General features: G+C 30.8%; 8 protein-coding genes and 2 pseudogenes across 21 annotated transcripts; 5 read left to right on the top strand and 5 right to left on the bottom strand.

Moving 5' to 3' along the window:
- The first annotated feature begins 10,431 nt into the window (after positions 1 to 10,431).
- LOC129302827 (3-ketoacyl-CoA synthase 2-like) lies at positions 10,432 to 11,200 on the top strand. The gene is given in 3 exon segments (XM_054941698.1): positions 10,432 to 10,930; positions 10,933 to 11,019; positions 11,022 to 11,200. Coding segments are annotated over 3 exon segments (765 nt in total).
- A 2,595-nt stretch (positions 11,201 to 13,795) lies between these two features.
- Positions 13,796 to 16,491, top strand: LOC129302826 (3-ketoacyl-CoA synthase 2-like; annotated as a pseudogene).
- An 804-nt stretch (positions 16,492 to 17,295) lies between these two features.
- On the top strand, positions 17,296 to 20,551 carry LOC129303216 (uncharacterized). Its single transcript, XM_054942371.1, has 5 exons — positions 17,296 to 17,455; positions 17,598 to 17,668; positions 17,796 to 17,876; positions 18,002 to 18,045; positions 20,061 to 20,551. The coding sequence occupies exons 1-5, from the start codon at positions 17,416 to 17,418 to the stop codon at positions 20,158 to 20,160; spliced, it is 336 nt and encodes a 111-aa protein (XP_054798346.1). The 5' UTR covers positions 17,296 to 17,415; the 3' UTR covers positions 20,161 to 20,551.
- An 8,874-nt stretch (positions 20,552 to 29,425) lies between these two features.
- Positions 29,426 to 32,082, bottom strand: LOC129303844 (glucan endo-1,3-beta-glucosidase-like). Its single transcript, XM_054943385.1, has 3 exons — positions 31,895 to 32,082; positions 30,427 to 31,773; positions 29,426 to 29,704 (listed from the first exon to the last, which is right to left on the bottom strand). The coding sequence occupies exons 1-3, from the start codon at positions 31,950 to 31,952 to the stop codon at positions 29,676 to 29,678; spliced, it is 1,434 nt and encodes a 477-aa protein (XP_054799360.1). The 5' UTR covers positions 31,953 to 32,082; the 3' UTR covers positions 29,426 to 29,675.
- Positions 32,083 to 37,741: 5,659 nt separating this feature from the next.
- On the top strand, positions 37,742 to 40,274 carry LOC129299685 (small ubiquitin-related modifier 1-like). Of its 2 annotated transcripts, none has more exons than XM_054938161.1 (3): positions 37,742 to 37,964; positions 38,848 to 38,997; positions 40,010 to 40,274. In XM_054938161.1, exons 1-3 carry the CDS (start codon positions 37,890 to 37,892, stop codon positions 40,094 to 40,096), a joined length of 312 nt encoding a protein of 103 aa, XP_054794136.1. In that variant the 5' UTR covers positions 37,742 to 37,889; the 3' UTR covers positions 40,097 to 40,274. The 2 variants fall into 2 exon arrangements, with proteins under 2 accessions (XP_054794136.1, XP_054794128.1); XM_054938153.1 differs by having other exon boundaries at positions 37,742 to 37,976.
- A 2,225-nt stretch (positions 40,275 to 42,499) lies between these two features.
- On the bottom strand, positions 42,500 to 48,962 carry LOC129302944 (uncharacterized). 8 transcript variants are annotated; one of them, XM_054941879.1, is made up of 10 exons: positions 48,368 to 48,962; positions 48,110 to 48,225; positions 47,302 to 47,443; positions 46,933 to 47,214; positions 46,687 to 46,834; positions 44,909 to 45,877; positions 44,557 to 44,795; positions 44,392 to 44,465; positions 43,446 to 43,525; positions 42,500 to 42,924 (listed from the first exon to the last, which is right to left on the bottom strand). In XM_054941879.1, the coding sequence occupies exons 2-10, from the start codon at positions 48,163 to 48,165 to the stop codon at positions 42,893 to 42,895; spliced, it is 2,022 nt and encodes a 673-aa protein (XP_054797854.1). In that variant the 5' UTR covers positions 48,166 to 48,225; positions 48,368 to 48,962; the 3' UTR covers positions 42,500 to 42,892. The 8 variants fall into 8 exon arrangements, with proteins under 8 accessions (XP_054797854.1, XP_054797857.1, XP_054797853.1 ...); XM_054941882.1 differs by having other exon boundaries at positions 48,110 to 48,182; XM_054941878.1 differs by having other exon boundaries at positions 48,372 to 48,962.
- Positions 48,963 to 69,885: 20,923 nt separating this feature from the next.
- LOC129298825 (nucleobase-ascorbate transporter 1) lies at positions 69,886 to 77,956 on the bottom strand. Its single transcript, XM_054937274.1, has 14 exons — positions 77,779 to 77,956; positions 75,951 to 76,048; positions 75,408 to 75,584; positions 74,717 to 74,817; positions 74,551 to 74,626; positions 73,995 to 74,054; positions 73,724 to 73,911; positions 73,548 to 73,644; positions 72,778 to 72,864; positions 72,150 to 72,208; positions 71,948 to 72,039; positions 71,700 to 71,777; positions 71,460 to 71,617; positions 69,886 to 70,348 (listed from the first exon to the last, which is right to left on the bottom strand). Exons 1-14 carry the CDS (start codon positions 77,852 to 77,854, stop codon positions 70,136 to 70,138), a joined length of 1,560 nt encoding a protein of 519 aa, XP_054793249.1. The 5' UTR covers positions 77,855 to 77,956; the 3' UTR covers positions 69,886 to 70,135.
- Positions 77,957 to 83,013: 5,057 nt separating this feature from the next.
- On the bottom strand, positions 83,014 to 92,064 carry LOC129303750 (uncharacterized). The gene is made up of 10 exons (XM_054943263.1): positions 91,725 to 92,064; positions 90,794 to 90,947; positions 90,009 to 90,183; positions 89,243 to 89,358; positions 88,220 to 88,279; positions 87,068 to 87,218; positions 86,098 to 86,164; positions 84,994 to 85,065; positions 83,799 to 83,864; positions 83,014 to 83,266 (listed from the first exon to the last, which is right to left on the bottom strand). The coding sequence occupies exons 1-10, from the start codon at positions 91,899 to 91,901 to the stop codon at positions 83,126 to 83,128; spliced, it is 1,179 nt and encodes a 392-aa protein (XP_054799238.1). The 5' UTR covers positions 91,902 to 92,064; the 3' UTR covers positions 83,014 to 83,125.
- Positions 92,065 to 101,483: 9,419 nt separating this feature from the next.
- Positions 101,484 to 107,779, bottom strand: LOC129303660 (probable plastidic glucose transporter 1). Of its 6 annotated transcripts, none has more exons than XM_054943115.1 (12): positions 107,485 to 107,773; positions 107,285 to 107,399; positions 105,925 to 106,125; positions 105,460 to 105,559; positions 104,988 to 105,100; positions 104,097 to 104,190; positions 103,853 to 104,020; positions 103,510 to 103,618; positions 103,336 to 103,409; positions 102,955 to 103,043; positions 102,029 to 102,143; positions 101,484 to 101,832 (listed from the first exon to the last, which is right to left on the bottom strand). In XM_054943115.1, exons 1-12 carry the CDS (start codon positions 107,678 to 107,680, stop codon positions 101,650 to 101,652), a joined length of 1,557 nt encoding a protein of 518 aa, XP_054799090.1. In that variant the 5' UTR covers positions 107,681 to 107,773; the 3' UTR covers positions 101,484 to 101,649. The 6 variants fall into 6 exon arrangements, 4 of the variants coding, with proteins under 4 accessions (XP_054799090.1, XP_054799089.1, XP_054799092.1 ...); XM_054943114.1 differs by having other exon boundaries at positions 103,510 to 103,656; positions 103,864 to 104,020; positions 107,485 to 107,771; XR_008591524.1 differs by having other exon boundaries at positions 101,693 to 101,832; positions 102,029 to 102,184; positions 103,510 to 103,656; positions 103,864 to 104,020; positions 107,485 to 107,778.
- A 1,736-nt stretch (positions 107,780 to 109,515) lies between these two features.
- On the top strand, positions 109,516 to 109,609 carry LOC129304284 (U6 spliceosomal RNA; annotated as a pseudogene).
- The last annotated feature ends 21,104 nt before the right edge of the window (positions 109,610 to 130,713 follow it).

Here is a 130,713-nt window from a genome sequence, read left to right as displayed (position 1 = left end):
GACAACAATGTGGAGGATTGGAGAGGAACCACCAATTTTTTCTAGGAAAACATGGTAGGAAAGGGATCTTCATTTTATTTAACTAATTAATTTTTACTTTTTCTAATCAATATAAAATAATTAACCAGTCTTTCGTACAGAGGAAGTATTAAATTATCAGGAGGCTCTGCTTCAAAGCCAATATCGACAGTTTTTTCATGAGATCAGTTCATTGAATTTTTTTGTAATCCTTTGTATTTATCTAGCACCCTTCTCTTAGGCCTTGAAAGTCCAACTTTCTACACATACAACAAACCAAGATTTGGACACCAAGCGGCCCAGGCCCATCCCTTGAGCAGTACAGGTTTTCTATCTCGTTTAAAATACACGAACAGGCATTGATTTTAGTAGGAGGAGGAATAACCGTTTAAGTACAAAATCTCAAATTCAATTTTGCATGAATACAGAAAATGCTTTTAGGAAAGCTGCTTCTAATTAGACTCATTAATGCTTGAATATGAACCTAGTTACATAAAAGGAGACATTTTCTCTCTCGTATAACATATTTTTTTAAAAAAATACATATATAATTTTTCTATATGTTGATAAATTTCAAGAATTGTTTTACACATTGCATCAGTTAAATTTAAAAAAAAAAATGCTATAAATGTGCAAGTATCATCTGCTGACATGCATGCTTACATGATTTTTTTCATTCACACCTTATAATTTGTAGGTCTCTGTCATATCTCAAAATAAGAACTTGGTTATCTAGCTGCATTCAGAGCTATATTAATCGCTGAAAATCTAAGCAATATGAATTGCTATGCCAATGAACCTATAAATTTAATTTATTATTTGAAATAATAATATATTAATGTTTAAAGTATTATTTCAAACGTAAAAATATCTTACTCAACTATAACAATATTGATATTTTAACAATCATTATATATTCCTCTAGTCGCATTTATAAATTATTTTTATGTTTCACTTGAACTAAACAAAAATCTTAAAATTCATTAATTATGTCTAAACATTTAATAAATTTTTAATCTTACTCCTATTAAATATACATATTTTAATAACATACTTTCTCCCACTAATATTTGATGAGGTAAAAAAAAATTATGATAAAAATTAAATAATGTGACTTATGAGTAAAAAATATTTCCTTCCATTTCATAAATAAGATCCAACGGAGCATCTTATGTAGTTAATTGTATCGACATTTCAACTAAATTATTTTGTGTTTCTCTTGTCACAATTGTCATGTAAATTGATTTTGCATTTAAGAGAAAAATGATTGATTATTGGAAGAATGACATATAAATCCCATTAAATAAACAAATGATAAAAATGTTTTACGAAATGAGGTAATTACTTTAAAGTTTCTAAGCACTTATCCAACATAATTTTTTGCAAAATTATGTTTTTGACCTTTTGCAAAATAATAAAATGAAAGTTAGCTACCATTTGCTACTCAATTTTAATCATTTCTCCATCTGAAATAATCATTTTCACATTGGAATAGTCACTAACCTACAACCCTTACACTTGATACAAAAAGTTGTAAGGTCGTCATTTACTATTCAATTTTACCATGTGGCCCATTTAAAGCTATCATTTTCTCATCTAAAATAGTCATAGACTTACAAATTTCAATTAGAGCTACGAGCTCAACCTTTATTGATTTAGGTCCATAAGCCACGTTTAATTTTCCTAAAATTGCTCACTTTTTTGAGTCCAGTTTTTGTGTAAAGGGTTTAGAACCGAACCTAAAATCACAAGGCTTAATTGCTTCTTGAGGGTGTGGTTATAAAATGGATCACAATTAGAACTTTTCACACAAGGTTATCACCTTGCAACTTGACTTCTAGAATAATAACAATAATAATAATAATATTGGTAGTAATATTTTACCAAAAATTAAAGAGTGCTTGAATTATTTATTATCAGTAATTGATCGGGAACTCAGGGAGTTGAATCTGTTCATCAGACAGGGTTGGCAGGAAAAATAACATTTTCGTTCATTTACAAAGAGCCAATTTAATATACTTCCATAGTTTCAAAGCACTGGATCATGGACTTCACCAGGATTTAAAAAAAAAAGAGTAAAATAAGCTTGGAAGGCTGCCTAATTCCTTTTTTTAGAATTGGGCTTAAAAATTCAGTTACGTTAACAACTTCAATTTTTCAAACTCAAATTTTTATAAAAATAAGTTTAAATGGACAGCCCTGCCAAGCCCAAATCGTTGCGCCACATCACTTATGTTCTCTCAATAAAAATATACCATATCACATTATTTTTATTCTACGTGATAACTTTTTAGTTAATAATATTTTAGTGTTCATATTTTTTTAAGAAAAAAACAGTTTCCCCCCTCACGGCTACCCCCTTAATGTTTTTTCCCCTTAAAAAATATAAACAATAAAATATTGTAAATTAAAGGATTGTCACATAGGATTAAACATGACTTGGTGTTTTTTTTTATTGGAAGTGTTGCATTGGATGCAAACTAAGAATTTCTCACATTTAGATATGTATATCGTAAATATTCTGTGAAAGATTGCATTAATTTATAAATCATGAAAAAGTGTAAATCAACGGTACAAAAATATATAATCTCATAATTTAGTTTAACAAAAATTTCAGGTTACAAAATAAAAAGCAATTTCTCCTAACTTTTCTCTATATATTCAAACATATGGAGAATTCTCACGTGCCAATATTTATGCTTAGCCTTATTCATCATGATTAACCCACTGTTGATGTCGTTTTTAGAAGCAGCTTCAGCTTTTGGTTTCATTCATGAGTTCAAATATCTTCATCCATCTCCAAAAGCTTCTTACTTCTCTGCATTACTTGGCCTCTTAACCCTTTCCATTTATCATCACTTGAGTAAAAAAACCGAGAAAATTATACTCAGTAGACTTTGCATGCTACAAACCAAAAGATTCTCGAGTTATCACTAAGGAAATGTTCATGGCAAGAGCGAAGATCATTGGGAGTAATTTGTTAGAGAAGAACTCCAGGCTAATGAAGAAGATTTTAGATAAGTCTGGTTTGGGACCTAAAATGTATTATACTCAGGGTTTATTGGAGATTCCACCAAAAACGTGTCGGGTCGAAGCAAGGAAGGAGACAGAAGCTGTGTTTTTCAGAGCCATTGATGAACGACCTGTTTGGATATATTTTGAAAATCAACTATGGCCCCAGATCATAGTTTTGGAAATTTTTATCCAAACACCCTAAAATAGAGTTTGAAGTGTTTCTAATATATGGAAAGTATATCTTATTGACTTGCCTTGAGCTTACAATGACAGCCATATATATACACGGCACAAGATTACGCAATCGTATCTATAAGGATATGATCTAACTAATACAACAGAATGATTGCATATATTGAAGATGCGTTACTCGATCTCAAATCATGCAGTGGGCTTGGTCTTTGCTGGTGATTTGGGCCATATGCTAACACTCTAATTATCCAAAACCCCATTTGACTTCCCAAACTTCATCTGGGAGAAACTGAATTTTGTTCCATTTAGAAATTCAAACCTCAATTTTATTAAAATCAATTTCTAGGAACTCATCCAAATATCATGACAATCTAATAATCAATTTTTTCCAATGGAAATTCAAACGGCCCAAACTTTTGGAGAAAACATGGTTCCAACCCAAGGATATAGAAATTCTTATTGTCAACTATCCTACACCATCTCTGTGTGACGTGATTATTGAATCAATATAAACTCAAGAGATTTGTGGAAGGTGGATCCTTGACGCTACGGCATATATAGGCTGGGTTTTCTCTCTCTTGATATCTGTGCCTAAGAAGTTATTCTCATGAATTTCGATGTAAAGGACCACCGGAAACAACCACCGGATTGGCCGGCAGACTCTCTGCAACAAGGAAGCGATAAGAAGAAAAAACAGAACCCTCCTTCCAGTGATTCCTGATGGATGATCATATGGATAGTAAACGGGAAGATGCTCAAACTAAAACTCAAAGAATGTCTTGAGGGTAAGAATGGAAATCCTTCAGAACAGTCTAAACGAAAGGTATCCTATCGTGACTCCCTTCTTGGCTTTAATGGAGTAGCAAATGGCGTTATGATTATGGAGGAAGATGACCTCTTTAAGGATACAAATTATATCCCATGCGATCTCCCTGAACCTACTGAAGAGACAAAAGAATTAATGAAAAAATACCCTGTAATACTAAATGATGAGTTTCAAGATTGGTGCAGACCTTGGAAGTATGCTGTGATTGTTACTGTCTTAGGGAAAAGAATGAACCTTGCCGCTATGAAGAGATGGTTAGCTAGAACCTTGAATATTCTTGATTTTTAAATAATTGATTTTCCTAACAACTATTTCACTATCCAATTCACAAACGGGGAAAAGTTGAAAGCACAATATCTAGAAGTTCTCTTTGAGGGCCCCTAGATGATACAACACCATTGTGTCATTGTTCAACGTTGGGATCCTTTCTTTGACGCTCAGAATAATGCTCTTGGAAGGACAGCAATCTGGGTAAGAATTCCAAATGTCAACATGCACTGCTGCAACAAAAACTTTGTCTGGAGACTGGGAGATAGAATAGGGAGAACTTTGAAGGTTGATCTTAATACCTTACATGAGGTAGGAACAAGGGAGAATAAAAGAGATAAAATTGAAAGGGAAAAATTCGGCAGGGTTTGTTTTGAAATTGATCTTCAGAAAAAATTGGTTCCCAAACTCATTTTTGGGAATACAATCTACGAAGTACAATATAAAGGGATTGGGCTCATTTGTTTTGGGTGCGGAAGGTATGGACATCATTGAGAAGATTGCCCATGGAAACATGAATGGACTTCGGGAAATAAATTAAATTCAGATGGGTCAACGACACAAAAGTGCCTGACATTGGAGAAGAAAGTCATCTCGCTAGAAGAGGGGGAGATTTTCGGGATATGGATGATGACACCAAATTTGTACAGGCCTTCTTTCTGGAGACCCAGTGACAGTAGACATGACTTGTCACACACTACTAGAGGAAGATACGGAGGAGATCAAAGAGAGATGGAGGGGATCACACCGTCCCAATTTTCTGCCCTTACAGACATGGACGAAGACGGCCAATGTATAGAAAATACCGTCTCTATCACTGATATGGCAACTACCTCTTAGTTGGTTAATGACTTCAAGACTCCTGCTGTGGCTGATTTGTCTATGAAGTCAAAGGGTTTGTGTAATGGACAAGTACAGGGTCCGAAACAAGGCAAGGAAAACTAGAAGCCGAAGGACAAAAGGACAAATGAGTCAGCACAAAACAAAAACAGTTTGGTCACTCCAAAAAAGCCTTGGCCTAGACTGATTACTCCTTCCAAAATGCCAAGGACGGGTCAAAGAGTCCATTCGACAGTGATCGGAAGCACTTCCAATGTGGGCCAAATTGGTGACAAGTCCAAACTAGATTTCAAAAATTCAATGGAGAAGAATTCGCTTAGTACTTTTCCATCTAAAAGCTCGCAAGTTTCTACATATGAGATACCATCACGAACACTGGTAGTGACATCAGAAGCAAAAGATATGCTATGCGAGCCACCTGAACCAACGGATCCAGTGCCATATAGAGGATCCCAACAGACATGTTCAAGAGTTTCGAATATAGAGGAAAATAGCAGACAGCAACAAGGAGGTACGGGGGTGAGACCCAAGGCTAATACACGCGTTTAATCTTGCGCCTTGTATCTTTCCTCTTTTGGGTTTATGTTATGATTATTTCTTCTTGGAATTGTCGAGGCGCCGATGGAAAGGTGTTTCCAATTTTAATTAGAGATATTGTTAAAAAATATAAGATCGATGTTTTTTGGCTACTGGAGACGAGAATTAGTGGTATTAAGGCCGAGATGGTTGCTCGTAAATTGGGTTATTCTAATTGGATCAGAATTGAAGCAATGGGATTTGCTGGGGGAATTTAGGTCTTGTGGAATGAAAATAATTTCTGTGTTAATTATATTTGGTCTAGCCTTCAGTTACTCCATTGTCGGATTACGGATATTAACACACAGGAGTCTATGGTAGCCTCTTTCATTTATGGTGAGCCTCAAGAAAGTCGTAGAAGGAGTCTCTGGGACCAACTTAAGATCATTGCCCCCCGAAACAAATGAGCCATGGATGGTTTTGGGTGATTTCAATACTTTTAAATCACTAGAAGATAAATGTGGGGGTGGTGGCCACTAGTATGCATAGCTTCAACCAATGTCTTTCTAATACTGGCCTCATTGATGTCACTATGGTCGGGAATCATTATACCTAGGAAAGAGAGGGAGTTAAAGAGAAGCTGGACTGGGTTTTTGTAATTCTGGCTGGGCTGTTAGATTCCAGCACTACAAAGCTCTAAATCTTCTCAAATTCAAGTTTGATCACAGAATGCTCCTGGTCACAAATCAGTGCAATTATATTAGGCAGAGATGTTAGAAGAATTTTATTTATAATGCTGCCTGGGCTCTAAAAGGAAAGTTTAAAAATCTTGTGGAAAACAACTAGAAGGATAGAACTTGGATTGAAGGAACTAAATCATTTGCTACTGAAGCTACAAATTGGAATAATTGCACTCTAGGAAGCATTCCTAGAAAAAAAAAAAAAAAGGGAGCTACCGAAATGATTGGAAGGCATAGATAAAGCTCGAGGAAGGAATGACAAAAATGGGCTAAGGAAGCTAGAAAATAAATTGTGGAAAGAGTACAACAAATTTTAGCCTAGGAAGAGCTAATATAGTTTCAAAAATCTAGGTGCAAGTGGTTAAAATTTGGGGATAAGAATACAAAATTCTTTCATACTTCAACTGTTATTAGAAGAAGGAAGAAGATAATTGAATCCCTCAAATCAGAACATGGTGAATGGATATCTGATAAGGAACAACTTAAGCACATGGCTGCTACCTTCTTCAAGCATTTGTACATGAAATTCGAGCCTACTACAGATGCTGATTCTATTCTTTGTTCCTTTCCTCAGGTTTCTGACCAGAACCTTTTGGACATTTAGAGAACACCTGTTAACGAGGAAATCAAGGATGTTATCTTTTCTATGGGTGCTTTTAAAGCCTCAGGACCAGATGGATTAATAGCACACTTTTACCAGAGTCACCAGAACATCATTGGGAATAAGTTTTGTATGTTCATTAAAGATCTCTTTGCAAATCCTACCAAGATTGTGGATATTAATCAAACTAGTATTGCTTGATTCCCAAGATTGAAAAGCCTTCTTGCCTAAAATAACTCCGACCTATATCTCTTTGCAATGTGAGTTCAAAGAGTATCACAAAAATCATTGCAAATAGATTGAAGAGGCATCTCGATTATCTCATTAAGCCTAATTAAAGCAGTTTCATTGTCGAACGTCAAAGTAGTGATAATATTATCATTGCTCGGGAAGCTATTCATAGCATGAGATCCAAGTGTAGACATAAGGGATATATGGCCATCAAAGTTGATCTTGAGAAAGCATATGATAGACTCGATTGGAATTTCATAGCACACACACTCAGAGAAATTGGTTTTCAAGAGCAGTTTACTAATGTCATTATGACTTGTATTGGCACTGCCTCTATGAAGGTTATCTAGAATGATGAACGCACAAATGAGTTTGTTCCTTCAAGAGGAATCAAACAAGGTGATCCTCTTAGCCCCTACTTTTTTGGTCTATGCATGGAAAGGCTTAGAATGATGATAAAGCAACTCTGCAAGACCAAAAAATGGAAACCACTGAAATTGTCTATGAGAGATCCTTATATCTCTCATCTCTTCTTTACTGATGATCTAATCTTGTTTGCAGAGGCTTCCTTAAAGCAAGTAGAGCTCATAAGAAAGGTAATGGAATTGTTCTGTAAAGCTTCTAGTCACCATATGAATCTTAATAAGACTAAGCTTTTCTGCTCGATTAATGTTTGTCATCAAAGAGTTAGCCAATTAAGCCAATATTTGGGAGTTTGTTTTACTCCCAACCTTGGGAAGTATCTTGGTGCCCCATTGCTACATCAAAGGATTACTAAAGGACTCTTTAATCCTCTTATTCGAAAAGTGCAGCAAAGGTTGTCCTCTTGGAAGAGTTCTTTTCTTAGCATAACGGGAAGAATGTTGCTGATCAAGTCTATTATTTCTTACCTTCCCTCATACCTAACGCAAACCTTGCTCCTTCCTAAAGGTATTTTATCTAAAATTGGAAAATCTAGCAGAAGATTTCTTTGGACAAATAGAGAAGATCATAAGAAATTGCATTTGATATCTTGGAACAAAGTTAAACTTCATAAGACCTCAGGTGGTCTTGGCATAAAAGATCTTCAAATACAAAATATTACTTTTATAATGAAACTTTGCTGGGGTCTACTTACCAAACCTGAGAGTCTTTAGGTTACATGTCTTAAGGCTAAATATAAATGTGGAATGGGGGAGATTTCGGTGGTTGTCAAGAAGAGATCTGCTTCTCATGTTTGGAATAGCATTGTTAAGGTTTGGGATAACTTCACTCAAGGAGTTAGAAAAAGGATTAATAGTGGTGCTGGTACTAGCTTTTAGTGGGATTTGTGGGCTCCCTTAGAACATCCTCTGATAAATTATGTTTCCAATCTTGAAATTCCTATCAATCCCCAAAACAAAGTTTGCGATTTCTTTTCCTCCTTTGGTACTTGGAATAGGAATAATCTATCAGATATTTCTGATTTGAAATTGTCAACAAAATCTCTAGTATGCGTCTCCAAAACTTGCAATAAAATGATTTTTTCTGGTGGCAAACTAGATATGATGGTAGATTCTCTATTCATGCCGCCTATAACTGCCTTGTTGGAAATGAGACCACTACTACTAATCCTATGTGGAAAAGTTTATGGAGGTGGCCTGTATCGAAAAAAAGCGAAATACTTCTTTTGGCAGATTCTACATACTACTGATGCAAATTTCCCTTTTGAGTGTGAAAGTGAGGAAAACATTATTCATATCTTGAGAGACTACTCGAGAGCCAAAAATACTTGAAAGGAAATTATTAATCCTGTTTATTATAACCTTTTCTTTTCTTGTAGTTTGCAGAAATGGATTGAGTGGAACACTACACAACAGTTAGGAGGTGGTTTTTTTCAAAGCTGGCCCTGGATTAAATTTTTGGCGGCCTATGTTGGTTACTCTAGGTACACAGATGCTCAGATATCTTTGACGGGAGCTTCCACAATCTAAATGACAATATCCAAGCTTGTAGAAGATATCTGATGGAAGAACGGCATCTAGTACATTCTACTTGCCACTTTTCCTTAGTGATTGAGAACCAAGGACATTAGTGGATTGCACTATCATAGGGAATGGTTCGAGTAGATGTTGACACCTCTGTTAACCACTGGAACAATGCTGCTTGTCGAGGATTAGAGCGTAATTTGGAAGGTAAATGGTTAGGTGGTTTTACTTACAACTTGGGAAGATTTCCAGTGGTTGTTGCTAAATTGAAAGTCATTAAGTATGGGGTGGGGTTATGTCTGAATTTAAACATTGATCAGGCAACAATTCATTTAGATTCTCTAACTGTTATCAACCTCATATTTAGAGGAGTGAGTAATGATCATCCTTTTTCATGATATTTTTGAAGTTCAAGAGTTGCTGTTCTGTCACAAAGATTATAAGCTATCTTATACTCCACGTGAGACGTTATCTTGTGCTGATCACTTGGCCAAAATGGCACATAATTCTTGTAGGGAATTGATTTTCATGTATGAGGAACTTGTAGAATGTGCAAATTTATTTTCTTATGATCATGGTAGGAGTTTGTCCCATCGAAACTAATTTGAGACATTTAGCCTCTTAACCTTGGCTAGCCTTATTAATGAGGAAAAAAAAATAAAAGCTCAGAGATGACAAAGTGTGATACAATCTTAGTGGCATGGGGTGTAATGCCGGGGTTCTTGCTATTGATTTTGCCAAACGCCTCTTCCAAGTATTCTCCTTTTTATAAAGTCGAGGAAAAATTAACTATTTGATATACCTATAATTTTTACTTTATATAAAATTTAATTCTTAAATTTTGACTCACTAAAGCTCAATTTTTATAATTTTAACTCAGTTAAAATTTAGTTCTTAAACTTTGATTCTTACAACTATATTCCTATAGTTTTTTCTATTTAATATTTTAGTCTCTATATTTTAAAAAATAAAATTATGAATAAAGTTATCATTAAAATTTATGGACTAATATTTTAAATGATTAAAACTACATGAATTAAGTTAAAACTCAATGATTAAATTTATAACTAAGTCAAATTATAAGAATTAGATTATGTCAAATTAAAGTTTCAGAACTCAATTACAAATCGAGTCAACAATATGAGAATCAAATGATGAATTTTTTTGTTAAATTTAATATTGTTGTTGTCTCGGTTTTAATAAGTGACATAATAACGTTCATATGCCGCCTTCATTATTATGACAATAGAGTCACATAGCACCGAAAATCTAACCTCAAGCCTGTTCATGGGCAACCACACCTCAATGCTTCTTGCTAGCTGTCTCTTTTGCTTGGGTAGTTCTGCTTCTCTTCTCTCCAACCATCCTTCAGATCGTCGCCGTTCGAAGTACCAAATCATCCACACTCTTCGTACCCACACAGTTTCCGATGACAAAAGCCACAACGATGTCCTTCGACAAGAAGATGATGATGATGAGCAGCAACAAACTGGAACTGCAATCTCAAAAGACCTCATGAACATTGCAGGTCAAGTCCTCAAGTCTCACATCATATCTCTCGCCCCTCTGGTCCTTCCTGTCTCGGAAAAAGTCAAGTTTCTTGAAGCTTTTGTTGGAAGAAAGGTTTTGGGGTTCAAGATTGAAGCTCATGTTCCGAACTTCAAGGTAGCTTTTGAGCAATTTTGCATTCACGCTGGAGGGAGGGCTGTGATAGATACAATGCAGAAGAATCTTGAGCTCAAGATTTGGACGTGGAACCTTCAAGGATGACATTATATAGATTTGGGAATACATCTTCGAGCTCTCTGTGGTATGAATTATTGGCTATGTTCCCAAAGGAAGGATCAAGAAAGGTGACAGAATCTGGCAATTGGCATCTGGGTCAAGATTCAAGAGTAACAGTGTAGTGTGGGTTGCATTGGACAATGCTGATGCGGATTCATTGAACAACCACCTTTTTATGAATGAGATTCATGAATATCTTGTTTACATTGCCTCTCAAAACTAGCTCTTATATTGAGCTGCTAAAATATTATAAGAAGGGAAAATAACATTTAAGGAACTTCTAAGGATGTCAACTACAATTAAAGATTTTAAAATTATGAAATTTTGAAAAAAGATCATGCTCCATTGTTGGGATTCGAATTTTTTTTATTGAATTTTTTCAATACCCATCTTCTACATTTTCAATATTCATCTTTCACATTTTCATTACTCAGTTTTTAATTTTATTTTTTTAGCAATTACCTTAGATATTTTCAATATTCATGTTCCAAGGTTTCAGTTTTGAAAGAAATTAAAGATAAGTATTTTTCAAAACTGAAAACATGGAAGATAAATATAAAAAACATCTAAGATAACCACTGAAAGATTAAGAAAAAAACCTGAATACAAAAAATGTGAAAGATGAGTATTTAAAATATTGAAGATAAATACTGAAAAATTAACTAAAAAAATTTCCGTTAAGGATTATAATTCCTTTTTGAAATTTCAAAATTTCAGCATTCTTTGCTATAAATAATGTTCTTAAAGAGTATGAAAACATCATTCTTCCGGTAAAGAATAATATATACATATACTAAGGGTCACTTAGTATAGTTTAACCCCGTTGTTTGCTCAATCATATTATGGAAGTGTGTGCATGTGATGTGATTGACTTTGGTTGGACTCTTAACTTTAGACTTCCATGTAATTTTAAGTTGATCCGTCTGAATAAAGTGATGTATGAATACAAAATAATCGAAATTAGAGTTAAGCATGGAAAGTGGCCCAATATTATTGCTGAGCCCAGTCCATGTTCTAAAGCCCGTTTCTTTCTGAGTCTATTGTGTGTGTTTGGATTGAAAGTTGTGAAACTTAAGTCAGAAAAAACTGAAATTTGCAAAATGAAATTAGGATGAAAATCAGAAACCACAACGCATTCTGTGCTTCACTGTTGTGAAAATAACTTCGGTAAATTACATATAATAATGCATTTCATTTTTAAATTTGTGTAATATACATGAAAAAATATGTCTAATTATTACTCCTTCCATCTCAAATTATAAAATAAAGTTGAAAGAATTTTGTGTCTCAAAATATAAAATAATTTTAAAAAATAATATTTTATTAATTATATTTTTTTAATACTGCCTTCAAGTGAAAGTAGAAATGAAATGATATTCTAATGTAATAATTAATTGTGTTGTAGCATTTTTAAACGTTATGGTTTTATTTTAAAATAGTTAGTAAAGTGTTATTATTATGTTTTATTAATATATATATATATAATCTTTTTTTTAAATTATCTTATAATTTATGACAGATGAAGTATCTTGCTTTTGAGAAAAATATCGCAACAGTGTTACAATTAAACAATATTAGTTGATTGTTGAACGCATTTAAATCACATTGAATTTCCAACAGCAACGGGCCACCGACACCGAAGTATTAGGTTTACTAATAACATTACCGATGGCGACAAATTAATTAATTACACCTTTCGTTTAATGTATTCTCAAGAATTTTTAATGTAATTACACCATCAATTACTCTTTTGATTATATTTATAAAAAAATAATTTTAATCATATTGATAGGGTATTTTATTATTTTTTATATCTATCTTTACCTTTCTATCCTTATTAATTATTAGAAAAATTATTAAAAAAGATAGAGGTAAAAAATTATTAAATTTTAAAATAAAATTAATGAGGTTTAAAAATTTTTCTAGTTCTGTTAAAACATGCTATAAATGACTTATAAATAAGAGTAATAGTTAATTATTTCTAAAATTATATACTTTTTTTATATTTACTCTTATTTAATAGAATGTATCAAATAAAAAAACATATTGATTACATCTCCTAATTAATGATATTTTTATAAAAATATTATTAATTATACTTTAAAGATTCAAAATTTTTGAACATGATATTTTTGGGGGAAAAATGCCTTATAATACTAGACAGAGCTTGAAGGGATATTTTGCTATGGAATAATACTTTTTAAGAAGATATTTGAAATTAAAATTTCAGCAACAATCTCATTCACACTTTATTTTTATCATTCTTTTTGCAATTTCCATTTTTTGTGTTATCTTTAATTTCTTGCGTTTTGTTTAGTTGTCTCATCTCATGCATATTCCCTTTGGACATAGTAAGTTGCAACAACCATCAAATGTTACCTAAGACTCTTTCTCCATTTGGTATTTTTTCTGGTATCAGAAATGGATCTCTTTTGGTAAAAAGAAAAGAAAAAATAGAAATGGATTAAAGTAAAAATTTCATACAATATTAAATATATTTATTTTTTAATTATTATTAAATAAAATTATACAATTTTTAATATTTTAATTCAAGAACACAAAAAAAATTCGCTTCAAAATTATATTACTTTTGATTTGTTTTTTCCATTTAGTTTTGTGTCACTTACAAAGTTCATGTGCACTCGACATCTTGGATGCGTCACGCTTTATCGAAAGGGTTTTTGAAGACCCTTACTAGTCAAATCAAAACTCAAAAGCAATTTAAAAAAAAAATAGACAGAAAGTTTTTAATTCAGTATATCACATCATGTGACAAAAGTCTCAAACAGGAGATGTCATTTCAAATAATTTTGCGTACATGAGAGAAGAAGCAACAGTATCTGAAACGGGTAGTGAAAGGTCTAAGATATAGTGGATAGTTAATATTCCCTTCGTATAAAAATATAAAATATTATTTAAAAAATTAAACATTTTAAAATATAAAATATTTTTAATTTTTTAATATATAATCATTTTTATTTTTTAAATATTTTTATTGGTGAATGACTTTATATTTATTATAGAATATTTAATACGGATAAATATACAATGATAGAATTAATTTAAAAATAATTAATTATTTTATTAGAGATGAGTTTTAATTAAAAAGGCCTTATATCTTTAAACAGAGGAAGTATAACTTTTAGTCAATCAAGATTATCTTAGTTATTTATTAGCTTGATAATTTAAATTTAATTTTTATTAATTTAGTTACTTAAATTTATATTATTTATTTATTCATTTATTTGGTTCTTATTATTTAAAAATAAAATACTATTGTTAAAATTCGGTAACATGGATAATAGAATATTAATGGTAGACATATAAATTAAAGAAAAAAAGTGTACTTATTTAGTTTAAAAAATTGATTATGAAATTTTTAAAGATTAAGAGTCATTTTTATCTATGAACAATACACAAAAAGTCATAAATGTCATAAACTTAATTATAGGTCAATTCTATCCATCAATTTTAAAGTTTATTCTGTCATTACTTTGTCGTTTTCTCATCATTAATAAATTCTACATTATGTTTTTTAATTTTTTTATAAAATATTTGAAGTTGAGGGGCAAAAAAGAGCATTTGAATAGAAGTTGAGAAATAAAAATGACCCTTAACCTAATAAAAAATATTTAAAAATAATGGGACTCACTGATGATTAATGAACATTAATAATTAATGAACATTTAGTATTTTTAATGTTAGGATAAAGATAAAAGGAATATTTAAAGTTAAAGGGTAGAATTGAGTTTATGGTATTTTAAATTATTCTTTAATTTATTATTTTTTCTCACTAAATTCTATTTTTTAATTTAATACATTTTGTAATCAAATTAAATTCTGTCATATATATGCTGTTGTATTGCATTAGTATGATCTCAATATTTTAAATGCAATGCTCAAAAAAGAATGGAAGTGTTGCCGATATTCCACTTAATTGCTTGTGGGCCGTGTGATGTATCTTCGATTAATTAGTTTAGGTGAGTTGGTATGAATAATGTAGTATTAGACTATGAGTATATTTCATTAGTATCATTTGTATAATGCTCTATCCATCTCAAATTATAAAATATTTTTATAAAAAATTTAATATCACAAAATATAACAAACTTGGTTAAAAATAAAATTTCATTAATAATATTTTTATAATAATACTTACAACATTAAATGAAAGGAATTTTTAAAAATTTTATATTTTTATTTAAAAAATTATAAAGTATGTTTAATAAGTTTTATTGGTATGTTTGATTTTATTTAAAAATATCTTATAATTTAAAATAGAAAAAATACACACCAGTCACATAAGTAATGTGAAATTGTTTATATTTTTGTTAATAAATTTTTTAAAAAAATATAATTTTGAGTCCTTATACTTTTTTCCGCTCATAGAATGACCTAAAACACCAAAAAATAAAAATATAAGGATCTAGAATATAAAAAAGTGCAAGAACCTATAACAAAACGATAGCAAAGTATATAAATCCAAAATTATATTTACCCTAAATTTTTAATAATACTCTCTCCGTCCTTCTATATAAGGTATTTTTTATAAGTTTATTTTGTCTTTAAATATAGAGGTGGCAATAATATTTTTTAGTAATTAAACAATTTTATTTTTATCTTGAAAAATAAAATAGATTATTAATTGCATGTTTTTCTTATCACAATATTAATTATGATATTATTAAAAATAAAATTAAAAAATTATTATATTTTATATGAATTTAATTGAATAATAAATTTTTATTAATACGGGAGTAACTCATGTGCTGCTTATACATGCTCTAATGATAGTTTAACGAGAAAAGTCTCTCTCCCCCTCACACGCGCGTACGCTAAATTATACGCTTCTCGTTATTGTCATGGGATAACATCAGTTACATCCAAACTCGTGTGCCATGGTGCTGAATACTGAAAGTGCATGGAGTCTCAACCTTATACCTTGGCAACAGCCCCTCTATGCCCCTCGTCAATTGTGATCTCCTTCGCATGGATGGCTCTGCTTCTCTTCTCTCCAACCATCCTTCAGATCCTCATCGTTCAAAGTACCAAATCATCCACACACTTCGTACCCTTCCAGCTTTCGATGACAGAAGCTACAATTGTGTGTCCATCAACAAGAAGATGATCAGCAACACATTGGTTTTGCAATCTCAAAAGACCTCATGAACGTTGCAGGTCAAGTCCTCAAGTCTCACATCACATCTCTGGCTCCACTGGTCCTTTTGTGGGAAAGGAAGGTTCTGAGATTGAAGACGATAAAAGCTTATGTTCCAAACTTCCAAGTTGGCTTTTGTTCACTTTTGTATCCATGCTGGAGGAAGGGCAGTGTTGGACACAATGCAGGAGAATCCTGAGCTTCAAGATTGGGACATGGAACCTTCGAGGATGACACTGTATCGGTTTAGAAACACATCTTCGAGTTCTGTGTGGTACGATTTGGCTTATTGTGAAGCTAGCAAAGGAAGAATAAAAAAAAAGCGACAGAATCTGGGTTGCATTGGACACTGTTGATGCAACTTATTTGAAAAATGCTTGGGCTGACTATATTCATGAATTCCCTGTTAATGTTGTTGCTTCTCAAAGCTCTTAGATTGATCAATGAGCAGCTGAAACTACAAAAAACTAGACAAGGAGAAGCCTAATTTTACTTTTTAGCACTAGTGTGTTTGTTTATTTAGCTTGATGCATGCATGTTTCAAGGATCACTGTATTTAATAATTAGTTGTTTAATCCCTTGTTTAAATCACAATCATAATTAAATCATGGTGCCCGTGCAAGGATAACACGCGCAAATCTTGGGGTTGGCTATGATAACCGGAGAAAGCTTATGAGAACATGGATATTCTGTTCATTAATGTAATGTACTAATTAACAAAAAATCACACACACACACACACACACACGCAAGTATTGGCGTTTTATGTTATCGCCCTCCTCCACTTTCGTAGTCTATTAATTTCTTGAGCAAGTTATCGCTTCTTCTCAAGATAGCTGGCGTATTTATTTATATTTGATTATATATCTCCACTAATTTCATGGTCTTCTTTTGCAGTGGCTTCTTTAGTTACTAGAAGGGTTTATGTTTCTTGCCATGTATTTGAAGTAAAAATTTAGAACTCTATTGGTCGAAATAATAATAATAATAATAATAATAATAATAATAAAAGCTCACATATTATATGATAGAATTTTAATTTCTTTAATAGATCGATGATTTAAAAAAAAATCGGTTTCTTATGTTTTAAAAATATTCTGATATTAAATTTTATCTTTTTGCTTTATGCTGATTTTTATTTTTATTTTTGGTTTGTGTGAGTTTGTGAATGTCCGTTATATCCTTGAATCAACCGTGAGCTGAAGGCACTCCGCCTCCGGCACCACTTCGTCTCTGTAGCTGTTGAACTTTGAGGAGGAGGCCAGGGAAGCGTAGTTGAAATGGATCCTCAAGTATGGCATAAAATTGCTGCGATTTCCGGTATTCTCTGCCTTGGTTCCACAGAACTTTTGTTCCTTTTTTCTTTAGATCCATTTTTGTTGCATCTGTTGTTCTAATTTGCAAATTTTGTGCGAGAAAACTTAGGGTTCTCTATATCTCACTCGTTGCGTCACTGAAACAGGAGTATCAGCACTTGGATTTGGTACATATGGTGCCCATTACCTCAAGCCCGAAAACCCTGATTTTAAAAATGTCTGTTTCCGTTTTCTGATTGCTCTATCGCGTCTGATTTCTGTTTTACCATAAAGCTTCATTTGATTGTTTCTTTCTTTCTTTTTTTTCTTTTTTTCTTTTTTTCGGCGCTGGGAACGTTGTAAAGGTCTGGAATACTGCATCGCTTTACCATTTGGTTCACACTGTGGCCTTAGTTGCTGCTCCTGTTGCTAAACATCCCAATGTTGTGAGTTCCCAAATTGTTGCTGTTGTTTCTTCTTCTTCTTCTTCTTGTTATTTAGTTTAAGTCGTTTTTCATTTTTCCGTCTGAAAGTCATTATGGTTATCGATGCAATATTTCTGTTTGAGTAGTTCGGAGGCCTTCTAACAGCTGGAATTCTCGCATTCTCTGGATCGTAAGTGCTGTCTTTTGATTTACCAGTGTATTTGCATTATGTTCTGTATCCCGAGCTGATTCTTTTAATGAATAAATGTTGTTCTTCTTTTAAATCCAAAGCATTATTAGAAATGATTCGTTGTTTAGAGCTTGATTTTAAGAACAAGTTTCCAGAGGTCAACTTTATTACCCTTTTCTGGGTGCTGAGTTCATATTCTTGTGCAAAAGATGGCAAACAAAGAACGTGTTTTTATTTCCTTATCTTGAGACAATCGAAGAAATGCTTCGTTTTTGTTCTGGAGTTTAGATAGTTATATGATGTTATATAGATTTAGTCTCTTGAATCGATATTGAGTTAAGATTGAGTTAATAATAATAGGAACACTCCATGGTGGGATGAAGTAAGGAAATGTGAAGAGAGTTGGAGTGCAAAGATGAGTGTATGAATTCAAGAAGTTATTGTGTACAATGATGCAATCTGTTATGATTATAAAACTCCGGATTATGTCAGTAGGAATGCCTGGGACTGCCTTGTTAAATGGCACATTCAAGTAGAACCTGCAGTTTGCCTAGTGTAGGCAATGGGAAAGAAACTACACAGTACACACGCATTCAGTATACCAGGTTAAATTATAGATCTGGTGAACTAGGCCTCTTGAAATATTTCACCTCCTTTAATAATCAGCGACAGCCAGAGCGTCTAATAGAATAATCATTGGCCAAATCTATTCATTGGCATGATGCTTTATTGACAGTTAGTTCAGAAAAACCTGATACCCTTAAATATTTGCTGCCGCAAGCTTATTCTCAATTGTTTGCTGAAAAAAACAAAAAAACAAAAAGAACAAAAAGCTTATGCTCAATTGTGAGGCACCTTAAAGGAGGCGTGACCTCATTTCATTTGCCTTGGCAATGAGTGCATCTATAATCATTTGTCTTAAATTCTGAAGGAAGGAAACAAATAAACGCAGTGTTATGCAATATAACATTTCTAGTTTAAGTAAAATATGAAGTTATAAAGGACTTCAGGCATGCTTTAGTGTAACAGAGACAAATGCTTAGAAGAACATAAAATTAGTGACTAGGGTCGGATGATTGAAATAATTTGCGTTGCAAGGTGTGGAGCTCCTTGAATCTTGGAATGAAACAATGGGATTTCTTGAGAACTCACGGAACGTGGCTTAACCTGACTTTGTTCAGTAGACGTATTTTTGCTTGTGTGATAAGCGTTTTTTTTTTTTTTAATGTAGTATAATTCAGAGAGAGGGAGGCAGGGAGGGGGAATCACATGATGTGAAGTCAAAGTGTCGAAACCAAGACTCTATGACATGGATTATATCTATTATGAATGACTAAATAATTATGTTTGAGATCTTACATTGGGAACAAATTACAAGCTAGTTCTTAAATTTGTTATGTGTTGTACTTGGTTATTGAGTTATTAGCCACATGTAAAGGATCATTTCAACACCAAAACTATTGTGATTATTGGCCTACGAATGACTTTATCAATCTTAACAAATACATACCGAAAAAATAAAGCCCTTTGGCTTGAAATGTGAACAAAACATAAGCGCACCTAACATAGTGCCAAAATTTAATTTTACTTGAGACAATGGTCCTGACAAAGATCAAAATCTGGGATCCATATCTAGGAAGGCTCTGATATCATCTGAAGGATAATTTCAACTAAGTTTATTATAATCTAACCACTAACACAAATTCTCATTTCATTTTAGTAGAAGGTAATTTGAAGTCGGCAAAGATATCTTTCATATCGAACAGCTATGAAACTATAATTCAGTCTCACCAAAAAAATAATATCTGAATTTGAAGCTTTGTATGCAGCTGCTGATAGGATTTCATTGGTTTATTTATCCAGTGCTCCACAAATAGGACGACCGTGTAATCGTTTGATGTAATTACTTGCCAAGTTTTCTGCTAAGAGTTTTAAGGAAGAAAAGTAAATAAATATTGCAGTTCACCTAGAATGTGTCATTGAAGATATTTAAAGTATATGTTGAACATTTTCAGGTGTTATGTTACTGCATTATATGAAGACAGAAAATATGCTAGGTTTGCTCCATATGGCGGCTTTGCATTCATGGCTGCTTGGGGAAGCTTGCTTTTCTGATATGAAACACCCTTTTGGTTTGTGATGTATATATGGAAACATATATCTAAAATGTTTATACTTGCTGAGTTTCTTTGGATATAGGAGTTGCTCAGGTGTTCTTATTTGGCGCCCGTTCTGATTGGCTACAATGAAGTGAGCACTAGGAAGCCGCAAATAATTGGAACCTCAATTTAAGTGAAGTTGGGGGTGTGTGTGTGTGTGTGTGTGTTTTTTTTTTTTTTTTTTTTTGGGGGTGGGGGGAGGGTGGTTGGTGGTTGGGGGAGAAGGAAGGGATATATGGAACTCGGTGACAGAGGTAGACTCCCATATTTTCCTTTGTGTCCCCTCTTTAGTCTTATCACTTAAAGGGACTTAAATCTCCATCAATGAAAGTGGATCCCTTCTGTTATGTTGCAAATGAGCTTATGAAAATTTAAAATATATATATATATATATATATTTCCAATATCTATAACAATACGCAACTCACAAAGGGAACAACACAGCGTTAAATGGAGTTTCAATTCATAAATAAGAGAAAATATAACTATTAATTCTTATATTTTTAGCATGTTTTGATATTGGTCTTTATATTTTTCTATCGCTTTGTCTCTTAAATTTGTTGTTTAAGCAACGTTAGTTTTTATTTTTTTTAAATATGGTCATAAGAACTTAATGGTTGCTAATAAGACAAAAGTAAACAAGTAGGATATTAATTAGAATTCTTAAATGTCTGATAGGCGAAAAATGTGATGGTTAAGGCAAAACAGATTAATAACTTTTTCATCGATGATGAAGACTAATGCTGCATACAGATAAAATTAAAAGGATTAGATTGAAAAAAAGGAACTAATATTAAAACAATTTAAAAATATTTGATTCCACAGTTTTATTTTCTTTGGGGAAAAAGAAACAGTTTTATTTTCTCAGTAAATAAACAAAATCATCCTGGGACCTCCATTTGTTGAGATGATTTAGTTTTGGTTATCAGAAGATGTTGGATATCTTCACCACCAATAGGAACCAGAAGTTGCCCAGGTCTTTAGCAGCCTATCCTGGTCACTTCAGGTAACCGTAAACCAAAAACGTGAGACTCTGCAAATGATGTCCTCTTCTGTTAGCAGAAATGGAGGTTTAGATAAATGGCGTGTTTATTAGAACCACATTCATATGGCGTCAAAATACAATTTTGTTGTAAGCATCAACAAAATGTGGTTTGCCGGTGGTGCAAAATCAACATCGGAAACACGTCAGGTCAAAAATCTTAAATGCAGTGATGATATCATTATCAATATAAATACTATACTGTAACCATACTTCCAAGAAGTAAATATACAAGTACAGGATGCGCACGGTAACGCGGTATGGATGTTGTGGTTGTGGATACTTCCCCCAAAAACAAAAAAAACAAAAAAGCAGAGAGAGAGAGAGAGCTTGTAAGATATTCATTACTTATTTTTGCTTTATAGTAAATTTATTACGCTGAACGTTCAACAAGAATGAGCGTTTTCACTTTTCATCATCTTATTTTGTCTCTCTTTATTATCTTCTCAAGTTGCTTTCTTTTCTTACTTCTAAACATTTATCCTTCAACTTTCATTCAGTGTTTGCCAAATGTCTCCTTCCATCATTTTTCACCACAACTTTTTCGTTCTTCCACTCTTCAAACTAAACACGCCACATGCCTTTTCTCTTCTTTTGCAATTAATATATTGGATTTTTTTTAATAAAAAAATCTATTAATTTTCAAATAGGTGAACAACTTAAAACGATTTCCAGATGATAAAAAATTGTACATTGGGATGTAATAACAGAATAAATAACCGGCTCAATACAAATCACATTTACTATATATGAATTACAATAAATTACAATAGAATCGCATGATTCATAATTTAGTTTACTATATTTTTTTGACCAACAAGGTTAGAACAAAATTTTATACTTAGACAAATATATTGACATTCATAAAAGTACTATAACTATATATTTTATATTTCTAATCTACTTTTTTAAAATTGTAATTTATGTTTAATATTTTTTTTAAAAATATCAAATCAATCACAAAAATATATAAAACTAAAATCATGTCAATTTTTGTCATTATACATTTAACTGGTTTCTGAATCAAATTATTTAAATAAATTTCAATTTGATCAATTGACTTATAAAAAAATGTTTTTAAACATAAATCACATTACAATTATAGACATTTCTCCTAACCTTAATTTGTTAACATAAGTTGATTTCTAACCTTAGTTGTGGAATTTTTTAATCCATACACACACCTAGAGTACTATATATTTATCATATTATTGGAATTTTTATTAAAAAAGAAATAAGTATATGCATTACGTAATAACTAGGCTTTAGTTTGATTAATAAATGTGAGTTAGAAAGTGAAAGGTCTTTTAGAAGACAAGGATACCAGCTATTACGCAAGCGTCTCAGTCACAAGTCCTCACTTTTTAAGTTGTTTAATAAATATCGATGAGTGATATATTCTTAAAGAGCTTGTTTGTATGTGTGATCGTTGAAATAGTGATCATATGAAAGCGTTCATTGAGTTCTTCCTGGTGTGAGTACATTAAAGTTGATTCAAAAAAGAAAAGTGTGAATAAAAAAAAGTAGTCGAAATAAATCTGTTACCTCCCATACATGATTGCGATGGATTTCACAAGATGGCACAAAATGATGAAAAGTTCAGATTATATGTGGAAGTCGTATATTATACCAATTATAATATGATCTCTGTGGGTTACAGTACGACACTTTTTTTAAATATTTATTTGATTGTATTGTCTACTTTGACTAAGGACAACTTCTAAAATGTTTTCTACATTTATATAGACTCAAATTAAAAATATGTGTTTAAGTTTTCTACATTTATATGTTGGCCACAAGACGATATTATTATCAATGGTTTCAACTAAAGTGAAAAGCGAGAAATCAATTAATTTATTGTATTTTTTGGTAAGAAAAATTAATTGGTTATATTTATTAAACAAATAATAAAAAGAAAAAGGGGAGGGTGCCCTTTTAGGTTGTAAAACTGGCCTTCGGACATGAAAGAATGGCTTGTGCTTGTTGTAGAGTTTTGTGGTTACTTTTTGCAATTCTCTGTCTTTTTGTCGCCCCCTTTTTTTTTTAATCTAGGTTTGCCGATTCCTTTTCTTGAGAAAATTATGTTTAAGAACCCATTTGAAAAATAAATAAATAAATACATAAAAAGGTTCAAAACTGATAATAAATAAATTTCCTTTTCAAAAGTGATGAAATGAGCAGGATGGAAGGAGCTAAGTATAAAGCAGGAATATATAAAACTTGACCATCACTGTAATTTTGATGCTATAAAATTTCTATTTTAAATAAAAAATATATAACAAAAAATGTAAAAAAAAATAAAATATATACAGCTTTCTAAAATTATTATTAATCAAATCAAAGCCATTATTTAACTTAATAGTCAAAGAGCCAAGGAAATTTTTGAAAATAAGTTATAAATATTTCATTGAATTGTGAAAACGGTCTTAAATCAAGAAACAATAAGGATGAAATGACCTCATAAAAAGAAATAGAGGGAGTATAAAATAAAATTTAGTTGATAATTGAAATTAATACAAATTCTAAACTGTAGCATTTACTATATTTAAAAAAATTAGGATTAAAGGGTAAAATGATTTGAAAGCTTTTGGAAAGAACCATTAGGTACCTTCAGATTTACTTGGGGCAACGTCACTTGAAACTTTTAAAAAATGGTGCAATGTCATCTTATCATTAAGCACCATTCATTTTGACCATTAAATCACTTAGTTTGACCGAAAAAAATTTACAGGTGGCAAGTTAGATGAGATAAGTTGGACACACGTGGCAAAAAGACATCAAAGATGAGCTAAATTGTCGAACTGGGTTTTTGGAGGTTGAGGAAAACGATCTAACCACGTCCTACTCCTTGTTGTCAGTGTTGGAGTTGGCAATGAAGAATCAAGAATAGGGGCTTCAAATCCTACAAGATGATTATGGCTTCGAACTAGGTTTCTCTCTCTCTCTCTCTCTCAATTGCGGTGAAGAATCGAGAATGGGAGAGGAGGATGAAGGAAGAGAGAGAATGTCTAGATTTTGAATGTAGAGGTAAAATAGGATCTATGAAAGAGAGATCGTAGAAAGCAATTATTTTAAATTTTTACATAAATTAATTCAAGGGAAGTAGAAAAAAAAACGAAGTGGAAAGACTTTTTACGCCGACGTGAAGGTTGACTTTTTACAACAATTATTTAGTTAAAATTGATGTTAAAAGTTTTTTTAATATTAGTTTTTTATATAACTATTATTAAAACTTTTATTTTAAAAAAAAAATATTTTCTTTTTCATATATTCTAAACTTAAACCTGTAAATTGCATTAAATTATAGAGCAAGCATAAATGGCTAGGCAACAGAGTGAATGACCATGCAACAAGTCAGAACCATACTAAATGAATATTTATAAAATCAACTAAGATAATATTTTCTTCGTATAACTAATATATTAATTTACATATATAATTGTTCAACTATTAAAAAATTATAAAATTTTATTCAACCTCTTTACTTTAAAAAGTAATCTTGGAGAAAATGTTAAGTCAAAATATCTCAAAGGTCATTAATCTCCTCCTTATCATAGGGCTCCATATTATTAAAAATCTAAATAATAAAATTAATCACCTTAAGAAATTAAATACAAAAATTTAAAGTAAAATAACAAAAACCAAATATCTCATGTAATCTTTCAATACTTCCAACATCATTAATTATATCCTCTATTCTATCTCAAGTATTTGCACCTACTTCTTTCTTTAAGGATAGTGAGCTCATCCCTTTAGTTTCACCATGTCATATCAATTTTATATGCCTCAAATTTATCCCATCACAAAACAAATGATGTCTTATTTTATCAATAGTTAGTCAACTCCCATTTAAACGTTTTACATGTGGACAAAAATAGAATTCATTTTTACTAAGAACATTCCATTTAGCAAATTGAAGAAAATATTTCACTCCATTTTCATATTTTTCACTTACTCTCATAGCATTCATCCAACTATAATTTATTATTTCACTACATAATTAATCAACATATAATCCGTCATATTGATAGATTAACAATTTTCAACAACAATGAACTTGAACTTATCACTCAAGCATTATAAAAAAGTAATTTAAGCAATTTATAAACATATAACAATTCAAAAGAAATTAAATTCTCATGCATTGTCTTTAGTATATTATTTTCCTTAGTTGAAGTATATTATTTTTCAATTTGTAAATCACAAAAATTATAAAAAAAATTGGCAAAGTCTTCCCATAAAATATGTGATCCCAAAATCTCAACAATTATAAAAAAAATTCACTCGACAATAATCATATTTATCTTTTCTATTTGTAAAAATTAGAAACAAAAATTTGGCATAATTTCCCCTAAAATTATAACATTTCAAAATATCAACAATCACAAAATGTACAATATCAAAATTCAAACAGCAACAATCATAGCATTAGAATTAGAAATATAATAATTTTTCTATTCTCAATAATTTAATTAAAAAAATATGCAACAATAAATATGAAAACTTGAAATATAAAACAACTTCCTATCTACTATAAATTTCAGAAATAAATGAGAAATTAATAAAAAAAAAACAATGAAACTTACTTGAAACAAGGAAGGAAATGGAGAACTTTGAAAACCTAAAAGCCGCAACAATGGAAGAGGAAGAGAGAAGAAGAATTCTGCCACTACATTATTGAAAGAAGGAAGAAGAAAAATTACAAAAAAGCATTAACTAACACTGGAGGAGGAAGAAGGAATAAGAAAGAAGGAGGAGAGAGAAGAGGAACACTTGCCTATACCCTCAATGAAGAAGGCGAGCAGTGAACGGTGGCGGACGCTGGATGGCAACGTTGAAGGCAACGACAAACTCCAAAGAGGCGTTGGTGGTTTCAGATGACAGCACAGTGAAGTTTGAGAAAAGAGGAAGCAACATGAGAAATGGCCAATCAAAACACTAAAACAAGGAAAGGGGGCATCGAACAACATTTTGAAGAAGATTCCACACCAGTAACTGATGTGGAATCTGATTTCCACGTCAGTTGTGTAAAAAACTGACGTAGAAATGCTTTAATTTTTTTTTTTAATTTTTAAAAACTATAACTTGCCATGTCGGGTAAATGAATGTCCTATGAATTGTTGTCCACAAAATTATGCTAGTGCCATTATAACCAACATTAATTGTTTTTTTTTTCTTGTAGCGAACATTGATTGTGCTTATGCGAATTTTGATGATTTTGGGCTCTATTTTACTCTTACTTTCTTGTTTTGTCTGCTTGAGGAGATGATGTACTGCCTTCCCCCCCCCCTCTCCATGACTCTATCTATGTTTATGGACTATTGAGTATTTCACGATTAAGAGTGTTGATAAGTTGCAAAAAAAGCAAGGTTCTTCAAGAAGTAAGCATTGAATTACATTTTCTATGTTTTGCCATCTTGTGCATGCATTTTTCGTTTTCTTTTTTAACACACTAATTGATAATTTAATTGGATTAGATCCCTACTATCAATCTTGTAGGATTGACTTAGTCATATTGTCCTGTATATGGTTTTCCAACCCTATTCTAGATCACTTTGTGACTAATATGCAATTTGTGATTTGTTTTAGATTTCATATTTTTTGCTTTTAGTTTTTGAAAAATTTCCTCCCATGAGGAAGGAAAATAGGAGGAAGAAGAGGATAACTACAGGTATTTTTTTAATTGTTTGATCAGCGGTGAGGTAATGGAGGAGAAAAGATCGATAAAAATGGAGGAGGAGGTTGACGAAAGAGAATATAACTTTTTTTATCAACTTGTCTCACTTACCTCACCACCTCAATATAAAAAATTTGCCACATCACATCTACTAGTCAAACTCAATTATTCAATAGTTAAAATTAATATCAGAGTGGCATTGTATTTTTTTTAAAAGATTTGAGGCAATATTACTCCAACTTAAAAGCAAAGATATCTAATGTTTCTTTTAAAAAACTTCTGAAACAATTTTGCCCATTTACTCTTAGAAACAAGAAGAATGTGGGTCAATTATTAAAATAAGAACAAGTTGATGATATGAGTAGGACATGCATGTTATAAATGAAAGGTGAGATTTGGGATGGAATATTTACTTTCATGATTCAAGGTAGAAAGGGGATGAATCAAAGGTACCTAATGTTTCGTTTAAAAAACTTCTGAAACAATTTTGCCCATTTACCCTTAAAAATAAGAAGAATGTGGGTCAATTATTAAAATAAGAACAAAGGTACCTAATGATTTGTTTTAGATTTAATATTTTTTGCTTTTAGTTTTTGAAAAATTTCCTCCCATGAGGAAGGAAAATAGGAGGAAGAAGAGGATAACTACATGTATTTTTTTTAATTGTTTGATCAGCGGTGAGGTAATGGAGGAGAAAGATCGACAAAAATGAAGGAGAAGGTTGACGAAAGAAAATATAGCCTTTTTTATCAACTTGTCTCACTTACCTCGCCACATCAATATAAAAAATTTGCCACATTACATCTACTAGTCAAACTCAATTATTCAATAGTCAAAATTAATATCGGAGTGGCATTGTATTCTTTTTAAAAGATTTAAAGCAACATTACTCTAACTCAAAAGTAAAGATACCTATTGTTTTTTTTTTAAAAACTTCTAAACAATTTTGCCCATTTACTCTTAGAAACAAGAAGAATGTGGGTCAATTATTAAAATAAGAACAAGTTGATGATATGGGTAGGACATGCATGTTATAAATGAAAGGTGAGATTTGGGATGGAATATTTACTTTCATGATTCAAAGTAGAAAGGGGATGAATCAAAAGGTGGGGGGCATGGTATGAGGTGCGTTATTACATTTGTTGAACAAATTCGGACTCTTATTATTGATAGCGTGACCCCACTTTTCACTACCTTTTTTGTCCTATGTTTTTTATTGGATTCTATATTTCGCCAACATTCTTTTCCACACTCTACTTGCGCATGAATTACACTATTACAACTTTGTATTTTTTTTTAATATTGGTGGTATTATTATTGAGCATATTTCTTTAAACCTATTTATAGAAAAGATATTTATTTTGGTATTATTTATAAATTATTTTTATAATTTTTAAGTTCATCTTTACTATTTTATTTTTATTAAATGCTGTAAAAGTTATTAAATATTAAAATATTTTATTTTTAAAATATATATTTAATAGAGTTAAAGTTAAAAATTTATTACATTTTAAATAAAATTAATAAGATTTAAAAAAAATTTTATAAATAGAATTCAAGGAGTATTGTGTCACAATTTTTTGTTACAAATTTTTTTTTATTCATATTAAATGTTTGTTAGGAAAGATATATTTTATTAAACAAAAATAAAGTTAAAAGATTATTAAATTTTTAAATAAAATTAATAAATTATAAATTTTTTTAATTACAATAAAATATGTAGAAAACAATTCTGCAAAGAGTAAAGGTGATGTTTTATTTCTGTTTTCACCTCCAATAGTCAACATCCGTGATGCTCAAATAATTTGATAATCATCATATTATATTTCAATCATTCTTCTTCTTGGGCATGGATGTGTACTTGCAAGCAGATTATGCTAGACTTACCTACACTCCAAATAATATAACACATTTTTAAAAAATTTATTTGATTTAAAATATAAAAAATTGAATAACTTATAAAATTATTTTTTTAACTATAACTCTATTGCATTTGTTACTCTTTTAATTATCTAATACTATCATGACACCGATATAATTAAATGTAATTAAAAAAGTGATTTTTTTTTAAATATCAATATTTCAACTAATATTTTTTTAAATAATCATAGATAAATCAATATTTTGACCCAGATGAAGAATTATACAATTTCGTTCTTCAACACTCACTTCATCAAATATAATGTCAAATTTTTAAGAGATTAAATAATTTTTATAATTAATTTTTAATTATGTCCAACTTCATTATTATTTTTGAAAATATAATGTATTAAAATTTTAATTATCATTATTAAAACACTTATAAAATATATTTCATAACTATAATTAAAAACAAGTAAAAAATTTTAAAAGACTAAAATCTCACTCACAAGGCAGATATCAATGCCATGTATTATGGTGTGGAGGGAGCATTTAACATGGAAGATAGCCAATTAAATTAAAATATCTATGGTTGGTTGAGGAGAAACGTAGATACAACGCATAAACATGACATAACTAAGATTGAACAACCAAGTGAACATATTAGTACGAAGTTTAATTCCAAGTTAACATGGCATGAGGGCCTCCAAGTTAATGGACTACAACCTACTCCCAAATATCATTATTGATACATTCCCAAACTCCAAAAAATTCATCAGACCCCCATTTTTTCTTCACTTTTTACACTGCACAATCAAAATCAGCCCAAATGTGCAACAACAAATATATTACATTATACTGTCAGTTCTCTTCGATCCTCTTCACCACATTATCATGCTGGAAACTCACAAGCACCATATCCTGCACACACCCATATAATTTCACATTTCTTACCATATCAAAATAATATATTTATAAACAAATTTTAAAAGCAACTCGGACATCAAGTATGTCTTCTCTTTCCCCAAAGGTCATTTTGGAATCCCATGTGAATGACAGTCCCAGAGTGACAGACAGCTCAATCTTTTTGACTCTCTCGCCACTGTCTGCTGCTCACCAAATCTCACCAGTTCCATTTTTTTCTATTTTAATATTCCCTCTCTTCTTCAGCATTCGATTTACCCTTCAGTATTTCCTTAATGCACTATATTAAATTTACCCTCAGCGCTCAGCGTGCCAACACCCAAAAAAAACCAAAAAAAAAAAAATTACCCTCGGTAAGTAAAAATGAATAGTGGAGGAGGTAAAAAACCGCCTTCATCTACCAAGGTAGTACGAACCTAATGATCGTGCCCCCTAAATATTTACACTCCACCCAATAAAGCCTTCCCCACATCAATAGCAAAAGATTCCCTTCGCTGTCAACCCTATCACGTGCCTTTTTGACGGTTCTGCGGACCTGTCGTGGACTTAACCATGTTAGTGGGGTATTACACCCCTATGTTGTCACTCTCCCTCCGGCTCCCGTTAGCATCTACGTGTGTTCCACTTATCTAACTCTAAGCCGGGATCAGAATCTACTGAGATATACTACTACCACACAAGGGTTAAAAATAAAAATAGGGTTTCGATAGGGCACTTACTAGGCTGTTGCGTGACCACGTACGCCGTGCCTCCAAAGTAGCAGCTACCACCTGCGCGTGCCTTCATCTGATAGTAACTGTTGAAAGCGTACGACGCATGTGCCTCGAGCGTGTTAGGAGCGAAACACGTGGCACCTGGCTGAATCTGACGGCAATCAGCACCTCCCTCACCACAAGCGTAATCTAGAGCCGCCTGTAATTTCTCTTTCCCGGCATCCGGATTTGCCACGCACCACGAGGTCGCCACAGTACTCTTCGACACCCCTCCTCTGCCGTTGACGGGAGACGGCGACACTTGTGGTTGACCACCGCTGGCCGGAATCGGGGACGACGAAGATGACGGTTGCCCGTGGTAGTGCCGGAGGCCTTCCACGGTTAATGGAATATCGTAAACCTTCTTCTCGTTGGGGTAGAACAACCCAAAGTTCCTCTCCGATGTGGGGCCTGGTTTCTGGTTCTCGTTGAACATCGCGAACAAATACACGGTGAGATCTGCTTTGGGTCTCAGTGGGGTCCCACCGCCAGTGAGGATCTTACGAACGAGATTGCCGTTGTAAGCAGCGGCGTTCTCTATGCTGGCACCCACCTCATTCGTGTCTCCCTCGGAGGGCCATCCCGTTTCGGTGACCACCACCTTAAGGTCGTCGTATTTGAGAGCATTGAGAGCGGCGAAAACGGCGTCGATTTGAGCGTCGAAGAGATTGTAGTACCTCAACCCGTTACCCGGATCCTCAACACCCGGGTTGTCCCTGAACAACGCGTAGTCTAAAGAGATAACGTCAGCGTTAGACTCGTAAGCGAAAAAAGGGTACACGTTAACCATCAGATACGACCCTGTTTGGCGCAGAAAAGCCAATAGGGGCTTGAAAACAGGTTCGATGAGTTCGGGTCGGAACGACCCGGCTGAAGCAGGGTACGAGTTTCCCAGGGCACTGAGGGCAATGGGGGAAGAAACCTTGATATCCGAGTGAAGATTGTACTTGACGAGAGCTTGCTGAATATTTTTCATGGCGGGTACGAGAAACTTGGTGGTGTGATGTGGATCCACGAAGACTTCGTTCCCCACGGCAATGGCTTCGATCTGTGTATGAGGATAGTAAGCGGCGACGTTTCTCTGGACCCATGAGTAAGCAAATGAGGGCTTTTTAGCTGCCTGAAAGAGTTGCTCGTTGGGCAGATCTACAGTGACCTTGATACCAGAACCGGACAATGCTTTCAGAACGGCAGGGTCGGTGTCGTAAACCTTCGTGCGCTCTATTCCCTGAGATTTCATCAGCTGAACCACCTTCGCCGCCGACGGAAGATTGTTCGCCACACGGCCATAGTTCACTCCTATTGAACCAGCATCTGCAAGAAAAAAATACACCCAAAACCTACTTAGCATTGTTAAAACAAACAACAACCACAGAAAAAGAACGAGACTCCCTGAAGCACAATGCGGACTTGAGAAGTTTCGACCAGGCATTACCTGCGAAAGAGAGAAACGAAATGAGGAAGAAGATGGTGAATACAATGAGGGGCTGCATGCTATGGTTCTGGCGGGAGGAACAGAGCACGTGGGGGTTGAAGACGAGAGAATGTGGAAACTTTCGCGCTGTAATTTCTGTCTGGGATTAGTGGAGTGGGTGTGTGTGTGGGTGAGGAAATGCGAAAGAAGTGCTCCTTTTATTTGCGGAGGTATTGAGGGGAAGGGGGGAGAGGGACCCACATTTGTGGCAGCGACAGCAACCAGAGGGGAGATAATGAATTAATGATGGGGACCACACAATTAACGCAAGTTGGGGAGGATGATGAACTAATGGTAATGGAGGTGGTGTTTAGTGTTTTAGGGTTTTTGTGTCAGTGAAGAGGCGAAGAGGAAGAAGGAGAGAGTACGGGGACTCACCACAGGGGATTAATTGGTCCCCACCCAATAGCGACCTGTCGTCACGTGGCCCCACACAACTCGACCGTTTTAAGCACAGTGAAGTTTACGTTGGGGAAACAGTGAAATCGGAGTGATGGGGTACTCATCAGGCGCACCATAATCATATGATCTGTAAGCGGGGATTGGCGCCACGTGTTAATGATGGAGGAGAATAGTGATTCGAGGAGCAGAAAAAGGGGGATTACGTGGAAATTGGAACGTTAGCGAGAGGGAGGGTGATTAACTGGAAGGGGGAAAGTGGAAATGAAAATTGAAGAGTGATTATAATTTGACGGAAGGACGACTTCTTTGTTGTTATTATTAAGAACGTTCAGAATCTCACATGCTCATGTTTTGGAATCGCCGTTTATATATCATATCACTGCTATTGTTCTTTTGTACATTACTGAGGAAAAATTTAATCAACAAATCGTATGTATTTTTTTATTTTTTTAAAGACGTCTCAGAACTTTAAAAACTGTTTGAAACTGTTTTTATTTTATTATTTTAAAAATTAATATTCTGTAAAATATATTTTAAAAATAAAAAAATAATAAAAATAAGTGTTTGTCTCATTCTTCCTTATTTTCCAGAACAATAATCACAGATCACTTAAAAGTTATTTTTATTTTTTTGTTTTTTAGAATAATATTTTATTTTTTATTTTTTTAAAATATTTTTTGAAAATACATTACCAAAAATAAATTTTTTTGTTCTTTTGATTTGAAGAACAGAAAACTATTTTTATAATAAGTTTTTAAATAGGTCTTTATTTGTTGGTATAGTCAGGGGCGGAGCCAAAAATTTTAATCAAGATTGCAAAATAAAAACATTTACATGAGAAATTTTAATAATTTGACTATTACGAAAATAAGAAACCATTTCCAGAAAACCTCTTCGACTGTTATTTTTTAACTTTTGAATAAATAATTTTATAAAAATATTAAAGATATGGTATTCAGTGTATCTTGAGATTTTATTTTTATTACAATATTTGACAAAAATTGTTAATAATTTTTACTTTTTATTAAATATAAAATGAAAGTAAAATAAAAATATATGTAATATCACGTTAGTAAATATAAGTAGATTGTATTTTCAAAAATTGAAACAGTTGCATTATACCAAAAAACAACCTTTATATTCTCTGAACAAATTTAGGTTTAACGACTTTCTCAAAGAATATTTATAAAAGCACTTTCATCTCATTTTTTATATACTCTGAATAATTTTTAGTTTTTAAAAAGTGTCTTACCAAACAGGCTCTCAAGCTCATTAACTTAGTTTAAAAATATCTAAAACTTATCAATATTAAATATATATATTTTAATAATATATATTTTTTATAGCATTGAATAAATAGCAAGATGAAAAATTTATAATAAAAAATTAATGATATGATTTATAAATAAAATTAAGAAAAAATATGTCTTGCTATTTTATGAATAGAATTGGAGAGAGTATTTTGATTTGTCCAAGATGGTGGAAACTAATAAAAGTTTTTTATGTTATCCTATGCTTCCTCGCTTAGGGGTTGAATTCCATAAAAAAAAAAAAAAAAGTTGAATTGGTTTTCATAAGCAGATCCATGAAAATGAGATAGGCTACATGAAATTATATTTTTTTCAAATAATTATGCTCTTATTAATAAAATTTTTAGACACATTTGCCTCTCCTATTTTCACAACCATGCTCTTTGACATCCCCACCGCACTACCATTTTTGACTGAACTGGTCTTCAACATCATCTCTGACACCATCACCGTCTGAGAGATCAGACACTATGGGGGGCGCTGGGGAGGTAACAATGACAATGGTGAGGACCGTGGCGACGGCGAGAATGTGACGGCACTCGTCAAACCTTCAGATATACCGAATAGAAATCTAGCACTTCCTCTTTGCGATTGCTATTAGCTTCGTCTTCATCTTCAACTTCTCCAGCTTCGTCTTCATCTTCTCTACTGTATTTCATCTACATTCAAAGATTCTGTATCATGAGTGAGTAGGTATTCGAATGTTAGGGTGGCTAGAGGTTTGGGTGTAGAAAATGGATGCAGAGAGGAAATCATTTTTTTTTGACAGAGATATTTTAGCAAATTAATTAAATAAAAATATCATAATTTTATATATATTAAATATACTTTTAAATTTCACTTTTAGCCCAAAGAAAAAAATTAAAAAAAATTGACCAAAAATTTTTTTCAACAAAAAGATATTTGATTAATTTCAAAAACTTTCTATAATCAATAGGATCCCATTAAAAGGATCGTGTAAAAATATAAAACCGAGGAGTAACTGTTTTAGAAAAGATGTATAGAAACTTTTTTAGGATTAAAGAGTAAAAATACTCATAAAGTGATCAATCAGGTGCATTCAATATTCTAAAGTGAGAAAAAGAATATAAATATTCATAACGTTGTATGAGTGGGTGTAAAAGTGATTAAATCATTAACTTTAACCTAACGCCATTAACCTTGATCGTTAAATGCTCACTGTACATGCCATATATCAATTTTTGCTGACATAAGCTAATTAAGGAAAAAAAAATATCCACAAAGTCATTGACCCGAAGTAAAAATACCCATAACATTATTAGAGTTAGTACAAAAATGATCAATTCATCAAATTTCTTAAATGTCAACAGTTTAGCTGACACCTAAGCAGAATCTGATAATTTTTTTTTTGCTAATATGGATAAAAAATATTCCTAGATGAAATTCGTTAGAGGTTGATCAGTCATTTTATAAATAACATGTAAGAAAATGTCATTTTGACCGAAAAATATCATTTTAACTGAATATCAAATTAAATTGCTTGTTTTTTTTACAGCAATGGCAAAAATCATTTAAAAATTTTGAACATATTATAAATAAAATTGTTTAAGGTCATGACAATGTTCTTAAGATAAGGCAATGTAGGAGGTGTGCTTAGTCTCAATCTTCAATTATGCATAACTTATCTTATTATATTGAATTTCAAGTTTTACAGATAAAAAAAATAAGTAGAGAGGGAGGGGAGGAAAGGGTTGGGATACGTGGCGATATAAAGAATTATGTTGAAACAAGCAACTGTATGAGAGCGATCAACCGTGTGGTATGAATTTTGATGGATTAGTCATTATTGCACCTATAAAAGTAATATTATGAACACTCATATAATGATCAATCAATTTCTGTAAAAATTTATTTAGGAATATTTTTTGTTTATATCAACAAAAAAATAGTCAACTTTTACTTAGGTGTCAACTAAACAATTAACATTTAAAAAATTTGATGGATTGGTCACTTTTGCGCTAATTCTGATAAAGTTATGGATATTTTTGTTCTTGATCGATAACTTCATGAGTAATTTTGTCATTTTATTAGTTAATATCAACAAAGACTGACATGTGGCATATACAATCAATATTTAACGATCAAAATTAATGGTTTAATTACTTTTGCACCCACTCATATAATGGTATGGTTATTTATATTCTTTTCCTCACTTTAAAATATCAGCTTCTGGTGAGCTATTTTATGAGTATTTTTATCTTTTTATTCCTTTTTCTATTCAATTAGTTACATGATATGTCGATATGACTCCGTAGGATCTAATTTTTATTGAAATGTGAGTTCCACGAGCCAAAAAAGTTAATTATCTCAGCTAACTATTATACTCTCCCTAATTCGAAATATAAGATGTTTTGAGGGAAAAAAATGTAAACAATGTTAATTTTAATAAAAGTTACTATTTTTTTGGCCAAATAATAAAAGTTAATTGATACTCTTTTTTTTTCAAGTAAAATTATTAATATACTAGATCATTCATTTGTCAATACTGCCTTAGTTTTTTTATTATAAAAGAAACTATCATAAAATTTATTATTTTTTATAAATAAAATTTAAAAACTTATCACAAAATTAAAATTTATTTTTACGAGACAAACTTATTAATTGTAAAAAAAATAATTTAGTCTAATTTTTTAGTTTAAGATATATATATATATATATATATTATATTTAACTAATTTTTTTAATTATATAAATTGATTAAAATTTGCTTACAACTAAAAATGGAGAGAGTATATACAACTAGAGATAGGAAATGGGTGAGCTTGGCCTGTCTGGACCTTACTCTTATGGGTTCATGTCCATAGGTTCTATTTTCTTAATTTTTTATCACTTTTTAAAATCTGGCCTTTATTTAAAGGGTTTAAGATTAGGTCTGTAAGCTTTTTTTTTTTTAAAATAATTTTTAAAAATAAAATTCAACATTATAAAATTACAAATTAATTGAAATTTTCTAAAAAGTAAGATAAATAAAAAATCTATATATTGAATTATATCACAATCATAAATCAAAATTTTACATCTTAATCACTAGAGATACACACACAAACTTGCTTAACAAATCAAAGAATTGAACTAATGGTTATTTCAAAGTATCACACTATCACGAAAACATTTTAAATAACAAAGTTACCAAAACAACAAACTGTGGATAAAATTCATAACTACAAACTTTATTTTAATTCATAAACTAACAAAATAAATTACAAAATATTAATATTTCCTCATTCTTTATGTTTTCTAATATAATTTTCTTTTATGGGCTTGTAGGATTGCTTGAATTCGAGCCTATTTTTATACATCATAATAAGATTAGGCATAAAAATCTAATTGCATTAAAAGTTTTCAATTTTTTCAGCTCAAATTTTAATAAAAACAGGTTTAAATGGACTATTAAGCCTGGCTAGCATTTCAAGTTAATTAATTAATCAATAACATTTAAAATAAAAGAAAAAATGATAATAAAATTTCTTTAAAATATATAAATGATAACTTGATCATTTAAAATATTATAATTTTTTAAAGTTTTGAAAACTTTTTTTATTATTAATAAATTTATTTAAATTATTAAATTGCTCTCATTGAAAATAAATGATTCATAATTTTTTTTCTTTTATTCATAACTTTTTTTTATATTTGTAATAATGTAACAGTAAATCACAACTTTGCTGTTAATTTTTTTATTTACTTTTACATTGTTGTGAATATAAAAAAAAATTATGATTCATTTATTTTCAATAAGAATAATTTAATAATTTATATAAATTTACTAATAATAAAAAAGTTCTTATAAATTTCAAAAAAATATGATATTTTAAGATATTAAATTATTATTTATGTATTTTAAATTAATTTTATTATTTTTTTAAAATATAACTTTAAATTCTTATATTGAGGCTTAAGATTAAGACAAATAAAAAATACAAAGACTTAAAATATAAAAAAAAAATAAAAAAGTTTATAACAAAATATGACCATAGTGCGGCATTAAAATTTATGTGTATGTGTTTTCAAATAAAAAATATATTTATAAAGGCCCAATCAATTTGTGACACGATCAACCGCACTGTTCGTCTTCCTCGTCATCGTTGAGTGCATTAACGGCCGGAGGCCATTTCGAATTCCGGAGCATGTATCTAGCATGAAATCAGGAGTCTCTGGTCAGATAAAAACGAAACGGAACCCTAATTTGAGTTCACGAGACAAAAGACAGGAAGCCGAAAGCAATGTCTGAGACTCCGAATACTCAGCAACTGGAGGAAAAGAAGCCTAATGATCAGTTCGCTCACATCAATCTGAAAGTGAAAGCTCAGGTCTCTTTCTTTCTTTCTTTCTTCCTTTTTTGACCTTTTTATTTATTGCTGTATTTTTCTATTCGCTTCTCTTCTCGCTGTTTCTCTGTTTCGCTTCTTTTCATAAAGTTTTCACTCATAAGCAGGCTTAAGTTCGTTTAAAGTTTGAGTCTTTTTACATTCTGCTTTCATATCTGTGTTTTTGGTGTTTTTTTTCTTTAATGTTTCCATTACTTGTTATTTTCATTTTAGTTAATCTACACGAACAAAATAGGAATTCAAATTTCAGCTGTTATTGTGTTATATACTTCGTTTGTGTTTGCATGGCCTTTTGTCTTTTGGTTTTCCCTCTTTCGTGCTGGTTTTCTTTAGATATATTGTTATTAACATTCACAAAAATTCAAACTTGAAACCAAGGTATTGAAAACTGGATGCGTACTGGCATTGGTTCAAGGTTAAAGATCTGGTTATAAATAAAGCATTTTATTAAGCCGGTTGACTGTTTAACTGGGCAGGTTAATCCGGATTTCTATATGAGTTTAAGCTGCTGCCATTTTTACATGTTGTTAGCATTTCATTTTTCTTTGTACAAGACAATATACCCCATCTCAAGATATCAAAAGGTCAAACAAAAAGCATTACAAGATTCTGTGACACAGCAACATTTCTCTTAAATATCATTTGCCTAGTGAATCATCAAACTTTAGTATCCTAGAGAGTAGAGTTCAAACTTAAGTATCCCAGTTTTTCTTTGTACAATTCAGTGATGTTTTTCATTTTGATGCTATTGTATGTAGCTTGCGGTTTATTAAATGCATTACAATGAAATTTAGTTAGATTAGCATGTCTTTGAATGAGCTCATGGGCTAAGGAAAATTTTGGTTCATTGTAGGATGGGGACGAAGTATTCTTTAAGATTAAAAGGAGCACTCAACTGAAGAAGCTGATGAATGCATATTGTGAACGACAATCTGTGGACTTTAATGCAATTGTTTTCTTATTTGATGGTCAAATCATCAAGGGAGAGCAAACTCCACACGAGGTTCTCCCTCCACTTTTTCTCATGATATTTCACTTTGGTCTTTTAATTTTGTTTGATTTCAATTTAATCCACTAATCTTTCCTAGTTAAGGTTGAGCAATACTTAATCTATGATCATCCACCACCTTGTAACAACAAAAGGGTGGTTGATCAAGATACGAAAGCTTTCATAAGTAATATGAGTATAACTAGTTAAGTAATCAGCACATTCTAAGGCCTCTCTAAAAATAAAAAGTTAAAGGGCAATTTGACCCTTAAATTATTGGTGTAGTAGAGTTTAAAATTCTGAACTTATTTTTTTATAACGTTTCTCTTGATTTTTTTGAAAATAATGCAATGTAGTCCCTATTGATAATAAAAATGAACTTTGATCATTGGTTGGCTAGAAAATGACAAAAAATGATGTTAATGAATACATTTCATTGAGAACATTGCATAAAACAATGAATTTAAAATTCTAGATACTTTTGGATTTATAGTTTAGAGATCAAATTACTATTTAACCTTAAATATTAAACTTTAATGTCATTTGCACCCCTTAATTTCATTTGGTTTTAATTTACTATTTATAATTCTAACCTTACGTTTCATTTTTGTCCTCTAATTTATTTGATTTTAATTTGGTTGTTTAACTTCACATTAGGTTTCACTTTTATATTATGATTTCATTTTTGTCAAATTTGCTTTAGTCTAATTAATGATTTCATTTTATTTTACCCAAGTTGTATATAACTTTTTTACTAAGCAATCGAATTAAACAATGGTAGAGGGAAACCATTTGAATATTTTTTTCATATGATAAAATCAAAATCAAATTACAAAAGCAAATGAATTAAAGATGAGCGACCAAACCGAAATAATTAAAATTAAGGGAAATGTGGGAAGTATATCTTGAAATAAAATATAGTGGAATGAATGAAGTTAAGAAATTAAAATAAAATCTCAACAAAATTGTAATTTAATTATTTCTGTGCGTAATAATCATTTCTGTTTTTGTGAAAATGTTTCTTCAGCTTGAAATGGAGGATGGTGATGAGATTGATGCAATGTCGCACCAAATTGGTGGGTTTCTTCATGTTGATGTTAATTATATGAATTAATGCCTTGTTTATGTAACCTTTACATTTGCATTCTGGGATTGAAAAATTTGCAGTGCTCTCTCTGCACCTTCTGTGATGTATCTTTTTTCTTTTTAACCTGAAGGATTTATCCTTTGTTTTACCGGAAAGATTTTATCTTTCACTTCTTATGAAATTTACAGTCTTCAGTGTTTTGAGCCTTTAGCAATCAATAATTTCGTCTCCGAAGTGTTTCCTGTTTTCTTGGATGATATTGATGATTGTGGGTGTCACAATTCACTGCAATGATGCTTATTTTAAAATTAATTACCTTATTTCAATGAAAATTATCGATTGTTGTGTGGTTCCATTATCCCTTTGCTGCCTTTTTGACCACAATACTATATAAAAAAATATTGGAAAAATATAACTATTAGTCCTTATATTTCTAACATGTTTTAGTATTAGTCTCTAAGTCTCCTAAGTTTCATATATATGCAATGTTAGTTTTTATCATTGCTAGCAAAGTTAAATCTGTTGATGTGCATGTAATTCTATTTAATTTTGTTGGTGAGTTTATGAAATTATGATGAGTTATATATTATATGAGCAAAATGACTATTAATCTTTTTGCCTATTTGCCCTAACTGTGTTTTTGTCTTATGAGTCTTCATCCGTTGCACATTCAAGCATCCTGTTTTTTTTTTTGTCTTCCACTCATTTTATATACAAATCATCATAACTTTAACACGTCAGTACAAAAATAACAGAGTTTATGTACATATTAGTCTCTATCAAGTTCTTAGAGTCATATTTAAAAATATAAAGACTAATGTTATAGATTGATAAAACTTAAAAGACTTGAAATAATGAAATAAAAGTCTAAGAATTAATATCAAAACATACTAAAAGTATAAAGATCAAAAATTATATTTTTTCAAAAATTTTTATTACCAAAATGCTATACATTCAAAATTATTTGCCAGAATATTATTAACTAATAACTCAGCCTGCGTCAAGCTACTGAACTACTCTCTGTGATTCCCCCCCCCCACCTTTTTGGTATCTCCTTGTGTGGGGGCTGGATAGAAATTGATTTGATACATGTTGAGTTATTGATTTATAGTATTGTGGTAAACAATTTTGAATGTATAGCATTTTGATAGTGAATATTTTTTTGATATAGTTTTGTGGTAAAAAAGCCCCTTTTGCTTGAAATGTGAATTTTTGATTAATTGGAGAAAGATTGTGGCACAAACGACAATTAATGATCTTATAAGAATATTAATTATAAAGAAGGAACTTGATGTTTTGAAATTTTAAAAAAGAATCCTGCTTTTTAGTGGCAATTAAAAATTTTAGTTGGTTTTATCAGTATTCATTTGTTTTTACCTTCCCGTTCTCACCTTTGATATTTTTTGTGCTCATCACTTCAATATCTTTAATTTCCTCAAAGAGATGGTGCCAATTGGGTGTTGAGACCTCCTCTTGGACTGGTGATACAATTTCCTGCTCAATGAATTGCTATTTCTATTAGGCAAAATAAAAAGAAAATATTAAAGATTAGAACTAAAAAGTCAAAATTAAATGCTAAAAAAATTAATTCAAAAAATTTTAAAGAAAAATTGGTAAGAACGACTAGACGATGAAGTTACTTGTACGAAAGAACCGAAATTCTTTTTTCTTTTTCTCTTTTGATGCTACAAAAGAACCAAAATTCTTCAAGTGAATTAAGTTACCACTTGCTCCGTTTTAGCAATTTCCTCGAATTTTAATTCCAATGATGGACTATAATTTTTTTTAGAATTTCAAAAAATCTGTGATTCTTAATTGTAATTAATGTTTTAGAGCGCCCTTAAATACCATTTCCCCTAAAATTGATATGCCTTGTTTTTGTGGTGAAAAATCAATATGTTTGTTATTTAAATTTAAAATTTAACTTACCAAACTTAAATTAAAATTTCAATGGTAATTTTAATCTTGGATATAAACTTGTTAATTAATTCTAACAATCCACTCTTCAAATGTTTCCATGCTCAAATAATTGTTAAGATTTGAATAACCAAGTTTAGTCATGATTGAGTTGTAATAACTGAATCTCATATACTATTGATGGTTAAAAAAAAAAAATCTCATATAATATCAATAAAATATGTTCACCGGCATTCACCTTGAATTTCGTGAACTTAGGATAAATATATGAGAGCTACTTTAGGTATAAGCAATGAAGAAGATACTCCAGGACTTGTATGAAAACATGTTATCAGTCCTGATATAAATGACTTGGGATGAAATATATGAAGTTTCAGTCTATATGCAAATTCCTTGTAGACAGAAAAAGCCTCTGCTCCTGAATTCAGACAGTGTCTCCCAAATAGAATATCAAATTTAAATGTGGGGAATGAAAAAAAAAAAAAAATCCAATAGAAAGCTCAAATGCATGTATACATTCGAAGAAATCAATGACTATAGACAACTTCAAGAGTATTTACATTTCTTTTTTCGGCCAACTGAAGAGAATGTACAGGTTGGCTATACATAAATATATACATCTGATAACTTCGACCATAAAAAAGTCAACGAACAGAGGTTAACTTACAAATTAAAGCTAGCTCAGAAAGGGAAACAACAACAGGCCTTAATCCTATAGTAAACATTCAAGCAAAATTTGTTCAAAGCAGAAACGAATCTAAAGAATCCTATAGGCAATTGGTATTGTGTTTGCAGCATCAGCAATCTTACAAACCACAGAGCTCTGTCTGTTCTCCGTTCAATGTCAAGTTTGTCATAGTTATGTTGCAATGCAATAAACAGTAAAAATCTCTAATCCGTTGGGCCTCATCCAGTATGCAGTTTCTCTTTTCCTCTACCTGGAAATTGCCAGAAATAAGCTTAGGTTTCGCAGGCTTATTCTCATACCACAGAACAAAGAAAAGTACCGACTGGATGCTATCAATTATTTATGTCCAAGTCAGAAAGCATCAATGCACAATTCTTATTTGGTTTGTCTAGCATAAACCTATTAACTGAGAAATGCTGTGACCAAGGAGCAGCATTTGGATGTTTCAACAATGTCGACAAGTCTTATTTTAATGGGTGGGGTTAGCTACAGGATTGCAATGTCATTGTACCCTATCAACAACCAAACTTTGGATATATAGTGCTCTAGCATCTGACATTTTGCAATCGAGGAAAAAAGGTGACCTCAGTTCTATTTTTCAATAGATAAGCTGGAATATGTTTCACCCATCCTCGCCATGAAATCTACATAAATTGAAAGCTAGTCTTTCTAGTGTTTAAATGCTATCTTGATTCATATGGACTTGTGAGCTAAAACCATAAAATTATTCAGACAATAATTAGTTTTTGAACAGATTGTATCTTGTTCTACCTTCTCTTAAATCTGCCTGTTGTGATCTCTGTCTCTGACAATATAGTCTTCGGATAAACTCCTGTAGGTGATTATAAATGCTGCATATGATACATCAAATTAAGGTTAGAGCCAGATAATAATGCTGGATTGGCATCCACAAAACAATTATAAACTAGGAATGATTATTTGGATTTGAAGTAGATATTACTTGATTGAGATTCTAAACTAGGAATCAAGGTGACTAACGAGAACAAACGAATTCTCTGGATTAAATATCAACAAAATGCGTTAACTTCCTAAGACTGATGCAGGAAGAGGAAGAAGAGAAAGGAAAAACTAACGAAGTTCCCTTTCAGGCTTCCAAAAATTCCCCTTGTGCAGAAAGGAAAAGAAACCCACACCCATTGGCCATTAGGATCCACAATCCTTAGTCCAGCCAACAATGGAAAGTTTGGGAAGCAGGAGTCTCAAAAGATGGGGCTGCTGACCTTTTATAGACATCGTAACAAGTAACTATCACCTTTAATAATGAAATGTGCCTTAAATACTGAAGATTTTAAAATTAATAATAATCACCACAACTAAGACATACAACCATTATCTGACCACTGGACCACCACCAAGAGCAACGAATGATGCTCTTGAGCAGTACTGACATTCACCATTCTGCTTCTGATGAAAAATCATGAAGTGCTTTTGGCAAAGAAACTTAACTACTTGAAAGTACCATTATTACGATGCTGATAGTTACACAGCACTGTCTATCCTTAATGCCTGAGTGGAAGACCTATCATATGATCTAAATTATCAATAATGCCTTGGAAATTTCCACAGGGAAAATAGTCTTGAATAAAGGCATAAATCAGAGAGTGAAGCATCAAACAGCAAACATTTACTCACAGTGATATAGTTTTGTTCTATACATATCAAATGGGAAAAAAAGGAAAACAGGCAAAAGGAATACCTTAGTCGATGCCTGTTGCAGGCCATGAAGAAGGCAACAAATCCATTCAGTATACTCCTGACAGCACGGAAAATCTAGAAACATTGTTTTAAAAAATAACAATTAGGATAGTTGTCTTATTAAACCAGACAAATACACAAGTTCATTAACATACGATTGTGCAACCTGAGAAAAAAGGTCATTCCAAAGAGAGCGCCACATGGAAACTTTGTAGGTGCTAAGTGTTGCCTCAGATGATGATGCCACCACAAAAAAGCCAGAAACAAACTGCCATGTCTCTCCAAGAATATTATATATGGTTGTACATATGAAAGCCACAAAACTCAAGATTGCAAGGACAAGCCGAACTGGAGCATATATGATTTCCCAAAGAGTCCAAAAGATAGGATATACGATGGAAGTGGCTGCAGTCCAATCAAACATAATTATGCAAGCAATTAGCAAAAGACTTGTCTATGAATAAAATATCAGAATAAAATACAAAATGACAAGCTCTGAAGAAAAAATGGTAACCTACCAATGCTCCAAAAAAGAGTGATGATAGACCACAATGGCCAAAGTAAAAGCTCCAGTAGATCCTCAACAAAATTGTAGGAAGTCTCAATTCCAATCCAAACAACAGAACCCATGTTTTCTGCTAAATTATATAACAAATTCCAGCTTGGAAGAAGAAATCCAAAGAACTCCACCAATGGTTCCGCAAGAGGTTGAATAAGAACAGAGAAAAAGGATCTTGTGGTACGTGTGAAGGCAAGACACCACTTAACAGCCTTTTGAATGTTATGCAGAAACAACATTGTTCCTAAGTACTTTATCCTTGAAACCATCTCCCAAGTTTCTATCCAATCAAAAAGCGGCCCACATATACGAGATGCAGTTGCCTTAAGAACAGGGACATTTTTATATAAATCATAAAATCCTATTATGACAGTGACAACCGAGATAAGTGCATATAAAATTCTTGCCAGTGGGCACATCCATGGCCGATATAGATTACAGAATCCTGGGTAAGATTGTAAGAAGATGACCCAAGATGGAAGGCCAGCCTCTAACAATGTAAGCAACCGCAGATCAGGTACTATAACTTCCCTTAATTTAAATGGAAGGTCATGGTCATCAAACCTAAACAGTATTAGAACATCCTTATACTGAGTGTTTTCCACTACAATCTCAGAAACACCGCATGAGGTCCCACTATATATTCTATCGTCATCAATTCCCCCAGGCATTTCCTTGGAGTAGCTATGAACTCCAGCTCCAGTACCAAGGGACTTCATTACTTTTCTCCTTTTGTAAGGTCCAGATGGTGGAGGCGTGTGCAGCATGTCTTCCATCTGTTCCTGATTCTCACAATATACACCAAACTGGCTACCCCGACTGTCAACAGAACCATCCTTCACATTCAGCATACCATTGCACATTTTATCCTCACTGTCAATAGGTATACTCCCAGAAAGATCTTCACTAGCATCATAAAAGAGTTCCCCTAAAAATAATGCAGATGAAGAAACATTTAGAAACATTCTTTTTGTCTAGAAATTAAAGAAACCTGGCAACCTTTTGATACCATCAAGTGATGAAATGAAATGTAGCGCAATCTAGGATTACACAAATAATGTGAAGCAACTACATATACAGACAAACAGATACTTAGAGTGGAAGAGAGAGAACAAAGGAATAGAGATATGCAAGCATCATTACATGCGTTATGTATGGGTGTATGGTATAATAAAATTGAAGAGACAATTGAGGGGGGAGACTTTTTTTGCCAAAAAAAAAATTTGTTAGAGAAGGATCTGTTCAAGAGGGGATCTGTTTAAGAGTAATAGATCAATGAGATGGGGGAGGGGCATAAAAAGCCAAAAGAGAGAGAGATGCCAGAGTTGTTGAATCTGAAGAAAATTGTGGAATTCATTGTGACGCTGCAACTGCAGGAAGTTATTCAATGATGGCCAGGAGTACCTCTACCAGAATTGAAGCATAGTTTAAAATTGAATTAGTCAAACTTGAGTTTGAAAAAGAACACAATGTCTCCTTTAAGCTTTTTTCCAATGCCAAATTGTTGGCTTCAACTAATTAGAAAAATTTCATCCACGGCCGTGACAAAACAAAACAATAAATAGCCTCCTATTGACAGATACTAACTTATGTCTTGCCAAATTGGTGCCACATATCAAAATCCTAGCTCTTTCATTACATATGAACTTTATATATAACCAGATGGATAATTAGATTGCATTTTTTCCATATTTGTGAAATTAAACTCCATAAAAATATGAGAATCCATGTTACCACCTGTGGCAGAATCCAAATACTCTTTCAAAAGCAGCTGTTCAGACCGTGTTCCTGAAAACCATGAAGACATACAGCTTGCGGCTTGAGCAATGCTGTCAAATTCCCATCTTTTCATATATTTAGTTTCTATAGCCAATGAGGTGTCAGTCTGCAAAACCAAAAAGAAAAAAAGGTGTGAGAGTGATAGACTATAGTATAGAGTAGACAACTACAAATAGAATGAGGAGCATGCAAGAGATGCAGTACCTGAAGCTCATTCAAGTAACTCATACCACGGACACAGGCCCATTCAACTTCAAATACAATAAAGCCATGCAAGGTCCTATGTAATTCACTGCTCCACTGCAAAGAATTTCTTAGTTTTTTAACGGGCAGCAAAACTCTCTTTCTTGATGACATCACCACATCAATCAGTGAGAACCATCTTAGAAAGCTCTTTGGTTTACTTGTGCTTGGTCCAGAACAAACATCCTCTCCCTGGTTTCTCTGTCTTCGAGCTTTTGTGTTTGCAAAAGGAGACAACCTTGACTGAAATCAAATAAAAATTATTAACTTCATATTCCAGGATAAATGCCAGACAAAAGTGGCTTCAATAAATTATGGTTTTTTACCAACCTTGGTAACCATCAGCTGCCACAAGTGAGCGCTCCGAGGACCCAAGTCTCTCAACCATGGTCGGTTGTCAACCAAAATATATAATTTTTTACTATCATTGGCAAGGAAAAGACTAAGGTCTGAGAGGTATGACTGCAAGTCTCTGCGGGAAAAAAGAAAAAAAATCCTAAAAGATGCACTGGATCATTCAAGACAAATGTCTTAAAACCAAACGTCATCAATATGTAAACAAAATCACGATGACTCGTGATTTCCTTATCAAACTTTTTAGTAAATCTAAAAGGAATTTTTATCAATCCGATGTGGCAAATCATTTAATTACTGTAAGTTGAAAGAAAAATCAGCTGCATTTCCAACAGTTTTCTTTTCTGATTTGATAATAAATGAACAATATGACAATAAAGTCGAAGATCTGAAAAGAATATAAACCGGGATGACAAACTTGCCCGATAAAAAAACAAAAACAGGGATTACGCGAACATGGAAGCGAAGTAGAGAACATCATCCTTATTCCCCTTGAGAAACCAGAAACCTCCCCCAGTCAATTGTCAACTTGCAAATCATGTTGTTCAAATGCATATGTTATAAAAGACCAATCGAACCGCCTCTATGCAGCTCAAAGGAAGACAAACTTACGATAAGAACTATAAGCTGACAAATATTGCTAATCAAAGAAGATCAGGAGAATGAATATTTTTCCTCCTTTCAGGTTGTACTAATCATAATCAGCATACGATATGACATTTTAATCTACCAGCAATTGCTAGTAGCACGATATGATATAATCAATCAACTTCATCAACCTTACCCAATTTGCAAACTCCTAAGAGGAAAGATGCATCGCCCATCGTCACCTTTCCCCATCAAGACCGCGCTTTATGCTATTGAGACCCAAAATTCGTTCAAACCCGCCAATAATGTCAGCTTTAGTTCCCAGAAGTTAAAAAAGAGGAGGAGGCAAGGCAAAAAAAAGAGAGGGGAAAACAACACATCCAATCAGCTAACCAAGACATTTACAGAAAGCTGTAAATAAAACAGAAGGATAGAAGACGGGGGAAAAAAGCACCTACGAGAAGGGAATTCCATGAAAACGGAGTATATAGGCCGTAGTAATCACCGAGGAAAGTCATAACAAAATCAAAACATGGCAAAAGGTAAGAGGCGTGTGGGTGGGTACACTGAACCAAGGAGAAGGAAGAAGGGAGGCTTAATTGTAATCAATGAATTAAAAGGGACTAGAGGAAAAGACACATATACCGAAACAATGAGACCCAGAATCACATAAATGCAAGGTCAGGCCAAAACAAGAGCAATTCAATGTGACAATTAATCCAGCGTCGGCGATAAGAATTCAATTGCTTAGCTCGGAAGGCGTGTCAAGGAGAGAGCTGTTTGTCTGGATTTGAGTCAATGTCAATGAGCCGTAAGAGAAGAAGGCGTGTGAGAATCGTAATTTGAAAATCTATAATGGATGTTACTGGATGGGTGAGGGTAAAAGGGTAAATTGGGGGCATGATTCATCATGGGATATTCCCGCCACGCTACCCAGGGTCATAAATCGTAATTGTCCCTTCACACAGAGAGAGATGTAGAAGGAGAACAGGGAAGAGAGAAACAGGAAGAGGAGGGGAAATAAAAGGAGAGAGAAGGGAAAAGCTGGGAAACATGATAATGCGGGCGAGGTGATTAGTTTGGTTGTAAGTTGCGAGGATCGGTTGGCCGGGGGGGTGGTTCTGGACTCTGGTTTGTCTTCGTGTGGGTCCCTCCACCTATTTCTATTTCCATGTCTATCCGTTCTCTTGGGGGAAATTGCCCTTGGTCCCACATGAAGAGTTTAAATGGGATACTTCATTTTATAAATTTAATTTATTTTTATCTAATTAAATTGAGATAAGTATATTTTAATATGTTAATATCATTATTAAGAAAAATTTAGTATATAATAAATGGAAAATCAATCTTGATCTTTATAATTTTAATCCAATTATAATTAATTTCTTTTTAATTAATTGTTACTTGATCCTTATTTATAACTTAATTTTGAATTTTAATTCTTACAACTCAGTCTCTATAATTTTAATTAATTAAAATATTAATTTTTATATTTTAAAAATAAAATTATAAAAATTAAAACTAGTTTAAAATTTTAATCTTTATAATTTTTTTATAAGAATTAAAAAGATTTAGTAAATTTTAAAGTTAGCCTAAATTTTAACATAATTTTATCTTTTTTACAATATAAAGGCTAATATTTTAAATAGTTAAAATTATAATAATTTTTTAACTAAAAAAATTATAAAGATTAAATTGCAAGAGTCAAAGTTTAAGATTGAGTTAAAATCGAACCAAAATTCTAAAGACCTAATTACAATAAATCAAAGCTTGTTATAATTGAGTCAAAATTATACAGCTCAAATAATTAATTTACCCTATAATAAATAATCTCTAAAAGATATATATATATATATTCTTAATTTAGTTGAAAAAATTTTTACATATATAAATTTATTTTAAATTTAAATAAAAACGGTTTCATAAAGTAATAAAAATATTATAAAATCTCATATTATTTTCTAAGCTGTTAATTTGCTATATTAAAGTTATCATACAATGCGGGATAATTGTTAATAACTATAGTTATAAATGGATGGTAAAAAAAAAAAAACTATCGTTATAAATGGAGTTATTTTGTTCACAACTAACAAGCAATAATTAACAATGGTAATTTTGTAATTGACAATATTAATAATTAAAATAAAATTTTAATATAATTTTGTAATTTCATAAAATTGATTTTTTGTATTTAGATTCACAAAATTGATCCGAGAGTAATTTTTCCTAAACTCTCCCCCATTTTTTTTTAAATTATATCAATTAATATCCGGATAAATCTGGATAATATTGGAACCTCACTTTATTCCTACATCCTTAAATAATTTTGATAAATAAATAATATATTTTAGCATTTAAGATTTAAATACTTGAGATACATACTCATAATAACTTAGTTAATCAAAATCAATATGAATATGAATATCAATCATATTTTGTTATCAAGGTTAAATTAAATTAAATTAAATTAAAGTATATTATAAAACTAGTGACAAGCAATTCCACAGGCCATGTATCGGAAAATACACCACAATCCAGCTTTTGTTATGTGTGAAATCTCCAGCACGACGGGATTCATAATCATATATACCCTTGTGCCGACAGACATAGATTTTTTTTTTTTCTTTGGGCAGAAGACAAAGATGGATCACTACAATGAAGTTGGAAAGGAATCATGTTTTTTTTTTTTTTAATTGATAAACAAGGAATCATGCTTTTTCTTTGCTTGTTTTTGTCACTAACTCCTTATTCTTATTCCTATGTTCTCCTATCTGAATCTATATATATATATATATATAATAATAATATCTAGCACTGTTTAATCATGTTTATTAAGTATTGATTTTAATTTATTGAAAATATCTCTAGTTATTTATATACTACTTTGTAAATTGTTTGGTTCGTTTATTCTTTTTCTTCACTTTTTCCCTTGCTAGATATTTTCTTTACTTATAAAATCTTAGCATATCAACACTGCATGCCACTCAAGTGACACAATCCCATGACATGAAAACTTTTTATTCCATGCATTAATTATATCTTCTTTTTTTTTTTTTGTAATATTCAACCAACCAGTATCCTATAAAACCTGAGAGTGCAACCAGGTATCTCTTGAGCAATCATGTTTTCTATTAATACTAAATAATGCATGTCCGACCTGAAGTTATGAAAAAAAAAATTAAACAAAAAAATAGATAAAGTGAATGAGAAATAATTTCTCTCTTGATTGATAAAATATTACATATTATTGAGCCATTATAAAGTTTTCATTTACTTAAGAATGTACGACTTTCTTATCATATACACCCTCTGTTTAAAAATATAAGGTATTTTTTGAGGAGTTGAATGTTAAAAACTATAAGGTATTTTTATTTTTAATTTTTCAAGGTGTAATCATTGCTTTTTTAAAAAAAATTTCCCTATTGATAATGACTTTATATTTATTATAAAGTATTTAATAGGAATAAATATAAAAAGATAAGGTTAGTTTGAAAGTAGATAATCACTTTACTGGAGGGTGAGATTCAATTAAAAATATTTTATATTTTTTAATAAAGAGAGTAAGGTTGATGCTAGTTTGAGTAAGAAAATTGAAAATTTATACTTTTTTTAGCCTTTAGTTATTACAATAAATTCCCAAGTGCATTTCACAATAAAACATCTCTTGTTTAGAGAATTAATTTTTTGGGATAATAAAATTTTTAGTTCCTCAATTTTCCCTTAGTTATCAATTTAATCCTTCAAATTTAATTTTTATTAATTTAATCTCTTATATATATATTTTTTAAATCATCATGGGGTCTTTTAAGTTTTAAAACACAAATTGACTCTCAAATAATCTAATGTGTAAAGCATATTAATAACTTAACATGCATATGTAACTAAATAAAGGTTATGGCTACACGAAGGATGGATATGATAGGATTTTGGTTTAACTCGACATTTGGTCTCTTTCATCAAAGAATTGGGTTACAACTTGTAGTCTAGTCTAATTTAAGATTAACTTGAAGTTGAATATGACCTAGCCTTGACCTATAGGGCTGGGAGGTTGGTCTTGATAGTTTGTTACATCTTTTCCCCCTCTTTCCTTTATGAGAGGCAACAATTCTTTTCAACTTAATAAATTCAATTAAGAAAACAAAAATACTTATAATCATTAAAATTTATCACAAAACATTTAAAGCTAACCATAATAAATCTATAATAATCTCCAACAAGAACATAAAAACATTTCACTTACAATCCAAAGCATTCAAATTCATAACAACATTCAACAAACTTCCATAACACGTCTAAATTACATTACAACAAGTTAACAACAAACTTCAATCAATCTTCATTCAATCATCTCCTCCAGCATCAATTATACTTAATACATTTGTCAAAAATAAATTATATACACATATATAAAGTAATTAGTAAGTATAATAATGCAATATATAAATTTAAATTGAGAGACATAAAATTGAAAACATTACCTACAATGTTAGAAAAGAAAGTGAGAAAATGCTGCATTCAACTCAAAACTCAAGCTTTACATTATAACTACAATTATATTAAAAATAATTATAATTATATTAAAATAATTTTATAGGACCAAACCACATGGATTTAATTACTTTACTCCTTTTTCTAGGCGAACTCTTACCTCAGATGATCATACAATGTACAAATGTTTAACTCATAGCATACATATTCTCAAGCATCATGATTAGTATGCAATTTATCATTATCATTTTCATCACACCACAATCATCACTTTTCACAATCTCATGTTTTCTCATCACAATTTGACACGTGTCTCTACATAACTTACCAAATTTTCAATTATATCTTGTTACCCATTAATCGTATGAAACAATGCACAAGCTCTATTATAATGCATTTATATCCCATTAATTACTCCATTTATGCATGTTCACTCAAACAAATAGCTTTCAATAAACTCATAAATCATGCTCAATATATGATTTTCAAATATATTATACCACATTTGTACTAAAACAATTCACATATTTTTAAAAAAAAAAGTTCAGAGAGCAACATAACTAACTAACACATAAAAGTACAAGTAAGATTTCTTCCAATTACCTTGAATCTTTAAAATGTAAAAAATTTACCCCTCAATACAATTATTTTCAAAGCTCTTCTCAAGTTTGAATGGTATGGATAGGTGATTAATTTATAATTAATCATATCCATAATTATTAATACTTGCATTAATGAATTTACAACCCTTTACTCAACTACTTTAAAACCCTTAAACTATTTTTTAGATGAGCAAAAATTCTCTTCCATTAGTGATCTATTAATGATTTGTTAACAAAGGGGGATTTTTTTCTCCTCTAAAAAATGGTTTAAGGGGGAAAATGCCGCACTTATTAGCATAAGGCATCCAACGCACCTTAAAAGAAAGTACAATGGAAAAAATGTACTTTAACCATAATAAAAATAACAATAATATTTTTTAAATAAATTACAAAAAATGACCTTATAAAAAATTAATAATAATTAATTCTTTTAAATATTTTAGGCCATTTCCTATAATTTTCTTGATCAACTAACGATCACTCTCTAAAATATTACACCATCTAAATTTAATATTGTGATATTTTGCAACTTTGTATGAAAAAGGAGGGAATGAAACTCCAAATATATGGATCAAATTAATATTGTCTTGTTGAATTTATAACTTATTTTTTCAATTTTAAAATTAAAAAATATTGCATTATATGACAATATCAACTAAGAATAAGTGACACTTCGGTTCAAATATACATTAATTTGATCGTTAGTTAACTAAAAAATTTTAAAGAATGACCTAAACAATTTAAGAAACTTGATCAATATTAATTTTCTTAAAAGATCATGTTCTTAATAAATATTAAATATTTTAATAATATTTATTAAATTTTATTTTAACAAAATTTTATAGTGCCCAATACTCCTAAAAAAAGAGTTTAAAGACAAATTATACTAAAGAACATGCTGGGGTTAACGGATAACTAATGGAGAGAATTTTTCTCCTTTGGAAAATTATTTAAGGAAAAAAATGCTCCACTTATTAATATAGAGTGTCCAAAGCTCTTCAAAAGAACGTATAGTAAGAAAAATGCACTTTAACCCTAAAATCAAAAATCTCTTTATGTAGAACTGAATTGTTACTTTTAACTATGCTTTCAAGAATGTTAATAAATGACATGCTAGAGTTAATGGATCACTAATAGAGAAAATTTTTTCTCCTTTGAAAAATGATTTAAGGGAAAAATACCCTACTTATTAATATAGGGTACCCAGAACTTCTTAAAGAAAAATATTGTAAGAAAAATATACTTTAGGGCCCAAAAATCAAAGACCTCTTTATGTAGAATTGAATTGTTGCTTTCAAGAATGTTAATAAATGCACAAATGAGCTAGTTTATTAGGAGTTTCATAACTCTTATGATATTACTACTTTTGGTATTCCACCTTTAAGGTCCGAAAACTTTTTAAATTCTAACAAGACTTAATTTTAGTGTCTCCTTGCACAATTTTTCCATAATCATCAACGTAAAAAAAGGATAAATGTGTAAATTTTGCTATAAACTATTTTCTAAAGATTATTGAGTAGCCTATACTATGAGGTGATGCAAATAAATCATCAACTATATAAAAATAAAGCATCTGCCACCTCTCGTTTATTTTTCACTAATGGACATCTATGTGGGCCCACCTATCTTCATTTGACCATTGATTTAATGCTCTCTCTCTCTCTCTCTCAAGCTTCTTCATTTCAATCAATGGAAGTGCAACTAATAGGCATGTTCGAATGTAGAGTCGTCTTTGAGAATAGGCAAGAAAGTCATCTAATAAGACTGATGCCAATGGACTTGTTTAAAGGGATGGATGAGCAAGGATTGATAATGGCTATGAATGTCAATGACAATGATTCGCTCGACATTTTTGGTGGGGGGTTATTATTGCTAATAACAAGCCCATCGATGCTAACTTTTTTAATAGCTTTAAAGAAGACTTTGATGATACTAATATCAACTCATGTAGTTTGCCATGCTACTAGAAATTATGCTTTTGAAGTTTCCTTTTAATGTCAGTTTTATACACAATCATTGTTATAAATAAAGTGATAGCAAAAATATACATATATAAAAATTCAAATTGTCGTTGGCAAGACATTTGCCATCGGTCAATAAATAACTAATATCAAATATGTAAGTAAGTGATATGGAAACATGGTTTTCAACATGTTACATGATAAAAAATAAAAAAAATTCATACCTTTCAACATTGGCTACTTAAGTAACTGATGTCAAAAAAGGATACGACATCAGTCATTTAATAATCAACATTGTATCCCTTCTTTTTAACCTCATCGTGCATGCATTCCAACTGCTCTATTTTTTCCAAATTTTAATTTTCAACTTTCTCTTCTCTGTCATCAAACCCTCTGAAGTTGAAGAAGCAATCTATCACTGTTGAAGCCAAAGATGAGCGTCGTCAAAGTTGCCACTGTCACTATCGAAGCTGCGAATGTCACCATCAATTTGCTCTACACTACCTTCTTTGTTTCCATTTATATGATATTTTGGTACTTTTGAGTTACATTTGCTTCATTTCTCTTTGTGAGTGAAGTTTAATCTTTTATTTATGGCTTCCATTTTCTTTATTCCTTCTTCGATTGTCTTCTATTGCCAGTTAATCTTCCATTTCAATGGGTGTGCTTCCTTCTTCCTTTTCCTCCATTATTGGTTGTTGCTTTAGGTCGGTCATTTGGGTTGTATTTTCATGTTCGTAGATTCCAAGTAAGTATTACAATTTTTTTCTATTTTTCTTTGCTTTATGAAAATTTTATTGGCTGGTTATATGTTTATATATATGATTTTTTGTTGTTTTTATTTTTTTAGGAAGAATGACAGAATGGTCCCAAAATAATTAATTAATTTAAGTTAGGTCTCAAGTGTTAAATTTTAGAAATTTGCAATTCAATCTTTCAATTTTGTAACTCTGTTGTATCGAATTTGTAACTTGCATTCAAAATTTTAATAGGAAAAATAAATTTTTTATTCTTCAACTATGTTAAAATATGAAAAACAAGTTACAAATTTATCACAATGCAATTGTAAAATTAAGAGATAGACTTGCAAATTTCTAGAGCTTGGCACTTGAAATCTAGCTTGAATTAATTGATCATTTTGAGACTTCTTTGTCATTCTCCCGTTTTTTATAATTAATATAATTGTTTTCTTATGTTAAAATGATTTTGGATAGAGGGATTAATTTTTTAATGATGAATATTTTTGGATAGAGGAATGAAATTTGTACTTGTTTAGGTGAATTGAATTTGTTATAATGATTTTTATCCCATAAATGTTGTTAGATGGTATAATGGAATTTGTACCTGTTTAAATAAATTGTTATATGATTAATTTTTTTAGAATTATTTAAGTTTTCAAATTGCTTGAGATTTAAGTTAAACTTAATTATTGTTGAAATTTTAGGAGATCTTATTTTAAGGGAAAACTTTGCCAATTTTTTTATTTTTCTAATCTTCACAAAGCTTAGATTTATAATTTATAATATAGTAATGGCTTGTGAGTTTGATTTGAACTTTACTGTTGTTGAGATTTGAGTTGAATTTTATTTTTGTTGAAAATTTGAGAGGTCCTATTTTAAGGATGAAATTCTATCAAAATTTTTTTAATTAACTTAGGAAAGTTTTAAATATAATATTGCTTATGTTGATTAATTAGGTAGTTAAATAATGGACCGTAATTAGATGAATGTTAGGAGAACAAGTGAAGAATATGAGAATGAGGTGGAATATTTTCTTGAATTCACTAAAAAAATGCTCTTAGTAAAAATGGATGGTATTTTTGTCTCTGTGTTAAATGTTTAAATGAGAGTCGACTGGGTATTAATAAAATAAGAGAACATTTGCTTTGTGATGGAATAAATTTGAGGTATAGGAAATGGATATGGCATGGTGAAATTGAAGGATTGAGTTCCATGTTTCAAGAGGAAGAAGTAAGTGAGAATGTTTGGGATGATCAAATAGAGAATATGATTCATGATATTGAAATAGAGTTCTTTACACAAGCAAATGCATGTGAGAGCTTGCAAAGTGATGCAAAGAAGCCTTTATATCTGGGGTATAAAAAATATATACATTTGATTGGTGTGTTGAGATTGGTCAACTTGAAGGCAAGATATGGGTGGAACAATACAAGTCTTACTTGGTTGCTTGAATTGTTAGTAGATATGTTTCTCAATGGTAATATACTTCTCAACCATCATTATGAGGCTTAGAAAATCTTGTGCTTGATGGGTATGCAATATAAAAAAGGGAGAATTATATCTAAGTCCCACACAAAAAAATTAATTATTACAAGGTTCATTAACAACTAAACTAAGGTCATTAACAATTCATTCAATGGCCTTAGTTCAGTTGTTAATGAACCTTATAATAATTAATTTCTTTGTGTAAGAATTCAATATAATTCTCCCTATAAAAATACACGATTGTCTTAATGAATGTGTGTCATATAGAAAAGAGTATGAAGAGCTACAAAAATGTTCAAAATGTGGAGCATCATGAAATAAAGTAAAAAAGGACATCTATAGTGATAGTAATAAGATCACTAAAGGTGGCTCACCATTAAGGTTTTGCGGTATCTTCTAATAATACCACAATTTGTACGTTTGTTTTCTAATACCACAGAAGCAAAAAATTTAAGATGGCATTTTGATGAAAGAATATGTGATGGTAAACTTCAACATCCAATTGATTCTCCTTAATGAAAAATGATAGATTCAAAGTTTCTTGATTTTGGTAGTGAGCCCATAAATATTGGACTTAGACTTTGTACGAATGAAATTAACCCTTTTAGTAATCTTAGTAGTACATATACTACATGGCCAATTCTTCTGGTGATTTATAATCTACTTTCTTGGTTGTGTATGAAAAGCAAGTATATAATGTTAATCATAATGATCTTTGGACTAAATCAACCCTAAAACAATAATGATGTATACTTGGCACCCTTAATTGAGGACTTGAAGATGATGTGAGAGGAGGGCGTTAATGTATTTGATATTTAACAACAACAATCTTTTAAGCTACATGTCATGATTTGTTTACATGATAAATGACTTTCTTGCATATGGGAACTTGTCCTAGTACAATGTTAAGAGGCATAAAGCATGTACTATTTGTGAAGAAGGCACACACTTAACATTTAAAACATGAAAAGAAGATAGTCTACCTTAGTCATATGAGATTTCTTGATTGGTACCACCCTTATCACATAGAAAAAAAAAAGCTTTGAATGGCTCACAAGAGTATGAATTTGTTCCCAAGGCATTAATTGGGGACCAAGTTTACCAATATGTAGAGAAGATTAATGTAATCTTTGGTAAGAATTGGAAGACTGCAAGTGAGAAGAATTTGTGGAAAAGAGGTTTATCTTCTTTGATCTTCCATATTGGCATTTTCTTGATGTGATGCATGTGGAGAAAATTTTTTGTGATAGTCTTGTGGCCACATCTTTGCACATTAATGGAAAGGTTAATGATGTGATAAATATTAGACTAGATTTGTTTGAGGTGGGAAATAGAGAGTGATTATTTGCATGACGAGAAGAGGGAAAAAGGACTTATCTACCCCTTGCAGCCTATACACTTTCAAAAAAAGAAAAATCAAGCTTTTGTGAGTGTTTATATAGTATTAAAGTATCTTAAGGACATTCTTCTAATATGAGAAATCTTGTGTCAATAAAAAACTTGAAGCTAATAGGCTTGAAGTATGATGATTGCTATTTATTAATGCAACAATTGTTAGTAGTTGCTATTTGAGGCGTATTAAAGATGATGTGAGGCATACAATTATAAGGCTGTGTAGTTTCTTCAATTTTATTTGCAGTAAAGTCATTGATCCTGATAAAGGCTGTTGGAGTTTCTAATCTCGCTATAAGGGGACTAGTCTCACAGGTAAGGGAACATGAGGGGTCTAAGTGAAGAGTATGTGCATGAAGAGGTGTTAACAAACTCATCTTTATATCTTGAATAACAAGAAAGAAATCCAATATTACTTAGCTGCCTACAAAAAATGTTGAAGGATAAAAACCTAAAAAAAGAAAGATATGTAGCTAGCGAATGAACACAACAAGACATTCATTAAATGGTTCAAAGAAAAGGTTTGCAACAAGACCAATGTGATTGATACAATAAAAGGGTTAGTTGAGGGGCCTCATTTTAAGGTTGTATATTGGGGAGGGTTTGACATAAATATGTGTTCATTCTATATGAAAGCCTAAGATGAAAAAAGTACTATGCAAAATAGCAGAGTGACAGTGGTGGTTGAAGCTCAGCACTTTTCTAGTTCAAAAGATAAAAATTTGAAATGGGCACCCATATCTTATTATAGAATTATTAAAGAGATTTAGGAGATTAACTGCACCAAATTCAAAATTATTATTTACAAATGTAAGTGTGCTCATAAGAGGGACATACAAATAGAAGAGATTGATGGATTTACCTTAGTGAATCTTGATAGAGTGGGTCACATTGATGAGCTCTTCATTTTAGCAAAACAAGCAAAATAGGTGTTCTATGTGACTAATCCAACAAATAAGCAATGGTCTATTGTTCTTCAAGGCACAAGATAGACTGTTGAAGCAAATGGTGATGATGACCCTAGTTTTGATCTTGACAAAACCCCACCTTTCACAACAAATCCACATCAATATACTATTACAGATTATCATTGCAAAGGAATTTGGGAGAATGAATAAAGTAATAATTTTATTATTTTAGCTTATATATTTGCTCTTGCTTTTCTTACTTATATTTTTATATTTTTGATCAATCTATCTCACCTTGTTGCTTCCATTAGGAATATAGAAGGTTTTGAAGGAAGTGATAATACTATTAATTCACTTGGTGAGAAAAAGGGTAAAGGCCCTACAAAATTGAGAAAGTTGGTCATACGTCATGGGATTATAGAGAGGTTATATATTGAATTTAGTCCAAACTTAGTTCTACTCAATGCTGAGGGAGATCAATTTATCAACTTTATTTTATATAGATTGGAGACAAGTAACACAAGCTATTAAAGATTAAATTTGGGAAGGAAGTTCTAGTAAGTACTACAAACTTTATTACTACTCTTTGTATAGTATTCTTTTAAATTTTTAACTTATTTAAAACTTAATTACTTTGCAATTAACTTATGATGTTTCTACTACCTCTGAGATGAAGAGGCATTGGTTATAGAATGTTGCTGAGTAATGGAAATATTTCAAGTCAAAACTAACTAGAGATTACATCCCTACAAATGGGAAGAAGGTGAGTCAAGATCTGTGTCAAAAGTATAATTTTCTTAATCAAGACACTTGGAAACAATTTGTGGCATCTCGAAACGATCATGAATTTCAAGTAATAAGTTTTCATTTAATTTCCATATAATGTTTTATGACTTCAATAATTTAATTTTTTTTCATTTGCACAAAAATTAAGCGCCATAAATAAAGTAATATAATCACAGAATATCTATTCTCATTACATGTCTCGTGGGGGATATAAAAAAGTTGAGCATAAGTTGATTGAAGAAGATCAGAAGAAAATAGAGGGAGCAGCAAAATTAAATCTTACCATTGTTGTTCAACCCCCATCACGCCCAACTCGTTAAAGAAAATGGAAGGCTGGGAGGATCAGGAAAGAGGAGTATATCACTTTAGAGGCTAATGCAATTGTTGAAAAGATCATAACTAGTTAAATATTTTATTTCTTTTTCTAATTGTCTTTGAAAATTAAGTAATCACTTGGCTCATATGTTGTAGGATTCACTAAAAGAGCAAGCTTCCTAAGGTTCCTTTACTCTAAATAGAAGGATGGATATTCTATCAGCTGTAATTAGAAAGCTAGAACATCCTGGTTAAGTCAGAAAGGTCAATGGAGGAGTTAGTCTCAAACAATACTTTAGATCGGCTCCATGAAGATCTCCAAGAAGTATGTCCAAAGATGAGATCTATCAATTGGTGGCCATGATTAAGGATGATACTCAAGCTGAGGTTCAGGAAGAGGTTCGACAAGAGATTCAAGCTGAGGTTCGACAAGAGGTCGAGCAAGAGTTTCATGAATCATTTTGAGAAGACATGATGGCCTAGCTTTGTGAAGAGATGAAATCTATGGTCACTAGCATGATAGTTTTGGGAATTGATCAGGACACCCTAGGTTTGAATTATTTAATTTAATATACATTTGTATTTAATTTAATTTAATTTAACATGGATATGTATTTTATATAGACTTTTCCCATTATACCAAGCACAAAAGGTAGCAATAATCTATCGAGGACAATGATATTGGCACTAGTTAATCCTGACCCTACCGTACTGTATGACAATGAATGAACTTCTTGTTATCTTTATTTAAAGATTCTAAAAAAATGTGTTATTGTTGAAGATCAAATATAAAAGCTTGGACCTACAATTCATCATCTGAAAATTAAAGTGACCAAGTTAGGGTGACAATTACATGTGTTCAAAAGGGTGAGAATAATGTACAATTGTCATTTCCTACTTTTGAGTTTACACAATAGGCCAAGCAAAGGTTCTTTCATTCTATAGCCTAAAAATCTTGTGTCAAAAATAGATATAATATCACTAGAGGTAAAAAAAAAAAGTTATTATTATGTCATTTTCTTTGAGTTAATTAATTTATTATATAACTATTTCATTTTATATTTTAATAGGAACCTAAAAATGTTGTTAAATTTCCTTGCCTAGCACAATTGCGTAAAATTTATAAACATATGAAAGAAGGCATTATTATTAAAATGCCATTAGGGTTCGTAGGCTTATGGCTATGGAAATGGGATATGATTTTAGATTCAACAAGAGGGATCTCAAGGAGTTCCTAAATTTAAAGGAGCTGGACATATCATGAGCTAAATTGGAAATCTTGTAATTTTCCTATCTACTTTTTTCATTTATTTTATTTTATGTTCATATTACTAACATTTTGATTTCATTTTAATGATAGGTGCTTCTATAATATTTATTGTGCAATACGAAAACAAAGCACATTTAGGTTTTTGCGCTTGAAAGCTGTGTAGAAAGCTCACAATATAGTACATAGGAGGATGACATATGTGATGAATCATATGTCAGATATGAAATTGTCATGTTATCTAGCGCTAATTATTGATGGACAAGTATTTTTTATTTGGGCATGTGTTTGTGTTTGTATATATATTCATGTTAACTAATACCTATTTAAATTTTTATATGTTATAACTACCATTGGTCACTTTGTGTTTTGTGCTAGAATCAAAGTGTAGTTTACTGATTTTGTTCTTTGGGCAGAAAATCAAGTAAGGATTTAACATGGATTTTCAATAAGTCAATTTTTATCTATATAAAATTTAACTTCTAGATATATTTATACTTTTGTAATATTTTTTTATTTACAAATGATAATAGTGCACTTGAGACATATTATATATTTATGTTTGGAGAATGAAAGCAAAAATCACCGATAGAATGGATTTACCCTAATGTAAGTATGAACCTTTAATTTTCACATTTAATTATCTCTCACATGTTTTGGTTTAATTTTAAATTTTTATTTATTTTAGGGCTTAGGCAACCATGAAGCACAGAATGAGGACATTATATTATCCGTTACATGTATGAGATAATTCAAGTTGGAAGTACTAAAAGACTACATGAGATATTTGGTTTTATTATTTTATTTCAAATTTTTTTATTTAATTCCTTAAATTATTATTCTAATTAATATTATCATTTAGATTTTTAATAATAGGAGCCTTATAATGAAGAAGAGATTATCAGCATTCGAGATATTTTGGCTCGACAACTTCTATAAGAATACTTTTCAAAGTGAAGAGGTTGGAAAAAAAGTCTAGTTTTTTATTAGTTGAACAAATATATAGTGTAGTTATAACTTCTTGTGTAGTGATTAGGGTTCTGCTGGCTCGCTGTTTATACTTGCTGTATGATCTATACAATTTAAAAGTTTTAAATTCTGGATGTATAAAAAAACAAGAATTTTTTTTTTAAAAAATAGACTTTTAACCACGGTTATTTGGAAACTATTATTGAAAATGACTTTTAACAACAGTTATCTATAATAACCATGGTTATAAATATTTTAACAACGGTTGATGATAATTGTTGTTAATGACTTTTAACAATGATTATCTAACAACTATTGTTAAAAGTTGATTTTTTTTAAAAAAAAAACATAAATTTATTTTTTATGGACTTTTCATGTCGGATAGGTATAAAATCTATATGAAAAGTAATTTTTAACATCAGTTAAATAACCAACATTAAAAATCTACTTTTTATTTTTCTTTTTTTTCAACTTTTTTTTAATAACTGATGTTAAAAATCCAACATAACCCTTATTAAAAGTCTTTCTTGTCGTAGTGCCACTCGAAATTCATTTGACTATTTAACACACTACCTCCCCCATGTTTTCATCACCGCCTTGTTTAACTGATTGCCACGATTCTGCCATCAATAGCCACTATTAATAGCAAGTCCATCCACGCACTCGTCCTCTAGAGGATAAACGCAATCCCTCATGCTAAATTGACTCTATTCCTTCACTTGTCGCTGCTTAATCCTAGATCCTCTTCCTTTGCCTCATTGTAGTTATGGTTGGCCAAAAGATGGGAAAGAGAGTTGCAAGCCAAGTAGCCCATGCCCCCTACCAAGAACATGAAGAATTGGTTGATATGTGCATCAGATCAAGAACCTTAAAGTAAAAAATCCATGACTTGTTTTATGAGTGAGTTGCCTCTACAGATGAGATCTGCTGTCCCTTGAAAAAAATTAAATCTCTTTGCTTAACTAGTTTTCAGCTAGACCATCCTCCTCCATTGTTGTGATCTCTTCTCTGTAGCTTCAACTCAAGATTTCTACTTAGGGGAGTTTCCGATCATTCCTGCTACAAAAGCACCACCTCCTGTTCCTGGGACTAATCTTGTTTCAATTGAGAGAGCAAGAACCTATGGTAAGTATCTTACAAGTGAGAAGGAATGATGAGCCATTTATAAGGGAGATGATGGAATATATATGAGAGAGAGAGAGAGAGAGAGAGAGAGAGAGAGAGAGAGAGAGAGGGGGGGGGGGAGGGAGGGGTTTAATGAACATGGCCCCACAATTTTGAAGAAACGGTCATTTATTGAAAATAAATGTAAGGTATCAAATGTTCTATTTTTTATAACTGATGATTTATTTTGTACCGTCTCATAATATAAACTATCTAGTAGTTATCAAAAAATAGTTCATGATTAAAATTGTATTTTTATCCTTAAAAAAACTAAAAAAATAAGAAGACAAAGAAGCAGAAACTTTTCTTTGCTCTAAAAAGGAAAGAATTATAGCAAAGAAATCTAAACCCCATCCCAAAGGAAACAAGAAATAAAAGGAAAGAAGTACGCAACCATTTGTGAATTCTAATGCAAAGTTCGTTTATGTCCTTTTTGTCCCATTGTTTAAAAACTATTTTGTCTTGTTCCACACTAACGGGGGCACTTTCCAACAAAGCAAGGCTCTTTAGTGTAACCCCAAAAAATAGAAGTAAGGCTTCTATGGGGAAAACAAAGTAGGGCTCTTTACTCTTTAGAGAGTCAAAATATATTAAACTAAACTAAAATTATTATTTTAATTTAACTTAATTTAATATACAACAGAAACTACTATATGGTGCATTTATATGTTGTGATTTGTGAAAGAAAAATACCACTTGTCTATATTTATTATCGGATCATGCCTTAAATAATATTATCTTTTATAAGTAATGAGAAAATTACTACTAATTTTCATGAATTTAAAGTATAAAAGATGTAGGAGTACTAATCAAATTTCAACGAATGGTTTAACGTAAATTAATAAATTTACCATGGGTAGTATATCAAAATATCCAAGCCTTGAAAGTAAATAGTAAATAAATTCAATATCTTCACCAAAAAAAAAAATCAATACTAAAAGTGGCAAATTTTAGTCTCCGATATTGTCAATTCTTAAATTCACCGGCTTGAGATTCTCTTGAAGCAATAATGTGTCGTTGAGGCATATTCAAGCCTGAAACTTGCATTTACTTTTTTAATGTCAGATCTAAAATCAAATGGAAAAAAAAAAATGAACAACATTCATATATCTAACCAAACTAACCATCATGCTCATCCATGTGCAGAAAATTAATATAGAAAGCAAGGTCTTTGTATGGTATCAATTATTCAGTTGGCCTGAGACCAAAGTGAAAAAGACAAAAAAAAGAAAAGGAACATGCTTGCATGATGCAAGTCTATAATTGCATTTAATTTTTTAGTACAATTGTTTTCAGATTTTTTTTTCCTTCGTTGCCAACTCGCTTTCAAATCTAAAAAGACCAATTATTTAAACATAATTTACACGTCTAACCAGATCCAATATATATATATATATATATATATATAGGGAGTTATTGTCTGAGAAATCATATCATGGATGATGTATTAACATTTCATGAAAAAAATTTAATATCAGACAAGTCTATGAACTTCAAAATAATTATCTCATTTTGTGATTCTCTTTTATTATTTATTTATCAGGTTGATGTTTATTTATCATTCTCTCAAATATAATTATACTTATATTTAAATTTATAACACTCTCTTTATCTCAAATTATAAAATACTTTTAGAGAAGATTTAGTTTTTCAAAATACAAGACATTATGATAAAAATAAAGTTTCATTAATAATACTTTTTTAATATTACACTTCTCATAATTCTCTCTTTTTAATTTTTTTATTAATAAAATATTAAATAAATGATATTTCTGAAAGTTTATATTTTTGTCTTGAAAAAGTAAAGTTATATAATGTATTTAATAAACTTTATTAATATGTGAAATTTTATTAAGAAGTGTCTTATAATTTGACATAGATGGAGTATAATATAATGATAAACTTTTATTTATTTATTTATTATTATTATTATTATTATTATTATTATTGCACTCACTAATTTATACGAAACGGCGGAGTTGGGATATAAAAAATAGGAATAAGAAGCACACAGATAGTGGTTAGATCAGTGAACAAGTTTCCACTGAGCAGTCTGATCAAGAGTTTGAATACATTGATTGGGTTATTATTTTTTTTTTTCCCCAACCCTTGTTGACCCTGAAATGACATTATTTTAAGTTAAACAAAAAATAACAGTATGTCAAATTTTTACTTTAGTAACTCTGATTTGTTTGGTTGGTTAAAAAAAAAAACTCTGATTTGTTTGATTATGTATGGTCTAAATATGAAAGTTTCAGAATTAATGTCTTTTTAATTTACATATTATTCCTTTCGTGATTATATATGAACAAATTTATATATTCTAATTAAAGCATATCATTTTAATCATGAGTGAGTTGATTCAGATTCAATTAAAGTTAAACTTACTTCTAAAAAAAATATTAAAGTTAAACTATTGATTTTTAAATCTCTTTGGTTTAACGACGGTCCAGTTTTTAATAAATTTGACAATTGTAGAGGATGACCTAATTAATATTCTGACTTTTTTGGTGGATGAACTGTTGCAGGGACGGCACAATGGCCCACCAAAAGAGAGAGCACTAGCAAAAGGACAAGATATGCGGCAAAGGCGCATCCACTTTAACGTATGGTGGTCCTCTATTTGGGTCCCACCACTTGAAAGGATTAAGATGATTGAGCATGGGACCCACCGGAAGTTCTGAGTACAGGTTCATTCAGCGACGTGATGGAAGCAGGCGGGGCCCAGTCGGGAGCTAGCCGTTTGTTATAGCAAGATACGGAAGCTCCGTTGGTGTGGCTGTATGGCACAATAAGGACAAGCAAACGCTGGATCATCTTCACGTGGTTTAGCACTTTGAGAGCATCCGCTATTCGATTAGCTTATTTATTTACTTTATTATTCAGTTTCCGTCGTAATTACAAGATACTTTAATTAGGAGTTAGGAAAATAAGTTGTGCGTAAAGATCACCCATTTAAATTTACTTTTATAAAAATTTAAGTTTTAAAAAATCAAAATTTTTAATACAATCAAGCTTCTAATAGCCGTATAAAAACAGAGTCAGACTTAACAGTCCTTCAGTCCTCATATTTTCAAAATATATTAAAAAATAGGAAAAATGAATGTTTTGTAATTCATTTTCCAAATTAGTTTCATGAATTAAATAAGATCTGTGGCCAAAGTTCTATCTCCCTTTTTGTTTCCAATGAATTTTGTTATTTAAAATGTTTTTCATGATGGTGTGATGCTATGAAATAATTATTGGTATGGTTTTTTGATTTGTTAGCAAGGATAGGTGTGGAATTTTAGTTTCTCTTGACTTCCATTTAAATGTAAATACAGTCAATGTGAAGAAGTTTTGGGAGTTTTAAATATGAGGCATTAATGGTATTGTCATTATTATCTTATCTTATATTTTTAGCCTTTTGAACTATAAAATCTAATATTGAATTTATAATAAGTATTCTTCTAACATTTAACTTTTTATAGATAATATCACTATCCCTTTAATCTACTATCTTGTCTCAAACTGATACATTTCTAGAGTAAATTTGATATTTGAAAAATAAAATACTTGATAAAATAAATTGCATTAATGTTGCTTTTGCAATATTATTCTTTCTATTATATTCTCTCTCTTTAATATTCTTTCAATAAATAAAGTATTGAATGATGATATTTTTAGAAGTTTATATTTTATTTTTTAAAAAAATCAAGTTGTAAAGTGTATGTAATGAATTTTATTGTATGTGTATTTTATTTAAAAGTATTATGTCTTATAAATGGGGACAAAGTGGGTGTTTTGGAATGTGATTGGTCTTAAATAATAGGATTTAAGTGACTTTAATTTTAAAAAACTTCTTTCAATAGTAGCAACTATTATGATATATTGTCAATAATATTCATGTAGGGTATAAGCAATAAGTAAATTCTCAATGGAAATATTTAATTAACATTAATGCTTAATAATAAAAATAATGATAAGTTACATAAGGTATACGTAAATATTTTTTAAGCCGACGGCTAGACATGGCCATGAATGTAAATTGTTGTGAGTGTATTGGTTGTGTAGGTAGTTGTATGATGAATACTATTATCTTCTATATATAAGATTGTTTTGATGATTTAGAATTGGTTCTCTTCTCTTGTTCTATCCATATATAATTCATACATGTATATTTTGAGGGATTAGGAAACACAAGCTTAACTTATGATTGTGATATAATGATGATTTGAGATTGGTTATCTTCTCTTGTAATTGTGATAATTCTCTTATTCTATCCATATATAATTCATGCATGTCTATTTTGAATGACTAACAAGCAAAAGATTGACTTATAATTGTGATATAATTGATGATCTAGATTTGTTTTATTTATTTTAATTTTTAGAATATTTTAATTAATTTGCAACATTACAATGATAAACTTTATTTTTAAAAAAGTAATTTTTTTTAAAAAAAGGACTTAAGACTCCAAACCTTTTAAATAAGAGTCAAGCTTTTAAAAATGATTAAATTTAAGAAAATCAAGCTTATAAGCTTGAGCCCAAAATGGCCTGACTCACTTGCTTCCTAGCTCTACCTTCAATTGTTTTACCTGAATAATAATAAAAAGGTAATTAATTTATTACTTTTTTAAAATAAAAAAAACTTTTAATTTTGCCCTTATTTAAATGAAAATTTTAAAATTTACACAACACTTTCTCTTATAATTAATGGTTTTAAATAGAATAATATTGAAAAACATAATTAATATCATATCATGTGCCTTGTTTGTTGTATTAGGAGTCAAAAAGTATTTTTAGAAGATGCCATGTAATATGGATGGGAAATCAGGAGAAATATATTTATAGCAAAAAAAAAAGTATTAAATTAAATTAAATTAAATTAAAATATATTAATAATTCATGAGAAAAATATACCATTCATTTCCATATCAACCAATCAATATCAAAAACTAATAATCAATACAAAAAGGGAAAATTGTCATGCATTTACTTATTTTTTATTTTTGGGCCAAGCATAAATTTATTTATTTGAAGGGCATAATTTTATTGTGGTTTTTAACTTTAATACATTTTTATTTTTCATTTTTAAGTCTCGCAAATATGATTTAAAAAGTCATCAACTGAATTTTTTTTTTTTGGACAAACATCAACTTAAAATTGATGACGTAAGACTTATCTAATCCGTGACCTAAGAGTGTACAACTAGGTTTATGTGTGAACACTAAACACCATCAAGGGTCAGGGGATTGAGGCTGTTGCAAGCAACACAATTGGACACAATACGCTGTAAATAATATACTCCACTAACTGAAAAGGGAGTTGCATTAAATATATTTTTTTACTTTTTTTCATGAAAATGAAGTTTGTGTTATTTATTTTCCACGTATGTTGTGCATGACTAATTTATAATAATAAGCGTTTTAAAGTGACAAGGCAAAAGCCAAAGAACTGAATCTAATTATCTAAGTGCCAGTTTCCTTAGTAATTATTTACGAAGATTGTAAACCAAACCAAGTGGACGATGTTGATGTGCGAATTTAATTAACGAAATTGAAAAAAAGTAATCTAGCAGGAAATTAAATATAACAAGTGTGCTGTTGATACCACTATGGCAGCCTCGAAAGAATCAGTATAATTAGTAGTCGATGAAAATTATTAAATAAATAGTAAATGTTTTAAATAGCCTAAGAAGATTACAGGAACCTTATCGATATGGACATTGTTGGTCTCTTTAGTAAAACATTTATTATTATGAATTAATCATGCACAACATAATTGAAAAATACATAATTGTACATTCAATAAAAAGGATCAAAAGCAAACTATGATGGAGGTGACAATGAATGAGAATATGATGTGATGGGCCCAATTCTGAGAATGGGCCTACTCATGCTAAAAAAAAAACAAAAGAAAACATCATGGGATAGGCAGTTTGAACTTTGATTCTCCTTTTTTGGATGTTTTTAACGTAGAATCTTCATTTCATATAGTTTTTTATTGCATCTACAAAGTTTGGGTTCCAAATGCTTTACAAAAGCCCATGCCAGACCAAAAAATGGAATTGATGGTGAATGAAAAAATTGCATCTGCTTACATTACTCATGAACTCTTCCCACCTCTCTGACCTACACACTGCCTCTCACGGTCCATTGATGTCAAGTCGGAGGGAAGAACCTGTTAAGATTGAATGGCAGAGTGTAGAACTCTTCATTTCTGTTGTCTCCTCTGAACGTTCGGAACTTCACCCACCATGGCATTCCTCGGTCTTTCTTCGACCTTTCGACCTCCACGGTGTTGTCAAGGAACACTGCCACGATCAAGCCCACCATCGCCGGGGATGCGAATATGGTATTCAAGAATGCATTGAACTGCATGTCAAGAATCAAATATCAAGAGACTGCCCCAACAACAAATATCAACCTCAAGCAAAATATAACGAGGTAATTTAGGTGCAGTTTTGTGTTTGTGATATGTTGTAGAGTTTTATAAACAAATAGGATACGCTTCTTCATGTATTACATGGAAGTTGAGGTGATCTTCATAAGCTTATAAATAGTACAGGCTTACATTTTGTATCAATATTATAACGAGACCAGGTGACAACAATTTACTATCAAGTTCTAGTTCTTTGACATAAGCATGATATGGGGAAATAAATATAACTTTGCATGATTGTTTCTTTCTTTTCGATAGAAACCAGTTTAGGTAAGTTGGTCCCAATAGCTTTTACTCTTAAGAGCATTTACAAAGGTATTTATAGATCACTCAGCAATAAGGTCGTCATATCAACAAGAAGATTTGATCCCACAATCTTATAGGTTACGAATCAAATTCTTACCAATTGAATCAATTTTTGTTAGTTTTACATGACTGTTTCTTTGAACAAAGTTTCTTCATAATTTATTATGTTTTTATTGGAGAATCTAGCAGCAAACAGTCAACTAATTTTATTTTTCCTTGTCCTAAAATAATTCGCACAATGACTTGGTTGGTTGTTTATAGAATAAAATGACAATAAACCCATCTAGTGCTTAGTGGGATAAGACTTGTTATTGTTTTTGTTGCTCTAATGTAAAATCAAATCTAAAATGCTAGAGTTTGGGTAGCTCTCTCTAAGACCACCAACAACCAGGCTCTTGATATCAATTGGTGGGTACCTAAGTGGGATGGGAAACCCTACTCCAAAAACTAGTTATTGATGTGAGAGAAACAACCCACTTAAATTCTCCATTAAGCATCTCATACTATTCAATGTGGGACTTGATATTCCATATTACATACCAAGTCTCCATTAGTGTCATTAAGATTTAGAAAAGGTTACTCATATAAGGGATGAAGTGAAACATGGTTGATGAAGGTAACAAGCAGAAGGTCAAAAGTATAATTTCCTTTTGGAAACAAATGTGAACAAATAACACAATTGATGGAGCATATGCCTTGTTAGTCGTCAAACTTTCAAAAGAAAATAAAAAAACTCACCCAACCAGCATTTGTATGCACAAGGCCTCCACGTGAAATCCAATAGTCATAAAAAAATTGAGGAACAGATATTCCAAGGAATAATGTGAGCCCAGTGATGATAAGGTTTCTCATGGAGTTCATGTTTGTGAACTGAAGAAATGATAACCCAACTGAAGCTGAACAAACAAGAAAAGTTCTTGTGAAAATAGGACAACAATCAAAGTACTGAGATCAAATCTCGCTTAAGCCAATACATACCAACAAGGCCAAAGAGAACACAGTAAAGTGCGGCGAATATGGGGATGGGTATAGATGCAAACACAGCTCCAAACTTTCCTGCAGAGAACAGAAAAAGAAACCAAAGAACCTCAGGTGAGGTAAAATGTTCACATTTCATTATTGCTGATAGGGATAATAAAGCTAAACAACATTGATTAACGAGTCTTGCAATCCTCAATGGATTAATGAGGAAGTGGCAGACTCATGTTTCAGAGGTATACACCAACCTAAGGTAGAGAAGAATATCATAAAACCAGCAGAAATCTGAACAACTCGGCGACTTCCAACCCGGGTTAGTCCAAGGAGTCCCACATTTTCCCTATAAAATAGACACATAATAATGACGTCAAGCTAATGTGATGCGATATGAAGAGCATAGACAAGAAGCTGCTTGCTGCTAAAACCCATGGAAGGGTGGATGAGACTTACACAGAAACTGAAGAACCAGTCCCTGTTCCAAAAAGACCGTCGAGCAAGATGCCAATCCCCTGTGCATTTAGACAAGAACAGCTTTCAGGCTTATCAACTTTCTTATCTGTGACTCGTTTGTTTCTATGACATATGAGAATGCATGTGAAATCCAAGTCAATGTAACCAAATTCAAATAAATATACAGGGATGAACTTTGCAGTAGACCAGCATACTTGGAATAGACAGGACGCAAATCTTTTTGCTCATATACAACAGGAAGTTTTGCATTGTATAATGTAAATATTTGCATATAAGGCAAATAAGAAGAGCACAAACGAATCAAGCCTGCAGTGCTGAGGACTATTATTGAGTAGTATATTATTAAGAAAGTGTTTCTTGAAGACTACAATAAATCATACAAGTTTACAGCCATTCTTGCAGATAAAACAGCAGTAGTTTCTTCACAAGATTACGAGGGATGTTTGGATGGTAATAAACTTTGCTCAAAAGCATGACAAGATTAACAAACGTTCCAAGAAACAGTGTTGTTGCATTTTCTATTATACTCACCACCTAAAAGCTAGGATCATGTTTAAGAAGAATATCCACTTAGGCAATAACGATAATTGACTTGTGAGTAACTTACCTGCCAACCAATGCCTCGACTTAACACATAAGCAGGAGGTGGAGTGGCAATTGCCAGCCGCGAGGCTGCTGTATAAGCTGCAGTTGACTGCAGAAAAAAATTAACAGTTGAGACATTTAAAATTTCACCAAAATATGAACCAAAATTCCAAGACTTACTGAAATCAACACTAAACCTTTTTGGGAGAATGACATTTAAGGCCCTCTCAAGGGAATTCATTGCAATAAAAGGCCATCAATTTTACATTGGAAAATACACATATGTTATTAAAAGTTGAACCTTAAATTGTTAAATTTCTAAAGAAACTCTAACAAAAAATACAATTTAAGGTTCTGCTTTTAACAACATATACATGTTTTCACAAGACAACATCTGATGCATAACTAATAGGCCCTTATAGCAATAACTTCCCTTGAGAGAGCCTTAAATGTCATTCTCCCAACCCTTTTCCTTCGTTCATTGGGAAGAAGTTAATAATCTTAATGGATTCTCAGGCAAATCTTTCGAGAAGTCCATGGTCACATAAATACAGGTTGACACAATACAGTTCTGAATTTGACTCTTATGCCAAACACAATGCCATTAACCTTGCCAAATTAGGAATTTGGATCCTTTCAACTTTGAAGAGAGCTAAACATGTGTACTTGAATGGCAGATCCCACATTGTATGGTCCCATGCGCATTGAGTTTATCTCTTTCAAAATTGAATCCAAATTCCTACATTAGCAAGAATAGCAAATAAGATAATTTTGAGGAATAAAAATAGATACCTCCACCATTGAGACAATAACAGCAGACATTGTAGCAAATGCATGGCCAGCATTAAATGTAGGTGGGCCCCATTGGAGGGGGTATGGGAACATGAACCTATTGGATTAGAAAGAAACCTCAAAATCCAGCAAAAATTTAAACACATAAGACAACTAAAAATGGAATTGAGGTGTACCAAGGGGCAGTAGATATCAGATTTGCTCTATCTGTACGGCAGCTATGTTGTGTGGAGCTAGGTTTATGTCGGTAAGCTCCACTGGCAGTCAAAATAACAGAATAGATCCATATAATTGTAACACAAATCAACACTGGAAAGCGTTCAAAGATAGGAATCTCGCGAAATGGTGTCACGTGCTTTAGATACTGCAATTTGAGCAAATTAGTTGGTGCAAAGGAAATATATAATATTTTGATGCTCTAGGTTCTAGTTATACCAAAGCACTTACTTGTGACAATCCAATTACCAGCAGCAGCATTGGTATGCCAATTTCTACACAGTTCCCTAGCTGAAAGCAAAATTCAAGAATAAATTGTATAACTTATTCAAGGTAGTATAACGAATATTCATCAAGTATATCAAACATAGTGAGTAAAGGGTTTAAATTAAGAACACGTAGTAGAAACAAGAAATATAGGCGGACATATCACTAGTCAGTAATCTAGAAAGACACAAACAAGAGGAGTCCTTTAGAATAGAAATTTAAAATGTCAAAACTTCAGCAAAAGAAAATGAATCACTTAAGAATAGGTGGCAACACCAGAAGTTGGAAGTAAGATGTGTTCCTTGAAATTTATTGTTTATCAGCTTATTATAATGAGAATAAATTGTCTTTTAAATGGCAATAAGTTAATCACATAAATTTCTGTATCAATTAAAAGATATTCTTCTGAAAACTTGTATAACAAAAGATCGTGGCAATAAGCACAAAGATTTTAGCCTGACTTTTTTACTCTAAATTGTTTTGATGGATAACATTTGAAGCTGTCCAGATCAATGCCTACCAGAGGAAATCCACGTTGAAATAGTCCTAATCCAACCAATCCAACTACAGGTGCCATGCCAAGAGGGCTAAAAAATCTGGAGAGAAGATCCATGTCATACTAAATAGCTGCTTAATTTATTTAATAATTTAAAGTTCACAGGCATTGTCACTTCCAATTTGTGTACCTTGAAAAAAGCCCCCAAACTTGGCTGTAACCTAAGATTATCTGAATACTTGAGGCGATAATCAGCGCTCCTTGTATAGCTCGCATTGTTTGTATAAATCTCTGCAAACCAATCACATGGGAAGATCTCTTTCAATACCCTACCAGATAAGAAATTGTTTTAAGCGTACTTCTCATAAAGCTAAAGTCATGGCTATGTCATATTTAGTGGTGAATTTAAATAAATCATTTCACCATTGGTATAATTCAGCTCCATGATCTAGGGGCTACCTAGTATTAATTTGATACCATTAGATTTTATACTTTTCACTTCATTGACAACCTAAGGTACTGAAAACCAAACCAGTCATTGAACTAATCAAAGTACTGGTTCAATGGTTAATGGTCAAAATCATGGTCGAATAGTGATCAAACCAGTCATAAATGAAGCATTTTATTAAAACAATTAAGACACTGGTTCACCAATTCAACCAGGCTGGTTGACCTGGATTTCCATATTGTGCGCATGCCACACATTTAATGCCTAGATAAATATAGGTTTCCAAGATTTGAAACAAAAGTCTGATGAAAAGACCGAAGCATCATCATTGCATTAACATTTCCTTGAATGGTTCTCAAGAGCCTAGACAGAAAAGGTTTAGGCAATGCACTTCCAAAGGCAAATAATTAGGAAATGAAAGGAGCAAACTTACTTCATGAGAATCACTGATCTGTTGCAATGAGGAGTCACTAATTATATAAGCAACTGGAATTACATAAGCAAAAGAGCCTCCAACAACTGCAGGCAATCTTGTTCCAAACAGTGCTTGGAGAAGGGTGTTAATGCCAGCAACAAAAAGTAAAGTCTGAATTACTTGTGCCTTATCACCCTGATTTTACAGTTAAGCAAGTCACTAACAATAGAAGTTCTAATCATCTATCAAAAGTTACAAGTGCTTTGCACACCTAATTGACAATCCAGCCAATAATTTCTTGGCCAAAACGTGACCCCAAAGAGAAAAAAATGACAACCATTGATGCAATTAGATAGTAAGGAAAAGTGAAAAAAATAACAAGCTCCAATGGACACATGAATATAATTCAAATTGTAGAACCAACTATTGTGTTCCAACAATTAGGACGACAAATACTTTATCCTGCTAAGTAGATCGGGAAAAATGAGACGTCTAAGCTAAGCATAAGCATACAAAAGATTGGAAGAAAGAATTACAGAAGGCAGCAGAATTTTAGCTTACATCACTTCCTCCCATAAATGGGACAATCATTGAAGGGATCAACACACTTGTGCCAAGCATCAATATGTAATTTTGAAATGCCAAAAGGATAGTTTCAGCTGCAAGACATGACATTGGCATTCACTGTGAGCAGGCAATGAAAACAGAACAGCTGGCAATAACTTATTCATGCACATCCATAACACATAACCACTCAACTGAAATGAGATTAAAGTAACTCCACAGAAAAGGCAATTGAAAATACTACACATTTACATGCCTCTGGTAGGCAAACTGAAATTGGACTTGTTTTTAACATTTGAAATGGCACCAACTCATTTCTTAGGATGACCACCTCATGACCTTCAAGTGAGACAAAAAACAAGCAAAACTCAGCTGATGTAGATAAAATACTAGCATTGGAAAGAAGCTCTATTAATTACACCTGAGCAATTTTCTTACATCCCTCTAATGGGCCTGCTTTTCCATCTGTTCATGAAATTATCAATTGGTACTTTGAACATTTTCTTGAATGGCATGCAACTATTGTACTAACTATATTAAATATTGATTGAGACTTGGCAGTATGGTATACCAAATCTCACATTGAGTGGTATGGAATGCTCAATAGAGTATTTAAGTGGGTTGATTCTCCTACCTCAACAGCTAGATCTTAGGCCTAGCTATCAACAGTTCTGAAGAGGGCTACCTATGGGGACCAATTGATGGAGATTTAGTACTATGAGATACCAAATCTCACATTAAATAATACGGGATGCTCACTAGAGTATTTAAGTGGATTGGTTCTCCCACCTAAACAGCTAACTTTTGGGATAGGGCATCCCAGCCCACTTAGGTACCCATAAGATATAAAGGCAAGCTTGATGATATCCTAGTTTTAATCCCTTTCCTTGCCCTCTAACATTATGTCATGAACATCCCACTCCTAGGTCCTGTTAGATCCTTTCACAAGCAAATGTGAAGACTAAAATATGAGCGTTGTGGCCACTTAGAATGCAATGACTCCACCAAGTTTCAAAATGATCCCAATGACAGCACCTCATCTGAAAACTCAAAATTTCTAGTTGCGAATGATGCCATTGATAACATAACAAAAGAACTCACAAAGCCCAGAATATATTCGTCTATGAACAGTGTAAAAATAAAATAAAGTGTTAGTCATTAAATAATTGTGGGGCCTCTTTGATTTCATTGGTGATTAATTTTTAATTACCAGAAGTAACCTCGATAGACGGAGAAGAATGACATTAACTAAGCCATCGTTGCTAGCCTTGTCATGCAGAGTATAGATAGAAAATAATGGGGACGTTGAGAATATCCTAAAAACCATGTTATAGCATCGTTGATTTTCGAATTTAAAAAAAAATCTTTTTTAAGAGAAAATAAGGCCGAAAACAATGGAGAAAAATATTAACGGAAAAATGCGAGTCCCATTCTATCTCAAAAACATAAAAATTTGCACTTTCAAACTAAATCCCACAATTTCACATTTCTCTTGTAAACTCATCGGAAACACGATATATGCAAAAGCTTCCAGGATTTTTGTTTCGAAAATAAAGCCAATGATAAAACGAAGTCATTGGAGGTTGGCGAAACGCAAAAGCAATGACATGTTCTTCAAAACAGAAAAGATTCCTATCAAATATCTATCTATCTTGTTCCAAATGACTAAGCTCAAAGTTAAATGCTTGTGAAGCTGTCTCTAAAAGATGGCGAAGATGACGTAGAAAATTTGAAGAATGATAATGAATGAGAAAAGCAACTCATCTTCACATGAAGATGATGAAAACATAAAACCAAATGAGAGAGATGTAGAAGAAGAAGCTACCCCAGGGAGGATTTGAGTCTATGCAGTACTCAAGATCCTGAAGCTGTTCCATGGGAAGGTGGGTAATGTCCGCCATTGTTGAAGCTTGTGACAGAGATGCAGCGGAAGAACGAAGAAGGAGCTCAAGAGCTGAACACAGACAGAAAAGCAGAGGAAGAGTGAAATAAATAAAGGAGGGAGTCGAAGAAGAATTCTTCACAAAGTAAAGTGCCCATATAAAGTGAGAAAAAGCATGAACAAAAATAAAATAAATAAATATAAATGATGTGATGGAAGGGTTCGGAAGGGGAGAAACCAGTACTCGTCCCAAGATTGTTTGAAATTATTTTTATTTTATTATTTTAAAAATTAATATTTTATAAAATATATTTTAAAAATAAAAAAATATTTATTTTTTTCATCCTCTCTTTTTTTTAAATAATAATTATAAAATATTTAAAAGTTATTTTTATTTTTATTTTTTAAAATATATTTTCAAATAAAATTTTTATTTTTTTATTTTGAAAAACGAAAAATTGTTTTTAGAACAAATTTCCAAGCAACCCTGCATAACGCTCTCGTCCTCCAATCTGGCACGGAATTACACTAATACCCTCGATTTCTTAAAGTGGATGAAGGAGGCCCATACAAAAAAATAAAAAAAGGAACCCTATGGATATGGGGCCCACGCGTTCAGAGGTAGGACGATGAGTGCACAGTTTGAAGTTTCAGGTCTTCATAGGGATTCTAGTAAAAGTACAGTGCACGAGTTGATATTTTGGCCTAGGACGGTAGGACCAGTTTCTTGAATAATTATTACAAAATTTACTTTTTTTATTCTATTTATAAATTATTTTTAATAATTTTATCAATATTAATGTATAAAAAATATAAAAATAAAAATTAATAAAATTTTAAATATAATCCTTAAAAAATAAATAAATTATATAATATTATTTTTTTATTTTTAATGATAATTTAGACATTTTATTTGAAGCAAAATATCACTGTTAGTCCAGTTATTTATAAACTGGACCACTTCATCCTTATAGAAGGTGATCAGTAAAGTGGATTAGAGAAAATATAAGTTATTTTTAACTGAATCATATTTAATGAAGTAGTTATTTTTAAATTAGCTTTATCTTTTCATATTTTTTTATATTTAATATAGTATTTCACCTTTAAATAAATTTAAAATAATTTATTCAATAGAAATACTTTAAAAAATGCAATAATAATTATACCGTAAAAGATTAAAAATATATACATTTTTAAACAAAAGAAGTAGTATTTTTATTAGAAAAATGTAGGTTTGAGCCCTTGCACTTTACTCTTATTTTGCTTTTAATCCTTAAACATTTTTTAATATTTTAATTCCTTATATGTTTATTTTTATTGTCTTAGGTTTCTCTGAAATTCATACACTTTGTTCATAAAAACACTTACAACAATAAGAAATAAAAATGTAGCTAAAAACACAAAAAAAATATAAAGATTAATAATAAAATTCAAGCAAAATGCAAAAATTAAATATTATATTTTTCCTTTTATTATATTAATTTTAAAGAAGTCATAATAAATAACATAATGTACTTAGAACTTAGATAAGTCGTTATTTATAAATTTATGAAATATATAAAAATATCATCCATATTTAATATAGACATAATATATATATATCCATAATATATAATATTTTGTAAAAAAATTGGTCTAAAATATAAAATATTGTATAGTTTTTATAATTTTTTAACTACACATTTTCATGTAATATTTTTGCAAAATGGTGAATTTCAGTTAGTATCATTAAAATACGTAGATAAGTATATTTAAAAATGGTAAACTTAACCTTTATATATGTGGCAATTTAATTGAAAGAAGTTCACTCATTACTCTATAATAAATTTTTGTTATTAATTTTATTAACACATTAAAATTTACTTGTCATGATTTGATTAAATATAAGTATGTTAAGTATATAAAACCAAGTATATAAATCTTATTCTTTATAAAATAACTATCAAAGGGAAAATGATAATAAAATTTCTCTCAAATATATAAATAATAATTTAATCATTCAAAATGTCATAATTTCTCTAATGTTTCTTAGGGCTTTTCTGTCATTAATGAATTTATTTAAATTATTAAATTTTTTTATTAAAAATAAATGATTTAAAAGTTTTGTTTAAATATTTATAATTTTTTTATATTAGCAACAATGCAATGACAAATAAAAAATTTAATATGTGAAGTTATGATTTATTGTTCCATTGTTGCTGATCTAAAAGAAAATTTGTGAATATTAAAATAGTGTGAATCATTTATTTTCAATAAAGATAATTTAATAATTTAAATAAATTTATTAATAATAAAAAAATCTCGAGAGACATCAGAGAAATTATAATATTTTAAAAAATTAAACTGCTATTTATATATTTTAAAAAAATTATTATATTTTTTATTATCAAATATCTTATATAATGAATAAGAGAAAGTAAATGGCAATTTGATTGATGAATTACAAATAATATGATTTATTGTTTAGATTTTTTAAAGCAAAGAAATAAAGAAAAGCAGAGAATCTTTACCACATTGGGTGATGTACACACTTGTACTATGAAGCCTCCAAAACAGAGACAACGTCAAGAAAACACAACACAACTGAAAGAATATGGCCCACACAGAGGATTTAGACTTCTTAAATCATAGAAAAAAAAATAATAAGAAGAACGAAGAATTCTCAGTCTCATAATGGGCCCTCTATCTGCAATTTTGTAGGCTTTATTGTTAATTTGGCATGTTTTACCTCATTTCCAATGCAAATGTTTCCACTACCATACAACACTGCAAATATTTATTCAACAAATCAGGCCAATATTTTTGACATCGCCATGAGTAATTTCACTCACGTTTATGATAAACAGTGAAATTTCTATTATCCAAAGGTGGCAAGAAGGGATGTAAAAGGGCAAATTTACAAAAGGATGGCGAGTAATAAAAGATGAAAAATATAATAATAAATTTTGCTCAAAAAAATATAATAATAAATTTTTTCGTTTTCTCTACTTGTATATGAATATGTAGACACCATGGAGTTGAAGCTGTTAATCTAACATGTTGCCAAATTTAAATTGTTTATGAAATTTCAAAATAAATATTATTCGGTAAGCAATTAATAGGAGGAATTCTTTCATGTTAATTACGGATATTTAAATTTTTTTAAGAAATATTATGCATTTATCTAAATATTTATCATTATTTTTCAAATTAATAGCCGAAATTTCTTTAATTTTACAGGAATTATCTTTTTATACATTTATCTGGTTTCTTTTTCCATCAACTTGATTAGATTCAAAATATTTTAATAATAATAAACAATGATGCAAAATAGTAACATTTAAACTTCTCTGATAAAATAAAAACATTTAAACTGCTTAAATTATAGCTAAATGTTAATAAGGGAAAGAGAGAAGATTATTTTAATTCTATTTATAAGGCACTTCAATGATTATAATGTTCATCTTTATCATTTTGCCTCATATATAATATTGAGAATGTTATTAATTGTTAAAGTATTTTACCTTTTAAAGTAAGTATATTTAATAAAGATAAAGTTAAAAATTTATTAAATTTTAAATAAAATTAATAAAAGTCAAGGCTTTTTAAATTTTGATAAAAATATTAAAAGTAATTTATGAAATGAGAAGTGAAAATATATTTTTTTGGACAAATGAATAATTTACTCTTTCCATTAAAAAATTTAAGGTATCTTTTGATAAGTTGTATGTTAAAAAAATGTAAGACATCTTTAATTTTTTAAAGTGTAATCGTTACCTTTTTTTAAAGTGTCTCTATGATAATGACTTTATATTTATTGTAAGATATTTAATAAAAATAAATATAAAAATTTAATGTTATTTTAAAAGTAAGTACTATTATATTAAAAGGTGAAATTTAATTAAAATATTTTATATTTTTAAATGGAAGAAGAATTATATTTTTTCAACTAAAAGAGAGTATTTAAAATAATTAATAACTTTTAGTTTTAGTTCGTGAGATTGGATTGTAGAGGAAGATTGGGAACTGGGAAGGGAGTAAATAGGGTTTAAACGAACAAGTAGGGACATAAGTGGGAACAAGACAATAAATGTAAAACCTGTCAGATGGTTCTGTTTTCTCTTTCTCTATTAGATGGTTCTGTCTTTCTTGTGTAAGGAAGAGGTAAGGAATATGTGCTGACAGAGCAGGCGAGACAGTTAGCTGCCTGCTTTTTCGACATTCGGGCCCAATGGCAATGTCGTAAATCAAGTGATGATACGACCCATTTTCAATAATTATTGGGATGGTGCCACAACACAAAGGCCTAAATATCAATTCTGTTGGGATGACACAACACATGCCACACAAATTTATATTAAAAATAGGGTTAATTGAGAATTTGTTAGAATAACATCGCCCCTTAATTGTTAAGATTGTTGTAATATCACCTTTGACTAATGGATAATAACGTTAATAGAAATTTTGGACCAATGGATATTTTGTCTTTAAAATATTTGTGGGGGAGAGCAACTGACATGCTAAATTCTATAATATCAAGCAGTTGGTACTCTCTCTCTCTCTGTTTTATTTTAATCAAAACATGACATGACTTGCCAACTCAATATTTATCACTAAAAAAGTTAAAAAAAAAACATAATTTTATATTCTTTCACTTTTTTTTTAATGTTCTAAATCTTAAATTTTTATTTTTTGATATTCTAAATTCCTATAATATTATTTATAAAAGGATCTATAATATTAAAAAAAAATATAAGAACTTAAAATATATAAAAAAATATAGAGATTTATAATAAAATTTAAACATAGTACAAGAACTCAGTTATATTTTCCAAAAATTTTATCAACTTACACTAATGTTACATTTATATATGTGACATTATTATAAAATATATCATATTAAATTGTAATTCTAAAAATTGCTACCAATAACTTCACAAAAATAAAAACTTGGTATCTTATTTTTATAATCTATTAAATGAATTTTTAATTTTTAACGTCTTCAAGTATCATTAATTTAAATTATAGATCTTTATATGTCATTTTTTCTTAACTGTTTCTCCATCTTGAACATAAAAGTAGGATGCACTTCTTAAAAGTTCCATGCTTTAATGTGTCAGATGTTTTGTGGAATAACAATTGTTAATTATTCGTTTATAATTGAAAGCAAGTAATTTTGATATATTCCGAGATGAAATATAGTGAAGCAGCAAAAGCTGAAAAGCCATGTGAAGCCATTCTTTGTATAAACAAGTTGAATATGGTGGTCAAAAATTAGCTACAAGCCTGATAGATAAATCATTCAAATCCATCATTCCACGTCCTCCTTGTCAGGTCCAATATACATGGTGCAACAAAAAGAAAAAACAATAAGGAAACATCCCACAAGCTGACCAAATGAGGCAGCTACATTTGACAACGCCAAAATCTTCCATACTTGGGATAATGCTACCTGAAACACAAAAGAGGCCGGAAAGCATCAGTAATTAGTGCAGGTTCTCTAGTTCGAGTCATTAGTGATTCAAGAACATAATGGCTAGATAGAAGAAAATAACTAATGAGAATGAGATGATCTCATGACAAGTGAGTATTAGACACAGGAACACACAAATATAGATGGATTTGAGAAACAGGCTAGCGGAAAAAATTCTGTTGTACATGCAGGAAAAAATGCCACAAGTATATCCTAATAGTAGTGATTTTCCTAGCAGCCATTCATTTCTACCCATTCCAGCTGCTAGATATTTGTGGTGCAAGTTCTTCGGTATTTTGGTTTAGGGATGAGCCAAAGGGGGCAAGGATCTTTCACAGGCCTGCAATGCATCCTGTGTCGATTGGCGCAGGTGGTCGGGGAGGAAAGGAATGCCTTAATTTTCATCTCAAAATTAGGATCTCAAAAAAAGGGAGGCATAGGAAACTTGGAAATTGAGCTTACTGACAAGAAAAATCAAAAGAAAGAACTGTGATTTTAATACGAAGGGCACCTCCAAGTACAAAACATTGGCAGCTTTACTAGTCCTCTCAAGTTGCAGTCCCCGAGCTAACATGACCTGCAGAAAACAGGGGCCAATCAGTAGTGTAGATCTATTTTTATCTTACAATTGTAACACTAGTTTTTAGTATTTTGAAAGAATCAGAAATATAAAAGCACAGGATAAGGCATCCTCCTATAAATGCAAAAGGACAAAGAAAAGCAGGCACAACACATTTTTAAAATGATACCCCCTCAATTACAGCACATAAAAGGCTAATTAAGCTTGAGAGAACTGGTTGAACATCATTTCAGATCAAAATGACAGCTCTATCCCACTGAAGCGATAAAAACAGAAACTTCTCCGTATATAGATTTCTTACATGAACTTACTACCATTTCAAGTGATACAAAGGGCCAAAACTACCGTTCAGGTTCATATATTACCCGCTTCCCATCTTTATTCACGCTTTCTCTAGCTCATTCAAATCATTATAAAATGCGTAAGAAAAATGTGAACCCCGATGTCCCTGCCGGATCTGTCCTCCTTTAATCCATCTCTATTTTGCTAATTTATTTACTATTTGAATTTTCTTAGCTTTCTATATGTCATGAAATTTAGGAATCTGAAACACTAAGAAGGTAAATAAGAAGCACTATAAAATGTCACAAGTACACTGAATTACACAGATAATTCAAATTGGATTTTCTGTCATCACCTTCATGCAAAACATGATTATATAGATCGATATAGATTTCTATTACACTGTAAAATACCTGCAGCAATATTTTAGCCGGGTAGTCGCTCCTAAATTACACTCTCTGAGGGGCAATAATATAATTAGCTAAAGGCTCATAGGAATTTGACCAATTGAGCCAATCCTTGTTGGCCTTGATCAAGCCCTGTATCTATAATATATATGGCTCAGGCAGGACACTTCGGTCTTAAAGTGACCCCAATACATCAACCTCTAATAATACATGGGCTTAAAACACCTATACTATCTCCCTATTCTCAAATTACAAAAAATCAGAGAAAAAAATAAAACAAATGGACACATGCAATGTAAGTAACGTGCATGACTAATCACATCAAGCAAAATATTAGAGCCTTATTTCAACTATAGCATGGAACAACCAATATCTCTGATAAAACTGCCTATAATACAATGCAAACAATAATTAAAAAAAGTAGTTTAGAACAGCACCTCGGCAAAGAAGGCCAGAACACCAAGTACAAGCACGAGTAAAAGTGATTGAAATCCTGGAAGCGCAAAATCCTGCAAAAGCAAATTTTTGTTCTTGTGAGCACTAATGACTAAGCATTCAGGAGAATAGATAATATAACCACCGGTACTGGCTTAGACAATATGAGTAGCCTTAGTCAGGACAAAGGCAATAAGAAAGCTCGTTAGAAAGAAACTGCCTATTTTTTCCTCTCTCTTAAACTCAGAAGACGAAGTCACACGATGTTTTTGCTCTGAGAAAATAGCCAGTAGTTGTAAAGAGTAAAGATAACAGATTCTAGAATTAGAAAATGCAACTCAAGGATCTCATGAATTATGGCTCTATTACTTTGGTAACAAAGGTGCATAAATAGCTGCTGATCAATAAAACTGGAAACAAGAGGTAAAATTTATTGACAACCACTGGCTAATCATTGTACTTTTATGTTGTAGGAGATATCTTCTCCTATTCGTCTTTTTCAATAAAGAAAAAGGTAATAATAAAAATGTGATGAATTTTCATCCCCTTTGACAATTATCCAAAATTTTTGGCTGAGGATTGATAGGATCCGTAAACAGAATAATGCCAATAGGAGCACAGAAGTGGCTGTAGAAGACCTTTGCAATGAAGGACTGTTGAGAAGTAAAGAATACTGCAAATAGAGTGGCAAGATTGAGAAAGACAAGCGCTGTATGAGTATGCCCCTTCCGTTTCAAACATAGGATTGCTGGTTTTCTTATCATATATGTTGGCACTAAATGTTTGATATCTCATATTTGGGGGTTTCTTTTCCTTTTCTTTTTCTTTTTGGAGGTCCGGGGGACAATGAAGCGCCAAAATAAAAGATAAGGCAGCACACTCAGTAGGACAATCGATTTAGGTTACTGGAAAACAGGCAGTTTCACGATATCACTGGAACCTGATAAATAAAATTTTGATACTCTCATTTTTCTCTTGCATATTTTATACTCGGTAGTCATAGCCAGGAAACTTATCAAGCGATAATCATCACCATTGCTAATTTTCTTTATGAGCCCATGTCTCAATAATTGACAGAATACTAACTTAATCCACAGTTAATTTACCTCAAAAATAAATGTGCATATCCCTGTCAATGGGCTAGCCAACAAGCCAAACGAAAAGATAGTTAACCTGTAATAAAGCAGATGAACACATGTTAGAGCAGAAGTACATAAGCTCTCTGAAATACACCAGAGAGACATGTTGATTATTTAGCCAAAGCTCTACTAACTTCATAGAATATTTGGGTCACTGGACCAAGTAGATATGCTAAGCAACTGCTTTATAACTAGTAGCACCAGTACAGCATACACCCTATAAGATACCGACAGCATCTGAATCTTTAACTCACATGCATACTAAGAACCACCAATATAGTCAGGCATATCAGGTCAAACCTGATAAGTGGGATAGAAGAATTTTAAGTTTTAGTACACAGGAGCAAGAACAAGAAGAAATCAATTCATTAAAAAGGAAATTGAGTCCTAAATAGGAGATAAATTATATCATAAATGATATAAACAAATTAATACTAGAGTTTTCAATTCAAATTAATCTTATCTCTGTCCAAATTACTAGAATAAATGGAAGATTAAACTTACAAGCAAACAACTGTGATTTATTTCATTAAAGAAAGAATAGAGGATCAATAAATTGAACCAAGCAGACAACTTAGAAGCTTGAAAGCCAACAGATTCAGTAAGCTTCACTCACACTCACAGATGAAGATGCAAAAGAACAGCCTCAAAGGGGGAAAAAAGTTCGCAGAAGAAAACTAGGGATTTCCCAAAAAAAAAAAAAAAAACAGAAGAAAACAAATCAAGATGGTGCCACTCCCAACACACATGGTTCCTAGAATGCATATTAAACAAAAGATTCCGACAAAAGGCAGGCTCATACAGTTTATCTCAGATAGTTTCAATAAACCAGAAGCACAAAAACTAGCATGATGAATGAAGCATAGCATAATATTTACGAGTTTCATTAAAAAAGCAAGTTCCCAACAAATACCAGGAAACAACTCTATAAACTTACAGAGGTTCGTTGGAGGCTTTTGCTCCAGCCCTTACAAGGCAGTAGGTAATTCCACCAGTAATTGAAGAAAGGAGACCAAGTAATATGGCAAATATGTGATTAGTTCTATAAGAATTTGCGTTGCTTCCTTCCTCAGTTTTAACTAAATGCCCTGGAAAGTACAAATACAAAACTTAGAAATAGTTTCAGTATATCTATTGTTCTAGCTGAAACTATCAGATGCAGGCTATGAAGCTCACAATTTATCAACAAAAGAAATATATATAGGTAAATTACTTTCCCCTCCCTTGAAAGATAGTTCAACTACATAGCTCTCATTATGAAGATCTACACTGTGGTCCTCTGAACTCAAAAGAGACAACCTACATAATCGCTTTTTAGATTCAGTAAAATTCCAATCTTTTCCAATTTTTTATTAAAAAAATAATTATTAAAATAAAAATGCATTGAGAATATAATTTTTTAAGGAAATTTAATCAAATAAAAGAAAATGGCTTTTAATGCTTAGCTTTTGGTAGCATGGGTATCAAACACATGTTTGATCAACAAAAGCAATGGTATTTATATAATAACACTAAAAACAAATTAAGCTTATTGCTTCAGACACCATAAATAGCATTATACAAAAATTTTAAGAAATAAACTTTAATAAGCAAATTAATAGTATCCATGATAATATTTTGGTCAAAATTGATCTAGTTGTAGGGCGTTCGTTCATTTTAGGATATGTTAGCGTAGATTTTCATAATAGAAGAAAGAACCATTTAAATAAATCATCTCTTTAAGGGAAGGGAGAGTACTATTAAAAGAGTTAAAGGAGATCATCTTTTTGGGGGTAGTGAGGCGAACTGCATAAATTTAAAGGATAGTGTATTGCGTAAGTCTATCAAATGCTCATTCCTTTTTCGTGAAGTCCATACCTCACTTTCACAAATACAAGCGTGGTAATATGGAGAAAAAAAAGCATTTAAAAGAGATCACAATCAATAAATCCAATGAGTTTCTTTAGTGAACCAACCAATAAAGTCAAACTTGCCAGGGTGAATTCTTAGTTCTAAACCATGTAAGCTTTATGTAACTTAAGATAATAAAGGTGTTCATAAAATTTTGAATCAATTGCTGCAAAAATAAATGGAACGGAAACCACTCTACCTTGCATGGCAAGCATTTCTTGGAAAGTGAAGAGCACACCAAAGAAACTGCAAGCAAGACCTGCAATGTAATATAGATTCCCCTTCATTATCAAACACTATCTGTAGTCGTGAATATGGAAATAAGTGTTCATAACTATTCTATCAATTTTTTTTAACTTGGAGTGCGAGCTTTTTTAATTTGAATAAGAGGGTTTAATAACTGAGAAATGAAGACTTTAGGGACTTTAGGGTTTAGTTATTTGCATCTCTACAGATCTCATTAGTTGTTAGAGATCAGAATAACATTTAATTCTGATTTGGGTTAGGTTTATGTCCCCTGTTTGGGGTTATGGTCCAAGTTGGTTTTTTTTCTCTTTTTTTTTTTTTTGTTTTGTTTTTTCCTGCTGCTTCATCTAGGTCAAGTGTATAACCTCCAAACCCCCTACCCTAAAAGAGAACTGTAAAGGGCAATAGGGATTTCTGTTGTGTAGTTGAAATGTTCAATAATATTTTTGTTTTTTCAGTTTTACTTTGGTTTCCCCTGCCTGTTCTGTTTCAACAGTCAAACAAAGCTGTCTGAACTATTAAACTGATGAACTGGTAGTAGGTGAATCAGGGGGAGATAACCTCACTCACATAATAGAAATGTGAAGCAAAACAAGCATGAAAATGTTACATGAATATAGATGGATCAAACAAAAGACACCAACTATAAGGGGAAGTGAAAACCCTCGAACTTTAAGCTTTGCAATTTAAAAAGGGAAAAACAAACAAACAAACAAACAAACAAACAAAAAGTTTGAAGATTATGATTACCAATAGTCAAAGACAACAGAGTGGCCACAACACGTACAGAAGCAAGACAAGCCTTTGTTAAATGACAACCCATGAAAGAGATACTAATCCTACATAGTATAACAGACCTCCCTTAACAAATGAAAGGTTGATTTCCCACAGAAAATCCCCATCTTTCAAATCAAAAGATTAAATCGGAAATATACAATGGCAAGTAGTAAATAATAGAAAAAAAATGAAATCTTACCCACAATTTCAGCAACAGTCAGCTTCTCATGCCAAAAGAACCTTGCCACTATTGAAGCCAACACTGGAGTCGTTAGATTTAATACAATAGCCTGAGAGAAAGGCAACCTTTGAATGCTGAAAATAACACATTCTTGTTATTACAGTAGGTTGCACCAAATGCAGTTCTCAGGGAGCAAAAGCCCACGAGTAGTAAGTAGCAACAAAATTTTCCAAGCTCAGATTAGCATAAAGTCAAATATGCTAAGGAAATGAACAAAAGGGCTAGAATGTGATCCACTTAAACCCAACCCTTGAGTAGGAGACTATCATTTATATCAAATTACAAACAACAAATTGTCATATGGGAATAAAGTGTCACAGGTAATTAGGGAGTTAGGATAACGAGCAGTAAGCATATTTGCTCTAAATATCAATTTATATCAATAGAGGAGGATATGAACACGTATGGGTGTGAATAGATTAATATTTTGGCTATTTGGGTTTTTGCCATGTATCAAAAATAGTGGGCATTGGTTAAAACACTCCTTAATGACAAATATTCATCGCATGCTTATGCATTGCAAATCCCCCTTTGGAATCTCTCTTTGATATTGTAATGCAAACTATTGTAACAATTGTTTAATCCAGATTTAACTAACAAGAGTTTCCTAAATAATTATAACATTAATGAAAAAAGAAAAAAAAAAAGTTATATGATGAGCATTCCTGACAACAAATGAAATTCTGTAATGAACATATAGTTAAAAGAGTCACATAAAACTTACCAATATATGAAACTTGACAAAGACATATAACCAATAAGGGCCCTTGAAATCAAAATGGTTCTAACTTGGGAAGTTCCAAAAAGTGGCTGTTCACTCTTCCTCAACCACAAATATGACAGAATCGAGATAATTGTACATCTTGTAAAAGCAGCCTCAAACAAAGGTAGAGCCTGAACTGCCAAATCAAAATTATTATTGCAACAATTAAGAAGAGGAAAAACAAAAAACAAAAACGAAAAAGATCAAGATAATGGTAAATCTTGAAAAAGAAGTTTCAAAATAAAGTTAGAAACTTGTCAAATTAAAAAATATGGAGAGGTAAAACTAACACAGATAGCTGAGAGCTTGAGAACAATTTTCAAGAATGACAACATGAGAATGCTTATTATTTCTTTCACCATCTCAAAAATATAAATAAAACATTACAATTGTTAAAGAAGGGGGGAAAGTAGAAACTAATGTCAGATAGGAAAGTACGGCTCAAAATAAAATTAGATGGTTTCAAATATTGGGCATACATAGAAGAATAAGAATGATCGATTCCTTCCAAAGTGAACAAATAAATAATTGAAGAGGAAAGAATAAGGAAATAAGTCTGAGTTTGTCCTTTTGTTCCTCCAAAACCATAATGGTAAAAGTAAAACCAACATAGTAATCAGAGATTTCTATTGCTATCAAAACCTCTTGCTATTGGCATCCAAATTCCAGAATGTTTCCTTCTAGTGATTTCAGTCATTAAGTTAATGCATCACGCAATGCAAAGCACAAACCAGTGAAGAACATACCAGAAAAATTACTGGAAAGAACTTCCATGAGAAAATAGATGGTAGATGAAAGGGTCATACAAAGTAATCCAGAGTATCTGGACCCACTCCATACCCACAATATAAATTGAGTCATAGATGATGTCTCTGACTCAAGTGACCTTGTTAATTCATCCTGCAACCAAAGCCCACATATATGTTAAACAGGTTAGGTTTAGAGCATCATTTTCCACTCAGTCAAATTTCTATTTTTTTAAAAAAATTATTTTAAAAAAATCAATAATCTTTTCTTACAATTGTTCCGCAGACTCACCAAGACTTCAGTATAGGCAAAATATGGTCCAAAAAAATCTGAAATTTTCTTTAAGGTCCGAAAAACGAATCTCCAATCAATATCATTTTTATTGTCTCCAAGTGGTTTAATGAAAAAATAAACTAAGTTTGAGAATTGAGATTTTCCGAACTCCATTCTCCGCACATGTAGAAAACCTTTTTTGGATTCCAATTGGAGGGGAAAAAAAAGGTTAAATGTCAGTTACTTAATTGCTAAAGATTCCCCATCTAATTTGAAGCATAGTAGAATATTCACGGCAGTGCTTTTAGAATTTGGATATATGCGATCCACGTACTAAAAGCACCACTTCCCCAGCTTCCACCCCTATTTAGCAGTTGAACCTTGACAAATCATCATACAGAGCACGAGTCAGTGGCTAGTATCACAAGAGTCTCCGTCTCGCCAGACTTCAAAGCAATGAGCTCATTCGTTTCTTAGCAAAACGACGAAAGACTCCGAAACAGTTAAAACAATGGCAAAGGCACGAGACACCCTTCTAATGAAAACTCAGATGTACATACATAACAAAATCTCTAAAAGAGGTAAGAAAATATAAAAATGCACACGGCAAGTGACTTGCATAAAAAGAAAATAAATCGCATAAAGCTGACAAATTACTCTAGGTTTTTTGCGGGGATAAGAGGCCGTGAAGATGTTGATCTTGGGTAGTTCGGCCTGGATAAGCAGAGGGGTTATCTGCTCTGAAACCTCTTCAGCATCGCCAGGAGATGCTGATGGATCGCGCTCCATAAGCTCTACTACGTGATCTACATGGTTGGACTCCGCAGAAGCCATGGCTGTTTGTACATTCAGAAGCCCCCTCCCCCTCTTCACAGTTTTGATCCAGAAATCCGAAAGACCACGACAATCCACAAGACGACTACTGCGCCAGCGTTTGCCGGTCGAAAACGACGATCAAACGGTCAGGGGGGGCAATTGTAGCCAGACTTTTTTACCAGCAAAGTGTGTCCTGTTTAGTGAAAATTACTTTTACAAGCCAAAATGTTATACCTTTTAACACCAACTAATCCTTCAAACGATAAATTTCAATAAGAAATTGTTACTCCCTACTATTTTTACTACAAAGCACTTTTAATTTTTTTACGAATATCATAAAAAAATTAATTTTTTATTTTCATTTTAAATTTTAAATAATAGTAAAATTATATTAGATACCTTCACGTTAATTTAAAAAATAAAATTAAAAAATAATTTATTTATTATGAGGTGTTATATATTTTAAATTAAAAATTATTTTTAAAAATTATTTTATAAATGAAATCAAAAGAAATACATTACAAAGTATTGTTGCCTGTCAAACAGTAATCAATATCAATGTCAATATAAAAATATGAAAGATGTATAAAGAAAAGCATTGTTTACCACCAATTAGTAATATCTTATCATTAATATCAACATTGATAATAAATATAAAAAACACAGTGAATCACTATTTTCATAAATTATGAAAAAAATTGCTTTATATAAATAAAAAAGGCTAACTATGTTATAAGTTATCTTTCAAGAAAATAATTTTGGATGAAAAACTGATGATAGGAATGCTCCTTACTATTTTTTTTCTTTGCTACTATATACCAAAACAAAATTTCCCTTTCTTTTTTTATTTTGTAGTAAATCACTCGATGTTTGAGAGATGACGATTCCAATTGACGTGAATTGAGTTGAGGCCAAATCCTTTTGGGTGAAAGTTCTATCGCTAAATGTTGTTGTATTTCTAAAATTTGGACTTGAAATTCCTAATTAAACTATGTACTTGTTGATGAATTTTCCTTCCTTTTCTGAACAAACCTTTCCCATTATTGATGAATATATTCCTTCCTTTCTTTTAGTCTTCTTTGGCCCCAGTTCTATAAAATCCATTTTACTTTTGCCGTTGATTCTTTTTCTCCTTTCTTTACAAGGTCTTATTACCCTTGCATATTTTTTTGGTAAAAAATCTTCGCAATTGCCTATTTTAAACTTAAAATTGACTTGACCACCAAGGCGTAGACAATTCATTAGAAAATCGAAAGACCTATAAGACTATTAATTATAATTAAGAACATCAAATTATTAAAATTTTAATAAAAAATTATAGTTCTTTTTTAGAATTAAAAACATGATATCATTCCAAAAGCCTATAATCTTTCTTATAGAGATTGGAATATTTTTATTAATTTTTTTAGGGACATTATTAATTATGCTCATTCTCTTACTAGGAAAGCTCATTTTTTGGATTGCTGATTTTACATCTTTGATCACGCACCACTTGTTGTTACATTAGGAGATGATTGATGATTGAGCTTTGCTCCATCTAGGTTTATATTAGGCCTTGTACTGTTCTTTTTTTTTTTTTTTACTTTAAATGAATTCCAATGTGTTAATTTAAAAAACATGAGTTTAAAATTAAAAAAAGACACAACTGAAATTACTATTATAAGTTGAGACGACTATTAATTTTAGTTGAAAAAAATAGGAACTGTATTTGGGAATGAGTTGTTTACCAATATGGAACTAAAATTCACTTTTGTAACTTGTGAAAGGCACTTATGAATATACAATAATTACTTAAAAATTTATCGAAGTTACTTCTGAATATAAAGCTAATCATTTGTAAATTTTTATACTTGTTAATATATAAGTAAACCACTTGAAAAATTGAGAAAAAACAGTATTGAAATTATTATCATGACATATGGAACTACTATTTACACCCACTTATCTACACAAGTTCAAGTGAGCATGATGTAGAAATAAGAGGCAATGGCACTTTTGTAAATAAATAAAAATCTAACACGATATCTACCCCAGTTCTATGTGTAAGCGATGTAGACATAGATATCTAAATCGGTTATATGTGGAACCAAGATAGATATATTATCTAATCTATACAAAATTATTTTTCAATATAACTACACCGGTTAGTACATTTAACCAGTGTAGATAATTTTATATCAACACCATTTATTATGAATAACTAGTGTAAATGTGAATTTAAATCACTCCTTTTTACCTTTCTTCATTTAATCTTTCATTGATGTCATCTTTGTGCAGAAACCCAGAATCTCTATATCATACTTGTGCTCATATCATCAATTCATTGGGTTTCGTTTATGGTTTGATTCTCTGATTCTAATCTTCAAAACCCATAATCTCTACTTGTGCTCGTGCTCGTGCTCATAGTTTTGGTTCTCTAATTGAATCTCATTTTACGGTTCGCTAATTCTAATCCCAGAACCTTGGTAGGCTATTTAACCTAGAATCCCTCCTTGTGCTCGTGTCTGTAATTTGGTTCTCTAATTCAAACCCATTTCATTTCTCAAAACCATTTGTATTTCACTGAGCCTCATTCGTTAATTCAAACCCATATTGTCTGATTTGTTCACTAAGACTAAGCTTAGTGGCTTGCTTCTCCTACTCTCTCAATTATTCTTTAATTTCGTCACTTGTACTTGAGCAACCCAAAATCCTAGGTTTTTTTTTTATAATTTTCAAGTTTCAATCTTCTGGTTTACTATATGTTGGTTTTTGATTGATTCTAGCTTCCCTTTAAATGTGGTTTTAATTTTTTTATTTTCATGTACGATTGATTTTGGGTTTTCCTTAATTTTGGATTTAATTTTTCATTTTGGTGTATGATTGATCCTGGTTGAGTGGCTTCCCATGGATTCATTTGTTGAGTTTCGATCGATTTTAGGTGTTAAACAATTATGAAAACTTGTTGCTTAGTTTATGTGTAATTAATTGAACAAATACCCATAGCCATGAAGCTAGCTCTGCTTCAGGGTGTCTTGATGCCCCCATTAAGTTTAAAAAAAAAAACTTGCATGCACATGGTGTTGAGCTATCAGTTATACTCCTACAAACTTGCTAATTTTGAATCCATTGATCTCAATTCAATCCTAACGAGGACAATATATATGATGCACAATCTCCAATATAGACCCAATGTGCAAATGATAAAATTAGCTTTGAGGAAGACTGAGATGAAACAGATATGGAAGTTTTATGTTGGTTAATTTATAATTATGGTGTAGTTTTATCATTTGATTTTGAGAATGCATTTAAGGTGTTTAACAAATTAAGTGAAAGAAGTATGATAAATTTAAATTATGGGTGTTTGGAAATTTGTTGGGCAAGACAGTATTGATTATGAGTAAATTTTTTGTTATCAAATTTTTAAAAAATCTAATATTTAAGGGAGACTCTGTCAAAATTTTTTTAAGAAAATCATGAGTGTTAGCTAAATTTATTTGGAATTATTAGCTTAATTAGTAGTAAACTTTATGTTTGCATTAGTATAATTGAGTCTTTGTTGGCTAGAGTACTAGTAGAAGAGGCTAAAGGCCTTTAGGAATTGCATGACTGATTTTTTTTGTCAATTATAAATTTATTAGAAAGTTCAATATTTAAGGGAGACTTTGTCAAAAAATTTTAAAATCACAAGTGTTAGCTAAATTTGTTTCCATTTAGCCCTCCAACTTAAATTGAAAATTAATGTCTTAGCATGCTTTTTTCCTTTTTTTTTAATATAAAACTTGTTTGGCCTTATCCTAACGGATTTAGTGATAATCCATGTGTTTTAGGAAGATAAATTAAACATGGATCATAGTTGGATAAAAGCCAAACGAATGAACTTAAAGTATATTAATAGGGTTAAAGGGTTTCTAGAATTTGCTCAAAACAATACTGAAAATGATAATGAGAGGTTTTATTATCCTTACAGGGACTATTTGAATGAAAGGTAGCTAATTGTAGATAAGATATATGAACACTTAATTTGTGAGGGGTTTCTTAAAAGTTAGAGTATGAATATGGCATGGTGAAAGACTAAACATGCCAATGCTAAGTACATCTTAATCATGTAAGCTTTCTTTTGCTAAACCACAATTACTTCCAACATCGAGATAATCAAGGGACTAAATCCTCAAAAAATTACTAAGTTTGTAAAATTGCATAAATAGAAGCAACTCTCAAATAATTTATAATGGGATCCCTAAATTTAAAATTTTTAATCTCAAACAAACACATATTATGCTCAAGTCAAAGTTTTAAAACAATGTGAAAGCTTGGAAAATGTTAAAGACCCATAACAATGAGTTTCAGAACTCAAAATTGTGTTTTGTGCAGAAAAAGATCCATGCGTCGTGGCTCACTCGCCTCTATGCCATACACCACGACGTATTGCACGAATTTGATAGATATAACTGTTGTCATTTGATAGTAGTGAGAGCGAATTTTAAAAGCATCCCAAATCTCCATTCGACATCTGATTGAGATGGTTTTGGTGTTTACACTGAGTTTTCTCTTAACTCTAGCTAATGACACAGGTCTCATACTCAAGTTCATTTTTTACAAAAAGTTAGACACTAAAGCCTATTTTTACTACTTTTTCATTAAAGTTTTACAACCATAGTGTCCCAACTCAACCACATGTGCCAAAAGCCTACACCAATCCTCCGATCACACTCAATAGACTCTAACGAACCCGTGCAACACACTATATGCAATAAAAAAACATGTAAATCTCAAAATCACTACTCAACCCTAATTTTATAAAATACAAGGGGGAGGAAATTCATGCACAAAACCAACATTTTCATTTCAAATCATTCAAAATATACATGTTTTTACTTGCACAAATTCATGCACAAAACTAACATTTTCATTTCAAATCATTCAAAATATACATGTTTTTACTTGCACAAGTATTTTGGTCTTATCCACGGGTTTACAACTAAAACTCACTAACCCAAGACACAAAATACATAAGTTGTATGCTATAATAATTCAAGTAGTACGAAAATGAATCATGTGGAATCCAATTAACAATTGTATTAACATTCATACACATAAGACAATAAGGAGAGGCATACAAAAAAGATTACTCTACAAATCCTAAGCATTTGTATGTTTTTCCCAGCTTGAATCGGTTGAGTTAGGCCCTAAAAATAGAGAATTGAGAGGTGAATATGACCGCTCAATAACTAAGTTTTACTTAATTAATATAGTTGCATATTAATTATAAACAAATGTAAGTAGGCCAACATAAATACAACACATATGAGAAACTTGGCCACAGTTCACAATACTAACAACTATGTGACCAGCTCTAAAAACACATATTCACTTTAAATCACACTGCACAGTATAGGATAGCAAAACTACCAACCATGTACCCCTAACACATGCCGAACCACAATACTAACAGTCATGTGGCTAGATTTATATGCATGATTATATGCCAACCCTATATCCTCTTGTTACTTTCGACATGAAATCAGTGACTATCAAGTGGCTATGTCCTTCACAAACTAACCTAGTCTTGTACTTATGAGGAGCTATCGGGCCAAGCTTAACTCTCACTTACTTATGTAATCCAATTTTCCCTAATATCAATAACCATAAGGTGTTGTACCCCTAATCTAGCCTTCTCATGAATCGATGGAGACTAGTTAGATTCAAATCCCTTATAGAATAAGTAAGACAATCCCAAATTAAATATAGGACACTGGCTACCTCCTGATTCTAATAGTTGGTGCCAAGGCAAGTTCTCAATTCTAACAGTCACTGCCAATATCATGTGAATTTAACCAACTACTCATCTTTTTAGGCGAATTCCTGCCAATAATTATGCTATGCACAACTCACATAATTATGCATTCAACTCAAACATATCATGTCATATAATTCACATACTCTTACTCAATTACTCCAAATACTCCACGTTACAAAACACAATTTTCGCTCATAATAACATGGCAAGATAAACTCATAAATCACAATTAGATGGCATGTAAGAGGTTTTCATTTATCAAACCATTCAGAAGTTCATTAATTGCCCAAAATTGCATATATAATTCAAAATATAAATCATGATTCAAATTAACTCATTTTCAACTAATAACAAATTAAAATTCAACTATATAAAATTAGGTTTTCCTAGTTACTTTAAACTTTTAAGAAGTCAAAAATTTACCCTTCAAAATACTAACTTTCAAAGCTTTACACAAGCTTGAATAGTGCTAAATTAAACCATACTACAATCACAAAACAAAGATATCATTATAATCCCACTCTTAGGGGTTTATCAACATCAATCTCCACATATCTATTCTTTCAATCTTATAAATCACTACCTATTCGTATCCAATGAGTTCACTAGGTCCCATTAACTCACATTACTACCATTGAATCTTTAAACCACCATTAATGAGCCTCAACTCTCCTAACAACCATATTAATGATAATTTTCGCATAACAATGACTCACCCCAACTAACTCTTAATAAAATCAGTAATATAAGGTTTAGCTATAACAAACAACTCTTAATATTCCCATTTTAATCAATGGGTTCGGATCTATAGCTCCTATAAACTAAAAATTAACCTTCCAACTTAAACTCTGACTTAAATCTCTATAAATGAGGGAGAGAAGGAAAAATAGATGCATAAACTATTTACCTTGAGTGTTTGGGAGTCTCAAAACATCACTAATAGGAATCAATGTTGTGCCCTAGTAGAGCCTTTAATGTGTTCTTTGTGTTTCTCCTTTCTTCCTCTCTATTCTTCATAAGTAGAGATGGACTGATTAAATTAGATTTTTGGCCGTGCGCCGTGGCGTACATATCCCTCCACCATAGCGCATAACACAAAGAGGCATGTTGCATTTAAATTTGCCTCTGTGCAAAATCGAAAACTTGTACTGACCTTATGCAAAATCATTAATAGCCGAAATAGAAAACTTGTTTGGAACAATAATTTTATTGTAGGCTCTAAGTCAACATAAAACCTCCAGCTTCCATCTTTTTTCTTAACTAAAAATATTGGGCTTGAGTAAGGACTAGTGCTTGGTTGAATAATTCCTACCTTCGGCATATATTTCACTAAGTTTTCTATTTCATTCTTTTACAAATGAGAGTATCAATAAGGCCTAATATTTGATGATTGCTCCTCTAGCTTAATGACGATAGCATGGTCTTGTGCTCGAGGTAGGGGTACGCCTTCCAAAACCTTGCAAACTATAGGGAATTTTTCAAGAAACTTCTAAATCTCTGGGCTTAAGACTGTTGTATCCTCATTGCTACTCGTCATCCCTCTGTATTCAATCACGAACCCATCCCCCTTCTTTCCTACCAAATGAATCAAAGATCTAAATGTAGTTTGAGCACGAGTAAGAGAGGGGTCCCTTTGCAAGCATACTTTCTTGTCCTTATTACTAATTTTCATTATTAACTGGCTCCAATTAACCTTCACATCACCCAAAGACTTCAACCACTCCATTTCCCAACACCACATTGACACTACTCAACTTAAAAGGATAGAAGTTTTGAACTATATTAAGACCTTGAATGCTTAAACAAAGATCCTCACAATGCCTCTTCCCTTTTATGGCTTACCTATCCTCTACTGTAATAGTGCATTCATAGATTTCATCAAAAGGTAAACTCAACTTACTCTGCAAATCTTCAATGATAAAATTTTGAATGGCACCATTGTCAATAAGAATGGCTATATGTGTGTCTCCAAGCTTTCCCTTAACTTTCATGGTATGGTTATCGCCAAATCTAGTCATGGTATTAAGAGATAATTCCATTTGCTTACCTTCCTCATTAATTTCAAGACACCTACCTTCAATTTCAATTGTTGTATCGTCTTTCTCACCTTCTTTATCGGTCCTTAACTCTATTATCAACACTTGAAGGTTCTTGTTTTTACACTGATAGGTAGGCCTATATTTGTCACCACATTTGAAGCAAAGCCTGAGCTCTTGATGTCTTGCAATTTCTAAGTAAGTCGACGAGAATTTCCTCTTCTCTTTGTTATGGTTCTTGAATACGCACTACTCCCAATCTTTGAAGCTTCTGTTCTTGCATCATTTTTTTCACACTGTTCGTGTAAGAAGATGATACCATACTCATGTTCTTTCCTTCCTCAATCACATAAGTCATGCGTGGGAAATAAGTGATCTGTGTCGAATCAAGTTTAGGTTTGAACTAGGTCCGCTAAACTTTGGTCAACCTAGCATCTCTATAGTCTTCCAGCATCCAATTTCTTTCTTCAATACATACTGTCATTTCCATTAATTCTCGTAGAGTAGTAGTCTTTGTTAACTTTAGCTTAGCTCTAATCTCCACTTGTAGTCTAAATCATAACGCACCAATCAAGCAATCCTCAGAAGCTTCCTTCAATGGCGCAGATAGTAGTTCAAATTCTTCCACAAATTTGAGTATTAATTTCTCTTGTGTGGTTGTAAATAATCATTCATACTCATCACTGAGTTGGGCAGAGTGAAATTAACGCAACAACTCTCTTTTAAACTATGACCAGTTACTCAGTAGAATTTGTGTATCAAGCCATTGATACTTGTTCAATACTTAGCCTTCAAGACATACTACTGCTACTTCAAGCTTCTCATGTTCAACTATGAAGTTTACATAAAAATACCGTTCTACTCTAAAAAGCCACTCAAGAGGATCCTCACCTGAGAAGGCAGGTAGTTCCAATTTCCAAAACTTGCCCCCTTCTGTTTCACCCATTGGGTTATTCTCAAAGGTTTCTACATGATAAGTGCCTTCTTGTTCTTCCTCACATGGCCCTGCCACCTTCTTCTCTAATTGTGCCAAAGTTTCACTAATATTCCTCAAGGTTTCTTTGATGTCATTTACATCCTTGTTCAATGCCCTAACTATTTCCTTTAACTCTTGTACTTCTCACTCAGAATACTATACTTCCTCTGCCATAACTCCTCTTCAAACTACCCAAAAATCGTACTGCTATGGTACTAATTAATGGCGGTCATACTAGTATCGCAACAAAAATAGCAATGAGAACAATAATAGCAATAAATGAGGGAAAAATGTTGAGTTTTTTTTTCATATTAATAAACTGAGAGAAACCAAATTAGAGTTACAAAGACTTTCCCTAATTTAGACCAAAATCCTATCTCCCTTGAATGATCAAAATAGTAATAGCATTGCAGATTACAAACATCAAAATAAGAGGGTCTACTCTTTCTAACGTTCGACAGGCTAGTCTCTCCTCACAAATCTTTCACAAAAGACATAACCCCCTTCAACACAAGCAAAAGACTAATATAACTCTCAGCATGGCTTTCACCGTAGCCTATACTACCCAAAAGATCCTTCTCATAACTCAAAATCACAAGTTACGGTTCCTTATGCCTAGGGACCGAAGGATAAGCATTTGGACCAATCAAAATATTTCTATTAGAGTCATTCATCCCCTTTAACTTCCTCTGGTATGTCTTAAAAAAATAACAGGCTCTATCACAATCACAATGCTGTATAATAGACACGAGTTCTTTCTTTGTTGTTTTTCTTTTTTCCCTTCCTTGACCAAAAGTAATGGACACAAGTTCAAGGAACATCATTCATACTATAAAGGAAAATGTTTGTACAACAGACGAACTGCGGAAGATTAGGAATATACAGTGACTCGTGGTAGAATCTGCAAAGGTTGCGGAGGTGGAAAAAGGCCTTTCTTCTCCACTGGATTAACACATCAATTTAATATCACTTGGTTCAAGGTTTTGGGTAAAGGGACCGTTCAATTTCTTCCAAAGAACGCCCTTTGGTTTCTACTACGAAGTAGTTGGCAAATGCTGCTGCTAGCAGGGAAACTGCTCCAAAGCTTGCATATACTGGGGCAACTCCAAATTTCTCCACCAACTCAAGAAAGAATAGTCCCACCACAAAATTGCAAACCTGGAGGTATTTATTAGTAAAGTTGAGTTCTCCGTACTTGGATCCTCTATTGAGAGGTCTTGTAAATTGTTCAATTGAACAATCTGAGCCATTCAGGGCCAGTTGTGAAATTTACAAGATCCTTCAATTGAGAGGATCCAAATTCACGAGATAAAAAGCGCGCAGAAATAAAATGTTCTACTAGAATAACACCTACCCAATGGGTTGAAAAACTGAACCCCATGATCTTTCCACGTTTCCTGGTGCTGCTAAGCTCTGGGATGATGATACCAGTTACCGGACCAGCTCCAATTGCAAAGGAGAAAATGTACCTATAATTGTATATAAGAAAAATACATCGTCCATGCGCCAGCTGTTCAGAAAAAATCAAATAAATATCCCAGATCATCTTTGTTTGTCTGTATGTGTGTAATTTTATTTATCCCAGAACATCTGTATGCTATCCTCTAGGGACACAAGCACTACGCCTACAGCCGATAGTAATTAATTATTCTGATGAATTACCACCTCACAATCTCGTCGGTATAACAAACCATAACAAACAGCAGGTTATTCAATTCCAAATGATACGCCTGCATAAGGAATGTGCACACTAGAGAACCTTCATAAAAAAAAAAAAAAAAACACACACACACACACACACACAATATGAAGTATGAGCACAAGAATAAAAAGAAGAAAACAAGAGTAATGTTCATCAGCATGAGGAAGTACTATTTGCCACCTCAGAAAAAAAATAGTAACCATTGTCTCCAAAATAAGAAAAGAAAGACAGAAATGTAGAATAAACCTCCTTAAACATATCAGCCCCCCACCCAAAAAAAAAAAAAAAATCCTCCCAGAATCTCAAGATTCACCCCCAATCTTAAAAAACCAAAAGGCTGTGAAAATAAATATAATCAGAACACAGGCATAAATTCCATGGGCTCCTATGATTTAAACCATACTTACTATTGAACACCCAATGCCACAACCACAATGAAGAAGTCCCTTGAGGGAAAGGCCACAGCAATTCATACACTACAGTCACCTAAATTTTATTACTAGAGAAGAGAAAAACCACATTGTTCATTGTAAATAATATTTTCACTATAATTTTATTAGTAGCAAGTAATTGCTCACATGACAGTTCCTAGTATAGATAAGTTGTTGCTGAGTTGTTCATCTAATGGAAAGCTAACAGCATAGACCGCAAGAAACATTGAAATTGCCTGCAGGAAAAAGAAATCTAGATTAGTTTGGTAAGTAATAAAAACATAAATCAGTTAAAATAAAAAGTCTTGTATCTTAATGAAACTGCAGCCAGTGTCAAGATGTCTCAAACATCAGGAAAGGGAGAAAGTAGGGACAGAGAAAAAAATTTACAAAGATATAGCATCAATCCCTTCCCTTGGATTGCATGAGTGTATGCGTGGATGCACTTACTTGTTCACATTATAGACAAAGGTTACGAACATTTTATTAATAACAAAAGTTATGAACATTTTATTAATACTAACTCACCATTCCTAAGTAGCTTCCAATTAGAAGTTTCAGTCTCCCTTGCCTATCAATTAAGTATAAAGAACAAAGTGCACCTGAAAAAAAAAAAAAAGTTCCCAGAAACCGAAATATGATTCCAAGAATAAATATATTTTGAGATGGAATAAAAAAAAAATGCTGTCCAGACTGCCAAACCTGCGAAGTTGGTGAGTCCAACAAACAAGCTTGCTAAAGCACTGCTACGAACTCCAACATCTTGAAAGGTCAATGATGAAAAATAGAGAACTCCATTTATGCCAGAAAACTGCTGAAGTACAAAAAGGGCACCTCCAATGAATGAAACTGCAATTCCACAAAACACTAGTAGACGTCATGTAATGCTTAAAAACCTGTACTTCTTTTACAAAACTCAGGACTATTTCATGAAACCAAGGGAATTTCAAAAACTTAATAAAAGATGCATCGCTATTTCAACATGATTATATTTTTCCAGTTTTCCATGCATAAAATCCTATCAAAAAGTAACAGCTAAAACCACCTTGACACGACCTCTAGAATGTGGCTCCTCAAGGATCTCTGACCAGCTGCTGTCCAAGTCACTACCATCACTCTTGCTGACTGACTGAAAATCTTCAATTGCTTTCTCAACTTCAGATGCTCCCCAAAGTTCACGCACAACTGTTTTAGCATCCTCTACCCTCCCAGCCTGAACAGAAATATAGAGGCTGCTAAGGAGTGGAAAAGTTTACAGATTGTTGGGCAGGGAAATAACAAGATTTTACCTTGCATAGCCAGCGTGGACTATCAACAGCAAACTGCATACCAAGTGCAACAAAAAGACCAGGGATGCTTGCAATATAAAGAATAGTCCTCCACCTGAACAATGCAATTTGTTAGTTCCCAAAAAGTATTATCTGGAAAATAGCCTTCCGTTCTTCAAAAATAGTGGTAATAGCATACCTATTGTAGCTTTGGCTACCATATTTATAATGCAATCAAGCTTGTATAGCCTGAAGTATACCTAAGTAATTTATTACAGCAGCACAACTGACTCACAACTACGACAGCTAGACTACTGCTGCTCTGACTTCTAACAGCTATCACATATTAATATCTATTTACTAAACTCCAATACCAATTACCAAATATGCTTTGAATGTAAAAGCCAAGCAAGCTACTTTGGTGAACTATACAATAATTACTTGTAAATTTGATGTGGGAATCATTTCACAATCTATCATGCCATTTCCAAGATGTGCTCATAACAAAATACAATAAAGCAATTATCAACTAAACCCAAGAATTCTTCAAGTAAACACACACACTGAGACACACATGCACGCACACAAAACAAATACAAAATACTTCAAGTAAATAAATATAAACCCAAGAATCCTTGCATACCATCATATGACAAGGAAAAAGTGTCAAGAATAATTACAGGCGATAACAGGCACATAAGACTGAATTTCTCTCAAATAATATTTTATTCCATTAACGGACAGCTTCAAGTGACAAGTTAAGGATTAAGGAAATTTAGTAAATTTTATTCATTCTTGTTTTCCAACATTCAAAAGTTTTTTTCCTCCGAAAAAAACCCTTTCAATCGATCTCACTCAAAACAAAATTTAAGTTCAATGAACCTGCAAGAGTCCAAACAAAAAGAGTCTCACCAGTGTGGATCGGTTTCAGAAGGGATTCCTAGAGATAGTGAAGTGATAATGCCAAGACATGTGCCAATTTGACATAAGGACCCTAATGCACCCCTATAATTTGTTGGAGCAACCTACAGCACATACCAAAATGGCAAAAAAAAAAAGGAAAAAAAGAGTGAGAAGAACATAAAATTGCCGTTTTGAAATCTCCTTCCCCTATATCACATAAAAAATTGAGCAATTTTATCATGTTCCAACTAATTCTGTTGGAAGTATGACAGTGTAATTCCACTTTCTTTCTATTTGCTTTGAAATATGATAGCACTATATTAAAAATTATGAGATGAAACTAGCCATTCAAGTTACTGAATAAGCTCTGCAGATTTAAAAAAATAACATAAACTCCATGTAAGGCACAGAAGTACAAATATAATAGTCAGGAAATTTGAAATATAAAACGTATAAAGCTAAAGTTGAGATCAACAAGTACCTCAGATATATATATCGGAACAAGAACTGTATTGACACCAATACCTAGACCAACAAGAAATCTTCCCCACAGTATCTCATCCAAGGAGTGTGCATTTGCGCTGTCACAGATTAGAAGAGGTAAGGTCATATATATCCTTCCAAGGAAGTGCTTACAGTCTGAAGGCAATATAGGTTTGACTATTCAAGGAAAAAAATACAAAATAAGAAAATGAACATAAAAGGATAGACAAGCAATGGTCCTACATCATTAACATTTCTGGCACCTAGAGTTTGCATATCGCAAATAGCAAATTACAAGATATATCTTTGCCAATATTCTGGCACCCCTCAGCCAAGCACAAAATAATTAGATTAGCACAACTGAGTGTGGGATGAGTACAGCGTCACATTGACTTCAACAATTTCAATGTTCATTGGATAAAAGTACGCTATTAACATAAATTCCACAAATGATGTATATTACCTTAATATTGCTCCAAGAATTAAGGGTATTGCATCAATCTGAAATGTGCGGCAACAACCAAGTTTATCTACCAGAGAGCCACTGCTAATGCTCCCAATAAAAGCACCAGCAATAAATATGCTAACCACAAGTCCCTCAAGGATTGAGTTTCCCTCAAAACCAAGTTCCCGTGCAATGGAGACAATAGGACCATTCATGACTCTGCAAGATATGCATTCCAATTACAAAAGTTTGAAGAGGCCAGAATATTAAAAACCCTTATACCACCAACTTTTCAGTAACTGATGAAGTTGTGCATCTATTTTCAACATAAAAGAATAGAAATATTTGGTTTTCTTTTGTCAGTCAATATTCATCAAGTAAGCACATAAAGTTGCTTTAAGCAAAATATCATCACTCTGGGTTTTGAGTTTACAAAATAAAGGGAATGTTTATGCAGAATGGGAAGGAAAATAAAGGAAAAGAATGAGAAATATACTCAAGTTTCTATATTCACATTAAATAGTAAGAGGTAAAATAATAATTTTGGTTGTATCCTTTATATAGGCAACACAAACAAACCAATTAAATTAAAAGTCAAAATCATAACCTAATTAAAGCACTATTACTAAACTAAGTCTATTACTCTAGTATGAATTAAGATTCCCATGATTCAACATTCAAGGTTATACCAAACCTACATTCCTAAATGCAATCACTATGTAAATCAAGCATTACAATAAATGAAAGATAATAAAAAACTTTTCCCGAGTCGTCACTTGATAGTTGATAATGGCTATGTTTGATACGTAATGTTAAGTATGAAAACGAAAAGAACATGAGGCTGTGAATGGAAATGATCTTCTTGTCCCCTCTAGAAAAATAGTAAAAAGAGAGGTATAGAGTTGAACAATGACAAGAAGGGTATAATAGCCATCGCACGTTTATTTAAGGCTCATTATCAAGGATTTTCTTTCCTATTCCCTTGTAATCATTCAATGTTCGATTCTCCTCCCGTCTTTTGATTGAAGGTAAGTTTCAACACGAACTATGATCCGCATAGCACTTCAAAACCAAAGAGATTTCCTTGTGAGTTGGGAATGCTCAATATTATGATAAAATAATTCATAAGTTTTCACTTGACTCCTAAACCATAGGCCCACACTGCAGTAATAGTATTTCCATGGAATTCAATCAAAACACCAGGAACCATTAAAATCGAATTTTTTTTTCTCAATTTCTACTTCATTTCAGCACTACGATTGAATACGGCGTCATTGAGATCTCATTAAAATACACTTCTGTAGGAAGTTCGAAATATTTCCTTCTACCACAAATTAACAAGAGAGCGTATAAATGCAGGAAGGAAAAAAAAACTGACCCAATATGATATCCAAATGCAAAATTCGATATTGAAGCAACCAGAACATGACGAAAAGCAGGGAACCATTCCAAATCAGATTTCTCCTCACCCTTTTCTTGAGTAGAAAGTTTTCCTTCATTTGAAACATCTATAAGTCAAACTCACTGAGAGAATATTCGTATAAATTCTTGTTTGAGTAGTGGCAAGCAGTGTAGGACCTTGGCAACCAGTCTGTGATTCCGGGAGCTGATCCTTCGCCGATGAAACTTTGAGCTTGCGAAGCCGAGAGGGAAAATTGACACAATATGGTTTGGTTTTACTGAAAGAAAAGGCAAGAAGCTTTGAATTTGGAGACGCAGTGAGGATCGCCGGTACCTGAGCCGACGGTTGCCGAATAGCGGGAGCAAGCCACATCGATCACGTTGAACGGCGGCTTCGTTTTCTGAAAACGGATAATTAATTAATTATAAGCGAACCTTGGCCAAAAAAAGAAATCTGACGTCGATGTTTTTTCGCACGCTCTTGCGGTTTTGCCCACGTCCCATGACTGCGTAACGCGTAAGCGACCAATTAGCTTTATTATGTATTTGGATTAAAAAATTTATATTTAAAGTTAAAATTCAAGTGAAACTGGCAAATTAAAGTTAAAAAAAAAAATCTATAACTTTAATATTATTTATATTTAAATTTTTTTAAAAAAGGTTAGTTGAACAGATTAAAAATTATTTAAATGATTTGATTTAAAAGTCAATTAAAATATATAATGATAAAAATAAGTATAAATTTTATTATTTATATTATAACTAATTTGATATTTTTAAAAAAATTGTAAACTTTAAATTATATTTTTTAAAAGAAGGTAGACTTAAAATTTCTAAAATAAATTAATTGTTTAAAAATCAAAATTTTAAAAAAGATCATGAAAAAAAATGATAAATTATAGTCTATATATAATTAAAATTTAATAAATGGTCTAATTTGATCTTCTTTAAATTAAATTTAGAAAAAATATATATATACAAAATGAAGTATTAAGTATCAAGTATTATTTATAATTATAATATTGGATTGCTCTGCAAAACTACTCAACACGTCGATCCCTACCTCACCAACTTCTTCATTGACCTCATCTGCAACATTTTCATCGACACTACTTTCGCTATCGACAATACTTTCCTTCTCTTCTCTGCTTATCTTGTCTTCTCCATGTAGCTCGGCTTTGCCATGCTTTATACCTTCCCTATTAGTGCCAAAAACACCATGAGCATTGGTTTGGCCAATGGAAGATCAAACAATGATAACAACGGTGAGCACAATCTCTAGTTAGATTTACAATGAGGAATTAGATGGTAGCGAGCACATTTGTGAAGGTAGAGGTGGAGAAACTACGCCAAGGAGATCGAAAGGCGACAAGGAGGACCACACATTAGAGGAGGGACATGCTAGATGCAAGAAGGGATGACAGAGAGTTGGAAATCGACTAAAGGTCACTAAGAACAAGACAGTGGAGATCAACAGACGAAGGTGTAGCCACTTGTGAGCAATGCAAACAAGGGAAGTCATGGGAGCAAGAAAGGACCACGCACACAAGGAAGGTGAAGCAGAGCTGGAGCTCAAGGGAAGATAGATGAGAAGAGAGAAAAGGCATAAAAATTTAATACTTTCTTAATAAATCAACGCCAACACCCAACGTGATAAAAAACCAAGTCTGATAGCTTCCCCAAAAATGCTCATTTACACCCCCAATATAAGTTGAAAATTTTTGCTCATCCAAACAATTTTTTGAGTTTTTTATACCCTAACCTCAGTTTGGCCCATTCGAACTGAGGTTGAAAATTAATCCAAATATGCTCTCAATCGAGTTAATTCACCACATAATCTAAAAATAAAGTCTTTTATTTATTTAGTCACTCCGAGGACATCCAATAAAATTAAATGTTAAAGTATACTTTTAATCTTTTAACTTCATATAAAGTTTGAATTTAATTTTTTAATTTTATAAAATATTTTTTTAGTCCTTTAACTCTAACATTTAGTTTCAAATAATTATTATTTTTGTATCAATCATTATTATTTTAAAAAAAATTATACTTAATATGTCAACATTTGAAATATCTTGTTAATATTTAAAAGTTTAATGTAGAAATTTTTGAAAATAAAACTAACAGTGTTAGGTTTAAAAGACTAAAAAGATACTTTATAAGTTAAGGGATTAAAATAAAATATTGTGTAAAGTTACATAACTAAATGTATACTTTAGCCAAAATTGAAAAGATATAGAGAAAATTAGCATGACCTTGTATAAGTATGACATGCACAAATAAAAAGATGGTCCAAATTTTTTTAAAGTGTATCTGTAGAAAGCTTTTGACAAGCTATAATGAAATTTTATCCAAGATATTTTGAGAGATGTTGGTATTATAGAGTTGCTAGTGAATTTAATTATGGTATGTATCAGCATGCCCTCAATACAAGTATCAATCTTGTCTCTCTTCAGTACAAGTAGCAAGCCAAATTAAAACACAACTTTACTTCTTTAGGAATGTTGATGATGCATCTTGTAATGCTATTTGCAATAAATAGGGCTTCAACCATATTGAATCCCTTGACAGGTATCTTGGGGTGCCTTTGATTACAAGAAGAGTGACTGCTAGAACTTATAATTACATCCTAGATAGATTGCATCATAAATTAGTTGGTTGGAAAAGCAAAACCATATCTCTTGCTTGAAGAATTACCAATGATTAAGAAATAGTATAGAATCAAATGATCGGACCGTCTTCAATCTGAATTTTAGCTTAATCAGCATAAAAACTCATTTTTGGGGTTAGGCCTAGTTGGGTCGCTTTAGACCAGTGGTCAGACCAAAAATTGAATCCATTTTTTAAAAATCAGACTATTCAAAAAATATTAATTTTTTTTTTTTATCAACTTTTTTTAAAAATGATCAATTTTTTTAATCATTTGATATTATGTTACATCATGCAACTTGTTAAGTCATAATAAACTTAAATATTTGATTTTATTTTTAAGTTAAGTAGGATTATTGTATTTATTTCTTATACTTAATTCATTATATACATATATAAATTATTTAATTATTACGTCACCAGTTCAATCATTAATCCAACTCAATTGGACTATGCAAACTATGAATCGATAACCTTTCTAGTTCAAGATCCAATTGATTATGAAAATATTGAGAACTACCATAGCCAAATCTATACTTAGGGGTGAGCATCAGTCAGTTTGGTTCAGTGCCAAAATATGCAAAATCGATCAACCGAACCACACTAAAAATGTAAACCGAACAAACTTATTCAAACCGAACAAGGATCGAACCAAAATTTGACAATTCGATTTGGTTGGTTAATTCATTTTTAGTTTTATATTGGGCTACTTGAAATTGGACCCATTTTTTTAAAATATTAAAACAAAAAAATTGCAAAATTGAGCTTTTTTTTTCCTATTCATTTTTTTTCAATAGGAGCCCATTTCAATTATACTTATATGACATAAAGCCTATAAATAAACAGCCTTGGATCATCATATAATGGTGCTATAATCTACTCAAAGCCCCATAATCTCAAAGCCCCATAATCTAGCACACTGTCATAGCCGTATTTGTTGTTAAAGCAATAAACTATGCATATTTTCTGTTATTGCAGTAACACATTTACTAGCTAAACGAAGAATTAAAAGTACAGCTCAATAAATCATTAGCTATCATTGCATTTGGTATTTATATAAAATTCAATACTCATAAGGGTAGGGATACTTATTTTCTAAATATTAAGACAACCAGTGAAATGCTTGCAAAGATTACAAAATTACAACCAGTCATATTTTAGCTCACATGGAAATACAAAGATTACAAAACCAATGGAAAGGAAACAATTAGGAGAAAGATTCTTACCTCAAGAGTAATAGATTCATTAGAACTAAGTTAGTGACAATATTAAAATTAAACAGCAACAGCATAGTGCCATAATCTAGTCAGCCTTAAAGTTTAAATAGCCACAATGCCATTATCCATAGAAACCATTACAATAATCAAATATTCAGATTAGTAAAACAAAATAAAACATGTAGCCTTCATAAATGGAGCACCACCATACTAGCATCTTGCAAACTACATTACACTAGTAAAAATCATATAAGAAGCCAAGAATTATTAATGAATTTAGTATCAAACTTATAGCAAAAAGCTAACATATAAAATAATTACCTCAAGTTATTAAGAACAAAAGCTCACAGTTACAGTACATCCACATTTGATTCTATAGCAATTTTTTGAAGATCTAAACATAAATAAAGTATTCAATATTAATATCATTTAACCAATAACTCAACATTAAATTTAAAATAATATAACACATAACAAATTACCTCTCTCAATCTTTTGTGCATCATCTATCTTCTCTTCTACTATAATCGAAAGCAAGTAGTGAAGCCAATCTTGAGCACAAACAAGAGATTGCGCAACTTTAGGAGTTAAAGAGCTCCTAAATGAATCTAGAACACGTCTTCCAGTGTTGAAAGTGGACTCAAAAGCAACAGTGAAAATTGGAACAGCCAAAACATCCCTTGCCAATTGAGAGAGAATGGGAAATCTAGGCCCATTCAACTTCCACTAATTTAAAATATTAAAATCTTCCTTATCCATCTCAATTTTTTCAGCCAAATACTTGTTAACCTTTGTCATACTAGTTCTTCCACTAAGCCTTTCAATCAGAATTTTTTCTTTTCATATTCAAGAATTTTTTTAACTTTCACAGTTGGGTCATCATCTTCATCAGATTGATAGCAATTAAATAATTGCTCCTTTTCAACTTTCTTTAAGGGAGACATGCTCTTTGTATTCATCATATAAAGAAATGAACAAATCATTCAATTGCCCTCCAACTTGCCCTTCAACCTCACTAAAATACATCTTACAAAGTGAATATTGTACCCACTCAAGCTTATACCGAGGATCAAGAATAGCAGTCACAAACATCAATTTATTAATTTTTGAAGGATCTCCTCAATACTTATCAAATTTTTCTTTCATTTTATAAACCATTGAAGAAAACTCCAAATCATCACATTTTCTCCACTCTTCCAAAAGGTGGAATAACATATAAATTTCATGAAAAAATTCATTGAATGTGATAAATGAAGAACTAGAAACACATAAAGTCAACTCATAGAAATGACTTAGAAACATTATCATCTTTCTTACATTTGTCTAATCTTCAACATTAGGCACTCCCTTCCCACTTTCAAGATCAATCCTAAAATAAGGGTCCTTATCCTCAAACCTCCTAAAGACAACCTCAAACTTTTAAGCTGTCTCTAACATTAAATAGGTGGAGTTTCACCTAGTAGAGACATCTAGAGACAACAATTGCTTACTTGAAATTTTCTCATCTTCACAACTCTCTTTGAATTTTTTTCATCCTAAGTGGAGATTGCCTCATAAAATGAATAGCCCTTTTACTTTCTTTACAGAAGTTCCTATTTCTTTCAACCTATCAACAACAATCAAATTAATAGTGTGAGCAACGCGTCTCATATGTAAAAACCAACAGCTCATAATAGCTAAGACTGTGAGACAGAACGGACAGGACTCAGGAGACCTGCAAGCTGCGGCTGTGACTTGTGAAGCTGAGGACTTTGAGAGTGAGCTTGAGATGAGAGTGACCGAAACACTTAGGGTTTCAAGTCATATTATTTTTTTATTCTTTATTTAAATATAAAATAAAAAATAAAATATTTAAAATAAATAATTATATGTAATTCGGTCAGTTCGGTCTATTTGATTTTAAATTTTACTAACCGAATCGAACCAATCAACTGAAATATTTAAAAAAAACCAAATCGAACTAAAAAATCGAATAGACCAAATCAAATAGACAAAATTTGATTCAATTCAGTTTAATTTTCAGTTTCGATTCGATTTTGCTCACCCCTGTTTGTACTTACTTCAATCCCATTTTATATGATGCAAAGTGCTTTGCTTCCTTCTTGCCGTAAAGCTATTGAGAAGCTATAGAAAGCTTGAGGACTTTCTAATGTGAAAAAAAAAAAATTATTCAAAAATATCATCATTTGTCCTTTGAAAATATTTGATTACAAAGGCATGTCATTTTTCATTTTATTCCGGGCACTAATTGGGATATTTTATAAAATTAAGAAATTAAAACAAAAACTTGTGCATTCTTTAATAGGAGTAAACTCTTTTGTTTTCACCACTTTTTAACGTACTTGTTGTAACTCTTCATCGTCTTTCTCAAATGTTTCCTGTTTTTTGTAACTGACACACACACACACATATATTCTTTTCTTGACTCCTGCACTTAGATATTTAATTTCTCAATCACATATATGTCATTTCATTCTCATATAAATTCATTCATTCCAAATTTTTATTTTCATTTTTTTTATTTTGAATTACATGTTATGATTGTGTTTGGGAAATTGAGGCAAAGCATCTAAAACCATGTTTGGTATTTAGGAATCATAAGGTGAGAATCTTGATTCTATCAAAAATTCCAAAATCTAATTACATCACCACCTCTATGGAATCAAGTTATTGTTTACAAAATCCATTGTTTTCACTATTATCCTCATCAACACTTGGCTCTTCGATCTCCTCACACACACCATCAGGCATTGACCAAGACCAAACCCTTAAGCCACCCTATGATGACAACCCCCTGGCTCTGGCATTCATTTATGATGGCGAGAACGATAAGGAAGATCCTTTGTCCTTCTTTGACTCTAAGAGGTGAAAACTTTGCCCAAGACTCCTCCCAAATCCTCAGCAACGTTGACTTGAGACCGAGCCTTAGTTGAACATAGGGACGTCTACAACAACGAGGTGAGTTAGGGAAAGATTTAGCAAAGCAAGCTAAACTTGAAGTGGTTCCTTCACCTCCCCAAATCTCACCTTCGCCAACTGAGTTTCACCTTCTCCCCTTGTTTTAAAAAATTCTTAATTGAGGTTTAGGAGGATGAAGCTCCTCCAACAAGCTTCTCTACCTCCATTAACAAAAGCTTCTCTATCTCCATCGAGCTTTTCCCCTATTTCCACAAATATCTTTTGATCTATTTGATCTTTTAAAGCAAGTTCTGGTTTTGGATGTTGCTCCTCTATATATTTGAACTATTTTGGTATTGTATTCTCTAATTTTGGTTATTACTTAAGTATGATATGGTGTCTGTCAATGGGCTTGTGTGTTCACATCATCATTGACTCATGGTGTTAACGGAAAGAAGAGGGAGGAAGGCAAGGGACAAAGGATGTCTTTAATTTTGAAAAAAATGATACTTTGATCTTTTTGTATTTTAAGTATAAATACTTATTAAAATTATATCAGGCTCCATCATCATACCAAATACACTTTTAAAAGTCAATTCAATTTTAATTTTAATTCTGGTTCTATCAAAAATTGTTCTATCAGACAAAATAAGGCCTAAGATTTTCATTCACATTCATTTGTTTAGATAGCACAGTTTCTCAAGTTAGGTCAATGTGTCACTATCAAAAAATGCACTCTAACTATATATAATCAATATGTCAGCTTTCCATTACATTAAATGATTTAACAATTACTCCTAATGGGTATTCTCAAATCCCAGGGGTTCTCCTCCCATTTTAAAGGTGGGTATAAGCTATAGATCAATCTTAAATTTATTTTTAATATAATATTTTTTTAACTTTCAAAAATAATATAATTTGACTTCTAATATTTATAAAAGTTAATTTTCACCATTAGATAATAGAAAATAATATAAAAGGACATCAAAAATTATTAAAAAGATGACCAATAATCTTTTTTGTCCCTTTCTGTATCTTTGAGTCATTGTGTGTAATTTTTGGAGTCCTTTCATTTTTTTTTGTCCTTCACTATAATGTTTTAAATCCTTTTATGTTATTTCCTAATCAAATAATGGTTAGAGTTAACTTTTATTAGCAGTAAGAGTCAAATTGCATTGTTCTTGCATAATTTTTAAAAGTTAAAAGAAAATATTGAACCAAAAATAAGTTTAGAATTTCAAACACTTTTGAATATATATTTAAGGATAATTTGTCATTTGACACCTTCAAAGCTTTTAATTATGGTGATGGATGTTATAGAAAGCTGGATGAGCCCTGATCTGCTGTTCTTACCAAACATTACACGGCAACTTAAATGTTATGATATTTAAGCATTTGTCATGAAGACGTAAAAACTCTTAGATTTGTGATATGCATTGATTTGTTTTGTTCCTCTTGCATGATTTTTCTGTAGCATTGTATTAAAAAAAATTCCATTTCAATCCATGACAAGTTGAAAAATTTTTGTAGCACTGAAACTCACAAGAGATCAAAGAGGTAGGTTGGTCACTGAACATGGGAGGAGAGTGATGCACAGCTGGAGTGGATTCGCAGTTAAAAGGATTGAAACGCGCTAGAGGATACTCCCTCCGTTTTTATTTATAAAAAAAAAACTATATCACACAATTTTAAAAAATTAATTAATTATATTAATTATATTTAAAATAAAAGAATTAAATTACAATACCTTTTATTAATTGTGTTAATCAATCAATCATTAATTATTTTTTATGATTATGAATGATAAATTATGAAGATTAATTTAAAAAGTTTATAATAAAGCCTATTGATAAATATAATTTTACTCATGTAAAAAATCAAGTTATAAGTGATAATTTTTCCTGTAGAAAAAAATAGAGGGAGTATGTGTGGGAGGTTAAATTTCTGACAAGCAATAAATGGAGTAATAGTGAAGTTGAATTTAATAAGCTACTTCCCCAGCTTATTATAAAACATGGTTTTGGTACAAATAATCAATTATGAGACAATGGGGGTTACCAAAATCATGATTTTGGCTCATATAATGGATTTTGATCTCAATCCAAGCAGGCACATAATCAGCGTGTCAGCTTTCAATTAAATTAAAAGATTTAACAATTACTGAGGGTATACTCTCATGACTTCTCCTCCCATTTCAAAGTTCATAGTTTCCCACGGGGATGAATGATGGAGCAACTGTGCAGGATGAGCGCTGATCTGCTTTCTTTAATTATTTGTCATCAAGATTAGAAACTCTATGATTTCTGATATGCATTGATTTGTTTTGTTTCTCTTGCATGATTTTTCTGCAGCATTGTATTAAAAAAAATTCTATTTCAATCCATGACAAGTTTAAAACAGCGTAAATGTTACTTTTGAAAAGTACATGATGACTAACAAAAAAGCACAACTAATTTCAAGTGATTACTGCATATTTTTTTATAGTTACAGTTGCACTTGTATCTAATTTTAATCTTTACAACATTTTTTTTTTGCAAAAAGCCAAAATAAATGGGAGAATGATAAAGATCTCATTTAATTCAAATTAGATATCAAATGTCAAACTTTATTGTAATGAATTTATAATTTGTGTTGTAAATTTTAACAATAAAAATAAATTTATTTATTCTTCAATCATGTTAAAATTTTAAAAATAAATTATAAATTTATTATAATAAAATTGCAAATTTAAAAGATAAATTTACAAATTCCTGTAATTTAACACTTAAATTTATTTTAAATTAATTAATCCTTTTAGACCAACATGTCATTCTCCCAAAATAAAATATCTAATTAAAAGATGCGAACAATTTGAATCCCCTGGCAAAACCGACATAATCACCACTATTATAGACTTGCAATTACAATAGGGGAGAATTTCATTATAAGACATGTGATGGGATAATATATCAAATCAAAATTAAAGAATTCTGAAGACTCAACCAAGGGGTTTAGTTGAAGATATATTTCAAAGAGAAACGAACACAATGCCTTTTTATAGTTTTAACAAGTAGCATTATCAAATTAATAAAGTAAATTAAGATTTTGACAAGCTACATAGATTAAATATGTAGATGATACTGTCAACAAGTTTTGATGTGATAAATTAATAAATAATATTAATAAATAATAATATAAGTTAAGATTTTAACAAATTATTAGGATTGAATATATAAAAGTTACCGTCAATAAGTATTGAGAGAAAATTAACAAATGACATTTTGACAAAAAAAAAACAAATAACATTAATGTAATAACAAGAAACTTTTCTTGTTAATAATTATAAAGAACATTATGGCCATTTTTTTTTTTAAAATATAATCTATATCTACGTAAATTTGGCATCAACATGTGAACAGTGAATGAACAGTGAGTTACCAATGTTACCCCTGGAGCTCACGCATGACCCTCGCTGGCATCGCTTTACTGTGTTCATTTTACTGTAACTAAACAGTAAAAAGCGATTGTCTTAATATTTTTATTCTTTTAAAAAACAAATAGTTTTTAAAAATATTTTTAATAATAAATTATTAAAATATATTTATTAAAAAATTAGCAAGATACAAAATGTTTTTTACATCTTTATTTTTTTAATTTTATGAAATTCTTAGATTTTTAATTTATCTTTTTATTTTACATTTTTAAATGACTTATAACAATACATTATACATGGAGTAATAAATTATGAGCCATAGTATATTGTTAACTTTTTTAATTCTGATGAATATTAAATTATTAAATATTTCTTTACATTATTATTTAAACTAAATTTTAAATTGAACGAGGTGAAAAATTATAGAATAAAATAAGGTATTATTTATAATTTTAACATGCATTAGAATAAAAAAATTATAAAATAAAACAAGTTATTTATTATATTTTAAATTTTTAAGGGATGATATATTTTGAATTGCAGGTTGTCATTAATATTTTTTTAATATGCACACAGTTGACAAATTAGAAAGAATGACAAGTGTCATCTAATTTTTTTTTGGCATCATTTTAATATTCTCCCTCCGTTGAAAAATATAAGATATTTTTTAAGGAGTTAAATGTTTAAAAATATAAATTATTTTTAATATTTCGAAATGTAATCATTATCTTTTTTTAAAAGTGTCTCTATTAATGCATGACTTTATATTTATTATAGGGTACTTAATAGAGGTAAATATAAGAATATATGATTAATTTGAAAGTAGTTAATTATTTTATTGAAAGTTAAAATTTAGTTAAAAATGCTTTATATTTTTAAATGGAGGGAGTATTGTTTATCCTTTGATGAGTTTGGTGTTAAAAAATTAAGAAATATGGTTGAAAGTTTTAAATTGATTTTTCTTTTTTCTTGTTCTCTTTCATTTTCTCTTTATTAAAATGTTATAATTCTATTTTCTTATATTTTTAAATCAAACTAAAATATTTCCTTCCTCCCTCTATTTTTCTCAAACTAAGTAGAGAATTAACTTCTCCATGCACTTTTATTGTATAATTGTCCTCATTTGGATAACTCTCTCCTTTCCCTTTCTTTTTTTCTTTTTTCTTTTTTATGTTTTTTTCATTACATAAAGTTTTATACAATAATAGTTTGGTGCATGTGAGATAAACAGTAATCAATTCAATAAAATAGTGTCACATGAATGAAATTACATCAGTGAGATATAAATTTCATTTTCTTAAACATCTAATGTCTTTTTTTTATAAAAAAAAATTAAAAGCCCATTAAAATTTAAATTGTTCCATTTTATTTTCTCACTATTAAAATTTTTTAGCTATGGCTTTTTTTCATTTATTAACAGAGAGATTTTTTTTTTGTATATTCTTTTGTACATTAGAATCTACAAAGTTGTTACTCCTTCCGGTCCTATTTATAAGGTAGAAAGAGAAAAAAATTTAGTCTTATTTATAAATCACATAATTAAATTTTTATCACAAATTTTTTTTACCCTTTATTGAATGTTAGAGAGAGAAAATATACTATTAAAATATGTATAGTTAATGGGAGTAAAGTTGAGAACTTATTGAATTTTAAGATAGAGTTAATAAGTTTTAAGATTTTTCTTGATATTGATGGAATATATAGAAAGTGACTTATAAATAAGATCAAAGCAGTATACAATTGCATTTATATTTTTTAAATAAATGATATAAGGAAAAATTAATCTTTTGGTCCTTATAGTTTTGACTTAGTTATAACTCAATTCTTAAATTTTAACTTGTTATAACTCAGCCCTGACGTTTTGACTCAGTTATAAATTAGTTCCTAAACTTTGCCTTTTACAATTTAGTCCTTAAAACTTCAACATCTTAAATATTGATCCATATATTTTAAAAATAAAATTATAAAAATTAAAAATATTTTAAAATTTATTACTAATATTTTAAATTATTAAACCATTTTAATCTTTATAAATATTAAAAGTTTAAAATATTTTAAATCTTGATAATTAATTTTTTAAAAAATATAGGGATCAATATTTAAGAGGTTAAAATTTTAAGGGCTAAATTGTAAGAAATAAGTTCAGAAATTAATTTATAAGCGAATTAAAATTTCATAAATTAAATTATAATGAGTCAAAGTTAAGGAATTGATTTACAATTAGATCAAAATTATAATAATTAAATGATTAATTTTTTTATGATATAATCATCTTAAAATAATAAAATAATGTATAAGTAACTAATATCAAATAAATAAGAAAATAGTATAAGTTGAAGATTGTGCTTAACAAATGAAAAAAAAAACTATTATAATAGTATGCAATAGACTAATATTTTTAAAATTATAATATTTTATATCATGTATGATAAAATTTTTTCCGTACATGGCATGAGGAAGAATTTTAATTTTAATTTAATTTTTTAATTTTACAACGAATTTTCAAAACTTTTTGTTTTGATTTGACATAATGTCTCATCAGTGGTCCTGCTAATAAAATTCTCCCTTGGAGTACATTTCAACACCAACAGCCCATCCATTGATCTGAACAGGCATGCAGACTAAAATTTTAGCAGCAAATTCCATCCACTCGCCCTCACCCCACCGACACTACTGAATTTTCTTCTTTTTAATCCCACTCCACTGCTTTTCATTCATCTCCTTCCATTCAAACTCATTTCTTTCTATTCTGCACTTTCTCATCTTGGATTTCATTCCCATGTTATATGTGCTCAAATATTTGTAGATTCCCTTTCATCTATTCCAGCGGAATTAAAAAGTAACTGTCAACTCATAACATATGTTTTGAAATAATTTTTTTTCAATTTTATTCTATGTAAAAATATGAAGAGAAAGATACATATTACTATACCATGAGTCATAAAATTAAATTTACAACAAAAATAAAATTGAAAAATACTATTAGAAAAATTGAAATTAGTAAAGGACAAATTTATTACTAATAAACAAAATCCATCACTAATTTTCATCACTAATTTAGTGACCAAAACAAATCCGTCACTAATTTAGTGACGGAAAATATTTGTTATTCATCAATAAACTTCTGTGAGTAAGTTATTTTATAATTAAAAAAATTTTATGGGTCTCAATCACTATCATGTCACCTCACAAGTATACATCACTCACCATCTGCCATGTCATCACCACTTGGACTTTCAAGTTACGTTACTACCATGTCAACAATCTATTTTAATTATCTTTAGATGTAATGTTGTCTTGTCTCGAACCCAACACCTCTCTCGTTTTACACATGCTATAATATTCTCCTCTTTTTAATCACATAATTATTCCAACTCTCAAGTAAATAGGAATTTGGGATTTCAATGATTAACATAATATCAGTTTCAATAGTTACCAAAATGAGGATCCCAAGTTTACAAAAACTAAATTCATTTTCAAAGTCATACATTTAGGTAAATCAGAGTTTCATAAGTATGTAAAAACATGGGATTATTATATAAGTGGATGCATTTATTTAAGAACTTGAAACAAGAAAATTTTAAAAAAAATTTGATGTGTATGATGCAGCTTGTTGAACATGTGCCGCGACGTGTTCGCCTTTGTGACACATGCCGTGGCTCATGGTACCATGCATCGCGGTGCAATTACATGAATTTTGACAATAATTTCTATTATCAATTTGACAGAATTAAGGACAACTTTCGACGCGCCCTAAATCTCCATCCGATGTCCGATTAACGCAAACTAGGTATCTACAAAAAGCTCTTTCTGAACTCTAACTAATGGCATTAGTTGTAGATTCGAATTCTTTCTAAATTAAAAATTGGACATACTTTTCAAAACTCATACTTTTACAACAATTTTCACAAAATCAAGTGTCCAAACCATTTACCAAAAGACAATAGCCGCTGACACTAATTTGACTACATGCAAATCATTGAGATTAACTCATGCAATACACCATATCATATGAAATACTCAAAGATCAAATTTTCACTACTCAATTCCATAAGTCTCAAAAATATACAAAGAGGAGTTTACCACAATTTTCATCAAGTACTCTACAATCATATCACAATATGCTCTACTCTTACTTGCATTAGTATTTTGCCACTATCACAAATAACATATATCATCAAATCACTCTCTAGGGCCTAAAATACACTTACAACTTATAATTCGCATAATACAAGTAAGAATCAAATGAGAATTTCTAATTTGGCAATTGAAATTGTCATACACATATAAATATTCAAAATAAAGATGCCTATTACACTAGAATCGCAGTCCTAAGCCTCTAAGTGATTTCCTCTATCCATACCTTTTAAACTATTTCCTGTAATATTGAAGATAGTAGGGCAAGTACAACATTTAGTAACTAAGGTCCGACTAACCTATTTTAATATATGTCAATTAGTTTATAACACAAGTGGCACATAGATAATTCTTCAAATTAGGTAAAACATTTAAGAATATACATTCACATTTTCAAGCATAATAGCGAATTGAGAAACTAATGCTTATAGCAATTTTTCATATTAAGAGAGTTGGTTACACAAATCATTGACAGGTAATCGAAAGTAATTAAGACTCAACTTATGATTATCATTATCAGGATCACAAATATAGATTACCATGTGCCCTTACTCATTATATGCATGATCACATCTCTTATATTTTTCTTATTCCTTTGATATGAAACCGTGGGCTATAACACAATGGGATAGCCTATATTCTATCACTTCCCTAGCCTAAACACTTATGAGAGAATTGCCCGGCTAAGGCGCACTCAACTCACTTATAAAACACGATTTTTCCCATTTTTCACACTATGGGGTGTCATATACCCTAGGCTAGCTTCCTCATTGAACTAGTAAATAGCTAGCTAGATTCGAGTCCCTCATTAAACTAGTGGGACAATTCTTCATTAAACAAGTAAGACAATATAGATATAATCAATCGGGCAAATCATCACACAAATGGGGCCTTACTATGTGAATTTTATCATCTACTCCTCTTTTCAAATGAACTCTCACCTTTCAAGATCATGCAATGCATATTCATGTAATAATTCACATTTTATACGATTTATAAAATTTCACATTTTCAGTTTCATTGAATTTCATCATTACACAAATCATCAGACTTCTTAAATACATTTTCATGGAACTTTAAACTAAATAAGTCATTGAACTCCAATTTCACAATCATTGTATTTCACACTTTTAAAATCATTGAACTCCACTATTTTAAACATTATTGAACTTCTCATAAATAAAGATTCATGTTACTTCTCAAATCACAAAGTCATTGAGCTTTCAATAAAAACAATACGAAAATCCACCAGTATTGTTCTCAAAAAAATTTCACATCAAAAGGCATAAAGCTCACAAAACTAATTTAGTGGATTTTCTAACCAATCAAACAATGCTTGCGTTTCATTTTAATTTATACATTTTAATGATAAATTATAAACCTATAAATTAATAAACATACAAAAGTATGAGATAGAATTTTTTCGGTTACCTCAAATATTTGAGAGGTTAAAGGTTTCACCTCTCAATTATTCACTCCCAAAGCTTCCAAGAAGCTTGAATGGTGTTGAAGGTAGTCACTTTATATGCATTTACCGTACAAAACATTAATATTCATTTTTGAACTATTTTTCACTAACATTTCAACATTCCTTAATACTCCAAATTTATTTTTGACTCATGTAAAAGTATCTATAAGGCTTCTTAACTTTCTTTAACCCTCATTAATAACATTGAGCTCTTAAATGATCATTAATGGAAGCACATTGTTTCCAACCACTATATTTATGATAATTTTGAACATTTAATGTCCTCCAATTATCAATCATCATAAAATCATAAATACTGAGTTTATTTAGCTCAATCTACTCCCATTAACTTTATTTAAATCAATGGGTTTGGACTCGTATTTGCTATGGATCAAAAATCACTATTATAAATCAAACCCTAACATTTACCATAAAAAAAATAGAATAAGAGAGAAAGATTTAAGTAAGGAAGCTTACTCATGTGCCATGGCGGCTCATCCACAAGTTGTAACATGTGGCACAAAATCGCTTTCTTCAGAAATTTTTTCTCTTTCATTTTTAGGTGACCTGATTCTCCTTTGGATTTGTGTTTATAACTAAATTTGAAACCAAACATGCCCGTTTGGTCTCTCTAACCACACACTTCACTAATACACTTAATTAGTCTATTTAAACTTAATTAACCTAATTTAAAATTGAGAATGTTACACATGCCTTTTACCAGTTGAGCTATAATGATCTTTCATTCTTAATATGCAAAATTTAATATATATTACTTAATTGAACATATATATTTAACTTAAATTTATTTTTTATATATTTAATATATTATTATCTAAATATGTTGTTAATATATATTATCATATACACACACACATTAACACATAAATATATAATTCAATATTTATTATTAGTTAATAAATATATTATTTAATACCAAATAATATATGTTATGAAAATAAATATTTGTATATATCATTTTATATTATCTATGTTATAATTAAAAAAATTTCATAGGGTAAAAATTTTATCTTATATTTAAGTTTACATAAAAAATTAAAATATTTTTTATTTTTTATATCATTTTATATTATATATTTTATTTATAATAAGAGAAAAATTATTTCTGCAATTATTTAATTTGAAAATTTTAAATATTTTTTATGCGAACCTCTCTATGTATATTATAAATTATTTATTTTTATAAAATATTTGACCTCATGTTACTAATTTTTTAATTAAAAATATTTGTCCTTAATATGGAGATTTAGTGGTAAAAATTAGTGACGGATTTAAATTGATCAATAAATTTATAAATTTTGATTAAAATGTGACGACATCCTATATCTATCACTAATTTTATCTGTCACTAATTTATATAATTAGTGATAGATTTTAGTTCGTCACAAAATTTTCGTTGCTAATGCTTATAATTAGTGATGAATTAGAGATCTATACTAAATATCTATCACTAATTTTAATTTTTTTAGTAGTGAAATGATAATAAATAATTCTTCATGTGTCTTATATTAAAAATAGAGGAGTTCTTTCACTCCAAAAAAAAAAAACAAGGAATTGATCTTTTAAAAGGAGCCATATAAAAGGGCGCGCGTAGAATATTAATGAATCTCAACTATTTCCCTTAGATCTGTGGCAGACAATTGAAAAAAAAAAAAAGGACAAAAAACTACATGTTTTCCTTTGATTATTAAAAGGGATATCATCTAAAGGAGTAATCTTGATGCCCTATGTCAAAAAATTCAAAACTTTCAATTAAGTTTTATGGTTATAACAAACCCTTTTCCGTTCTATTATACACTCTCTCTCCAGACATGTGTGTTTATCTTTATTTCATTACCCTTACATTCTTCACATCTATAGTCGGTGTGACTATAAGTCTGAAGCTCCATACTTTTCTCTGTGTTTTGATTTTAGTTTCTATAGTCTTAGTTCATTATTTTCAACACTTTTCATTTGATATTTCTATAATGTTAGTCCATACAATTTAAAAACAAACATAAGAATCAATATGTATTTAACTTTGTTAATTCCTTTGCTCATGTGTACTTAATATTCCCTTTGTCTCCCACATTCTTTTTAAGCCAAATATAAAGAAAGTTACACATGCATTCGCTTTTTATTTTTAGTCATAGCTGGTCAATTTGTCTCTATGCCATCAGTATATTTTTATCATGTCAACAAATGGGATTAACAGAGTTACAATGAAATTACCTCCATTAGTGCTAACTTATGGTCTTTCTTATTTGTTTTTAAAACTACAGGGACTAATAATATTGCATACCAATTAACTAAAAGGAGATTGAGAATAACGAAATAAAACTACAAAGACTAAAAACAAAACATAATCAAAATACATGACCTATTCTTATGTTTTCATGTATTATTTATAAGTCATAGAAATCATGAGGCTCATTGTTTAAACTCTTTTTTTTTTTAATAGGAACTGAAGTCATGCATTAAACTTTAAATAACTTTGCAATACATCATGTTGAACAAGAGGGGAATCCCTCATCATTCTCCAACTCTTGTAGAAGTGTTGGAGGATGATTAAAGATACAAAAATTACTATCAAACATAAAAGAAAATTTAGCTAATCTATCAGCCTGAATATTTTCCTCCCTGAAAAGATTAGAGGAAGTAACATTCTAGCCTCTACATAACAGCATCGTAGTATTAGCAATAATGTCCTTGAAAGGGTGGTTGTCATTGCAGTCCCTTCCCTGGTTGTCATGTTGATAGCTTCAATACAATTTAAAAAAAATCTGAACATTCTTGTACCCATAATTCCAAAACAAGTTGAGACCATGAAATATATAGCTAGCTAGAAGTTCTGTAATGGCTAGAGGTACAGATAATAACTTACAACAAGGGCCCCTTTTTCATTTTCCATGCTCATCTCAAATTATTCCTTCACAAGCCGAAGTGCTATTTGTACTCACCGCACCATCCACCTCAAGTTTAAACTCTATGTAATGCCTGAAATCATATCATACTCTATATATATATATATATATATATATGAGAACCAAAAAGGGAGGAAATAACGATTGAATGCATGCATGCAGTTCTTGATGATGGTGAGAAGTCAAAAAGAAGGTATGATAGACATATTCTCGAATTATTAATGGAATGGAGTAGTACTATTTAAAAGTGTGGTAATGGAATAATACTTACTTCCTTTGTCAAAAAAATAATTTTTTTAAGAAATTTGATGTTAAAAAATATATAATATTTTTAATATTTTTAAATATAATTAATATATTTTTTAAAAAATACCTATAATAAATAAATTATTTTATATTTATTATTTTAAAGTAAAATACACAATTAAATAAAGATAAATATAAAAAGATAGTGTTAATTTTAAATAAAATAATTACTTTTAAAAATTTAATTAAAAATATTTGATATACTTAAACGGATGATTAGGACATTTGCATATAAAGAAAGGTCAATGCTTTTCGCTTTATGCTACAAAATGCATGGGGAATTAAACTCTTCGAGCATATCTATGCAGTCACTAGCTACTCTAGCACAGTCAGCGATAATAATTATGTTCCTTATTTAATATTAAAATGATTAATTAATTCCTTTTTGACTATAATTATGATGCAGATGATAGTGCATGCTACCAACCTTGAGTTGATTGGCGTAATCAAACCCATCATGAGACCACCTTCTTTGTTTGCTGGAAACCTCCCGTCGACTGGTCCCAATTATGTAGTCCTTTTGTTAAAAAATATATAAGTCGTTTTTTAAAATATTAAATGTTTAAAAATATAAAATATTTTTAATTTTTCAATACATAATTAATAAGTTTTTTTTCTAAAAATATTAATAATAAATAAATTACTCAATTTTTACATTTAAATGATGAGACACCCTAATAATAAGGATAAATAACATAAAAAAAAAGTATCAGTTAAGAACAATTACCTATTAATTTGGTCTTATTTACAAGACAAATGAAGTATTTGTTTTTATCCTATCTACAAAGCACCTCAATAATTATTATATTTATATTTAATTTTATTTATATTAAATGTTGGAAAGGTTTTTAAATGTTATGGTATTTTATTTTTAAAGTGTATATATTTAATAGGAATAAAATTAAAAATTTATTTAATTTGTAGACAAGTTAATGAAGTTTAAGATATAGTTGATGATTCAATAGTTAATTTTTTTTTATTACTCACAAGTATTATTTAATTAGAGGATATTATTCAGTATGCGGTCAATCACTAATTGTAGGCACATTTGATGGCTAATATTAATATTTTTAAATTTGAAAAACTTGTGTCACTTCTTAATTTTATCTTACACTGAAATTAATAACCATAATAAAGGATATCTAAGAATTAAAAGTTTGCCAACAATTTAGTGAAATTTAATAAGATGCAATATTAGAAAAATAACTTAACTATTATATCTTGCTCTACATTTTGAAACTTTGCCTTTCCATTTTATGGAAGTAGCTAGTCCCTTCGTTCTCTATTATATTATCGCTTCTAGAAGTTTTTCATGATAATTCATACAAGAACTTTCATAAAAATGTTTATAAAAAAAGAACTTCATAAAAATAGTGAAGTATTTATGAGTTTTTGTTTAAAAAATTACCCTTTAAAAAGTTAAAGAATTAAAGTGATATAATTAATTTCAGGATATAAATAAATAAATTTTCTATGGAAAAATAAATAGGCAGTCTTGAAGTGTTTTAATATTTTTTTTAAAAAAATAAAATTTTTAACTACTTTTTTTAATTTATATGACTTAATTAAAAATATTTTGAGAAATAAAGGCAGCAGTGACTTTGAAAGGTATCAATGATTTTTTTTTTTAAAAAAAGGAAATAATAATTTTGAAAAGTAGAAACAATGACTACGACTCTTGAAAAAAAAAATGTTAAATTCTTTCAGAACATTTGATGGTTTTTTTTTTTTTTTTTTGTGGACCAGACAGAACATTTGATGCTTAACTCGAACCTTTACAATTATTTTTAAATATTGTAACATGCCACGTTCTATAATAAAATGATGAGTATATCTTTTTATTGTGGATATTGCTGTATCGTAGATCCTACGGTCGTATTCCAACGATTCTGATAGTGATGGCTAGCCAATTAGCATTGTATATTTTTCACAAAAAAAAAAAAGATTGTGTATTTTTCACAATGATATTTTTTTAAAAAAAATTCAAACTCCTATTAAAGTTATCCAAATCCTAAGATGAATATATAGAGTAATAAATATATCGACTTTAATGTTCATCTAAAAATCTAAAATTAACTTTTTATTTTTAAAACTTTTAAGTTGCATATGTAAGAACAATTTAAAATTCCATGCCCAGGAAGTAAGTGAATTAATATCAAGTTCATTAAATTTGAAATTTGAAATTCAAGTCCAGGAGTGATCTACAATTGTCGGTTGTAGCGTTCCATCTAAATTAATTGAATGCTTTTTATTGAAAGAGATAATTCATACATGCAATGAAGTTTTTCTATATCAAGAAAAGTTTGAAATTTATTTAAAATTCTGTAATAAATACGTATCTAAAAAAAATTCTGTAATAAATACAGCCAACGTTTGTTGTCCTTCTTCCCTTTTGGCACATTCTTCTTCTCAGAATAACAAATTTCAATTTTAAAATGTGACTAATGTGTGACTCTTTTATCATTAATTCACCAATTATTTCATTATGAAATTTGACATTGATAATTTATGTGTACATTGCATAATTTACATTAAATTTAGGGGGATTTTGTTTAAGCTTAGGGTTTTAAAAATGTTCTTTTAGATACATATGTCAACTAGTTTTTTGTAAGTCCTATTAAGGCTTACTAATTTGAAGCAAGTGTAATTGAACTACAATGGATATAAAAAAATTTCTCAATGACAATTAATTTCAAATACAATATTTGAATTCAAGGCATTGATTAAGGGGGAACAAATGCAAAACCATTTGAATTAAGAACCATCGGTCTAATAAGGTTTTGATGCCATTGATGTATTATACTTTGAAATAATGGGATAATTGAGAAAAGGAAAAATAAGAGAGAAAAATAGAAGAGAAAACATTTTTTTAGTTTGCTTGGATTCGAAAAGAAGAATAGGGGAAAAAATTGCATGTGGGTTCTATCCTTCTTCACTTCAAAAGTTGAGAGATTTTGAAGAAAAAACTCTCAAATTTAATTTTCCCTCACTGTTGGCCAAAAAAAAAAAAACTTGCCCTCACTAATAAAAAATAAGAAAATAGATTTCATATTTATTTTTTTAAGTTATTACATTTTGTTTTTAAAAATATCCATGTTAATTTTCAAATAAAAAACAGAAAATTATCTCTTGCCAAAGTATTTTATTTTTTATCAAATAATTTGATTTCAAAATATGTTGATAGTGGTAATTCTTATATCTAATATGTTTTTTGCCTTAATTTATATTAATAATTGTTTCAGCATTTTCATGCACATTAAGAAATCATTGTTACATTTTTAAATTTGTTAAAAAAATATGAAGATTCTAGTTTTACCCTTATTAAAAATTAATCATCCACTCCTTTTCACAATTTTTGAAAAGACTTGTTAATATTAAGAATAAAAACATCAAACCATTAGAAAATATGATACCACCTCTTCTTATAGGAGAGAAAATCATAAAAGGCCTCTAGAAAACCCTTATAATTAAAATTGGAGAGAGAAAGTTTAAAAGAGTATTATTATTATTATTATTATTATTACATTTGTTTATTTTATCATGTTCATCCAAATATAAGAAGTGATGATATTATTTCTCTAATATTCTTTGTTTTCATAATTTTATCAATGTTATGAAAACTTGATTGGCTATTAAATCAATCAAGATACTGGTTCATGGTTTAATAGTCGAACTGTGGTCTAAATCATGGTCTAACTAGTCATAAATAAATTAAAATATTTTAAATATTATATATTTAAAGTAAAAAAGAAATAATCATATATAGTGAGAAAAATGAATATTTAAATTTTAAATAAAATAATATATAATAAAAAAGATAGCATCTATCGATATTACATCATTTTCATCCAAAACATATATAATTATTTCATAATTTACAATTTATAAAGTACATACATACATACATACATACATAATTCATACATGTTTCTTGTATTTTTTTATTTCATAATGCTTATTAGATACAAATATGTATAAATTATAATTTAAGAATATGAATGATAAATAAAAAATAAAAAGTAAAATGTTTGGTTCAAACAATTTCTTGCTAGTTTACCAATTTTGGCCAATTCGATTTATTTATGGATGGTTGGCAAAAGAAGTAGTTTTTCATTGTAACTAGACCGAATCTATGACTAAAGAATGAGTAGTTTTTTAATTATAATCAGACTAGAGTTATGACCAATTTTGGTTCAACCAATCGGATCAACTAATTTAATTTGATTTTGATAACACTGAATTTTACTTTCTCCTCTTTTTTTGCTTCCAATTTTTTTCCATCCAAACCCGTGATAAAACCATACATTAAATGCTCACAGTTGAATTTGTATTTGATATCCAATATTATGTGGTTATAAAAAAGTAATATACTTTGCATTAATTTTTTTCTTATTT

Source organism: Prosopis cineraria, unplaced genomic scaffold (genome assembly GCF_029017545.1).
Source record: "Prosopis cineraria cultivar Desert tree isolate PC_DT_omini unplaced genomic scaffold, ASM2901754v1 PC2, whole genome shotgun sequence".
Taxonomy (NCBI): Eukaryota; Viridiplantae; Streptophyta; class Magnoliopsida; order Fabales; family Fabaceae; genus Prosopis; species Prosopis cineraria.
Note: the sequence above shows the minus strand (reverse complement) of the source record. Positions and strands in the feature narration are given on the sequence as shown.

Bases quoted from the DNA above. Each gene is read 5' to 3' on its own strand.
- LOC129299685 (XM_054938153.1), top strand. From the start codon at position 37,890: ATGTCTGAGACTCCGAATACTCAGCAACTGGAGGAAAAGAAGCCTAAT. The intron at 37,977-38,847 runs GTCTCTTTCTTT...GGTTCATTGTAG, and splicing joins ATCTGAAAGTGAAAGCTCAG to GATGGGGACGAAGTATTCTT. The intron at 38,998-40,009 runs GTTCTCCCTCCA...ATGTTTCTTCAG, and splicing joins GAGAGCAAACTCCACACGAG to CTTGAAATGGAGGATGGTGA.
- LOC129303216 (XM_054942371.1), top strand. From the start codon at position 17,416: ATGGATCCTCAAGTATGGCATAAAATTGCTGCGATTTCCG. The intron at 17,456-17,597 runs GTATTCTCTGCC...TCACTGAAACAG, and splicing joins TAAAATTGCTGCGATTTCCG to GAGTATCAGCACTTGGATTT. The intron at 17,877-18,001 runs GTGAGTTCCCAA...CTGTTTGAGTAG, and splicing joins TTGCTAAACATCCCAATGTT to TTCGGAGGCCTTCTAACAGC.
- LOC129303750 (XM_054943263.1), bottom strand. From the start codon at position 91,901: ATGGCTTCTGCGGAGTCCAACCATGTAGATCACGTAGTAGAGCTTATG. The intron at 90,184-90,793 runs GTATGTTCTTCA...TTGATTTGGCAG, and splicing joins TCTTTCCAGTAATTTTTCTG to TTCAGGCTCTACCTTTGTTT. The intron at 83,865-84,993 runs GTGCTGTTCTAA...TGTTTTCTGCAG, and splicing joins TTCTGGCCTTCTTTGCCGAG to GTCATGTTAGCTCGGGGACT.
- LOC129303844 (XM_054943385.1), bottom strand. From the start codon at position 31,952: ATGCAGCCCCTCATTGTATTCACCATCTTCTTCCTCATTTCGTTTCTC. The intron at 31,774-31,894 runs GTAATGCCTGGT...TTTTTCTTGCAG, and splicing joins TTCGTTTCTCTCTTTCGCAG to ATGCTGGTTCAATAGGAGTG. The intron at 29,705-30,426 runs GTAAGTGCCCTA...GGGTGTGTGCAG, and splicing joins CGTGGTCACGCAACAGCCTA to GATATGGTGCTTGTGAGTTT.
- LOC129302944 (XM_054941877.1), bottom strand. From the start codon at position 48,165: ATGGGGAAAGGTGACGATGGGCGATGCATCTTTCCTCTTAGGAGTTTG. The intron at 46,835-46,932 runs GTACTGCATCTC...TTGGTTTTGCAG, and splicing joins GTTACTTGAATGAGCTTCAG to ACTGACACCTCATTGGCTAT. The intron at 44,796-44,908 runs GTAGGTTACCAT...ATTGGACTGCAG, and splicing joins CACTCTTTTTTGGAGCATTG to CCACTTCCATCGTATATCCT.
- LOC129303660 (XM_054943114.1), bottom strand. From the start codon at position 107,680: ATGTGGCTTGCTCCCGCTATTCGGCAACCGTCGGCTCAGGTACCGGCG. The intron at 107,400-107,484 runs GTCCTACACTGC...TTTCAAATGAAG, and splicing joins ATCACAGACTGGTTGCCAAG to GAAAACTTTCTACTCAAGAA. The intron at 105,560-105,924 runs GTAATATACATC...AATCTGTGACAG, and splicing joins ATTCTTGGAGCAATATTAAG to CGCAAATGCACACTCCTTGG.
- LOC129298825 (XM_054937274.1), bottom strand. From the start codon at position 77,854: ATGGCGGACATTACCCACCTTCCCATGGAACAGCTTCAGGATCTTGAG. The intron at 73,912-73,994 runs GTAAGTGCTTTG...CTCAAATTGCAG, and splicing joins TGGTAATTGGATTGTCACAA to TATCTAAAGCACGTGACACC. The intron at 71,778-71,947 runs GTTGGTGTATAC...TGTTCTCTGCAG, and splicing joins GATATTCTTCTCTACCTTAG to GAAAGTTTGGAGCTGTGTTT.